The sequence below is a fragment of the Durio zibethinus genome, chromosome 6, assembly GCF_047325235.1.
Source record: "Durio zibethinus cultivar Kanyao isolate XHJ-2024 chromosome 6, ASM4732523v1, whole genome shotgun sequence".
NCBI classification, from domain to species: Eukaryota; Viridiplantae; Streptophyta; class Magnoliopsida; order Malvales; family Malvaceae; genus Durio; species Durio zibethinus.
In genome coordinates, this window is record NC_143167.1 from 11,922,920 (window position 1) to 12,042,458 (window position 119,539).

The following is a 119,539-nucleotide window of genomic DNA, read 5'->3' on the forward strand; positions in this document are numbered from 1 at the left end:
TGAACTTTCTCTTTTTGGTAGCTGAGATAATGCAGGAACTAATTACATCAAAACTATGAAAGTCGAGATATTGTTTCATTGATGAAAAAGAAAAAGGTAAACTTTATGAACAACAAATGGATTTTCCTTTCAGTAGAAGATTCTATCAAAGTCTCCTTCATTTTCTCGGAAACAAACACACGAAATTAACCATATCTTATTAATAAAGGGAAAGAGAGTAACCGTTGAAGAAGCTTTGAAGCTGAAACTGAAGAGAAAGGCAGCAACCAAGAAAAAGAAGAAAAAAAAAAAAAAAAAGGCTCGGGTTCCAGGCAGTTATTTGTGCTGCTTATGATCTAGTGCGGCAGTGGTGCATTCGTTTGCAGTAAGTTGAATACGCCAAGCAAAGGATAGTTTTGAACCATTGGGGCACATAGTCACAAGCAACGCAGGACATGCTATTATATCCTCAGCCTGAAGGCTGCAAATCCTCACTAAAGCCATTCAACTATGTTCATTTTACACAAAACGTTACACAAAATTCAGATAATGTAACCATCCATCTATTAAGGGCAAACAAAAAATGATCGATGATGAAAAGAACACTCTTCATTTCTGTAAATTCGGGTACAAACTTGATCCCAATCCACTTACAAGCTCCATAGCTATGTTACATGTAAATAACCAAAGCAATTGACAAGAATGTGATGAGAAGGGGCAAAATAATGCCCTTCAAACCAAAAAAAAAAAAAAAAAAAAATTTAACCCGAGTAAGCTATGGACCTAAGAAACATTTATCCGAGTCATATCAAGTCATCTACTCCTTGTGCGAGTATCTATCAACTGGAAGGAACTTTGCATATGGATCAGCTTTGGGTATGTTCCTATGATCATAGTATTCAACCACTGCAGCACCAACTAATGCAGCCAGTGTGAGGGCTTGTGCATGCAACCTGCATTGAAGGCAGAGGACAATGAGCTAACAATGAAGCACAGTAAGTAAAGCAAGATGTAAACATCCGAAAGCTATTAGAAGCTCATTAAGACAAAATGCAAGTCAATCTCGAGAAAGACAGATTATGCAAACATTAATTTTTCCAAAGCAAGCACATGCGCCGCTAAAAGAAGCTATATATAACACTTAAGCAACATGAAGGAGCAAAAGAAGAGTACAACACAGCTTTAAAAGGTTATCAAACTTGCACAAGTACACAAACAAAAATGTTTTGAAAAACAAACCTTAAGAATTGACATCATTGACCTAAACCATAAAATTAAAAGAGTTCCATCATCCTTGCTTAAGATTCAAACCATTTTTAAGATCTAAAAATTCAGAAATGCGACGCAGCACAAATTATTTTATAATACAATTAAAAGATCAAAAGAAAAATAAGAAAGTATTAGTTAAAAAAATTGAAGTCGGAGGAGACGTTGATTAAAATATTTTTCGTAATAAAAATTTTAAAAATTAAGTATTATATTATGTAAAATTCATTGTCAATTTAAATGGTCTAGCAAACAAAAAAAATTAACTTGACACAGATTTAAATAATTGAGAAATCAATTAAAATTTTTTAAATTTTAAATTTTAAAATAAAATTTTAATTCAAAATTTAAAAATTATGCGCAGTATTAACTTAATAGATGATAATATTATAAAGGATAAATGAAAGGTGACTCTAGCTGCAAATTATTAGCTGCCTCTTCTTTAGCCAAAAACGGCGCTTTTGTAACATTAGTATAAAAGTTCTCCTGCCAAGCTTCTCCTCTATTTACTTCCTTAGGTTTCTCTCTCTAGTTCAAAATCTGTAACCCTTCTCCACCTTCAAACAAGTACACCAAACGAAAATTTTGAAGATTCCATATTTCGATGACTACAACCAGATTTCGGTGGTAGTTCACCGCTTTCGTCGCGTCCAATCGTCGCTGGCCGCCGTTTACAAGTCATCAAAAAACTCAAAAAGGACTTCTTCCGAACCCTGTCGACCTCCTCAAGCCAATTTCCAGCTTAGATTTCCCTAAATCTCCTCCAACAAGCCTAAATCTAGAACCCAGAATGTGTTCAGCAAACACCCAAAATCAACCTTAGCCATTTTCAAATACCAAGAAAAACGAAAAAAAATCTTCGTCTCGCATTTTCCCCTACTAGATTACTTTCAAAAACCTAGAAATCCCTAAAGACAAACCCCAAACCAAAACTTAAAAAATTTTTGCAAATAGCATCTGTTTTCTTTGTATTTGCTGTTTGTGTTTGCTTGTTATTGGTGATTTTTGTGTGATTTCCCCTTGTTCGTGATTGTTCCTCGATGGTTGTGTGTTGTGCTTCATGTACCAGGGTTTTGATGCCAGAAAATCTGGATTAACATTAAAGGAGAATATTGGATATTCATATTCTGATTTCATTCTTTAAATTTCCACCAATTTTTCTATCATTTATTTTAATTTCATGGTTCTCAAGATTTCTTAAACTTTAAAACTTCGATTCTTTGATTTTCTACTTCCCAAATTTTTCAAAGAAGATTGAATCTGATCTCCAGTCTCCAAAATTTACGTTTTTTTTTATTAATTCTTCAAATTTATCCTTTTTTTTATTTTATCTTTATGTTTTCCAGATTTTTATTTAAATAAAAGAAAATTAAAAAATTAAAACAATGTAAAAAATGAGATGGGAGCCATTCTTTTATGGGCTTAAGACCCAATAACACATTTAGGCTTAAAATCCAATCACAATTAACACATTAAAGCCCAATTAATAGTCAAAAATCGAATATCGTTACCCAAAGCAAATCTGTAGACCAATATTTACTCTAATCCGTAATAAAATCTAAATTAATCAAAAGATTGAATTTGAAATTTTAAAAAATAGATCAATTTTAAATAAACACAAAACTTGAATCTTGAAACTTACTTGGACAAACCATGATTTTATCAAATACAAAATATCTGTACAAAATTAAATGTGGATCTTTTTAAGTACTCTTTTAATGGTATAGATAGATATTTTTTCTGCCTTGCTAATTTTTCCAAGTGAAGACTTTTCCTTTTCGGCCGTAAAACTGACTAGAGCTTCCATGAGGAAGTGATTGTATCCAACGTGAAGCACCTCATACCATCATGGAATTTACCTTATTTTTTAATGTAAAGAATTTTACATTTGGACAGGGATGATAATAAGTCAAGTCGAATTTTTATTTGTTTTGAACTTAATTTAATTTTATATTCATAAAATTCGAATTCAATCTAATTCGAAAATTTTTTTTTTTATATTCGAATTTAATCCGACTTGATATTATATAAATTATATCTCGATCTGATTTAAAATTAATAAAATATTATTTTTTAAAATATAAAATATTATTTTTAATATAAATATAAAATTAAATAAATATATATATAAATAATTATTAAATAAATAATTTTTTAAAAAAATTTATATATCGGATCGAGTCGAATCAAGTCGAGTTTGCCTAAAACTCGATCCTGACCCGACCCTCACTTTTTTTTAATATTACCTAACCCGACCTTGATTCGAAACCTGATTTAAAAAAAAAAATCCTATAAGATCAAGTCGGATCGAAATCAATTAAAATGAGTTGAGCTGCCAACCTTACATATGGAGGTTTTTTTTTTTTTTGATCGAAATGCAAATAGAGTTAACTACGCCAAGGCAGTAATCCTTTTTTTCATGAAACCCGATTTTAATATCTCTCACTCACATATAAAGGATATAATTTTAATTAATTACATAATAAAATGAGAATAATATTTCTTCTCTTTGTAAAGTTCAAAAAATAAATAAGCCCTACAACCAATATATTTTATAATCTCTTATTGTGTAAATGTTAAGTACGTATAACAACACAAATATCTGACTATGTAGTATCTTAAATTTATTTAATCACATTTCAAGTAAATTTTTGCATTAACAATTATGTTTAATGATGTAAAGTATAATTGATCGATCAGTGACAATTCAACGTGATACTAAAATAAGTTTTTTATCTAAAATATATACATTTAAAATTTAATTGTTTGTTGGATATGTCCCATTAGATTAAATAATTTACTATTGTTAGTGACATTCTAAGATATTTAACATTTTGTTAATATTGTACAAAATAATGTTTTAATTTTTTAAAATGTGGTATATATCACTACCAATTGTTTTGACATATTATTTTATGTTTTTTAATTTAATAAAAATATATTTTATAAAATATATATGAATTTATACATTATAATACTATTAATAATTTATAAAATAAATATACAATATTTTTGAAAATCAAATAAATAAGTTTAAAAATATAAGAAATTATATCATAAATTTTTCATAATATTTTTAAATACTTAATCTAATCATATGATATTTAAATAAGTATTTTTCTTAAAAATATTAAGATAAAAACAAAGAGATGAAAAAAAAATCATTTGCTTTATGATTGTTAAACTTTAAAAAATGAATACAATTGCTTGCTTGAAAGAGATTGAAATACTTATAAACTTTGGTTTGAAAAAATAATATATAAAAGAAAACAAGTTTCAATAAGAAAATAAAAAAAAAAAAACTAACTTTTAAGAGTTATTTTATCAATTAATTTTATTTTTATTTGATTAAAATAATCAAATAATAAAAAATAAATTAAAAATTAAAAAACATATTTTTCATTCACGTACAAACTGAAACAAATTAATTCATTGAAGTTTACTGAAATCAACCAAAACTAACAAAAACAATCGAATCTGGTATTAAATCTTATGCGAAAAAATTATCCTTAGTAATAATTGTATTTTGATATAACTAAAGCGTATCAATCGGTACTGTTAATACTAAAACAAATTAACAACTATGATCAAGAGTCCTAAGGGTACTAAATTTAGGTTTTTTGACCTCACGAGTTTAAGAAACACATACTAAAATTTTTATTACCCTTATTGATCAAATAATACACATGTAATATGAAACACTTGCTAAGATATTATTCTTTTTTTTTTTCATGGAGCATATATCTTTATTATAATTTTAAAACAAAGAGGTGATGGTTCAGATATACTCAATATTTAACATAAGTCCACAATTTTATTTTTTCTCCAAATACAATAACAGGACCTACACAGTATTATGCAAAGAGAAATAAAATGAATTGTACATTTATTCACTTTCGATCTCAAAACTCATTGTTATTTTCGTTATCGATGACATTTCGTTTTAAACTTAAGCACTCACATTTCTATAACATAAAATGCTTGAAACTAATTTCATCTATTTGTGGCATTGAGCCATAGACATGATCATCTGAGCGAGAAGATCAATCTTCTACTGCACATACCTTTAATATGACATATTAACTTAACATATAAATGTGTGTATGATTTATGAAACAAAAGTCGTAAATTTGGTAGCCATTAACGAAGATCATCGTCAGTCAAAACCAATCATAAATGAAAAAATAATTTTTTAGCAAGTACATCAAAACCTACACAATTTTAGATATTTAATATGGCAATTAATTATTCACATCTCTGATCTAAAAAGACCCATTTGTTCTGTAAACTTATCCAAATGCTCATTTATAGATATTGTACTGCAATTAATTAATAAAAATTCAAAATTATATATGATATATTAAAATTTTATATGAAATTTATATTTATAAATAATAAATTTTTATAAAATTTTTATTATCATTTGATAATTATAAAATTATAAATAAAATGCTCCCCTATGTCATCAAGTTATATGGAAACTGAACCATTTACACCTAATGTAATGGGATCAACAAATTCACCATTCCCAGTTTCAGACCCTCCATTTTTTTTTTTTTTTGGCAAAGAGAAGAGGAAAGGAAAAAAAATGAAGGTAATTTTTCTTAAAAAATTTTAAACTCCACTGTTTTGAAAAAAAAAAAAAGCAATTTTTTAGCATAATAGATTAGGCGAACATAATAATTGATATGACAGTTGATTTGATAATCAAATCATTTTTCATATTTCTTTTGATAAAATCTGTTAAAATGACTAAATTTATACACATCGAAACTCAATAACTTTTGTTAGAATAAATTAAAGACGCTAATCGATACCTTTGCTCTAGGTAAACAAATGGTAAAATTTTCTACCATTACCAAGTTCCAAGCAACGGTCACTAGCAATCGGCAGAAAATTGGAAGAAGCATTGCACCCGACCCACCCCATGACCGGGTGACTAAGATCATTTTTTTTTTTTTTTTTTAAATCATATTTTATATAAAAATTATATATCACGATTTATATTAATATAAAAATATAAAATATATATTCTTATTAAATTTAGATTTTTATTAAAATATTATCTCATACTGTTTTTATATTTTTTTTATATCATTTTAATATCATATTATAATATCATGTTTTAACTCAACAAAACCTAAAATGTTATCATTTGCCACTGAATGTTTTGACTGAATATACAACTGCCATTGAATGAGATATGAACCCAAAAACAAAATACTAGATCTATTAACAGCTTTTACCTTCATTTTGATGACACAGTAAAACTACTAGAGATGTAAAGGAACCGATGAACTGGATGAATGGCTGACAAACAAGTTAAATAATTGCTTTGTTTATTTCAATTTACCGAGGAATATGAACAGCTTTGAACCAAAATTCCAAGACAACGAAAAAAAAAAGGCAACTTTGTTTTAAAATTTGAACTCGAATAGAATATAAGTGCCAGAATGCCCTCTACGATTAAAATTTAAAACATATATAAAACACTTGAGAAACATAAAACAACACAATGGTATCCATCTGCTCCTGTCTTAAGAAAGTCCTGAACCGGTCCAACATAAACTTGAAAACCTTTAGATTTCTTTAATCTTGACATACTACCAGTGCCAAGCAGATGGCTGAAAAGAAAATGCAGCATATATACAGTATGTCTTATATTGAAACCATATTAATCACTTCAGACAGGCCTTGCTTCATAAAGAGGAAGATGATTTTGCTGCCAGCTTATCCATGACACACTCAAGCAGTTGAACATGCACCCAAAACAAGCACATTTTCAAATGCTCATACATACCGAGAATCCATAAAACAACAAACAGAATGACCAGACAAGTATATATCAACCTACTAAGATCCTTCTCTGAATCATGATGGATAAACAGCATAAAACGTGTTAGTTGTTATGACAAAGTCAGAGAATACTAAAAAAATGATTACTACTACAAGGTGCACAGAAGTCGGTTTTTTTAACTGGGCAGAACTTCAATAACAAGAAGAAACTAAACCTCCTAAGTTTGCAGCTCAATGGTAAGAGGATTTTGCAGCTGATGCAACATATGAAGCTGCTAGATGCTACACTGGCCAAGATTTAGATTTTACCCTTTCAGTTCCTATACCTGCAATTCACAAAGATTCTTCATCCAATCATCAGCCATTCCAGAAACAAGTTATGAACTATCTTGTACATCAGCCCAGAAGTGTATATGCTCAAAGGAAAGGTAGGGCCATCTAATTGCCCAGCAAAGCCAAAGCCTTTTCAGCTTGGATCTCACCTCTCCCATCTGGGAAAACCCTTCTGAAGAGGAAAATTGAACATGGTTAGGGAGTCCTGACATGTATAAGCTCATGCAGACATAAAATTAACAAAAGGGCAATTGATTGAATATTCCAGGCAGTTAACCAGAGAAGATTGCACACATAATCGAATCAACCATTATCAGCCTCCCCTATAAAACCCAATGACACAACATATTCCATTCATCAGTTCACAAAAAAAAGGAATGGTTAAAATTAGACCCCAATTGAGCATTTACTATAAAGTGTAAAGAAGATTAGACGTAGTTAAGATCTGTTCTTCATTAATGTTCTTGGCCGGCAGCCTTGATTGCAACATTTTTAGTGCTACACTACGAACTATCTACAAGATAAATGTGCACTAAGATACACAAAAAGAAGTTGTACAACAATTACCTCTATAAGAACAAATTAACCAATTAGCAGAGAAGCACCATCTCATAGCCACAAATCTCACTGCCTAAGTTCAGCAGTATCAAAATCAAAATAGAACAAATATATTCTCTTTTCCCAAATATACATACAAATAATCATAGATAACTGGTTAAAACTTACTTACACATACGATGAAGAGTGAACTTCTTCATGCTAACAAGGGGAAAGGCTAACAAGGGGAAAGATCATAATATGATTTAAAAAAAAATTCTCATAATAATAACAGAACACAAGTGAACCAGATGTCAACTCTGTCAATTTGGAAATATAACCAGAATACCACATATGAATCCTATAAGAAGGCAAATTAATTTGACAATAGGTTTGTTAATTTAGAAATAGGACAAGAGAATGACCAATGGCCCAAATGAATCAAACCAGAATGCTTTTTTGACAGATATAAGTTATGCAGCATGGACACGTGCATGCAATACGGGTACGACTCAATACAGACATGACGACATGGCAATTTTTAAAAAATGAAGACACGATATGGCAGAACATGACAATAAAAAAGTATTTTATATATATTATAATCATCAGTTAAAAATATAGAGTAGATGTTAGGCTGATTTTTAAAAAATATTTACCATTGTGCAGAAAAACTAATGATATACACGACAATAAAAGAACATATGGTGTCATTATCCACACAAGAATTATCTTTTTTTTTTTTTTTTTCTTCTTCTTTGTCGTATCCCGCCAAGTTCGACATGTATTTAGGCGCAAGTGTCAAAGTGTTGGACACGGATACGACATAGGTAAGCAGAGGTTCAAAAGTGTCTGTGCTTAATAGGATATAAGTAAATAGGTCTGTACAAACATAAATATGTTAAAGTTTTATGTTACGCAAAAGAAATGCAAGTACTTCAGTCACAAACTTACCTTACATACTAGAAGGTTCTTTTTGAAACTTCAAAGAAGTTAAAATCAATACAAATATATGCCTGTAACAAAAAAAAAAAAAAAAAAACCTTCATGGATAACCCTTTTAAAGCTAGACAAAATACAACCAACCCCCCCCCCCCCCCCCCCACCCTCTTTTTTTATTATCCCTCCCTCCCCCCCCCCCCAAAAAAAAAAAAGAAAGATGGAAAGGATGCCTACTTCCTATACTTCCTAAATCGTATGAGAGCAGAGAAAGGAGAAGAAAGCCCCTGTCAAGTTAACGAAATGCAAAAGAACATTAAGAACTATACTACAGTAAATCTACTTAGGCCGCATATATCCAGAAGTTGCGCGTTTCAATAACCATAACCAAAAGATTCCAAGAACCATCATTTATGGAAAAGACTTACTACATTAACGCGGGACAGTTAAACTAGTCACCTTCATCAGTCTTTTTCACAAGTGCACTTCCTCATTCTTTGTTTCAGAATTGTAAGCAACCTCATTTCTAACTTCTTCACAACTTGACTCATCTCTCTCTTCTTCAACAATCTTCTCCCCCACAAACTCACTGCCTCCTGCTTCATCACGCTTGGCCTCATTTTCCTTGTCTCCAACTGTTTCCTCCCTCAAATCTTGACCTTTTAATTCATCATCCCCTCTTCCTACATTCTTTAGCTTATCTTCTCTTGCAAAATCATCTTCCACTGCAATCTCGTCCGTATAAACATCCCTTAGAACTTCATTCTGTAGCATTCCACCATTATTATTCTCCTCCATAACAACATCAACATTTCTAGCATTTCCAGAAGCAAACTCCACCATTTCCACATTATTATGATCAGCTGCACCAGAGACCACCCCAACATCAGAACCACCACCCTCACTCTCAAAATCAGACCCATTCTCCACAACCTCCTCATTAACATCTTCCGTTACCTGACTCTGCCTCTCTAAAAACTGTAACCTCCTCCTCAAATCCCCCAATTCCCTCTCCATTAAAAACAACCTTTCCTTTAATGTCAAATTCTCTTCTTCCAACTGAGCAATATGGGTATCTTGATCATCCACTCTATTCTCCAAAACATTGTTATAATCACCTCCATAACTTGGATATATCATCTCAAACCTACTTAAATCATGGTCCAATCTCCTCTCCACTTCCACGTGTTCTTCCACATCGCTCTCACTCGATCCCCCACCATTTCCCCCATCCTCATCTTCCTCGTCATCATGACCTGCTTCTGGTGACCGAAGCCGAATCAACCCTTTCATCGACCCATAACCATCCACACCCCATTCTTCCTTGGCCATATCACCCAAAACCTCCCTCGACGGTGAAAATATCGGCGTAGGAAGCACCGCAGGTGTCACCGGACATGGCGACACCAAGGACGCTATCCCACCCGATTTTTTCGCTCGGATTATGAACGAAGTAGTATTCCGCGGCGCGTAAGGAGCAAAGCGGTTGTTGTTGTTGTTGTTGAATTTCTTCTTGTTGCCGTAGAATTTCCTAGCTTTTAACCGATTCTGAGATTGGAGCTCGTTAAGAGTTGGAGGTTTGTATCCTTGAATATTAGTACCGGAAGCCAAGGAAACGGAAGAAATGGCAGAAACGGAACCCATCGGTAAAGGCTTATTATCGAACGTTCTAGAATCTTTACCGGCTGAAACTTTTTTGCCCTTCCAATTGTTATTACGATTGAAAGACGGGAATTTCTTGTTAGGGTTTGCGTTTGGGTTTGGGTCCTGGGATTGCCAAGGCCTGTAGCTTCGGTTCATCATCATCGGAGGATGTAGCTGAGTCATCATCTGATGAACAGAGCTCACCGACTGCGACTGAGCCGCCGCCAATTGGTTCATCGCCTGAGAGTGAGCCGCCATCAACTGATGAGACTGATTCATCATCTGCGGCTGAACCGGGTTCATCAACATTTGCGGTGGCTGATTCATCATCTGAGACTGATCATTCATTTTTTATCAAAAAAAAAAAAAAAAGAAGAAACGAAACCAAAGAAATCCAAAAGAAAAGAAGAAGCCCTAATTTTTCAGCTCAAGAATTGAAATTTGTCGCAAGATTCAAACGAATTATTGATCCGTTATTTTCCTTTGATTCTTTTCGTTTTTCAATCTAAAACCGAAAAATTAGAATCAATTGCTTTGATAAGCATTTTTCCTATTTTCCGCTTCGGATTCCCCAGATCTGAAAACGTCTGACTTTCTCAAGCAAGGAGGATGCCGATGGTTGTTTTTATAGGGCACGATAATAGTCTCTGGTCGGTTAGATTTTTAGGAATAGAGAATGACGGCCAAGATTTGATGCGCGTGTCCATGTTCAAGATCCAGAAGGAGTCAGTTTTGTTTGACGGGATTTTCTTTTTTGGTCCTTGAATGTTTTGAAAATTTTGAGATGTGGCCTTTTCTTCTAAATGAAATATTTATTTTGGTAGCATGTGTTGTGATAATTTATACTTTTAACTCCTTTGATTTGAATGGTTAGCTGTCAATTCCATGTTTGCTTGTGGTGGACAAGTATAGCGTCTATAATGGATACCAAGCATTGTTTGGAGCTTAAGAAAAGGAATCTTTTTTTTTTTTTTTTAAATGGCATGGAATGTATTTTTGTAAACTTTTAAGAAATTTATTTCGTCCAAAAAACTTCAAAGAATCTTATTATCCTAATTTAAGGAAAAGGAAGTCATTCATTGTTTCTTTCAACATTATAAATGTAATCTTAAACCGAATGAAATAATATATATATATATACATTTTTATATATGATATTGAGATTTAAAACGAGAGATAATTCTCTTATCTAATAAGTGGATGAACGACGCAACAGCATTACCCAACTAATAATAAGTTAAAGGATGAAAGAACATCAATGGGATGTGAGTCAATCTTTTGTGGAATAAGGCCAATAGTTTAAGGAAGAGAAATAGTCCTAAGATTGGTCAAATCGTGTTATCGTACGTTTGTTTATCCTTGGTTTGTAACTTCAATTTTCAATTATACCCATTATCAATCAATATTAAGGGAAGAGTTCTGTTGCAGCACTCAACAGTAAGAGTGGCTACTATATTTCAGTCTCCAATTATATCTCTAAAGCTGAGAGAGATAAATAAAGAAAAAAAAATTAATCTTATCATTTAAATTTATTAAAATTAATGATTAAAAAAAATATGTAAAACAAAAAAATAATTACACTATATAAGTTAATCAATCATATGCAAATGCATCGTCTCTTTCTTTCATCTTCATATTTTTATTTTTGGATTAAATATAAAAATAACATTTGTATTGTACACTTTTTATCAATTTAATACCCAAATAACTAAATTTTTTTTATTTCATACATGAATTTTCATTTTATCATTCATTTTAATCCTTCCAACTAGCATTGATAAGTCAACTTTTTGGCATAGCATGAACAATCAATAAGATATTAACACATCTCAAAAATTCAATCAACGCAATGTCATTAATTGCAATATTAGCATTAATAGAAAATTTCAAAAAAAAAATTAATTTAAAAAATATAAAAAAATCTAATTTTTTTTAAATCTGAAATATTTTTAAAAATTATAAAAATTTAAAAATTCAAACTTAGAAAATTCAAAAAAATTTAAAATTTTAATTAAAAATCCAAAAAAACTCAAAAAATTTTTAAAAATTCAAAAAAGTGAAAATTTTAATAAAAATAAAATTTTCTTAAAATTAAAAAAATCACAAAAGCTTAGAAAATTGAAAATCAAAAAATCAAAAAAATTTTCAAAAATCTAACAATTTATAAAAAAATATTAAAATTTTCAAAAATTCTAAAAAGTTAAAAATTAAAAAAGAAAAAACAACAAAAACATTAAAAATTAAAAAAAATTTTGAAAAATAAAAATTTAAAAAATTTAAAATTTTAATAAAAAATCCAAAAATAAATATAAAAAATCATAAAATATATCAAAATTTTAAAAAAATTACAATTTAAAAAAAAATTAGATTTTTTTTAAAAAATTATATTTTTATTATTTTCATTTTTTTTAAGTTTTTGTTATTTTTTAACTTCAAGAAAAACTTATTTTTATTCTTTTTTTTGAATTATTCAAATTTTGAATTTTTTATTTTTTTACTAAAATTTTGAGACTTTTTTAGGTTTTTTTAAATTTTCATATATTTTTAAAATTTTTTAATATTTTAGTTTTTAATATTTTATAATTTTTTTAAATATTTCAAATTTTTTTAATTTAAAAAAAAATTTTGAATTTTTGAAAATTTTTTTAGAAATTTTCTTTTAACATTGACATGGCAATTCATGATGTAACATGTTATCATGTGTAAATTCATGAACCTATTGTTAGATATAAATTTAAAAGACTCACCACTATTATTTTTTTGTTTAAATGCGATTGAACACTTAATTGAATTTGTCTAATTTTTAAGAGGAATTTCAAGCTTAACTTGGATATCTTTAAATGGTAAATTCCAATATTACAAAATTATATTTAGGTTTGAGAGTATAGTTATAAGTGAAAAAATTTATAACACTCGCATTACACCAATCCAAAAGATGGTACCATTTGATTTTCAGTTATTCAAGCTTCAAAACATTTTTATAATTTACCAAACAATTTAATTATTGAAAATTAATCATAATGTTACTCTAATAGTTTGGTAGTAATTTCAAATAAATTTTTTACCTTAAGAGTATTTATAGAAACTAATGTCTCATTCAGGATAGTCTCTGTTGTCGGATTCATTTAATTTTTATAAAAAACTTTTATTTGTGATAATGAGACTTAAAACTTTGGTATTGAAAATTTTTATCTAAATTCTTCAATATGTTAGTAAAATTTAGAAAAGATTTTCTCACCTAAGAATTTACATAAAGATTACTGTTTGCAACACTCTTAGTAATTCCATCATTGGGATTCAAAATTTAATTTTTATAAAAAGTAATTTATTTTCAAAAATATCTTTCAATATGTTGGTAAGATTTTTTTTGTCAAAAATGTCCTCCAATATATTTGTAGGATTTTATCAAACTATTTTTTTTTTCACAAAATTAGGTTATGAAATTTTCTAACAATTTGATAGAAATAAAAAAAATTAAATTCAGGAAAAAATTTTCAATAATTTGATAGGACTTTATGAATTTATTTTGAAAAACCCTTTTTCTTTTTAGGAAAAAAATTCATAAAAGCATCTTACAAAAATAAACTGTATTTTCTTTTTCTTTTTGTCACTACATTAATTCAATCAGTAATTTAAAATAATAAATTAAAAAAATCAAAAATCAAATTAAAAATCAAAAATCAAAAATTAAAAATCAAAGAAGAAACTTGCATTATGGGTCTAGTCACAAGCTGGCAGGCAAACAGGTCGCACTCAGGTTCATGCGAATCTTAGCCCCAAAAATGACGTTGTTTTGCCATAATATAAAAGGCACTTTCTAGCCTTTTTTTTAGACCAACTTTCTATTTTCTCTCTCTAGGTTCATTTTTCTTTAACTTCTCTCTAGAAGTTCATCGAAAAATTTAACAAAATTCAGACATGAACCAAAATTTTCATATTTCAATGCCAGAAAATTCAATTGGCTAATGAAAAATTCAAACTTTTGTTCTTCCAAAAATTTCACAAATCTAGAATCCAGCACCACCTTACTTCGACCATCATGGATTCCATTAGAAAATTCAAGGCCTTAACTAAAAATTCTTATAAAACCTAGAAATTCAACAAAAAAACCAAGAAAATTCCTATTCAACTAAAAATCTTCAGAAAAAATAAAAACAAAAATCCAAAATCCAATAATCCTACCCAAAAGCTTTAAAAAATCAAACCAAAACCAAAAATTAAACAGAATCAAGAAATTTAAACTCTTCATATTTCAAAAACTCCAAGGATCAAACTAAAACACCAAAAACTCGATTCCCAAAACCCATAAATCCATAAAATTTCAATGCTCTAACTACTTTCAATTAGTAAATGCTTCTACTGCTAATTACCACCTTTTGTGTTATGTGTTGGAATGGGTTTATATAGGGATTCAATCCCTTTTAATTTTGAAAAAATTAATTCAATTGAATAATGTGATTTGATTTTTGATGAATTGATTTCTTGTAACTTTCTTTTTTCATGTAGATTAGAATCCCTAAAATCATTTAGTCATAAAATCCAACAATCTGTCCTTGCTTTTCCTTTGTAAAATCTCGTGATTTAATTTTTAGATTTAATTTATGGGATTAATGCCAAGATATCCCATGATTTTTTCTAGAAAACATGTTCTCTCTTATTTTTCTTTTTTTATTTTTGTTTACTTTTGAATTTTTTACTCTTTGACTAAAGATAATTAAAATTAAAATTAAAAACCAAAATCAAAATTAAGACTAAAATTAAAACCAAAATTAAAATTTTTAGGCTTTTTAATTCTTAGGCTCAAAATTCATTTTTCGTATTAAAGCTCAATTTGCTACCAATGCCCATTTTCGATTTCGAAAATTTTTTAGACAAAATAGGGTATCTACAGCTACCCATTTTTATACATTTTTTGTGAAACAAGAATTGTACAAAAATCAAAAGCCCATTTTGTTCAAGTCTAGAAAGCTGGAAATTTTTAGTTTCAAATCCAAAAATTCACAATTTGGAAATTAAAGAGTTCGTCATTAAATTCAAAGGTTCATAAAACTTCAAAGATTTGCAATGTTTCATAATAAGAATTGAAAGATTCCAAAACTCCAAATTTGTAAAAAATTCAAAAATTCAAAATAATTTCAAGATTCGCAATGATTTAATATTCGCAAAGGCTTTCAAATTCACAAGAGTTTCAAGTTTCGTAAAGATTCCAAAAGTTCATAAACGATTCAAGATTCTTAAAGATTCTAAGAATCATAAAGGTTTTATGATCTTAAAGGTTCTAAAATTCGTAAAAATTTCAAGATTCGCAAAAATTTCAAGATTCTCAAAGGTTTCAAATTCAAAAAAAATTTCAAGTTTTATAGAGATTCTAAATTCATAAAGATTTTAGATCTGCAAAGATTTTTGGATTCACAAGAATTTTAGGTTCACAGGAATTTCAAGTTCGTAAAAATTTTAGTTTTGCAAGACTTTCAAGTTTGCAAAACTTTCAGATCTACAAAAATTTTAGATTAATAAAAACTCATATTTGCAAGAATTTTAGATTCATAAATACTTAAATTCGTAAGAATTTAGATTTGCAAAAATTTTAAATTTGTAAAAACTTAGATTCGTAGGAATTCAAATTTGCAAAATTTTTAGTTTCACCAAAATTTCAACATTCAGAGTTTCTCAATACAAGATTCAAAATTTTCAAATTATTTTTGTTAGTGATTCATATCCAATATTCAAAGTTTCATATTTGAAAAATTCATGGATTATTTGAAGGCTTACATCCTGAATTCATAGATTCTCTTTCAAAAAAACTTAATGGTTTCACGTCCAAAATTTTTAAAATTCTCATTCAAAAAATTTTGGGGTTTCACATCTAAAATTTTAAAGATTCACATTTGATAAACTTTAGAGATTCACAATCAAAATTTCAAATATTATCATTTAAAAAGCTTTAGTGATTATGCCTGAAGTTATTATAAATCATGACTATTTTTAAAAAAAGCTCATTTAAACAAAGGCTCTATAAGTTTAAAAGTTTGGAATGTTTTCTTTGTCAAAAAAAAAATCTCATCATGAAAGATATTCTTCATTCGAGAATTCAAAAGTCAAACATTTTCTCCCACTAAAGTCAAAATCTTTTATACAATAAATATCATGATAATAATGCAAATGCCTTCTAAATAATGCAAATACAACAATCTAGATTCTCACCAAATGATGCAAATGCATGTCCTAAACAATAATGCAGATACCATACCAAAATTTAAATGTTTACTACATGATGTAAATGCATACCTCAACAAAGATTCACATATTCACCAAATTATGTACATATACTTGTTCAAACAACAATGCAAACATAATGTATATAATGCAGATGGCACTAAATCAATGCCATAAAATTTTAATTATGGTAATAAAGTTCTCAAAACTCCACCATTTTATATATTCTTTTTTAGCTTTTCAACACTAACAATCTCAAAATAAATTCCGTTCAAAGATCCACATTTTTTTTCTCATTTGGACATAACTCCTAGGTTATATTAATCAATCTATCATTGTATTCATCATTGGGTCACCTCATTTGCCCTTTTCAAATCATCTTCTTAGGATTTTTTCATTTTCATTTTCTGCTTACCCTTATCATTCTAAATTTGTTTTCAAAAAAATGGAAGAATCTTTTATGGATAGTATCATTCACTTATTTATTATCATTCTAATTAATGACAAATATGATACATTTTCTCAGTTCATTTAGTAGATGCATACTTGCTAAATAACAATAAAAATGAGTATTCATTATCAAAAGAGAATCTAGTTAAGAAAAAATCAAAGATAAATAAAAGAAAAATATTGTCACTGTTTAACTGGGGTATCAACATACAGAACAATGATTATTAAGATAATTTTGCACTTTAACTCATAATTCTTTCTCAAAAACACATTCCATTGATATTCTTGATTTTTGAACCAACATTATCCATATCCATGTGATCCTCAATGAAGTTGCTTTCTCAATTTTTTATTTTTAGTTAAAATGCCCTTTAAAGTTTTTTAGTTTAATTTTTTATTTTTTTGCTTTTTTCTTCTATCTTTTTCTTCTTTTTTTTTTGTTTTTTGCTCACACATCTCTTTCGAATCTTTTCTTTTCATTTATCTTTCCTCTTAATTCATTAGGGACATTTTGATCAAAATCTCAAACAATCCAAGTGCAAACCTGTCTTAGTTCAATTCATGATCATTCAATTTAAGCATTCACATTTGATTAAAATGGACTTTTTAAGGTATGTTATGTAGGTTAGGGTAAAGAGTTATGAAAGAAATAGGTAAAATAGGTCCAAATGTATTTGAAGGGTAATTAAATCAATGATTATTTCTTTTCACATAGAGCACCTTAACGTTTTGCCCCATCAATTTTTTTCTTTTTTTTTCATTCTTTTCTTTTTTTTTTTCATTTTTATTATTTTTTTATTTCACACTTTTCATCAAAAAGGGCTTTGCCTTTGAAATCATTAAGGATCTTCACTTTTTTATGAATAAGCTTTTCAAACTTTTCCCCAAATGTGCAGGTGATCCTTGGTTAGAGTTTTTTGAAAGAAATTTTCAATATAGTCAAATGGGGTACCAAAGTATAATTTTATTCTTTATGTGAATGATAGAAGAAAGATAATCATTTCTCATCTAAAAAATGAATACTCTCAATGAAAAATATTTATTGACAAAAAAAAAAAGATCAAGTACTATATCAATTTCATTTTTCAATTAGCAAAATTCTTTATCAACTTTGTCTTTTTTTATTCAGTAATCCTAATAGATTAATAATCTCAACTTATCAATCAAGTCAACATGAATAATGCTTTCAAAATCAAATCCTAAATCATTTTCATGAATGTCTGAACATTTATTATTTGGAATCAAGGAATGGATAAAAAATATATATGAAAAGGTAAAAGCATATAATGGTAGTTCACATGAAAGAGAAAATGTCCTAAAAATGTATAATTTTTGCCACTTTTATTAAAATGATGAAAAATAAAATGAAATCCTAGTACATAAAAAAGATCATTATTCTAAAGAAATCCTAAAATGACAAGCAGTTCTATTAGCTTTTTCATATCTTTCCTAAAATTATACCACTAGGTGATTGGGCAAAAGGCCTTTATTGACATTCAGTACCTCTGGTTCATTGAAGCTTACTAAGCTTGCTCGGATCAAACTTTGCACCTTGTACTTGAAAGTAGGGCAAGTTTTCATAAATTGACCCACATTTCAATTTTGCTAATCACAAGTGGCATTAATATTATACCATTTGGGATAAGACGACTACAATGGTTCTAAATTAACTAAAGATGTGAGGTCATTCTTTACTAATTATGAGAATAACTTTGTATATGTCATAGGTATAAAATTAATGTGAGCTCTTTTTTTATTGTTTCTAGATTTTTTCAAACCACTGCCTTGGTTGTTAGGCCTTGGATATAATGTAGTGACAAGACTAGGCCTATATATTAGTGTTTGAAAGGCTAATTAGTAAATGAATAGTTAAGCTAATTATGGAATAGGTTGGCAAAGGACTTATGCAATACTATTGACAACGATATAGTAAGCAAGATGATAGGTTATGAATATGGAACATAACTTTTGAACTATTACCCCTTAAAACTCATAACTTTTTGGGCACCTCACCTTTCTTAGTACTGCTGACATTTTCTTTCTTAAGCTTGCTATTTTTGATGGTATTTTCAATAATCTTCATTGAGATTACCATATCAACAAAGTTTTTTGTTACGTTTTCTATCATATTCTCATAATAGGGTATCTTCAACATGCGAACAAATAATACTATAGTTTTTTTCTCAGTCAAAGGTGGTTTAACTTAAGTAATCATTTTCTTTCACCGTTGGACATTTTTTTAAAAGATTATATTACCTTCTTCTTCATGATTTGTAAAGAAAGAGAATTAAAAGCCGAGTCATATGTAGTGGTACTAATTAATAAATGCATGAATGAGCACTTTATAAAAAAATGATGCAAGTTTGATCAAGTTGGATATATCATTTTATAGCCAAACTAGTGAGGTTGTCTTAAAACACATGCATTAACAATTTTTCAGTATTAGTGTAGGCGGTCCATCTTTCAACAATATATGGTGACATGTGTGATTAGACACTTAGTACCATCTTATTTCTCAAACATCAAAACTTTAAATTTTGAGAGAACCGTAACATCTGAGACTAGAAAAAGCCCAACAGCATTTATGGAATCGTAAAAATTAATTCCCACCATAGCTCGTATCTCTCATCAATCATGTTTATTTTTTAATCCCCATAGAAGTCCTCCAAAGATTCAACACTTTTCATTTCAACTTTTCTTTTGGATCATACCAAGTAGGAACTTAGATTAGCTCTACTATCTTTTCAATGAAGATAGGTTAATATAGCTTTGGATATTCCCTTAGCTTAATGTAGATGGTTTTTTTGAGTAAGTATACCCTGTAAAGAATGTGAAATGTTATGGTGGTATGATTTGGGTAAATTGGGCAAAAGGATACAGAGGGTTTACAACATCTGCAATGGATGGTCTTTAGGGCTAGCATCATCTTCTATTGCCTTCCCTTTGTTTAGCTTGCCCAATATTTCAAGAATTTTATTTAAATCTCTTTTGAGCTCTTCTTGGGTCTTTTCTATTTTTTCAAAGTAGTTTACATTCTCTTGCTCTATTTTTTTGGTTGAAGCACAGATGTTATATTGGTAATAAGTTGGTCAAGCTATTCTTGAACTTTATGTACCTTAATTAGGATGCATATTTAGAGTGATGTTTATGAAACCATCTAATCATGCATAAAAATAAATACAACAATGCATGAATACAATAAGAAGGATATACCACATAACAATTGTTAACAAAGAAAATCTTTATTGAATTAAAAGTTATTTCTAATCAAATCTAATATTACATTCATGAAAATTTTAGAATTTATTGAGGAAAGAAATTCTTGATTTGTCGATATTGGTTTTGCACTTCATTAAAGATTTGTAGTTTTTAGCCATGTGCTCCCACTGGTGGCACCTTTGTTTTCCATTCTTTAACCTTTTCTTTCATATCCTTGGCTTTATAAGTAGCCACAGTGATTTGGTCAAATAGGTACTCTAACTGATCATGCTTTCTCACATAAACCTCTTTTACTTGCTCACAATCTTCATTCATAGCCCCCATTATGTTTCAATTTCAACCACAACCTCATTCAACATTTGGATGTGCCTTTGTGCCATAAAGAGCACCACCTCACTTTCTTACAGCTTTGCTTGTAACTATCCATTTTCTTTCAAAAGTTGGACTAGCTCTCAAGTGTTGAATGATTATGGTATTAAGGTCAGTGAACAAACTCTTCAATTCATCTTTTTCTTGTTTGAGTGCTTGAACTTCCCTTTTTAGCCTTTTGTTTGTAAGTTTCAACTCTTTGGGCTCTCTTTTTAGGCCAGTAAAAGACACTGCTAGGCTCTCCATAGATATGACCAATATTATTTTTGTTAAAATTATTTTGTGGCAATTATTTCTTATAATAAATTTAATGATGTGAATGCATGCATAATACAAGAAAAAGGTTAGTATACACATAATATATATAAAGAACAACATATAAATTTACAAGCAGAGTAATGATAAATGTCCTATCATGTGTCTTATTTAGGATTTTCTAACATAAGAGGAGGTAGGGCTCTAACTTAGGTTCGAATCCTTAGGGTTTATTTATATGCTAAGTTCAAAGGTTTGACAGTCCAAAGGTTCTCAAATTGCTCATTACATTGTCCATTATAAACTAGTAAGAAACCAAAATCCTCACCCATTATAGGCAACAAATGAAAAAAGTTCAATTTGAATAAAAGTATTTTAGTAGTCTATGCAGAGACATGAAATCTAATGAATGCATAAGTACTTTACTCCCTCATAAAGGACGGAGCTCAAGTGTAGAGCTTATGTTATACATATGCAATTGAATTAAAGATACGACAAATAGTAATAATAAATAAATAATAAAATGTAGACAAGAAAATAAATTTGAAATTTATTAAGTTAGGCGTGGCTAACATAAAATCATTTACTGGTTTGACTCTTAGATTTTCCTAATAAAGTTGCCAAAATTGTTATAAAGTATAAATCTATAGACCTATAGCTAGATGTAGATTTAAGAAAGTCACCACCAAATTTTTTTTTATTTAGGTGCAATTGGTCATCTAACTTAATCTGTCCCATTTTAAAGAAGAGTCCTTAGCTCAACTTAGGTATCTTTAAATGATAAGTTTTAGTCTTACAAAATCATATTTAGGTTCGAGAGTGCAGTTACACGAGATGAAGATTATAGCACATTTATAGTGCTTGTCAAAAGGATGGTACCAATTTGATTTCAAGTTATCCAAGCCTTAAAATAGGTTTATAATTTGCTAAATAATTTAATTATTAAAAATTGATCCTCCAATTACTCTAATAGTTTTATAGTAATTTAAGATAGTTTTCTCACCCTAAAAGTATTTATAAAGACTAAGGTCCAACTCTTAAGAGGCTCTACCATTGGATTCATTTAATTTTTATAAAAACATTTTATTTGTGACAATGAGATTTAGAACCTTTGTATAGAAAATTGTTATCTAAATTCTCCAATATGTTGGTAAAATTTAGAAAAGATTTTTTCATTTAAGAATTTACAGAGAGATTGTTATTTGTAACACTCTTAATAATTCCATCGTCGAGATTCAAAATATAATTTTTATAAAAAATAATTTATTTTTAGAAATATCTTTTAATATATTTGTAAGATTTTTTATTAAAAATTATCTTTCAAGATATTGGGTAGGATTTTATGAAAACTTTTTTTTTTTCACAAAATTAGGTTATAAAATTCTCCAATAATTTGGTAGAATTCATAAAAAAAATTTTTAATTCATGAAAAATCCTCCAATAATTTGGTAGGACTCATAAATTTATTTTGAAAACCTTTTTTCTTTATAAGAAAAATTTTTTTATAAAATTATCTTGCAAAAATAAACTATTTTTTTCTTTTTCACGCCACATTAATTTAATCAACAATTTAAATAATTAAAAAATTAAAAAAAATCAAATCCAAAATAAAAAAATCGAATCAAATATCAAAGGAAAAAAAAAAAGAAAAAACTTGCACTACATGTCGAGTCAAAAATGGGTAGGCACGTCGGTCACACTCAGGTTCACGCAGATCTTAACCCTAGAAATTGCATCATTTTGCCATGATATCAAGGTACTTTTCAGCCTTTTTTCATAAACCGACCATCTGCTTTCTCTATCTAGGTTGATTTTTCTTTGATTTCTCTTTTTAGAAGTTTATTGGAAAATTCAACAAAATCTAGATACCGACCAAAATTCTCAAATTTTGGGGCTAAAAAATTCAACTAGCCGTCAGCAAATTCAAACTTTTTTCTAGAAATTTTGCAAACCTAGAATCCAGCACTATCCTTCTTCCGACCATCGTGGATTCCATCAAAAAATTCAAGGCATCAACGAAAAATTCATACAAAACCCAAAAATTCAAACAAAAACCCAAAAAATTCCTATTCAACCATAATTTTCCAAAAAAAAATCAAAACACAAATCTAGGACCCAATAATCCTAAAGCTCCAAAAAATCAAACCTAAACCAGAAATTAAACAAAATCAAGAAATTTAAACTCCTCAAATTTTAGAAACTCTAAGAATCAAACAAAAACACCAAAAATTCAATTTCCAAAACCCAAAAACCTAAAATATTTCAACGCTACAACTACTTTCAATTACTAATTGCTTTTTGTTGCTGATTGCCCCAATTTTGTGTTGTGTGTTGGAATGGGTTTATATAGGGATTCAATCTCTTTTAATTTTGAAAAAAACTAATTCAACCAAATGATGTGATTTGATTTATGATGAATTGATTTCTTATGACATATTAGGATTCCCAAAATCATCCAATCATAAATCCAATAATTTGTCCTTACTTTTCCCTTGTAAAATCTTGTGATTTAATTTTCAGATTTAATTTTTGAGATTAATGCCAAGATATCCAATGATTTTACCAAAAAATAAATTTTTTTCTTATTTTCTTATTCTATTTTTTTACTTTTTACTTTTTTACTCTTTGACTAAAAATAATGAAAATCAAAATCAAAATTAAGACTAAAATTAAAACCAAAATTAAAATTAAAACTAAAATTAAAACCGGGATTAAAACTAAAACCAAAATTATAATTTTTGAGCTTTTAATTCTTGGGCTCAAAATTCATTTTTTGTATTAACGCCCAATTTGCGATCAATGTCGTTTTTTCATTTCAAAAATTTTCTAGACAAAATAGGGTGTCTACATACCACTAATCAAACTTTTTGACACATCTTAACATTTTATTAGATGTTTATACCACATCAGCAAGTTGATTGACGGTGTTAATCTTAAGCACCAAAATGGATGTCAAAATGAAAATTCGAATTCAAGTACCAAAGTGTTTGCCTAATGATGTACAAAGAAATATAATGAATGAACAACAAAATATAGTTTGGATACAATAAATATAAAATATATTAATTTTAAGCTGTAACAACTCTTGATTCTTTGAAAGAATGAAAATGTAGCTTATTGGTTTTTGCTCTCTTAATTCATCAACCTTCTTGGTTTGTTAGAATGCCCAATTTATAAAGGAATTGAGGAAATAGCCGTTGGAAATACTTGAGAAATGAAAAACCATGTTTTCCTCATTTTAAACTAGCTATTAGAGCTTATTTGAGATGAATGGATCGATTGGTTTTAATAGGAGATCAATTGGTTCTTGAATTTTACTCAATTTTTAACCATTACAATTGAGGGGATCGATTGGTTTGGTACCTGATCGATTAGGTTAGCTAGATTTTGGATACTGAAGAATTCTAGATGAACAATACCACTTGTTGTCTTTTGTTTTACACTCTACTTACTAATTTAATCATATCTTGAGTTATACAACTCCAAATCAAGAACCATTTGAAGATTTAGAAACTAAGCTTAAGGGTCTTTCTATCCATAAAAAATTCATTATCTAATTCAATGTATAAAAATTATAGTGAATTTTTAAATCTCTTGTGAAGTTTTAGATAGTTGTATAGTGTCTAGTAAAAATTTAAAATCTTTTTTAAAAAAATTTGGATTTGGATTTTGTTTGATTCATTAGAAAGTAGACTCAAAGAGCTTTCCAACCATATAAAATTCAAATATTAAAATTTTGTGAATTAATACAAAAAAAAAATAAAACAAATTCAAGTTGGAAAACTTTATTCTTGTAAAACAACTTTCTTAAGTTAATCTATTTCTCAAAACCAATATTATCAAAATTGTATTAAGTCCAAAATGAATAAGTTCACTTTAAAAACAACAATTGAATTTTCATTTAAGCTCAAATAAATAATATTTAAAGATAGTTTTGATTTGAGAAATAAGAAAACATAAAAAAAAAAGGTTTGTTTAAACTTTGAAAATCATATTATTTATTTAGTTCCTAAATAATAAAACTTAAGAACATGTACTAAATAAATCTTTTTCAAAATCTTGATCAAGCTTATTTAGCTTAATGTTTTGTTATTTCAAAATAAAGATCAATTAAGACTAATAGCAATGAAAGCCCATTTTTTATTTCAAAAATTTCTTGGACAAAATAAGGTGTCTATATACCATTGACCAAACTTTTTGACATGTCTTAGCATTTTATTAGATGTTTGTGCCACATCAGCAAGTTAACCGACGGTATTAGTCTCAAGTACCAAAATAGTTGACAAAATGAAAGTTAGAATTCAAACTGAAAATTTTATTTCTTGAGATACCAAACTAACAGAAAATGTATAGTACATGAACCATTTTTATATTTAACCCTAATTTTTTTTACTTACATAGAAAGTTTTGCTCTCCAATGGCAAAACCAAAAATTTTATTTAGTGAAAACTTAGTTCAAATATATTAAATTATAAAAACTAATAATAGCAAAATAATAATACTAAAAAAAACACTTATATATGCAGTCATAATTGTAAAAATTTTACAATTATCCTAAATGCACTTTCATACTTTCGAAACAGTGTATAATAGCTTCATTATCAATACTTTTGAATAGCTTTATTTCAATAGGCACAATTAAACTATCATTTAGCTATTGATCTACATTCGATTACACAAACAAGTTTTTAAACTATTTATTATTGAAAATATTTTTTCCATTATGATAGTGACAATAACCAATAAAATCAATACTAATCTCAGCAAAAAATAAACTGGATCAATGAATGCTCTTTAAACTTTAACTATAACACATAAATTCAAAATTTTTTTATTTGAAGGCTTGAGCCACTTGTTGTTGTCTACCCTGAACAAGGGTGGTACTAATTGTTGTTTGATCAATAGAAACGTGTAATAAAAGAATATGAATATGGTTAAAATGATTAGAGTTTTTTATCCTTTTGTGAAGAATTTTGATTTGGCTTTTGCTAAAAAATTAATAGGAAAAGTGTATTTCCTTTAAAATGAATGTACCGTGTTTAATATTTCATCTAAAATCAATTGATAATAGATAGAGTAATCTTTATTATATCTTATATAAATATATAAAAGTCAAAACCTTTTGCCAAAAAAGAAAAATTTCAATGTGGATGACCTATATCATTAGCATGTGGACGACTTTGAAAAATCACCATGTGTCCTATATTTTATTTTATTTGAATTATTTTTAAAAAATTAAATTAATTACATTTATTATCTATTATTATTTGCCTTAAATCTATCTCAATTAAATTCATATTAAAGCTAATAAAACTTTGATTGCCATTATCATAGGATAATTTTGTGTTTTAGTTTTTCAATTATAATATTCAACTCTTAAATTATATTTGTGTAAAAAAAAATTCACTTTCCAATTTTAAAATCTATGACCTATTTAGTTACACCACTTTTTAAGCTATGTATACACATTTAATATGTATATATATTAATTTTAAAATGATTAATCGATGATCAAATCAATTAAAATTAATTTTGGAATATATCAAATAAAATGAATTTCATTACCATTATTACACTAATTTCAAAATCCTTATTTTTTTTTATTTCTCCCAAACAAGTTAAATACATAATATATTTGATTATTTTAATTGTCAAGCATAAATTACTCTTAATTTAAAATACTATTATTGATCTTAATTTGGTTCTTAAATGCATTTTAGTCAATTAGATATTCAAAAGTTACATATCATCTCATAATTATTTTCAAGACAATCCTATAAATAAGGGTGTTTTGGAATGCTTAAGAAATAAATTGTATCCCTACAATATTTTTTTCCCTTTGTTGTGATATTCTTTTGCCGTACAATAAACATAGCTTAGGTTCTCTTTCTTTTTGTTTGTGATATTATATATAGATAGATTAAATGTAAAAATTACTTTATATTTGGTTTTGTGTTATTTTAAATACTGCTTTATTTTTTTCTTTTGTGTTAAGATGTTTTAGATTAATTTTTCATCATAGTTGTATAATGATTTATTTTTTGAAAAAAACTCATTTTGAAAAGAAATTTTAAAATTAAGCAAAATTTCTTGAAAATTTCATGTTTTGGATTTCTTTTTAAGTTTTGACTATTGTTATTAGTTCTATTATAGTTTAAACTATATATATATATATATTGTACATATCTTTATACATTTTTTTTAGTTTTTGTTATGACATCGATTTATATTTCAAATTCCCATTATACTTTATCATCAAATAAAAGCGCAAGCTTAGTGATTAATTAGAGAAAAGTGATCACTTATCCTATTGTATCAAGTATGCATTTTATTTTTATTTTTTGTATGAAGTAAACTGATTTATTTCTTTTCTTAGAGATATGATTTTTTTTTTTTGTCATTATGATATTAAGTTTGTTACTTTGATATTATCACTTTCATGATTTAACTTGAACAGGAGCTAATTACAATCCAAGTAAAGAAAAATTGATAGAAGTAACTCTTTAGTTTCAATGTTTTGATAGATATAAGTATTGTAGGGTTTATGGTAAATGATAGTTATTTTTACCAAATAATTCAAAAAAGGTAATTTTTTATTCAACATTTTACTATGCTATTATTTTTTTACAAAATTTTTAGAGGTGTGAAAATTTTTTAAAAAACATTTAGAATAAGTTGAATTTCTTATAATATAAAAAAATATATAGTATCATTTGGATTTCCAAATGTGAACTTTTATTATCTTTAATATATTAGAATATAAGTCAACAAAAAAGAATTAAGTATGCATAATAAATTATTAGTCTTATATATATTGAGGCTCATAGGTTTAATTTTTTATAAAAATACTAACAACATATTTTATCATTAAAAAATAATTTAATTTTTTTTATTATTATTAAGTATGCATAATAAGAATTAAGTAGCATGAGCTTAAAATAAGTTAGACAATAATCTATAATGGAACAGATAATAAATGACAGTAATATCTACTCTGATAAAATATTAAACATTTAATTTAAAATTAATTAAAAAGAGACGAACTAGCTTTTTATTTCGTGTGTGCCTAAAATATTCAAATTAACTGATATGAGAATTTTTTTCCTATCACGACTTTAATGCAAAGGTACTCAAATTTATAATAGCATGGCACATGCGCATCCGGCAGATGGGAGAGACATGATATATTGATGAGGCAAGTAGTCATCGGACTCGGTGGACGAAAAAAAAGTAATAAAAAGGTCGTTATAAGACCTGTTTGAAGCCTGAGCTACTATCCAAATTATGAGGTCCATTTCTAAAATGAATTGGACCTTGACTCTAACATTAAAAGTTTAAGTTCGCCCCGATAAATTATATAAGATATATTTTATATTTATAATACATAAATGATATACATATAATATTGTAGTATAAATATTATAAAATATGTTAAGTTATTTATATTTAAAAATTTACTAAAAGAAAAATAAAAAGTATTAAAAGTTAAATAAAAAAAAATAACATGTTTTTATTTTCTTTATAAAGAATTTTTTGACTGATTTTGAGCGAATTTGGACAATACCATTGATTAAGTGGATGAGTTTGGGTAAATTTTGAAATTCAATTTGTTGAGTCGACTTGCATTAGCATGTAAGATATTAATATCATGTTTAAATCAACTCATCCCGTTTCATAGACACTTTTAATATTTATTTTATAAGTCAAAATTATGCTAATGGTTCTTGTTATGACATAAATTTTGAACTTTTTAACTCTTTTAGTATAACCAATAAAAATTTAATCTTCGTTAATTTTGACAATATTGATCAAATTATTAACAATATCTATTATTCTCTGTTAAATTTGCTGTCATGACATTAATTATGATGAATGAAACTAATTATAAAATTATACAAATGATCCGTATAAAATTTAAATTTAAATCCCCTCAATATAATTCATAAGAGTTCGGTGATCATTGATAATATTGGTTAAATTAATAATATTTTCAATTACTATTTGTTAATAAATATTGATGCAATTACTAACCTCGTCGGTTATCATTCATTAACTTTGCTGATGCAAGCTAATATATATACATATAATATATATGTATATATATTATATATTAAGTTGTTAATATATTTTGAAGTTTCAAATAATGTAGGGGGCATTTAATTTACTTGGTGTTATTTACAATAAATAATTGTGCATAATTAAAGCATGTACTTAGGGAGCGAATAGCTAGTGAGATAATTTTCCATAATTCTTTTAAACCCGAAATACATTAATAAAGCAAAGGTAAACACAGATCTGAGATACACAAATAACAATCAATAATAGCCTAGCAATAAAATGTCATCAAATCCCGGTGTTGGGATTGTTTCCGGCAAGGATAAGAGAAATTTCCAACCCTCGGCTGAACGCTTGGTTGAACATAAGCCTCGTCTGGAATGTTGATACGAATGGGAACCATGACAAAAATGCAACAGGAACAAAGATGAGCATTCCCATTCCAGCATCATATAAACGTGCTATTGAGCGGATTGACTTCCACAATCCTAGCTTTTTCACCAATGGTTTCCAAGCTGCAGCGATCTGCAAATAGTTTTTTATGATTTCATGTTAACAAAAGAGAATCAGAAGATCACCCACACAATTCACACAAACACCACATTATCCAAACTCTTGTATTTTGGGAGGTTATTAGACATGAAGACAAACTCACAGAAAGGATTCCCCATCCAGTCGGCACAAATGCTAAGATGCTAGCAAATATGTCTGGGATAGACAAGTTTGTAAACACAACTGCAGCAGCTAAACCAGCTATGGCAACCAAGAAGGAGAGCCCTTGAATGAAGCGCAGCAGAAGCTGGAAATTAACTGAAATCTTCTGGCTGAAGGTGAATACCTGTTTAAACGGAGGCAAAATACATTTTACAAACCAAATGTCATCCATCAGTCTCTAAATAATAAATAATAATAATAATGCTTTAAAAAAAAAAAAACACCCGTAACGAACCTTGAAAAGGAGTATAAGCACGGCAAGCACAACCCAGGACAGGCCATAAACCTACAGAGATACAGGCAATTCAAGTCACAGAAATTAATCTTCCCTATAGTCTTCAATGGTCCAAATTCTATGCAAAATCAAACCAATCCCAAAGGAAGTAAGAACTCTATATAGAGAAGGCATAAAACCCACTGCCTCTATTCCTCTCCTTTTTCCATTACTTTATGTTAGCATTTCACATCTTTTCTTCAAACATAAAAAGCAAATATAAGTGCCACTTTGGCCAGAAGCTTCCAGTGATCAAAAATAGAAATAGATCACTTTTATTTACATATACATATACTTGGTAATCACTTCAATACTAGATAATCGTTAAACATGAAATCACATTAGTAGAAAATCAAGAAAGAAAAAGGCCCCATATGATCAGAATCATAAACTACTATCATATCTTCCTATTGCTAATTCAATAAATTTATTGATAGCTCAAGAACACTGCTCACTAATACTAGATCTACCAAGTAGCCAACAATGTATTTTGCCACAAATACAGTAAAGGTTTAGTCCATAAATTTGAAACTTCTATGACAGAATATTTTACTTGCAAAGCTACACATTGATACTATAGTTAACGAGACATATTTGCATACTTTGCATTGAGAAATTTACATTGAAACTAGATTGCTTCTTGCCTATGCCCAGCTACGGTTTTCTGCATGCATATACACTAATAAATGTGCACAAACTCATTTTTAGAATATTTGTGTGGCCCTCTTAACAAGAAAATGAAATGATCGTAAATTTAATTGCATCAGCAATCAGTTGTGTAAACTAAAATACACTTTTGGTACTAGTACAGTGACCTAATAGGGAATTATACCATGATAATTCACTTTCATGTTTAAAACAAACAATGCAAGGTGACACATTCATGACAAATCCCTTCCAAATTTGCTGAAAATCTCCAAAAAAGAAACAGAGATAGACGTATAAAATACATCATGACTCCAATGCCAAAAGAGACAGGACTTTTTTCCTCCTAACTATTTAACTCTAACTTCAAATCCAAACTTCTCTATATACCCACCATAAGGGCACATCTTTTTCCTTTCAGTTTAGAAGATACAAATAGCATAAAACTTTTTGAGATAGGCTTCTGAGAAATGGCAATGGAGGGGAATGGATCAAGAGAATTCACTACATAAAGTGGCTAATAAGCATTTTAACAACCAAAACAACTTTTGGCCAAAGATTCAGCAATGACGGTGTCATCAAAAGAGTTGAGTTGTTACCATCAATGAAGTATTTGTTCCCTGTACACGAAGCTTGTAGACAATGCCATACTGGAAGATGAAAAATCTGAGACTTAAAATAGTCTCAAATATTCTTCCTCTCAGGGTACGGATGTGCGCCTGTGGTTGCAAATATTTAATCCCACCTCAGTTAAAACAAGAAATTTATATGAAACACACTAATCAACTATGAATTACAAGTTGAACCAGAAAATCAAGAAATAAGTGATGATGCTAGAAAATTTTTAATAACTGAATTACAATGAAGGCATAGTGAGCTTAACTAGGGATAAGAAATTCATAACTCTGTACAATAAATTTGCAAATAATAAATGTATTTGAGAACCAGATTTCCAGTGAAAAGCAAACCTATGAGCATCTATGAAGTTATGTATTCAACAATATACTATCGTAGAACTTATACACAAGAGACTGAGACTAGACAGAACAGATACTTAAGCTCCATGTATCATAATAACAAAGACAAAGTTTCACATTTATGAATCACTAATACATATTGCCTATGCATCAGAAATAACTCCAGTAACTTATAGAACAAACACATCAACTAAAGAGTTGTTCAACAGGTATATTTAAGAACAAAAGGGAATACCAGTTCTTCATCCCACCAAGCTTCCCAGCTTTCTTCTCCCTTAACTCCAATTCCACCTCTGTAAAGTAGCCAATTCGTCCAATCTCTGAAGTCCTCTACAATCCTGAAAAAATGATAAAAGAGGTACTCACCTAATTAGGTAGGATCCCACTTCTAAAAATAATAAAAATACAAGAAGATTCCTTACTTTTGCCACTCAAATCCAGATGGATTGAACAAATAGGGGGCAAAAAGCCATGAAAGAGCCATAAACCAGCTGCTAATTGAAAGAAGAATGTATGACAATGCACCTTCATTATACCCATATGCAAGGTACACCACCAACAAAAGCACAACTTCTAGCCTGAATGCAGCACATAAGCTTAACTTAATATGGTTGGTCCAGTAAAAATAAACATGCACACATTTGCACTCACATGGCCACATGCGTGCACACACACACACACACACATATATATATAGAGAGAGAGACAGAGGAGACATACCCTTTAACAAAATGACTGCGAGAATAAAGTCTGTAGTTCTCAGAAAATTTTATGTGGCGGACCACAAAACCCCTACCCGTAGCTTGATACTGTTAAGAAACAAGCATTAATATCTATATCCCAAACCTAGACCCCAAAACTTTAATAAACAAAGAAACAGGTGAATCGGGTAGGAGACAAAACATACTCTTGCACCACCATGCAGGATTGTGCGACCAAAATAATGAGTTCTTGTACCCAGAGAGAATGTGAAGAAAACGGTACAAAGCTGTAGTTGCATTGTGATAAAACTGACAACAGCCTGCAGAATCAAAATCACATAATAAGACACGCACAGATTAATAAGGCAAATTTCTTCCACTTATAAGTAGAAAATTTCAAAACAGTATGCCATGCAGACAGAAAGTCTAACTGCTTAATCCATAAAATATTAAACAGTAAAAACAGCCATCTCATTGGAGGACAAGTACTTCAAAAGATTCAATAAACAGTAAGAATCGCAAATACAAACTAACCAGATAATGTCTATATTTAACAATGAGGAAGAATTACACACGTCAATGGAGATTGAAACAAATGGTTTCTTTGATGCTAGAAGATATTTTGCTCAAAAGACCATTTTTGTCCAAATTTTGAATACTGATTATGATCTGAAGCATTTCATCTTCCACCAGTGAAAGCCAATTATAATAGTAACTAAAAGAAGTAATTTTTCTTGAAGGAATGGGGCTTACGTAGGAACAACATGAGTTTCAAATAGTTTCTTCAGGTCTGGATTTAATTTTGTTTAGGCATTAGAAAAAAAAGTAAGATAGTTTCTAAACAAAAAGGAAAGAAAATGGAATAGATCACATTAGCCATTTAGCATAATGCTTTAAACTTTGAAATGAGCAACATGGGCAAGGATCAGTATAATAAATCACCATCACATCTTTCAATATAATCTCTCAGGTCTTAAGCCAATACAGATTCTAAATCCAACTTAGCAATAAAATGTCATGGAATTTTCACAGATTTATTATTCACCTGAACTACAGGACATAGTTCTCACTAGAACACACCAAGAATGTAAAATTCATAAAAACACCAAAAAAAGAACCTCATACAATAACTGAATGACATACCCAGCCATAACTCTGTTGAATTGTGCAAAAAAAAAAAAAAAAAAACTTGAAACCAAGATGATAAATTCAACCAATGGTGTGGGAACAGATTGGGGAAAAAATTAACTGACATTGAAATTAATTCATTATTAGAAATTTAGAATATAAATAAGAATTTATGTTCTCCATTATCAGATACACATTCATCTAAGAACATAGATCAGTAAAAATGGATCATATAACAGCAAAAGTAAGTGAGATACATGCAGAATAACCAATTACCCTTAGGAAACCTTGCTCCAAGATGAAACCCAAAACCATTGGCACAGCCGAAAAGATACCAATTTGAAAGAGAAACTGAGTATTTAGAGCAGTTTCAAGAGCAGTGTTCTTGGTTATCTGCGCTCTTACTTGCATTGTTTCACCAACTCCAGATAGTGCCTAAAATAAAATTTTGGATCAATACCCAGCAAAGCAATCATAACATGTATACACACAAATGCACATACTCATGTACATGTGAACAACACAATATTCAAGGACAACTGAAAATTAGCAAGAAAACTGCAAGTCATAATGCTACACTGAATTTAAATAAAAAAAAGCACCACTTTCAGACTGAAAAGAAAAAGAGCAAACATATTGTATAATCTCAGTAAAGACATTTACTACATTTAAGGAATTACCTAGTTTGTGTAAATTGTAGTTAAAATTTGTAGAAATTTAGCTGAACGGCAATGGCCACGATGTGATGATTGGGTTTGAGCTGAAAGTTTGAAAGCTCACAACTCTTTTTTATTTTTACATGATTATGTAAAATAAACATGTCTATGTGCATGATGTGTGCATGTATGTATATACGTATGCATGCATGTATGTGTGTATGTATGTATGCATGTCTGTCTGCGTGATGTATGCATGTATGTATGTATGTATGTATGTATGTATGTTCTAATCCAATTTATAGATTTAGCCCCTCACCACAGCATTTATATTATCATCTTCAAATGCATCCTTGTTCACATATATGAGACCCATCAATTGTTTATTGGTCGAATGGAGTACTAAGCTAGTATTTTCCACTAACCTAAGCAAGCAACCATTTACTTTCAGCCTTCTTCTATTGCCTAAACTCTAAGATCAGAAGCATGCTATAATAACAATTATACAAGCATACGAAATTGAGCAGACAATGTATATACAAATCAAACTTACCAAATAAGCCCTTCCATAAAGGAAAATATATACAGTCAGCACAGTTAACTGCCAAAAAAAAAAATATATTAATTTTTTTTCTGCAATGAAAATCAAAATTTTTAATGCCACAGATGCATCAAGTTGCATCAAAGTATTAACTGCATTAGGTTCTCTTGCTTGGAGGAAAAACCCATCTATAGCTGACAGTTTGAAGAGATTGAAAGTATATATGAAAGAGAGGAGCATAAATCAAAGGGCACCAAAACGGCATGCAATTTTTTGTCCATATAACAGACATGGATTTCTGATAATAATATCACATTTTTATGGTAAAACCAATTTGTACCCCACAAGCATGTATAAAATCCATATGTGAAGCTAACAATATGATGATGGCAAACACTAATACTATGGCATGAATACAACAACAACAAACTAAGCCTTATATCCAATAACTCTGAGGTCCGCTGAATGAAAGGCCAAAAAAGGAATCATGTTAGGTCTTAGTTTTGAATCTTCTTGCGCCACTCATTTTTGTCAAAAGCAACTTTTTCATCTACTTCCTTAACTCTCATATCATTTCTTATTACTTGCATCCACATCTTTTGTTCTCTACCTCAAGAAATTTTAGTTTCTCCTAAATCTAAAAGCTCAATTCTTGTAACTGCTGCACAGATAGACCTTCGTTTCATATGTCTAAACCATCTCAAACAGCTCTCCCTCATCTTTTCCTCAATTCAGACTACCCTTAATTTTCCTCGAATCTTTCATTTCTGATTCAATTTAAGCATCCTCATCTCAACTATGCTCATTTTCTTCTCATATTGTTTCTTAACGATCCAACACTCAGTTCTATATATCAACACAGGCCTTAGAGTTGTTTTATACAACATCTTTAACTTTAAAGGCATGTTATGATCACACAACACACCCAATGCACTTAGCCACCTCAACCATTCTGCTTGAATCCTATGACTACAGCATGAATATTGATAAAAATATAGATTTACTAAATGAATATACACATGCATAGCTCAATTCAGTCTCATTCTACACTTAGCATCATCTAACAAGTAAAAGCAGTTACGCAACAGTCACATACCATGGTACAAAAATAGTATCCCACAGTGGTAAAGTAGAATGACATCATTCGGAAGAAGTCAAAGAGCTGCCCAAGCCTGTATACATCTCGACTAAGAACCTGTTCACCATTACCACCAGCAACTTTCCCTTCAAACAAAGCAATCTGATTGAGCCCAACGTCTCTTCCTTTGCCAACCTATAGATTCCAGTTGAAAACTCACATGTCAATGGTGTGTAAATTGAAAAGATCTGATATAGAACAAGTAATCTAAATCCAAACACTAAATAAATAATCCAAATTCTCAAATATCAATACCAAATTCTAAAATACCCATAAAATATCAATAATTTATAAATCCAAGCACTCAAAACTAAAATAACATGGGTACTTATAACTGAACCTATTACCATATTAAAGTGCAAAAAAGCCACATATAACACCAAAGCCCTAATACTTGGAAAAGAAGTAATACTAACCTAACTATTCTAAATTATATATATATATATATAATAGTTACAACTAAACCCATAGAAAAACTCCTACATAATTTTATTCTACAACTGGCATATCTCCAACCCCATCAAGGCCAGGGAAAGGGTAGAGCATTTATACCTGAATATACTCATGATGAGTGATATTTCCTTGGCGTAAAGTAGAATTGAACCCTACCAATAAACACCCAAAGTTTATTAAGTAGAAAATTACCAGAAACAATTCAAACTAACCTAAACACAATTGATAAATAGTAGCACAAGATACTACAGCAACAAAACTTTGCCACTCCATGAGATTTTCACTTAAAATAAGGAAATACTTATAAGGAAAAGGACAAATAACATACTGCCTCTGTACTAAAATGATAGTCCTACTTCGATCCTTTTTCTAGCTGCCTTATCTGACTTCTATACGTCTGATCCTTTCTATTTTAGATACTTTATCAAAATTACTTTTAAGAAAATGTTTTCAAAGTTTCGAAGGATTTCTTATGAAATTTAAGTTAATAATAAATGAAATAAAAAGGCCATAGATGAAAAACGTGATCTAAAAATGTTATAAACTCAACTAGTATTTCAGAACATAATAGACTGAAAGCAACTGTCAGTTTCAGATTGCCTAAACGGAAGAGAAGAAGCAGAAATGGATACAAGAGGGATGGCTAAAAATTCAGCCCACACTTCATAGCAGCCCATAGCGTTTTGCATTTCCCCTTCATAATAAGGGGGACTTCAACAAATTGTTTCATGTGTTTTGAGTCCTAAATTTGACAGATTTATCAAACCAGTCCATTATAATCATCTTTTATCAGGTAAACATGTATACCAGCATAGATATCTTCGCTTATGTTTATAATACGAGAGGCCTTGCTAATACCACCCCTTGTTATATGGAAAACCCTATCAAAAACATCTGGATGGCCATAATGCATTCGGACCCTGGAAATTAAATAGCATCTTCAATTAGTTTGCATTAGGAGTCTAAAAAGTTACACAACTCACTTCTATTACAAATATTCACTTACTTCAGAGGATTTGCCAAAACACGTTGACCTAGTGTTACAAAGCTGCCTTCTTGGTTGGACATGAAAGAAGCTAAAGAGGAGACACTGCACACATTTACATAATACATGATGTAAAGATGTCAAGATAATCACAGTCAGACATCAAAAAACCGAAAAGAATTAATACAAGCTTACCTTCCTGTAAATACATGTTCCCTGACACCAAGAATAGTAGGAGCACGTATCCCATGATCATGATGAAATTCTTCCAAAAGGTTTCTCATCTTCAAGGCTTCCTCAAAGTAGTTGTCCTGAATCAAGATGCTGAAAAATATAGTACCAAAAAAATCCCAAAATTGCAGAGATAAAACTATAAAGACCAACTCAAGCGAATGTTATCAAGCCACCAAATCATTTAAATTTTACAGAAAGTTCAAAGAAAAAATAACATCTGGAAAAAATGCTTATCATCATCATAAACAATTTTCTTTTCCAATGTTTTTGTAGCACAAAAATCACCAAAAGAGTTGAAGTATCAAAGTATAAGTAGCAATGATGAGTAAGATTGTGGAAATGGGTCACAATAAGCACCAGCGACACTAATCAGGCTAAGACTGTAAAGTACCAAAAAGGTGTCAGATGACAAATTGCATTAGAAAAGTAGAAGGCATGTGAAAAATATTCCAAGAAGAATAAAGAGAATGGATTTTAAAAGTTGACAGGAAGTAGCCCACATTGATTAACTGTTATTACAATTTCCTGTTTTGCGAGGCGTAATTCACTTGTTAAAAGTGAACATGTATAATGCTAGGCAGTGAAAGTGGAGCGCATTTAGTGGCAACTGCAGCATACATCATATAGACCAATTGCTTAGGCCAGTCAAAGTTGAACCAAACAAAACTAATATAAACCAAAATAACAGTACACCACAATACAAACCTACTTGAATATTAAACTGATAAGAACAGAACCTACTTGAATATGATTCACATATGGAAATAAATCACGAAATTCATTATGGTATTTAACATGAATTCATTAATGTAATACAAACCTCTTGGATCTAAGTGAACAGAGTGATGGAGAATGGAGATATGCTAGTAAAGTTATCTAGGACTTTATTTTATATTTTCAGTTTGACGATAATCCTTACGTCTATTCAGGCTATTTAGTTCATTTAGATTAATTTATATTTATTAGTATTTCACTTTATTTCTATAAATTAGGGCTTCAGAGTCATAATTGCTACTTTATGTTTTTATTAAGGTTTAGGTTCAGTAATAAGTATCTAAGTCATAATAGTTTTAGGGGGTTTTTGATGAATGAGTTGTTGATATTTTCTGCAAATTGAGTATTGAGTTACTTGTTCTAAATCACCGAGTTAACCACAATCTGTCACCTGATTCATGTCAATTGTCTGAATTGCATTTCCTCGAGTAAATACAATTGCATGATTTTGATTCTCAGGTTTGCCTTCACCAAGTTTTGGATTTCCAGGCAATTTTATGGCATAGATTTCCTGCAAACGAGAAAAAGTCACAAGCAAATTATTGATCACAGTCAGCTAATTCATTTAAAATTCATAATTCTTTTTTCAAGTAAAACTTCCATTTTAACAAAGCACATTGACTAAATTAACTTAGAACAGTACACATTAGTTGAATTTGATTATCTTTACCAAAATAAAGCACCGTTAAAAGGGGAAATAATACATAAGCACTCAAAAGATTGAGCGAGAGAGAAAATTAGAGAAGAATAATTTCAACAGAAACAGAGAATAAAACTACAACGGTACATAGATCAGGAATCAGTTGATTCAAGTTTTTATGCTCATGGAAAAACCTAAAACCCAAAACCTTATTCTGCCAGGTTTGAAGATAGAGAAGTAGGATTGCAAAGGTCAATTAGGAAACTCAGATAAATTAAGCATTCATAAAAAGGGTAAGAATGAGGAGAAAAAACATTAGACTAGAGCAAGATGTGCTAAGCAGAATAATAAACTGCAGGATACCTACAAAAGTATAAAGGAATATATTTTCCAAGGCTTCTAAAAGGCTACTTAAGCTCTATGAAATTATGTATTGGGTTATAAAGAAGCACTGTGTGCAGAAAATAAAAGACATTATGGTAATTGACAAGCAATAAAGAAAGAAAATATGGAAACAAAAAATCAATCTACAAATAAGCTTATTATTTTACCCACAAAAAGTTGTGTTAGATGAGCTGGACACAAGATGCATTACTAGCAATGCACTAGAACAAGTATTAGGATACCAGAAGGACAGGAAAAGTGTAAAAGACATGGATAAAAACAGTAAAATATGAAAGTATTAAAACAGAATAATGTTACTGATCAATGAAGAGCAGTACTGGAAAAAACTGATTAAAAGAACTCTAATCCAAAATGAGGCAAGCAAATTTCATATATCAGAATAGAAAAACCTATTTAAGAAACCATTCGACAATTTTAGCTTTAGAATCCAAATATTTCGTACACAACCATTTAATCCACCAAAAGACCTTGCTAATTGAAAATAATAATACAAAGCAATCAATCACTTAACTTCATCAGTCTAGCACTTCAGAATAAAATGGCGAGAAACAATAGGAAAACAGTAAATAATATCAAGAAAATTGAAGCTTGAACACAAATGTGCTTTCAATTAAACCAATGAGAACAACTTTCTTTAGAAAATGATCAAAACTCCCTAAAAGAACTCATAGTAACTAGTATGATTTATACAATATTTAGAGTAATCTAGAAATCCTAGCCTTTCATAGTTTGCTTTTTAATCTTAAACCGTCAAGCTTGTCTTAGGTCAGACCACTTTTTTGAAAGCATTAAGAGGAAAATTACAAAAGCCTAAAATAAATAAATCAGATGCTCCAAAACAGACCAAAATAACTGAAAAATGAAAACAGATTAAGCTTCCATATCCCCAAGGCATGAGTTGCTTTCTAATTTGTCTTGTCAAAAGAGGGTTGCAGGGTTTTTTTCTGTAAGGACTTTCCAATATTTGATCATCTGAAATTATGTATTTTAACAAGAACAAAAAAACAAAAAAAAGGATTTAACATTCTCTCAAGTGGTGATTTAAAATTGAATTTCAGAAAAGTGTTCAGAGCCATGGTAAGAGATTTTCTAACACCAAATAATAGACAAATACTGCAAAAAAGTTCTACGCATAAACTTCTATATAAGCTAGTGGACAGCTGCGACAGAATGTAGGTACCTTTCATACATTTAATTCAAAATATTATCCTGAAAATAAAAAACTTAGCGCTGCAGACCAGTTTTTAACCAGGAACATTGAAGCGATAGGAATATGCCAGTAGTTTCTTGTCATAGCTTTTTTTCTCATTATCAAATGACAGTTAAATAAGAAAGAGTGCACAAAGTAAATTTTGTCTAGTGCACAGAATTTAGTTGATCAAAATACATACTCAAAAACAATAAACAGAACCATCTAGTTCTTTTTTCATTATAGGAAAATAAGGAGAGGTCTCCTTGTGAAGTAGGTAGAAGAAACAAAAGTTTTGATCTCCAGAACTCAAATAATTAATCAACAAACCAAAAGTTCTAAACATGGAATCAATTACTCAACAAACCATAAAGAAAGCTAGCCAGCATAATAACTACTAAAAAGATAAACAATCAAACCTTATCTTTCCCATTGATATCGGCTTTCACAAGCTTTGAATAGTACTCAGTGTGTACTTTACCATCCTTTAGTGTTTCCACAACATCGATAAAAGCAACACGGAGTGCTTCATTTCTAGCATCAAAGTCGAATCATTAGCTACTATGAAAGAAAAATATAACCAAACAAGAGCGAAGAATTTCCAGCAGAAGAAACAATAAAAATTAGAAAAGAAAGAGTAACTAATGCAACCCAAAAATGGAATAAGAGAACAAAGGATAAAGAAACCCCATAACCCACCTTTGCATTAGCAATGCAATGTCAGCAGCTTCAGGCTTCTGCTCCTCCTTTTGTTTTCCATATATTTGGCATGTAACAACATATGTAAACTTAAGATCTGCCCGTGCACGAGCTTCAGGAGATAATTCAAAACCTCGGGTATCAGTTGTTTCCAATCTAGATAGTGCAGCCTCCGTATCTGATATTTCAATGATAAATATATAACTGAATTGCAAGAGAAAAAGAAAAAAGGATCATGTTATTGTTGAAGGTACCTACCTCCAGAATTTTCTCTCTCCAAATAGGTTTGAAGCATAAGAGCTTTCCTATAATACATCATTCCACGAACTGCAGATCCCAAACAAATTTAAAGTCAGTGTAAAAAAAAGGATTACAAGAACTTACTTTTACTCACGAAAAGCATCACAAAAACACACACACAAAAAACAGACTGATGGAACCAAGGAAAATATGCCTCAACCAGAGCAGCACAATGCTGAAAGAAGATTAAACAGGCCAGACATGTAGCAAAATCATTTCAGATAGTCTGCCAATGATATACACATAAACTGATACATTTAGTGATACAGGAAAGAAACTGAAATTCCAAGGCTTAAACTAAATGATATGGCTGTCGGAAATCAAAAGCCCAAAAAATTCAAATGCCAAGCCCTATCATTAAGTGCATCAGGGAATCTGCTAGAGCAATCCAAAACTTCAAACCTGATAAGATATAATCTATGAAGCATCCACACGCCATATACCCCTACATACCAAGGTCGTATCGGTGCCCGACACAGATACACCTCCATCATGGCAGGATACATACTGGAAATGCTAGGATATGCAAAAAAATAATAATAATAAATAAATAAATAAATAAAAGTTTAGACATGGTCAAGGATGGAGTTTTTTTTTTTTTTTTTCCCAATTTCTGTTTCAAATCTGAAATTCACAATCTGGCAAAAAAACTCTGGAATCCATGATGAGAGCAAAACCCAGATGAACTCATCATTAAAATCCATACTTTGAACCCGAAGGGTACATTTGGATAAAGAATTTTAGAACGCTAGCATTTCAAAATGCATTAATTTGAAATAACAGAATTTTTACTTGTATTGTTTGGAAAATTATTTTTTAGAAAGAAATATTAAATATTGAAATTTTATAGGATAAAAATAATTATCATAGATAAATAATGATATTAAAGATAGAAAAAGCAAAATACTAAAAAAATATATATCTAATATGGTTGTCATAAGATTTGTAAAAATGTGTAGATACTATTAACAATATGAAATATTAAAAAAATGATAAATTTTATAATGAGTTTTTGTAGTTAAAATTGAAGAAAACAAAAATTTCGTAAAAAAGGAAACATAGTAAATGTTGACTTATCATAAAACCGAAGAATTTCACAAATTCCACGTCCTTACGTGGAATTTAAAAGGAGAATTTGATCCCTCCAAAATTCCTCATTCAAATTCAAAGAATTTTGAAAATGCCAATTTTTATTTTGCAAACAAGATAATTCTATTTTAGAATTTTAAAAATCTCTCTACAAATGAAATCCCTACTTGAAATCTCTCATCCTAATGCACCCAAAAAGGATATTAAATCAAGAAAAAAAAGCATACAAGGAAATGGAAAAGAAACAGAAAGAAAGACATTGGCTGATACAGCCACCATGAAATATATGCCAGTGAATTTTCTCCTCTTCAAAGGCAGTGGCCAAGAACCATCAACAATCATCAGCAAATAAAAGTTTCAGTTTCCTTCTCTTTTGTGAGTTGCTTGACTGTGTAAAAGCTCCTATTTGCTTTGCCTTTGGACACTTCTTTCGATTTTCCTTTTAACTTTTTACTGTCCTTCCTTGGCTGATGTTAAAAGTTTCTCTTTTACGAGTACTGGCAAGTGCTATAGCACATGCAAGCTTATCAATATGAATTGAAAAAAAGAAAGATAATTTGGGCTCTATTTTGGATTCAGCACATGACTTTTTGGTTCCCTCTTTTCAGCTGATTAATTAAATTTTAATTTTGAACTTCCTTTTGGAGAAAGAATATGCCTATTAAACACATTTATTTCCATCCTCGTGCATACCAAATAATAAAAAAATATATTTATTTTCTTGTCCTGCTATACTCTTGTCCTAATATTTTAGAATTATCATGTCATCATACCCACATCATTTCGTACCCGTATTGGGTGTCCATATCCCGCTTTAAACTACTATTGTAAGATAAAAGTCAAAAAATCTCACTGTCAGCTTCAGTAGGAAAGATTTGCTAAAGCAACTCAGAACTTCAAAACTGGTAATAGATCACAACAATGTCATTCCCACCCCACCATCTATAAGAAGGTTTTCCAAAAAAGACCAACAAAATTTATATATAATATAAAGGATTATTATCCAATACACTAGTGGTGGAGTTTTTTAATCACAAGGGAGTTTAAAGGGCTGACACATCCATTCAGGGTATACCAAAAAAACCAATTATTTAGTAATTAAATAGACATATGGCAATCATATAAGCCCAATTGTGGAGTTAAAAAATTTCCACCTCCGGTGTATAGAATAATAATCCTAATATATATTTGTGTGTGTGTGCATGAGAAAAACCATATTGATAAATTGTTGAGTTGCCAGGAAATAGCATCAGATGATATACTAAGCACGAGGGAAGAGGAAAATTTTTACCAGTTCTTGCCAATGTCTGTCCTCGGTAAGAGGCCCAAAAACGAAGTTCCAGGATATCAGTAGGGCTATCATAAAGTTCTGTTTCTGCTGCATTTTCATCACGGCCGATCCTAGCAAGAAAGTTCTTCCACTCATCTGCAGCAAATAAGTGAAAGTTAGAAAACTAGCACACTATAATCTAGGATAAGCTTCAGTTCAATCAAAAGTCCACTTCGACTACAGATTGAGATAAATGGTTATATGAATGATTTGACAATCAAACTTTGCATGAACAAGTAGGCCAAGAAGGAAGGAAACAATGTTTAAGAACAGAAAAAGCTTGCCATCAATAACATAGACCATCACTCAGGCAGCACAATTAATTTGCAAATAAAAATTAAAAACACCAAATAATCAACAAAGAAAGCAACGACTATATTCAAACTTCAACTGAATACCAGCATGAAGCAAAAGAAATGGGTGTAAGACATGACAAAAAGCATTTGAAATCAAAAGAATTGCTAAATTTAACATAGCCTTGTATTGGTTGTCATTTTTGCTTTTGAAAGGAAAGGACAAATAATTCCTTTGTTTGGATACTTCAAAATGAGGAAGGGAAATGATACATCATAATATATTATTTCATTACACCCCTTAAAATATACTTTTTCATGAATATTGTGGTCAGTCTTGGAATTAATTATTAAAATTAATTATTATATTATTCTTGTCATTATTCTTTAACTAAAATAAACTAGTTTAAGAAAAAACCAAAAAAATACAATTTTTGTAAAAAAAATTCTTAAAATACCAAATAACACATGGCCAATTAAAAAAATTCATATATAGAGTTAAGAACCACTCAAATGCTCAGCAAGTAAGAAAGCACATTCCCAAAGACAAAAACAAGAAACAGATTGTACACTAGCGTTGAATTCTAACCACTATTCAAACAAAAAGCTTACTATTTTCTGCTTAAAAGATCAAAATGAAAAAGCTGTTGGTGTGAGGAAATGCTTATCAGAGGCCAAATGAGGAGTTCATGAGAGAAGCCAAAATGGGCAGTAGACGAGGAGTACAAGACAATTCAAAAGCAACGGCAAAGACTGAAATTCGGAGATGGTTTTGTTTGATAATTAAAAAATAGTAAGGGCATGATAGTCATTTCAAACTAAAAACAGTTTAATCATTTTGTTTCCCCTCTTTTTCCCCTGATTTGGGTTATAGAAAAAAGGGACATTTGAAGGGAATGGAGAGGTGCTGAGTGCCCCTCCCATTCCTTCATTTTAATTGCAATAGTAACCAAACACAAGAAATGTTTCCCGCTTTCCCCTCCTTTCCTTTCTTCCCTTCCCACCCCTCAATCCAAACATAGTGTAAGAATTAAACATTCTCACGTGATTGATTACTAAAGGGTACAAATAAGTATATTTGACTAAACATTTTAGCCATTTACTCATTTTTAATCAAGTATATGATTAATCTTTTACTAGAAAGGACGTGGTTATAGACACAACATGGGACTTGGATACGATATTGACACGGCAATACAGGAATTTTCCAAAAAATAAAAAAAGGGATTTGGATATAGCAAGATGTGGAAATTAAAAACCTATAAAGATATATATTATGCATATGCATATGCATAAACATATACATAATATATACATTTTATTAAATTTTGAATGAAAATATAATCAGCATGCCACTAAAATTCTTTCAGAATTTTAAAAATTTATCTAGAAAATATTTTGTTATTACACATTTTTAAGGTAATTTTATTAAAATGTATATATTTTACACTTGCATTGGATTGTTATAAATAAATCTGCCCAAATAGCTTTATAGCTTATAGGCTTAAAAGTTGTTACTTTTTCCAGTACGGTTTTCAACCATCCAACCAAAAGCCCATTTAACTTTTGCCCAATTTCATACCCAAGTGCCATCAAATTTAAACTCATTTTCTTTTCTTCTTAAACAGTGCGATGACTGGTTGCCTGATTGAACAAACCAACAAGTCATCTCCTTCCATTTCTTCAATGAATCATCTTCTCTCCAACCTTTCACTACTAAATGATGTCTCACCTACATAGGCCAGCACCTTTTAAGGCCAAAAAAGTAAGGGAGAGTTCTGTTGTTCTAAATTTTTTTTCTACTCTGTTCCTCTTACTAAATGGGGACAAGAACTCTTGGCCCCATTACTGTTGGCAACAACTTTTACCTGCTTCACTACCGTCGTATCAAAAATAACATGCAAAAGAATTCTAGTGTATCTGGAGGTATTTGACACATATCGGGCTGGGCCAAACATGTGTTCATGCCCAACACATATCCACCACAAATAGGTGGGGGTTGGAGACAAATCCATGCTTCATAGGACTTTTTCCATAAAACCACATTTTTTTCAAAAATTTATTCCTTCAAAAACCAATAATGACCCAAAAATCAGAACACATTTAATCTGAAAAACTCAAATAGTGGGTAAAGACATAATTGTAGTTGTAGGCAAATCCTAGCACTTACTGCATTCTTCATCACTTTTGTCTCCTTCAATGTCCCAAATTGCAAGATTATTGTTGTCAAGCTTCAGTAGAATCCACCTCTCACATTTCTTTCCATTGATATTTTTTTCAAAATATGCTAACCCAAAAAGAGAAAATAGTGTTTGGTTTTAGAAAATAGAGCCATTTTCTGTTTTCATTTTCTTAGAAAATGAAAAATATAAGTAAAAACGTATTTGGTAATTGAAAATGAAAATAAATTTTTAGAAAACAAAAATGAAAATGGGTTGAAATATGAAAACAAAAAATAGAAAATAAAAATAAAAAATAAAAACAAAAAAACATTTTCTAAAACCAAACGGAGTCATTTTCAACACACTCATTTCCCTCCTACTTCTCACCTCCCAACTATATTGTTATCAACAACAAAAATCATCACTGATTTATTTCTTTGTTCCTTCTGCTTATATCAAATAACTATATTTTGCATTCCTTTGACACATTAAAAAACCTCCAATCAACACAATTGGTACACCAGGGATCAAACACACAATTTGTTGGCTGGTGACACTTGATGTTTCAGACTCACATGGCAAAACATAAACAAATGACAAAAAAAAAACCAAAAACCTTCTATTTGTACACACAAATCCACATGTGCATGTATTAAAAAAACTATCTTCCTTTTCCATTACCAAAAAATGTAACAAGAAAGGAACCTAAGTCAATTAATCTTGCAATAATATGAAAAAGAAATAATTATCTTATTTCATTACATTTTTTAAGGAAAAAATAAAGAACAAGAGAGAGAAAGCAAGTTAGAAACTTAAGTTTTAACACAATGAAACCAATCTAATTTTCCCACAGTTCAACAATTTTTTACAAAAGTAACAGTAGATAGTATTTGAACAAATCAATCAAGGAAATAGATAGATATATTATACAGTGATCTTCAGCTTATAAAATAGCAAACTGAGGTAGAAAATACCTGGATAAATCTTCTGAAGGTAAAACAAAATAGATATTCCATCCTCATTCTTCTTTAGCAGTTCATTCATACTATAAAGCACAATCTCGGAATAGTATGGAGTAAACACACTGCATGTATTTATTGAAAATAAGCATGAGAATACGAATATTGACCATTAATATACTAATACCTAAAAAGGAAAAAGAGATGCATCAAGAAAAAATTATAGAAAAAATTATAACCTGAAGGACAGCATCTCATTTACAGGTCTTGCTGGGGGCATATCCATGAAAAGTGAATTTGTGAAGAACTGTAGCCTGCGTCTTGCCTCAAGATTTTTGGGAACATTTGAAGCTGAATCTTTGATCGTTAATAAAGAATACAATCTTTTGACTTGTGTTTTCTGCATAATAACGAAAGTAGCATAATTTCATTAGGGAAAAAAAAAAAAAAAAAAAAACCCTACTTGAATTATGTAAACCTTAACATACCATTTCAAGATCTCTTGGCCATTTCAACTTTGCAAATAGTCGACCTTCAGTCCTGGCTTTTGATATATTAATCCATTGTTCAGAGTGATCCCTGGAATACACGAAGTAAATTACATGTTAGTAGAAAGCACATATCATATATGGCACACAGAAGCAAAGACTAAGATATTTGACAAACCTCATATTGATGGCAAGTACATCATGTTGTACAACATCATATAAATCTTGAACAGCCTGAACAGCACCTTTTTCATGCTCCGGCTTTTCAGCCTGATTCTGCGAAGCCACAATCAAAACAGAGAAGAAAAATAAGTACTAAAAGTTCCAACAGGTGACGTAGGAAAAGCTTAAAAATTAGACAATTCTTCATTTTTGAATTACTCATTCCTTTTAACAGATACAGAGTTTTATGAGAAAACAAGGAAGCTATGAAATAAAGATATCTTATTAAAACCCAAAGTCATATCTTTTCAAATATCTATTATACTCATTGCCCCAGTCACAATATAAACTGTAGCGCAACAAATTTAAATTAAATTTTCCGCCTATTTCCTCGGAAATTAGTATATCAAGATAAAATCATGATAGAGGCTTTTCTAATATCATAGATGAGTGACTAAGACACTTCTGCTTCATAGTGGAGTGCAGAAAAGCATATAGGGAGAAGAACCACCAAAAAATGTACAAAATACATATTGAAGGAAAAAAGAAAGCAAATATACAACAACCAGAATTCCTAAGCATAAAAGAAATCAAATCAACCACAAGTACATAACCAGAATTTTGCTTTTATACCGCAAGTAAATCAAGCATAAAAGAAATAAAACCAACCAGAACTCCCAAGAGAGCAGTAATCCGCGAAATAACCAGTTGCAGCTTGTTTAGCTGAAAAGCAACATGGATTCTCTTGTTCTCTATACTGGCTTCAATGCCTTCATATATCGTCTCAACCCTAAGAGAATAGAAAATAGATACAACATAAGAATATCTTAATAGCAACATAACTTCTTTAAAAAATGCCAACATTTTTAATAAGAACTTACCACATCCTTCCTTCAGCTTCCAGTATTTCTGTCAGTATGAATCGGAGGGTATGATAGCATTCCAGAACTGCATACTTCATGTAGTCATCCCTTGAAATCCTTTCCCAGAGCTCATCTTGTGAATCTCTACTCTCAGCAGCAATATCTTTAGCCAAAAATATCTGCAAGAGAAACACCGAAGATGAAACCAGACACGAGTTTAATACAGTAAATCACTGTTGAAAAAAGAAATCATTTCAACACAATTAAAGACTTAAAAATATAATATAAAAGAGAAATATAATATTATGATACAAATCAATGACCTTGCTAGCAAGAAGAAAAAGGGGCCACTGAACCAAGGGGAGACTTCCTGTATTTTTAGGCATAAAAAGTAACTCCATTTCACTGAAACAAAGGAAAACTGAATAAGGGGAAATGAATTTCATCAAAGAACAGCACCAAAATATCGATAATATGGAACCTGTGAATACAAATTTCACCCAAGAGCCAATGCAAATGAATATATTAAATCAACAAGTAAAGAACCAACAACACTCACAAGTTAGTTAAATAATCTTCTTCCCTCAGATTTTTTACAATTTCATTCCAAAATGGAGAGAAACGAGCAGCGTAAAACTTGTTCTTCTCCACAACCTTTAGAGACAGAGAGCAGTCAGTTCCCTAAGAATTGGCTCCTGACTTATAATATAGAGAAATAATAAACAAAGACGAAAGCACAAACCCTCAGTCTTTTAGATTAAATGGAAACAATAATACAAAACAGCAATGTCACCCTGGTTAAAGCAAAACTCCTAGACCAACAATAACTATGAAAAACATACCCATCTTCAAAAACTAATTATTATATTGTTTCCCAGATATAACCAAATATGATATGCATATTATTTCCCACCTGGCTAGAAGACGTTGCTGAAGTCCTGCAAAAAAAAAAAAAAATTCTTACATAATAAAAAAGGACCAAGAGTAAAAAGGAACAAACATATAAATCATTTTAGAAAGAATCACAATTGTTGTACTATGTTTATGAGTCAGACCTAACAGGATGAAGTGTCTTCGTAAAAGCTGCTGGAAACTCCTCAAAAAGTTTTTGGACAGCATCCAAAGATCTAATCTGAAATTTCAAGTTAACGCTTCTGAGCACAACTCAAGTTGAAGAACAAAGGAAAGTAGGAAAGGGAGGACCGACAAGCAAGAAAAGGTAACAAGTTTGCACAAAATAGATTTAGGTCAGACGAAAACTACATACCTCCCCAAGACGATCTCTTGCCCCAAGCAAGAATCCCCACACAGCAGATAAGACGGTATAAAACAAGTAAATGTCTAACAGATACATCTGTGGGAGAAAAGAAAAGCGAAAAGAATATAAAAATAACAATATAGAAAAGGGAATTATTCACTGGACAAAGCTGAATGTCTCCACTATATCTTAACAAGACATCCACCAAAAATACAACCAAATCTCAAACATATATTAAGATTTGTTAAAGGCCCTAATCCTTTGACATGTATATATAATTAATTTCCATCACATCATTTAAATGACTCCCATTAAAGTAAGCTATAGCTCAAAATGACATCATTAGCCATTCATCCATGTACGTATCAGGAAGGTCAAAGTTTGAATTTGATCCCTCAAATATTTCAGTTCAACAGTTTTAGTCCTTCTACTTCAATTTTTATTAATATAATCCTTACAATTATTAAACGTAGGTTTAACGATAACTGATAACAGTGTTAAAATTCTTACCGCTAATTTTGATGACATGGCATTTTGATGATGACACAGCGTGATGAAGTGGATTAATTTTTTGACCACATGGCAAATACCAGTCTAAGAAGTCATATTTTTTAATTAAATAATAATAAATTCTTTTGGATTCTAAAAAAAACAATTTGTTAATATTTTTCATTAATAAAGGTTTCTTCTGGCTAATGTTTACCACCGGGCTAAAAAATTCAGGTTACATGTCATGTCATGAAGAAACAGTCCACATGGTCAAAACTGACAACAGAATTTTAACACAATTATCAATTATCTTTAAAATTGACTTTTAATAAAAGTAAAGAAACAAATTCATTAAAATTGATATATATATATATATATATAGAGAGAGAGAGAGAGAAGATAAAACCGCTGAATTGAAATAGTAAAGGGACAAAATTCTAACTTAGACCTATAATGAAAACCAAGGACTATCAGTAATTGACCCATCAGAGATTTCAGTCTTAAACCTATCATGAAAACCAAACACTGTCAGTATTTGATATCTTTAGGGACATATCCGAAATTCCAACTTACAGCTATCACTGGAGCCCATAAACTAGCCACTGTCAGAGCATTATGGTTATCTGCAAGCAAAGCTGACATTCTTAGAGAAAGCCAAATGTGAATTCAATTATGACAAGTATAAACTTGTCATGTTACACTACTACAAGCACAAAGAGAATTAAACTTCCAACAAGGATACCATTGGAGGAAAGAAGAAACATGCAACAAGGGAAAGAACTCCAAGGATTAAGAAGAAGAGCACAGCCATGCAAAACAATTAAGAAACTCATGATTGATTTGTTTTAAATATTTATATAGAGGCCAAAAAACTGAATGAACAGATTTTCAAGTTTTAGATTCATGAACTTTTTCTTCCCACATACAATATCAAATTTCAAGCTGGTAAGAGATATCAATCAGCACATTCAACATCAATATATATATATATATATATAAAAAAAAAAGGAAGCAACTCTCAGTCAGTTGACTACATAACAAAAATATCTAATGCATCATAAAAATTTATGACATGAATATGTAAAATCCCATATTCAAGTTGGTAATAGATATCAGTAAGCACATTCAACATAAATACAAAATTAAAAAAAAAAAAAGGCAACTGTTTCAGTCATTTACTATTTAACAAAAATATCAATGCATCATAAAAATTTGACATGAATATGCAAATTTCATACTTTTAGATACAAAATCATGCCACGAATATTCTATGTCACCCGTAGTTACTATTGTCCTTGTCGGCTTCACCAGTGGCTTAATCTGCAAAATGAGGACAGTCCATTAACAAAATAATTTATGCAAAGGATTAACATACACACTATCTGCAAAATGAAGACAGACCATTAACAAAATAATTTATGCAAAGGATTAATACTAAGTACTCTGCAGTAAATGCCTCGTACCTGGAAAAAATATGCAAATGCAAATTTCCCGCTCAAGATAATGAGCCAGAAAACCATATATCTGTATCACAAAGCCATCATAAAATATTAAAGAAAACTTCTAGCATTCAATGGATAGGAAAAGTTTGCATCTAATGTGCCTAAGGGTACATAAGTCAAGGAACCTCAAGGACAGAGATTAGAGATTACTTAATAAAGTCAGTAGTCCTCTCATACATGCCAAGTCCAACGTAGTACCGTTCCTTTGAGAAAGAATACAACAAATAACAATAATAAAGAAATGGGCAAAAACTAATGCAATAAGACACGGAAAGAACAGTACAAAAATGATAAAAAAAAATAAAACCTGGCGCATCCATTTGATAAAGCGAATCAAGGACCAGCGATCACACCGATTGGTCAAATGATGGAACGCTGGTATCCGCATGAGAAAACTTATAAAAAATTGGATACCAGCATAGATGCCTATAACAATCAAATACAATCTGAAAACAACTGAGTTTGCATTTGGTTTACTCTCTTCCTGTAAAGCTTTCCTGCATTAGTGATGGATAACATTAGAAGAAGTTAATTTTATATATGAAACAAGTATATGGACAAGTTGAACCATGAAATGAAGTCAGAAAAGAACTCTTCAGAAAATTGACCAAGAACATACACATAAAGGAAAGAGATAAAGACTGATGCAACACTAAACCAAACAAATCGAAGAAAAATTCTGGAAACAGCTAGGCGCCGTGTGGTTGAATATGCACCATACATCATGAGAATATCCAAAATACCTATATTATGAAACAAGAACTTCAGCAATTTAAGTAAAATATTCAGCAGCAAGTACAAAAAAGATTATCATCGGTGATAACAGCAGTGAATTATCTATTTAAAATAACCAAGAAAAGAAGCCTACTTTCAATAAACTTCATTACTACAAAAGTTGGACCAAGACTAAGTACTTCCTGTAGAGTCTTGGAGTTCAGACGTCCATCATTGAATGCAATGATTGTGAGTCCCTAAAAGAGAGAGAGAAGCAAGCATTCCATAAGAATGGGGAAGATAGATTATGATAATTATGGACACATAACAGCTTTCATTTAAAAGAAAAACAATTCTATTCTAACACAAAACTGGAGAGAACATAAGAGGGATTTAAAGATCAATGCATTCACAATAACAAGAATGGAAAAACTAAAATTAAGGATAAAATAGTCTCTAGTTTTGATTTGCAGATGGAAAAGAGAGATTGGCGAAGGGGGTGTTTTAACAGAAATTTAGAATTAAATGGAGCATGAACTGTTGGACATTGAAAAAAAAAAAAAGGTAAATGGCTAGTAGATGGACCCTAAACAAACACCTAATAGAATAAACTACGTGAAAGTAAAAAATTACACAGTGCTCTACAGTTAATATCTCTTCCCTTACAAATATTTTCAGTACCTCACTATTTCTCAAATGCTTTTTTTTTTTTTTTTGGTGGGGGTGGGGGGTGACTGGACTACATCAATAGCAAAAAAACCAAAAATTTTGTTCTTGCACCTATCAGAGATGGATGGGCTGCTATTTAAGGATCCAAATTTTGGCCCCTGAATAAGGAGACTGCAAAGAGGGAAGGGGGAAAGGAGAGAAATGGAGATTGAGAATGGCAGTTTTCATTTTCTTCAATTTTATAAAGACAATAATTAAAATGAGACCACAGTAGCCATAAGGCAAATATATATATTTACGATGTGGGCAGGAAATGGAAGAGAGAAAAGTTGCATTTTATTGGCATATGCTCCGAGAAGAAAGAATGAAAGAAAGAAACAAAGAACAGAGAGATAAATGTACATGGAGACAAGCCATCATTTAGAGTTGCAAACCTGAAACATCATAACGAGAAATATCCACAACCGATGAAAACTATGGTAAAGATGGAAAAATGTCCGATGCTCAACAAATGAAGTTTTTCCTCGACATTGACCTCCTCCCGATTTCAGTGGATTCTGCAAAAGAAAAGTGTAGCCATTTGCGGTGTAAAGAAACAGTCAATATCCGCAACAACAAAGGAAAACGGTGTATTGATTAAATAGGCTCGTCATACAGATCCCCCAGTCACAGAGGTCTGTTGGTGCAAAAGATCAAATTACCAGAAACACAGTAATAGAGATGAAAGAAACCATGACACTTATTGCTATGTTCATGTCTCCATTTAAAGTTCAATCAATTACCAGATGAACAGTTCAACTTCATCTTTAAAAATCAAATCACTTTGAAGCTCACATCTTTCTTGGTGACAAAGATTCTTAAGTACAAGAAGCATAACGGAAATGGAAGACAAGGTGGTCTAAGACAGGTGCAGCAGGAGCCTAAAATCAATTTAAAAAAAGAAGGCTTACATAAATACACATACATATGCATATGCATGCATGGAGAATGAGACACAACACACACACAAATATAAATATAACCCATATAAAACAAGATTTAGGCTAAAAAATAAACTGATTATACCTTAAACATTCTCACGATATGAGTTTATATGATATCAAGATCCAATTGCTTAAAACCTCTACGACTTCCAAGTACAATTGGAAAAGCAGACAATTGTTTGAAGAAAACTTGTAAATTTCAGTCATACTTGAAATTTCTTTCATTGTTAAAGAACAAAAAAAAAAAAAAAATCTCCTGCAGAAAAAATGTATTGTGAGCATAGGTTATTTTAAAGATGGATCAGTCATGACATGTTTTGAAAATGTTAGGTTTAGAGCAATCATTAACTGATGCCAATCATGTTCAAGATATCACAATAAAAAAGAAAATTTGCACCCTCAATTCAAAGAACTGAAGAAAGAAAAGAAATCTAACAGGACACAACATCCTTAAACTTAACACACACATCTAATTGAACAGTGATTAGATAGATGCAAACCTGTGACCTAGGTTTTGGCTTTTGGAAAAAAGATGAACGTTTGCGCCAAGGCCAGCTAAGCTCAAAACAATGAAGTGACCTGAAAAAGAGTCAGACGGTCAACCATCAAAACATGTAAGACCACCTTAAAGAGTATCAATGTTGACAAAATCTTACCAAAAATATTCATTAAAATCATCGTAATTTCTCCAAGCAGAATGTGGTGCCCGGCCATTGTCATTGTTCGCAGCTTCCTGTGTTCCAAATTTAAATGCATAAGTCAGAAACATAAAAATGGTGGCATGGTATTTCATGAGGAAACAAGTATCAGTGTGAGTATCAAGCAGCTGCCATCTAAATAGCAAAAGCACCCCCCAAGAATAAGTCAAACTTTCTTAAATAACCAGGGATATTTGTACTCTTCTTGCTTTTCCTTTGTAGTACACAACTACACCCAGTCTATAATAACGTGAAAACAAATGCCAAATCTTGATACATGACAGAGGCAAAATGCCACTATTAACATTCTGGAGATCATTATTCAAACTCTTTCAGAGAACATGGCCTAGAAAAGGCAACACAAATCCAAAGGATCCATACAACAGATCAAAACTATGCTAGGATCAAGAAAAAACTTTTGTTGCCTAAGATTATGGGAAAAGATGTCCCGTTCTTGTTCTATTTTCAAATGCAAATAGAGCTTTGCAGCTACTTCCACCACTAGTTTCTCTTCAATTCTGCAATTATCACACATTAAGAGCAACCCGCTATAAGAAATTGAGTGTCACTTTAGGCTCCAAACTGCGTCTAACCTGAAACAGAGCTGACTAGGCTCCTATATTAAACTAACATAGGGCCCTTAAGCATACCGCACTATAAGCAAATGTAAAATTACAAAATAAGGTTTTAAAATTGTGGAAATCTAATATTCATTATTACTTGATTAGTTGACTTTGTCTATTTTAGTTAAGTCTCTTATTTTTAGAATAAGGAGTAATTTTGATGGTTACACCAAATCCATTAGATATTTTCCGATTAAGTGTAGAGAGTAAATTACTCCTTTGATTAGCTGTTTGTTGCATGAAAATATTGGGTTTTAAGGTTGCGAATATTCAGTCTTTAGCCTATATATTTTCATGCAATTCTAGCATTGTAATAAGAAAAATATAGAAGAATAAAACAGTTTTATTCTAGAGATTTCTTCATGGTATCAGAACACGATCTAAACCTTTGAAATTCTTCACTCAGAATCCAGCATGGCCAGCGGAAGACAAAGCCAAAAGTCAGAGGTTACCTGTAGCCTCGGAGCTAGCATTTCCCAATCACTACAAAACATTACCACTCCTATTCAAACAGGTTCTTTAGCACAAAAAAGTAATTTTCTAAGTGCCTTGAGTGTAAAACTAGAGAAATCAAATTCCTGGATTGTGGATTCAGGAGCTTCAGACCATATGAGAGGGAATGCATCTATATTTAGTAAATACAACCCATGTCATGAAAACTTCACAGTTTGAATTACTGATGGATCACTTTCAAAAGTAGCAGGTATAGGTTCTGTTATTATTTCCAAAGAGATAACACTTGATTCTGTTCTATTTGTCCCAAATTTAAATTGCAATCTACTGTCTATAAACAAACTTACAAGAGACCTTAAGTGTGTTACAAATTTTTTTCCAAATATGTGTGAATTTCAGGATTTGGACTCAAGGAAGATGACTGGCAATGCTAAGATGTGTGCAGGACTCTATATCCTAAGAACTAATGATTCTGAAAGATAGTATCAGAAGACCTCTTATGTGGCTTTATCCTCCAGTAATAATAAAGATAGTACTATCATGTTTTGAATCTATTGATTAGGACATCCAAATTTTTTGTACCTCAAAAGGTTGTTTCTCTCATTATTCAATAAAAATCCCGACAACTTTCAATGTGAAGTTTGGCAACTATCCAAACATACCCGTACCATATATCCTACTCAGCCTTACAAATCATCCCATCCTTTTTTCAATGATACACAATAACATTTTGGGTCCCTCCAGAGTAAATAAAATTACTAGCTCTAGATGATTTGTCACATTTATTGATGATCACACTAGAATTACTTGGGTATTCCTTATGAAGGAAAAATCAGAAATGAGCCAGCCATTCCAAAACTTCAACAATATGATCCAAACTCAATTCAAAACCAAAATCCAAGTGCTATGAACCGACAATGGGAGAGAATACTACAATTCAATCCTTGGATCATATCTAACGAAGCATGGTATAATTCATCAAAGCTCATGTGTCAATACTCAACAAAATGACGTTGCTGAAAGAAAGAATCGACATTTTTTAGAAGTTGCAAGATCCCTCGTGATAGCTGCCCATGTACCTAAGCATTTTTGGGGTGAGGCTGTTCTTACCGCTACATATCTAATAAACAAAATGCCTTCTCAAGTCCAAAAATTTCAAAGCCCTAGCCAATCCCTTCTCATTTCCTATCCTCAGCTTCGAAACACCTTGTCTAGTCCCATTAAAGTGTTTGGATGCACTGCATCTGTTCTTACCAGCCAACAAAACCAAAGCAAATTAGATCCCAAATCCATCAAATGCATATTTCTCGGATACTCCCCAAATCAAAAAGGATACAAGTGTTACTAGTAACAAAGAAATTCTACCATCTATGAATGTTACCTTTTTTGAAAACTAACCTTACTTTCCCAAAACTGCCATTCAAGGGGAGAATCCAATCACACGGGAATATCAGCTTTGGGAAGATCCTACTATCGAACCAACAAACACTTCTCAAGCTCCCTTTCACGTCCAAAACATTCAACCAGATCCTCCATATCCTTTTCAACTCCAAAACATCCAACCAAATTCTCAAAGCTCAAAGTCCACACAAGGGAAAACAAACAAAGAATTGATTGTCTATTCAAGAAGACACAAAACTTAGAAAGATCTAGGAGAATGTACACCTTCAAAGCAAAACCAAGAATTTGAACCAATTCCAGAGATACTTGAAACCAACACAGGTAACACTTACTAAATCTGATTCAATTGAATCATTTAATGTTCTTAATCAACCGATTGCTCTAAGGAAAGGTGTGAGATCATGTACTCAACACCCAATCTGTAATGTGGTTTCTTATGAAGGTTTATCACCTTGTTATCGGGCTTTTGTTACCACACTAGACAATATGCAGATTCCCGATAATGTTAATGAAGCATTCATGCAACCAAAATGGAAGATGGCTGCTTCGAAAGAAAACAGGGTCTTAAAAAAGAACAAAACATGGGAGATTTCAAAACTACCCAAAGGGAAAAATCCAGTTGGGTGCAAATGGATTTTTACTATCAAGCACAATGCAAATGGAAGTATTAACGAATTCAAAACTCGTATTGTTGCAAAAGGATTTCCTCAATCTTATGGTGTTGACTATGAGGTAACATTTGCTCCAGTTGCTAAACTTAATTCAATCCGGCTGTTATTATCATTGGCAGCAAATCTAGATTGGCCACTCCACTAACTAGATGTCAAAATGCATTTCTTAATGGCGACCTAGAAAAAGAAGTTTACATGGAAATCCCTCTAGGATTCAAAAACCAGGACAATTCTAGCAAGGTATGTAAACTTCAAAAGTCTTCATATGATCTCAAACAATCCCCACGTGCATGGTTTGATAGACTAACAAAGGTGGTAGAGAAGTATGGTTTTTCAAAATGCCAGACCGATCACACCATGTTTGTCAAACATTTACGTTGAGAAAAATTAGCCATTCTTATAGTCTATGTGGATGAAATTATTCTTACTGGAGACTATGTGGAAGAAATTAGCAACCTAAAGAACCTCCTAGCCAAAGAATTTAAAATCAAATATTTGAGACACCTCAAACATTGTCTTGGCATAGAGGTAGCTCGCTCAAGGAATGGCATTTCTATTTCACAACGTATGTCCTAGATTTAATAAAGGAAACTGGAATGCTTGGATGCAAACCCGTTGACAACCCTATGGACACAATAAATAAGGTAGGAATAGAAGAAAGAAGTCCACCAACTAATAAAGGCAGATATCAAAGACTTGTTGGGAAACTCATCTACCACTCTCATACAAGACCAGATATCAGTTTTTCAATTAGAACGATAAGCAGATTCATGAACAACCCAACCGAAGTACATTTAAGGGTTGTGTATCAAATCTTATAGTACCTAAAAAAGAGTCTTAGCAAAGGTTTATTTTTTTAGAAGACATCACGCTGAAATGTTGAAATTTACACTGATGCTGACTTGGCTAGATCCATTATTGACCGAAGATCAACTACTGATTATTGTACCTATGTGTGAGCAAATTTGGTTACTTGGCGAAGCAAGAAGCAATCTGTGGTAGCTAGAAGTAGCACAGAAGCTGAATTTAGAGCTATTTCTTATGGCATATGTGAGGGAATTTGACTGAAAAAGTTGCTAGGGGAGTTAAATGTCTCTGCAGAAGAATCCATGAAGATATTTTGTGACAACAAAGCTGCCATAAGTATAGCAAAGAATCTTGTTCATCATGATAAGACTAAACATGTGGAGATTGATCATCACTTCATCAAAGAAAAGAGGAAGGAATTGTTACATTAGCTTATACTCCCACATGCCTCCAAACTACAGACATACTCACTAAAGCTCTCTTGAAACAATTTCTAGAATCTAAAGTCCAAGCTGTGCATGATTGACATCTACCACCCAGCATGAGAGAGTGTGGAAATCTAATATTGATTATTATTTGATTAGTTGACTTTGTCTATTTTAGTTAAGTCTCTTATTTTTAGAATAAAGACTAATTTGAATAACTACACCAAATCCATTGGATATTTTCCTATTATGTGTAGAGAGTAAATTACTCCTTTAATTAGTTGTTTTAATGTATGAAAATCTTGGGTTTTAAGGCCAAGAATATTCAGTCTTTAGCCTATATATTTTCATGCAATTTTAGCATTGTAATAAGAAAAATATAGAAGAATAAAATAATTTTATTCTAGAGATTTCTTCAAAAATTAAAGTAAAAATAGGGTTTACATTCCTAATTAGCTTACAGGCAGTAAAATTGCAAGAAAATAGGCATCTACAAAACATTTAGCTCAAATTCAGCAACTAGTTGAAACTAGACAAGATTTCAGCAATGAAGCAAAAAATCCTAAGTACTCACACCACAACCTCCATCATAGCTTAAAACTTCTGTAAGTTACCAGAATCAAGTTCTATTTACCCATGGGCAATAAATCATACTTTACCCATGGGGATTTACTCAAAACTCAATTTTCCCTAAACCATGTGGTTTTGAAAACTTTTAAAAGGTTATGCTGGTAGTTTTTTATAAAATGACAAAACATTCCTCATTTTAATTACTTCAAAAATTATATGTAAAAAAAAAAGGTCAAATTCAGATAAAGGTTTTCATATAGCTTGTTATTACCCTTAATTCTAGTTAAATTAAGATTTTAAAGTATATGTAAAAAAACAAAAAATAAGTCAACCAGTTAAAATATGTACACTGTAACAACAGTCCAAGCCAGAGGATGGTGGCATTTTTCAGCCCACAAGGGCCAACAGATATTCACCTAAACCAAATGGAAGTAAAGTGTAATTTGCCCGTTAGAAAACACTGCAAATAAGTATATATGGACCACTGGAACCTCTACTAAAATTGTGCAAGAAGTTAGAAGGCATTAGGGAACAAGGAACTAAAATGATGAATACAATTCATCATAAAACAAACATGAAGACCAATTAACTTAACCGTACTCAAAAGTCAAAATTATCCATAGGTAAAAAACACTATCTATAGCCAGCTTATCTGAAAACCACTTAACTACATTTCAACCTAGAAACTTAGGCAAATTGGTAATTGAAGTGGCAATAAAATAAAATAGGTAAGAAGTTGCTGCTGAGAGATTGAGACATACCGCAGCAACAACCTCATACAGCGGAGTGATAACTTGATCAAGGAATGATACACCATTTTCAGAACGGCAACTATTGGCTGGTTGTGCAATCTGCTGCCTTAGAATTTCATCCATTTCCCTCACCATCTGTGCACCAATGTTAAAGTTTAAAAATGAGTACAAGCTTAAAAACAGCCCTTCACAATAAAAAAAAAAAAAAAAAGGTGCAAACGAACATTGATTAATATAGTAATAAGTTTGATATCAACAAATACAGTTATCAAATTGCTAACCATAACAGCATCAGAACATTAAGGCAAACTTTATTGGGAAATAAGGAAAGAAGGAAAAAATGCCCACAAGCAATAACATTAGACCAATATAGACATAAAGATGCATGTAACAAAGCCAATAATAGGCAATTACAATACATCACTCTAGGGTTCACTTACATGATGAAATATGTAGCACAAGCATTCTGGAAGGAATCTAACATTGGCAGCTTCACCCCAAATTAAGAAATACAACGAAAGAAAGAGTAACTTCTTCTCCTTGCTAACAGAATCCAAACTGCAAAGAGATTTAGTAGTCCACAACTCATAATCATTACTTGTCATTAACGAAGGACACTCACGAAAGTCACAAAGCTAACAACAAGGAGACAGAAATCCTCACTTGCTCCATACGGGTTGAATGCACAAGTAGTTGCACCATTTTATGTAGTTCTCAAGAGACTTCAGAAACACCTTCTGCACAGCAGCCTCATCCAATTTCTAAAGAAAAATTAAGGTAAAATATCTGGATCAAAGGATGAAAATGCCAAATGAAAAATAATAACATGCAATGACAACAATAAAACTGTCATATAAACCAGCCCTTAAACAGAAGGATTTATATCAGTAGTTGCAGCAGTAATAATTAAAATGTGAAAAATAATCTAAAACTATTCAAATAAAATAAAATATCCAATGAAAAGCAAACAAAACATCAGTTAAACAGCCACATACACCACCCCTTCCATAAAATCAAGGTTAGGTATCTACCCTAATGGACAAATGCGAAATTTAAACTCTTCAAATAAAATCAAAATATTCAATTCAGAATCAAATAAACAATCATTAACAGCTGTGTGCCCCATACCTTAAATAGAGATTTCAAATTCCACTATTTAAGGAATCACCAAGGTTAAGCAGTCAAAACAAGAATTAAATCGCTCTTGACCGATCTATCATCCAAGAATCAACACTTACCCAAATAACTAGATCATAATCAAGATGACAGTGATCCTGTTGATCCCGAGGCTGAGTTAGATTTGACTTAAGGGAAACCACTTTCTAGTTCATCTAAAAATATTTTAACCTTTTTAGAACGGTAATAGCCAAATGGCGAGAAGTAGTAAGACTAGGAATCATCAGAAAAGGTGTTTATTTGCTTTTATAAAATTAAAATTTTCTTTTGTCTAAATTCCCAAATTAGGATACAACCTTTACAAAATTGACAATTAAAGATAAAAGACTGCAACTTATCTATTTTCATCAACTATGAGGAAAATATTTTTTGAGGAAAAGTACCATGAGTCCAAGCTTACATTAATCTCCGTCTATCTTGGTCAAACAATAGCAATGTTTAAATTTTTTTTAGGAAAAGTACCATGAATCCAAGCTTACATTACTCTCTATCTATCTTGGTCAAACAATAGCAAAAGTTAAATCAATTCATTCAAATTCCTAGTTAAAACTACTGTCATACACTGTAAACCAACAAGGAAACATGTGATCTCTAATAAACCACTACTCCTGAACTTTGAACTGTAAATGACTTGCATGAAATGGAAAGAAGACCAAACCACAAACTAAAATTAGGAGCACAGTCTCAACTCATTGCACAAAGCCATCATGCAAATTTAACCAAAAGATACTTAGTAAAAGATCATCATAGAGAAATTTCTCTTGCACAGGAATGAGGTTAACAGAAGCAGGCTGCAGGAAGGTAGGGGTGTTTGGAACTGGATGGCTTATGTAACAAGTTTGCAAATGTGTACTGCCACCTCTCTCAATGTTGCAAAACCCTGGGACCTCTTAAATGCCAATCATGGGGAGTACAATAAACATCAGAAAGCGCAGCAAAAAAGCAAAGAACACCACAACAAGATCATGACTTACAGGTTCAGGTTCTTCAGGAATACCAAGTCGAGATTGTTCATTCGCAAGCAGGAGAACTATATGTTCTCGTTGGTTTGAAACATTGTCTTTCTGAAAAAGAAAAAGCATATGAATCAGACATTTAAAAGTAAATAATAAGAATGTCAACATGACAAAATTAACACTGGAAAGACATATTTTTAATGCATGACAAGTTCAAAGAACAATTAGATCGGGATGAATAAGAAATTAGAAACAAAGTCTCAAGATAAATAATTGAAACAAACAAGAGAAGTCTGGACCAAGAAATTATATTTTAGTCAACACATTGGCATGCTATTACTTTTCACATGTATATTATGATAAACAGCACAATGCAACACATACAACTCTTACACATTGCTCAAGTCCGTAGCCTGTAAGGTAAGCAGAAACAGTGACCATCACAAGCAAAACTAAAGCCAAAATATGTTCATTCCAATGTCGAACATGCCTGGCTGGTTAAATTTGAACATATGCACTAAGGGACAGGAAGAGGCTGATAGTTTCTATGGGACCCAAACTTCAAGGAGGTAATAAGGTTTCACAACCTGAAACTACAGAATAAACAAGCAAGAAAGCAGACTAAGGCAGGCAACATACAAAGGTATATTAGCAGACAAGCAGGAACTAAGAGAAAGAACCCATCAAAACCTTCAAGAAAACATGGGTATTGCAAAACTGATGCTTACATGGGATAGATCCTATCCAGTAATGAATTTTAAACTTAGAAATATCAGAAGTCTACAAATTGTAAATGAAAGAGCATAGATGAAACACTTTATATGCCATGTCATCATAGAAGTACAAACCTGAAATCCAAAAACATAATGCAGAAAATCCAAAAGATCAGCACTCCTTGTCTTGGGAATAGAAAAATCACCAGACAGTTCTGGCAAGCCCCTAAAGTACTTTAATGCTGACACTGCTGCTCGTACCTGCCCATGTATTTTTGTTATTTAATAAAATTACAAAAACTATATTTTAGTATGAGATCTAAAAAGAGAAAAAAACATCTAACCTCAGCGAATGACACAATAGCATTTGTTATGGTAGGAGCATCCAATGGGATGATGTTATAAGCTATCAGGTCCTCAGTCATGGCTGCATCTGAATCAATGACTCGTTTCAGCTGCTCAAAAGAAATTATAATTACATAAACAGGTGATAAAATAAAGATTACATTACTGCAGAACAGCATACTACAGAATATGATGACATAATCTTTAACAACTAAAATAAAAGGGCATTCATACAATGAAAATATATATATGGAAACAAGTAAAAACAAAATTGTATATGCCAAAAAGCTACCATAGCCCAAATCAGTTTTACGGCAAATGATACTAACACAGCACCGCATAGAGAGATCCCACTAATTATGTGTTTTTGGCAAAATAATATTTGCTGACAACATCATATACAGATGATTTGAGACACCAATTTCATAGAAAAAAAATTAAATCAAGACACACATACAACTAATGATACAGAGGGTGTATGGTGACTGTAGCCACATGTCTTGAGTAATTATGTTTACTAGAAAATGCAATCAAACAATTAAATAGATTAAAAGAAACTTGGCCTGAAAAAAGATCAAAACTAAAGCCCTTTAATTCTCTACCACCATTCACTCTTCCTTCGCAAAAAATAGCTCAGAATAAGTGGAAAAAAAAAATCAAACTGAAAATCTATCAACCTCCTAAGAAATATGAATATCTACGGGAAGAGCTTACATACTAATGACGCAATACTATCTCACATAGCATATTCAATTGCCTTTAAAAATGAGACGATTAAATGTAAATCTCTTGCAATTGATGGTGTTCGGGATTAGCTTTTTATAAATGAACACAATTCCCATTATGATGAAGCACGTTTTTAAAATTGAAACAACTAAAATCCCTATTTGGTGAATGGATTTCACTTGAGGCAAACTTGATTCAATTCAAAGAGTAGACCTGAAGGACACTCCAAATTTTATTATTACTGCAAGAACAAAAAAGAAAAAAATTAAATAACAAAAAACAACAGCAAAAAAAGAAAATAGGAATTGCTCTTCGTTTATTTGGAAATAGAACTACCAACAGCAAAACCTTCAGTCATAAATGCATCTTAAACGGAGTGATACTACACCTCGAAACCACAACTTACAAAGGACGTTTACACCTCACTATTCACGGGTTAGAAACTGATATTCACTAATTTTAAGAAGTGCCATATGCTCGACAATGCAAATAAAAAAGAGTCTCAATTAAGACACCTAGATTACTCAAATAATCTTTTACCACTTGCAAGAAACGTTTAATAGTTTTAAGAGGAAGGAGAAAAGAAAAAGCATTACAGCTTTTTAGAAGCTAAGATGTGCGCCATACTCAAGCTTAAAATCCACCATTTAATTTGGTACCACAACAAAGAAAGAAATCAGTTAAAAAATACTTTAAATAATAACTAAGAACTATATCACCAACCTCTTCAGGGATTTCCTCTATCAACTGCTCCAATACCATCCCCAAAACTCTTAGTGTCCCAAAAACTTTTTTCCTCTTCAATGTCTTCCGCTCCAACCTAAATTAAGAAAACAGGAGAGAATAAAACAATTTAAAAAAAAGAATAGAAACAATGGAGATTAGTTTGCAAAATCAACACCAAAGCTATGAAGAGACTGACCCTATCCACTTAAGAAATTTTAAAAAGTCAATCACAGCAACAGATTAATTTTGATAACAAATACCTTATTAAATAAAGAGAATAAAAGTTAAACCAAAAAAATACACAAATGCCAAATAAAAGTATAAGATAACAAGCAACAGTTACATCATCCTTTTCTCAAAACTTCTATATGTGGTGAACCTACAGTAGACTTCTTTTTTGAACTTAAATAACACTTGTGCGATTTTGTTTTCAATTTACCACACATGCCATACAGAGTCATACGCATTTCACTAAAAAGAAAAATATTTTAGTAACTTCAAAAAATCTAACAGCATGCACATATGGCTCGCAACATAACTACATAACATTTTTTGAAACAATAAAGTTAAAGAAAATGATCTACACAATAAAAACACTGACCTATTTCATTCACTTACAACATCATGTATATGACAAAAATTAGACACTTAAGAGGCATAATGCAAAAAGGCTTAAACTGAACCAACCATAGCATGTAGATAATTCAAGACTCTAACACATAATCAAAATTGATCAAGGTGGCCAAAATACTAATCTCAAGACTCCAACCACACACACAAAATAATAATAGTAAACAACCAAATGGAAAACACAGGTAGAGGGAAGAGAAATTTAAAGAAAGGGGGAAGAAGGAAAGCAAAGAGTAACTCTATGCAAAGGTATTGAAGAGAAGCTACGGTGTCCCTATTTAAGATACATACTCCCCAAGGTGACTGCTAAAAACACCCGACTCCCTCAACTTCATCTCTTCTTCTCGTAGCTTGTCAACACTGTTCTTCTCTCTATAAAGCTTGTAGAACTCTTGCAAGCGAGCAATATCTTGGCTCCTATCTATGATTCCACCCTCTCTTTTTGCTAGCTTTTGCTGAAATTTTTCACAATGTGTCAAGAAATGCAAATGACAATAGCTAAAAAATTAAGTGAACAACATTTTCAATATAAAATATCTTTAAAAGAAATGCATTAAATATTCAAATCGATCATGATATAGCCACATTCAACCGAGGTTTCTCCAACAGACCCCAACATGCATACCCTCATAAGCACAAACACACAAACACACGTCAAAATGCATACATGTGCAAGCATGTAATATTTCATCGTAAAAATAATCACTTTAATTATTATAGGATCTTTTGTAAGTAAAATAGCCAAACATATTTGAAGAATGCGCTCTGTGCATCTAAACTTGCAGAAAGGGGTCCAAATGCTAACTGCAGGCATGTAACCAAGGGAACAAGTACCAATCAACAAGCATATACTAGTCTCAATGCACACACCAAACACATTCACACCAGAGAAAGCACTCATTCTTGCAATACAAGTTCTCACTTGGTGAACTGTTGAGTAGAGGAAGCCATTAGCATTTTTTATATAGAAATATACCTTGATCACAGACATCAAACCAGTCTTGAATTGTAAAACACCTCTGCCTTCACTATTAGGATCCAGATTTTGAGCCAGTGAATAGGCATGCTCACATACTGCAGTAAAACAATCAAATTTAGCCAGTTCAAAAACATTAAACAGCTTTACAGGCCTACAATATTTCTCAAATGCAAAAAAGACAGTTTCACAGTTAAACACATTCGTATGCAGCACAAATATTTCTCATCACATAACTGAAACAGAAAATTTGTTTATCATAATAGTAAAGTCAATAACCAATTCAACAGGGATCCATATACATTACCATAAAAGAAAGCCACTCCATAGTAGTGAGAGAAACAAAAAAGAAACATCTCACATACATAGAGATAAACACACACATACATACATGCAGAGAACAGATATAGACAAAAAGTTTCGGTTGTTTCATATTTGCATTCTCTAAGTGTCTTGTTTTTCTCAAAACTTAATCTATCACCATTTGGACTCGTTACTCACAAAGTACCAGCTGCCTGCTGAACAGCACCAAAGCAGATCATGCTTAACTTAAAGCTTAAAGTATTGTCTATTAACTGAAAGAATTATAGCATTCAGCATTATCTATTAACTGAAAGAATTATAGCATTCTGTAAGAGTTTTATATTAGATACATTCCAATTGTTAATCTTTCAACCAGAACTCAAAACCCTCTGAGGCCCATAATTCATTCACCAAAAAGCAAAACATATTCCCAAGGGTTTTACTCAAAACTTCCACTAAAATTTTAGAGCATATCTTCTCATCACACAAGCTCATACTACGTGTATGACATGTGAATGCATGTGCATAAAGCAATGAACTTGTTTTATGATCAACATGAGGATTCTTTTGTTGCGTAAGTATCCTCCTTATACTAAAGCTTTCTGAAACAATGGAAAATAAAAAAAATAATAAAAAATCATTAATCCTGCAGTATGACATATGAATCACCAAAAATGTACAATTGAAATGTATCAACCACTGTACCAACATCTAAACTGGTAGCATTTCACTGTACCAAACATTCCAAGTACCAAACACTTGCATAGCAAATTCATTCAGCCAAAGACAAATGGATAGAAAAATTAGTGCATTAACTTATTTACTCAACAAAGTTATCAAGAATGTAAATAGCCACCAGCCAATTAAAATGAGAAGGTCTTAAAGTTAGAAAAGAAAAAAAAATAACACAACACAAACAAAACAACTCATGTTCCTTCTTGGTGACTTCATTACCCATGTGCCTTGAAAATAATACCATTCATAAAAGTGCCCCATGATTTAACAATTTCACAAATATGCAGTATTCTTAAGACATAAATTTAAACCTATTCACGCATCATCCAAAAAATTTAAAGAGAAATAGACATGCCAACTCCAACATCTATGATTTACCATTTAGCAACATAAATAAAAATATTAGATGATAGAATAACAAAACATTACATAGGTATCTTACAAACCAAAGGGAGAAGAAATTAACATACAAATCCTAGATACGTTAGGATCTTCATCCTGAATTTCATCTGCAGTTCTCAGAATTGCATCTATATCCCTATTATTCGCAAGTGAAGAAGGAACGTATCCGGCAATTCCACCAACAGGCTGAACTATTGCACCCATCCCAAATCTTTCCCTCCTTAATGCTGCCCGGACTAACCGCTCCCATAGCTCCTCCGCTCGAGACATTTTCTACTATATAGATAAATTACACAAATTCTACAACAGAAGATGGTAAAAACTCAAACATCAGAATGCTGCCCATAACAGACTACACATAAATTGATACAAACACGTAAGTATCAAACAAAGAAAGTATACTAAAGAGCTATATTAGCATTGAGATGTCATGTGATAATCATACAAGAAGTAAAGCAGTATCAAAGTAAAGAACATTAGCTGCCTCATCGCAGGGTGTGATGGTAAGAACACAGCTAAGATCGACATCGTGACTTTTTAGGAGCAACAAAATGCGGATAAAAAAGAATACAACTAATTAGCACATGCTATAAAACTTTTTTCTTCTAAAAACAACCCATTAGAAAAGGGAAAAATCAAAATCATAAAATTTTAGAAAACAAATCTAATTATAGCATCAACAATTTAATTTTAAGCCCAAAATGTTAAACCCTAACTCACCTGCTATCAGAAATCAAAGAAAAAGCCCACCTGCGCTTAACAGACCAATTCAATCTTTATTTAGTAAAACAACTAAACATTCTTTATTCATTGTTTTAAAAAAAAGGCAGAAGATCTATAAGTGTTTACTATTTTCTGTTGATCTTGTTTGCTCAACTTTCTCGACAAGCAAACAGATCAGTGCAAGTTTACGTCAGAGATAATTTGCAATTGAAAATGAAAAAAGCAAATGAGTACCAGATTAAGGAGAGAAGAAAAACCCTAGAGTTTGAGTTTAAAGCGAGTTCAATCGGAAATCCCAGGAGGGTTTGAACAAAAGTAGCTTTCCATGTACGACAGAGAGAGAAAAAGAAAGAAAGAAAGAGAGATATCGAGATCGAAAGGATGGTGGGGTGGTTTTGATTTTTAAGCTCCAGGAGAACGTAAAAGAAATGAATTAAAAAAAAGAAATCTGGTTAGGATTAAAAATGAAAAAAAAAAAAAGTGGAACCGGTTTTACCGGTAACAGCCGGTCGTACACGGCTTTGATTTATATGACGCGGTGAAGAAAACTCTGTCACGTGACAACCGGTGACTTTGAACCATCTTAACACGTGCTCCTCTCGTTTTGTTTACTCCCTCGGTCGATTTTTTTGTTTTTGTAATTTTGAACGTTTCAAAATTATTTTTATCACAAAATATCTGCTATATAAAATTTTGAACAAGTAATAGGTGTCACGTGTTGATTTGTTCTTTGTTTTCTTTTTTTTTAATTTTTACTTTTTCTCTATTTTTAATATTTAATAAATATTTTTAAAAATTTTAATTTTTTTACTTTCTTGACACCAAACTTTACTTTTCTTTTTTATTTTTTTAAATTTTTTAAAATTTAATAAATATTCTTTTTAGATTTTATATCTTTCTAAGATTCACCTATGCTAACATGTTTTATCTTTTATTTTTAATTTTTTTATATTTTATTGGCCAAAAAATGATGTTTTAGATTTTATTTTTTTTAAAACCTACTTGATATTAAGAATATGTGATATGTCAAGTTATTTAATTTTTTATTTTTTATTTATATTTTTTTAATTTAATAAATATTTTTTAAAATTTTTTAAATATGGGACTATTTGATATTACTATTAAAAATATTTTTTTTACATTTTTTTTTTTTAATTTGATCATTTATAAGCAAATGGATATTAATAGAAAAATCGATGTCAAATTTGAATTTGCCTTTTAAGGTCCTTTTCTTTTTTTAATTTTTATTTTTATTATTTAAGGTTCATGATATAAATTTTTAAAAAAAGTTTATCGTTATCAACGTCACGTAATAATGCAATCCTTTTTCTTTTGCTATTTTTCTTTATTTAGTTAGAATATTTTTAAAAAATAAAAAATATGTACAGTTGATATTTTATTTCCTTTTTTTCTTTTTATTTTTTATTTTTTAATTAGATAAATTTTGTATTAAACGAAACTGATAAATAAATTTTTCATAAAAAAGTCAATGAAAATATGGATAACAAAACCATCAAATCTAATGGTTTCGATTCGTTAAATCCAATAAATGTATTTTTTTTTAATTTGGGATCAAATTAAGTTTTTTTTATCAAAAACCAAAATCAGGTAGATATAAGTTTAAGATACTTCACTTTATCAGGATTTATATAAATATATATTTTATTATTTTTTTAATTTTTAACTTTATTTTATATTTATATGTATTATATTAATAAAATTATTATTTAATATCATAATTTAATAAAAATATTATATTTATACGTAATTAAAATGTAATCTATCCATCTATCTATTATATAAATTTTATTAATTTTAAAATTTGTTTAATTCTCATTTAAGGTATTGATATAACACCTTATGTTTCATTCTTCTTCTTTTTTTTACATTTTTCCTTTTTTTTATGTAAATTTTTTTATTTTTAACTTTAGATAAATTTATTTGAAAAAACAAATTAAAGTGTCCATATGACATCCAATTTAGCTTTTTCTCTTTAGTTTTTTTAATTACATAAATTTTGTAACAAAAAAGAATCGATGAATGAGAATAGCAAAGCAATTTGTATTTGATTGGTTTCAATCTAATTTAATTTGATAAGAGGTGATTTTTTTCTCATTTTTATTGTTTAATCTTTTACTTTTTTTATTTATTATTTTTATTAGATAAATTTTGTAAGAAAATAACATTAATAGAGGTGTCCATGTAACACCTCATTTGTTTATTTCCTTTTATATTTTTTAAATTATATCAATTTTACAACAAAATGAGTCAGTTGATAGTAATGGCAAAATATCAGTATTTAATAAGTTTTTATCCGTCTCAATTCGACATATATGTTTTTGTAAAAAAAAAAAGTTATCAAATCAAGTGGATTGATTTTTTTATAAAAGGTAAAGATGGGTCAAAAATACATCTAAAATGCTCTGCCTTAAGCAACCTCATGGCAAATATAAAAAGTATAAAATTTATTATATACTTAGTTTTACATTTATAGATATATATATGTATTATATTAATAAAATTATTATTTTATATCTTAATTTGAGATATTAAAATTTTAAACGCAATTTGAATATGCACATGGCATTTCAATAATATTTTTTTATTTTTTATTTTTTATTACTTTTTTTATTTTTTATTTTTTTATTAATAAAGTTATTATTTGATATCTTAATTTAAAATATTAACATTTTAAGCTCTATTGGAATGTCCACATAATATCCTAATGAGTCATCTTTCTACTATTTTCCATTTTTTGTTTTCTCTTTTTTTATATTTTTTATTTTATTAAATTAATTTTGTTTAAAAAATGAAGCAAATGGAGATGTTCATGTGATATCCTCATTTGGCTTTTTTCCCTTTTACTTTTTTTTGTAATAAATTTGGTAATAAAAGGTGTCAATTTATAAATATGTCAAACTATTCGTATTTGACGGGTTCTAGTCCAACACAATCCAATAAGGGTTAATTTTTTTTTAATCTGAATCAAGTTTAGACAAGTCGAGTTTTTTTTTTTTTAACAAGATTCAACATTCGAGTGAAAATGTATTGTTAGTTTTAAATTGATCCTTACTTTAAAATGACAAAATATTAAGTTAAACAACCTTGATTAAAATTTTGAAAAAAAAATTATTTAGTACATGTTCTTAAATTATTTTATTTTTAGTACTAAATAAATACTAGTGATATTTGGAATGAAAAATATTTTGGAAAATTATTTTGAACTTTGAAAAGATTTATTTAGTATATGATTATTATGATTTATTATTTTTTGTACTAAACAAATTTATGCCTTCTAAAATAGTATTTGACTTGAAAAATGGTTTTATAAAGCTTAAAACTTTTCTTTATGTTTTTGTATTTCTTAAATAAAAACTATATTTAAGGATTACTTATTTGAATTTAAATAAAAATTCAATTGTTATTTTTAAAGTGAACTTAAATATCTTGGACTCAATAAAATTTTGATGATATTGATTTTAAGATATGGATTAAGTAGAAAAAGATGTTTTGTGAGAATAAGGTTTTCTAATATTGCATTTGTCTTATTTTTCTGTATTAATCTACAAAGTTTTAATATCTGAATTTTATATGAATGAAAAGTTATTTAAGTTTACTTTCTAATGGATCTAACAAAATCTAAATCTAAATTTTCTAGAAAAGCTTTTGAATTTTTACTAAAGACTATACAGGTTGTCTAATAACTGCGCAATGAGTAATTTTAAAAATTTACTATAATTTTTATACATTGAATTAGATTATGAATTTTATGTGGATAGAAAGCCCCTTCAGTCTAGTTTCTAACCTTCAATTGGATCTTGTGTTAGACTTGTATAACTTAATATGATTAAATTAGTAAATAAAATGCAAAACACAAATTTTTAGTAAAAACCTAAAATGGATCAATGCATTAAAAAATGGATCGATTAATTTTTTATACAAAATAGTCTTAAGCTTGAAAATTGCAAAAATAGATCGATCCCTTTTTAAAATGGATTGATCAATTTTAAGGCTACTAAAATGGATTTATCCCTTATGAAAAAGAATCGATTAATTTTTTATACAACAAATCATGAGATTTTAAAACTGGTAAAATGGATTGATCCTCTTTAAAAATAGATTAATCAATTTTAGTCCAAGCAACTTCAAACGGCTAATTTTTTAAAAGAACAATGGATATTTCTTCATCCAATCAATCCCTAACGACTGCAAACTTATTTTTTGTATAAATTGGGCATTCCAACACACTTGCGGAGTAAGAGAGCAATGACTAATAAGTCTTACATTCATTCTTTTAAGAATTTAAGAGCATTTTAAATAGTAAAGCTTTAATCCTTCCTATTCTTATATCTAAGTTATATTTGCTTTTCTTTTACCATTCTTTACACTTAACCTTAGCAAACACTTACCTATTAGAGGTTTTTTTCATTGTTTTCAAACTCCTTTAACACCCAAAGGGGATTACAAAGCAAAAAGTGTGATAAAAAGTTTACAGCAAGATTAGGTAGAATCTTACAAAAGGGTAAATGTTGCTATCTTGATCTTAAAAGATATCGATTGTATTTTATAAGAGATTTTTCAATTAGTGGATTAAGCTTGACTATAATAGTTAAAGGAAAAAACATAGGTGCCTTTGGAGAAAGACCAAACCTCTATAAATTTATGTTTGATTTCTCTAACTCTACTATTTTATTTTCATTATTGTCTGTATTTGTTTTAAGTTTATTAATTGCTATTTATTTCATCATATTTTCATTAACTATGTTTGGATAAATATTAATAAATGAAAGGAAAGAAAAAGAAAGAATATATGTACCATTTGTTTGGATAATTAACATTATGTTTGGATTGAAAGGATAAGAATGAAATGAAAGAAAAATAAAAGAAAGTAATGGAAATAGAAAAACCCTTCCTTTGTTTGGATAAATTTTTAATTTAAAGGAGAAGAAAGAGGTAAAAACTCAATAAACTTTGGTTTTCCTTATAATTTTCACTTTTTTAATATCCCAATTTGAGAGAAAAGCTAAGGAAAGGAAAGTTGAAAATTTTTTATTTTTATAAAAAGACTATTATATCCATCTTTTTATTAATACTGAAAACCTAGTAAAAAAACCTAACCATATCACAATCATTTTACAATTTTTTTCAAAGTTATCTTTTTTTTCAAGTAAATTTCATGTCTCTTCCAATATAAAATTTTTTTATAATTTTTTGGTAATTTGATTTTGATGAATGATTAAATATGAATAAACATATTTTTTGGGTTTATGAGATGTCAAACTAACTCACAATCATCCATTAATGCATGTTTGTAAAATATCTTTCTTTGTTACTTGATTAAAAACCACTAATATAACAACAATTGTGAGGTCAAACAAGATAGCAAACATATTATGGTCCAAGAGTGCTCTAAAATCACAAGCAATGAAATGTTATAATTAGAAAAAACTATTATAATGAATCATTCCCTTTTTTTTCCTTTTTATCCAAACAATGGTTGTTAGGATTCCTTTCATTTCCTTTCCTTTATTAATTTTACACTATATTTGGATAAATATTAATAAAGAAAATGAAAGGAAAAGAAAGTTCTTTAAAGGAAAGGAAATAATATATATACCCTTTGTTTGGATAATTAAAATTAATAAAGGAAATGAAATGAAAGGAATTCTAACAACCATTGTTTGGATAAAAAGACAAAAAGAAAGAAAATGATTCATAATAACAATTTTTTTCCAATTATAACATTTCATTGCTAGTAATTTTAGAGCACTACTGGACTATGATATGTTTGCTATCTTATATGATCTCACAATTGCTGCTATATTAGTGGATTTTAATCAAGTAAAAAAGAAAAATATTTTACAAACATGCATTGATGGATGATTATGAGCTAGTTCGACATCTTATAAACCCAAAAAATATATCTATTCATATTTAATCATTCATTAAAATTAAAGCACAAAAAAATTATAAAAAAATTTTATATTGGAAGAGACATATGAAATTTCCTTGAAAAAAGAGATGGCTTTGAAAAAATTATAGAATGATTATGATATAGTTAGGTTTTTTTACTAAGTTTTTAGTATTAATAAAAAGATGGTTATAATAGTCTTTTATAAAAATAAGAAATTTTCAACTTTCTTTTCCTTAGTTTTTCCCTCAAATTGGGATATTAAAAAAGTGAGAATTATAAAAGAAATCAAAGATTATTGAGTTTTCACCTTTTTTATTTTTCTTTAAATTAAAAGTTTATTAAAACAAAGGAAAGGTTTTTCTATTTCCATTACTTTCCTCTATTTTCCTTTCTTATCCTTCCCTTCCCTTTAATCCAAACATAATGTAAAGATTATATTGATTTTAATTTTCTATTCAATTTAATTGAAATTTATTTTTGGAAAAGAATTTATAGACAATCCAATTCACCCCTTTTGAATTGCTATCTATATTTGAGCTAACATGTTTTTAATGTGCTTTATCTCAGCTCATTTTAGAGTATATACAAAAATATATGTTTTAATATATATATATATATTACATTAATAAAATTATTATTTGATACCTTAATTTAAAATATTAATTTTTTAAAATCAATGGGGTATCCGTGTAGCACCCTTTATGAGTTACTTTTTTCATTTTTCATTTTTTTTTGTTTTTGTTATTTTTTACTTTTTACAATTTTTTTATTTTTTATTAGATATATTTTGTGAGAATATTAAGCCAATTTAAATATTCATGCGATACTCCCATTTGTTTTTTAACTTCCCTTTTCTTTTTTTTAATTGAAAAATTTTTACAAAAAAATCGATGAATATAGATGATAAAACAAAAAAAAAACATTTACCTGTATCAACGTCTGTGTATCCATCTAATTATTATAAAAATGATTTTAATAATTTTCAATAATTTTAATTATATTTATTAACATTCTAAATGTCAAATAAATTCATTATATCTATTTTTTTATTTGAGGTTTCAATATCATTATATCTGAACTTAAAACTAATGTTTTTAAGGATTATTTTCACTTCTCATTACATTTTACCTCACTATTATCACTACTTTTGCATTCAAACATATATCTCATTATTGATTTTAATCTCATCACTATGATACTTAATTTTCTTATTATAGTAACTAAACTCACCCTTATATTATTCTTAATCTCAATGAATCAATCAACATTCAATCCAATGGAACCTTAATAAAACAAATAAAGTCAAACTGGTTGAATGTTTGGTTTCCAATTTGACATTTTTTTCATTTGGACTTTGTACAAGTAGAAGAGATAAAGAAAGTAAGAAACAAATAGAGATGGTGAAACAACCTATATCCGATAAATTTAATCCACCCTGGTCTAATAAAGATAATTAATTAGGATTGGATAAAAAATGAGGTAGTATTTTTTAAAAAAATCAAGATCGAGTCGTAGGCAAAATTTTGGATGTTTTGACACAACCCCTTTCAAGATACATATACATATATATATTTTATTATTTATTTAGTTATATATTATTTTAATAAAACTATTGTTTGATCCCTTAATTTAGAATATTCACTTAAAAATACTATATTTATATATAATTAAGATGTAATTATATTAAAATAATATTTTTATGAATATTATATTAAATTAAAATCATTAAATTAACTTTAAATTAAATGCAGATTATACATATTTGTTTTGAGTTTAAAAATAATTACTCGATATCGGGTCATATTAAAATTAAATAAAATCTTTTAAAAATTAAATCAGATTCGAAGCGAATAAAAACATATCTCACCTAACTTGTTCTTATCCTTAGATGAAATAAGTTGCCTTAAATGGAAAAAAAAAAAAACTTTCAAGGCTTTTTGGATAATGGGTTTGAGCTGGATAATTAATTATTTTTGTTTTGGGCTTCATGTAATTCATGAGTTGAAAAAAATTCCAAAATCAACTTTCAAAAATTTACTAATTTTCCCTACTTTAACCAATTTGGGTTTTTTTTTTTGAATTTAATGGTTCATCTTAGACAAAATCTCATCTGTTTTTTTTTTACATATTTAAGAACTAAATTATCATTCAATTTTTTAATCAACTGATTGGCTGATTTGATTTTGACAACATTATTAACTTTACTTTTTTCCTATCTCATAATAAAATGATAAATTTCATAATTTTATTTTTCAAAATAAAAAGCATAAATTGTAAATAATTTATAAAATTAAAAATCCATCAAAGCTTCAATATTTCTATGTATGACCCAATTATTTTGTTTACTATCATTAATTAAAAAAATTTTTTCTTTTTTCTCAATTTTAGGAGTTACAATTTGTTGCTCAATAGTAAATTATTATATTCATGGTTTTGGTCATGAGTTAAAAAGTATTAATTAATGTCACAATGTATAGATTCATGGACCTATTGCTGGACATGATTTTTAGGAGTCACCACCAATCTTTTTTGTTAAGGTATGATTGGCCACTTGATCGAATATGTCTCATTTAAAGAGGAGTCCCAAGATTGCTTTAGGTATCTTTAAATATTAGATCCTGATCCACAAAATTAGATTTTAAGTTCGAGAGTACGATTATATGTAAGGAAAATTATAGCATCCCTACAGTGTTCATCCAAAGGATAATACTAGTTTGATTTTAAATTATTCAAGCCTTAAATATGTTTATATTTTACCAAAATATTTAATATTGAAAATTAATCATAAACTTGCTCTAACAGTTAGGTAGCAATTTAAGATAATTCTCTCACCTTGTGAGTATTTATAGAAACTAGTATCCTACTCTAAAGAAGCTCCATCATTGGATTGATTGATATATTTTATTTAGAAAAATTAATAAAGTTCTCCAATAATCTTGTAAGATTTACTTTGATGCAGATCTCCTAATAATTTGGTGAGATTCTATTGAAAGATATTTATAAAATTTTATTTTTAAGAAATTTCATTAAATCTTCAAATAGTTTGGTAAGATAAAAATTATTATTCATTTTTTGAAATTTATTTATGAAATTTTCTAATAGTTTAGTGGATTCCATAAAATTTAAATCTATGAAGATTCTCCAATAGTTTGGAAGGATTAATGAATTGTTTGAAAATATTTTTTTTTATTTTTCAAAAATAAAAAAGAATTTTTATAAAATATTTAATAAATAATAAATTGTTCAATAAAAAAATCAACCAAATAAAGTAAATAAAAATTAAAATACAAAATGATAAAATAAAAAATAAAAAAAATAAAATAGAAAAAAAAACTTGCAATCGAGTCTCGTCAAACCATGGGTGGCGCATGGATCCTATTCGAGTTCACGCGGATCCTGGGTACTTAGAAACGATGCCATTTTGGAGCCCTATCAAAGTCAAGCCTTTCATTTTTGCTTTAGAAGCCTCAATCCTCTCTATTTTTAACCCCAAAAATCATTTGCCTTCTTTCTAAAATGACCAAGGAACACCATCAAAAACTGAGAAAATTCATCAATTTTTGGAAAATTGATCAAAATCTCACCAAAAAATTCAAACATCACTGAAAAACTCATCGAAAAATTTAAACATTCAACCTCAAAACCCATATTTTTCTAGAAATTTCTAGAAAAATATAACCTTGATCCCATAAATTTAAAACCTCAATCCTAACATTTCAGAATAAAAACTAAAAACCCAAATCCCTTTCAAGCATCGAAACTTTGAATCTAAAAACTCCAAAACCAAAATTTTAAAAACCCAGTACCCAGACGAATTCTCCAGAATTTTAAACACAAAGCCTTTTTTCTGCAAATATCAATTGTGTCCTATTCTTCTGGTCTTTTGTTCAATTTATAGCCATCCTTAGTAGAAATTTTAGGGATCGGATAGAACCAATTCATGCTTGAATCTTGAGATTGAGTTCTTTCTACTATGATATTTGGTCTCAGATTTGTCAACTTGTCCAATGCCAAAACTTTTGCCAATTTGTTCAATTTGGTTTAACTTTGAATTGGAATCCCTTGATTAAGTTAACTCAGATTCAGTTACCTTATTCGATTGCAGATTAGGAAGAAAAAGAAATAAGAAAAATAAAAATAAAAAATAATAATAATATAATATAATATGATATAATAATAATAATAATGATAATATATAATATAATATAATAATATAATATGATAATAATATAATATAATAATAATATTATAATATATCGTACTATACTATACTAATAATAACAATAATAAAATATAACAAATAAAACTAATATTAATAACAAAAATAATAACAGCAATAGTAATAATAAAAATCAATCTTGATTGACCTTGGATACAAATGGGTGTCTACAGTTGTCCCTTTTTGCACATTCCTGTTAGACATGAATGTTGCAAAGATCTAGTCATTCACTCTATTTTAATCCAAAAACAAGAGTCAAACTAGTAAGCAAAAATAACTAGGATTGAGCTGTAAGTTTAAAAAAGAAACTATATGGATCGAATCAATATCAAACAACCAGGATTAAATAGTAAGTCTAGAAAATTGACATAGATCGAGTTGAGGTTGAATGACCAGGATTAAACTGCAAGTCTTGGAAGATGATCTTGATCGAGTTGAGATCGAACAACTAATATTGAAGCATAAGTCTATAAATTTGACTTAGACCGAGTTGAGGTCAAAGCTAGATGATTGTGGTCAAACCATGATTAAAAGATGATCTAGATAAAGCCGAAATCAAATGACTAGGATTGAACCATAAGTTTGAAAAGATGATTTGGACCGAACTGAGATTGAACGATTGAGATTTAATCGCAAGTCTGAAAAACTAGCCTAAATTGAGTCAAGGTCAAAGCTAGACGACCGTGGTTGAAATATGGTCAAAAGATGATTTGGATAGAGTCAAGATCAAATGACTAAGATTGAACCACAAGTCTAGAAAGATGATTTAAATTAAGTTAAGATCGAAATAATTGATGAATGATAATGCAACAATGCAAGTGTATATCTTATCTAGAATACAAATGAAACATCAATCATGATACTAAGGCTCTAATAGCTTTTTTTTGCATTCTTATTTTTGCATATTTCTCATAAGGATATTACAAACCATTCTTTGTTAATCAAGATAAAAACTTTTTTTTGTCCCAAGAAAAAGCTTTCAAAATCAATGATTTTATCATACTTTGAGGATTTCATCTTTGGCCTTTGTCTCTTTCAATTCTTTCAAGGTCATACACAATCTCTTATAACATTACTTAATTATTAATCATTATCTCAATTTTAAAATATGAAATGCAAGTTATGCACTTCTTCTATTCATGGTAAAGCATAAAAAAGGAAAAGCAAATATTAAAAGTGAAAAATAGGATAAACTGAATATTATTTATTTGAAGAAGTAAATTATAGATGGTAGCAAAGGAACAAAATAAAAGTATATATAGATAGTTATTTGGGATAGCAATGCCCTAAATGAAGAATCATATAATCATGACAATAAATCTTAAAATTTTTCAAAAACTTAACCATATGATGCCCAGCACTTCAAACCTTTTTAAAATTCATTGATTTTGGTGTACCTCTTAAATAATGCCATATCTTTCTTATCCAAGTTTCTTTCATAGGTTTTCAAGTTAGATAACCCTCATTTAATTCAAGTCACCCTTTTGGGTTTTCAACTTGAACCTTTTTTTTTGCTTAAGCTGCCTTTTTAAGTTTTCAACTTGAACTTTTTTTGCTCAAGCAAAGTATTTCTTTATGGCATCAAAATTTATGAGATTAGGAAGATCATCTCCATCTATCTCTGATAAAATTAAAACTCTTCAAAAAAAGCCATTTTTATAACATATGGTTTTTCTTAATTTGGAGTCTATTTTTTTCTATCATCATGTTGACTTGGGAGAATTCTTTTCAATACCAATTCACCTTTTTGAAATTGATGAGGTCGGATCTTTTTATCATAAGCTCTTATCATTTTTTTTTGGTATAATTGACATGGCAAAGTGTTACTAATCACTTTTCATCAATGAAGTTTAATTGCTTATAATGCTCTTGAATCTATTTTGCTTATTCTAACCCTACTTCTTTTAGGACCCCTTAGAGATGGGATTTTTACTTCTACTAATAATACGACTTCAATCCCATAAACTAGGAAAAATGAAGTTGCCCTAGTTGAGGTACATACGGATGTTCGATAGGCATGCAAAGTAAAAAGTAATTTCTTGTGCCAATTCTTATATGTTTTCAATTATCTTTTTCAAAATCATTTTGACATTTTTATTTACAACTTTTACTGTCTCATTCATCTTTAGGTGTTATGGAGCTGAATATGATGTTAATTTTAAACTGATCACATATTTTTTACATTATTTTACTATTTAAGTTCTTTGCATTATCTGAGATGATCTTTTATGAGAGCCCGTATCATAGATTATTTCTCTTTTAATGAACTTACAGATTACTGATCTAGTTATAGTTGTGAAAAAAGCTGCTTCGACCTATAGTGAAGTAATCAATCATCACAAAAATGAACCTATTCTCATTTGAGGCTTTTAGAGTGATGCGACTAATGACATTTATTTTTTACATAGAAAATGATCATAGTGGTGCCATATCATGTAAAGCAGTGGGTGAAGTGTGAATTTTGTAGGCATAAATCTAGCATTTATGGCATTTTTTAGCATAATTAATGCAGTCTCTCTCCATTGTCAACAATAATATCTAGCTCTCATAATCTATCTTATTAACATATATCCATTTGCATGTCCTTCACATATAACATTATGCACTTCACCAATGATCTTCTTAGTCTCAAAAGTGCCTACACAATGCAATAACACTTTATCTCTATTTTTTTTATACAAAACTTTTCCATCTAAAAAGAATCTCATAGCCAATCTTCTCAGGACTCTCTTATCATTCTCTGTTGCTTAGTTTGGGTATTGTTGATCTTTTAGATATCGTATAATGTCATAGTAACACAGATTTCTATTTTCTTCCTTTTTCAGACTAGTGCAATGCACTGACATATCCTTGATATTTAACTTGATCGATTGAATTTCAGTAATATTACTAATTCTCACCATCACAGCCAAGGTGACCAAGGCATTTATGATCTGATTTTTTTCACGAGATAAATGTTCAAACTGGATGATCTTGAATTACTTACACAACTCTAAGATGTATTTTTGGTACGATATGAGTTTTGAGTGTTTTATTTCTCATTCTCCCTTCAATTGATATATAACTAAGATTGAATCCCTTAATACTTTTAATACTTTAATTTTTCTATCTAAAGTAACATGCAATCCCATAACATAGGCTTCATATTTAGCCACATTGTTAGTGTAGTTGAAGTTTAACCTTACTATAATTGGGTAGTATTTCCTGTTGGAGATATTAAAACTGCTCTAATCCTATGCCTTATGGCATTGGTAGCTTCATCGAAATACATTCTCCATGACTTGTCGTTATCGTTATTTTCTTCTAACCCTAAGATGATCATTAATTCTTCATATGAAAAATCAAGTTTCATAGGCTCATAACCTTCAAAGGCTCGATCTACAAAAAATTCGATAATGACACTTTTTTCGATCATCTTTTTGCTCATATAAACTATGTCATACTCCAAAAGCATCACTTGCCATCCTGTGCTTCTTTTTGATAATGATGGCTTCTTAAAGATATCCCCGATTGGGTCCAATTTAGCTATAAATCAAGTTGTATGGTATAGCACATATTGCCTGAACCTTTTAATTGTCCAAGCCAAAGCACAATACATATTCTCTAGTGATGAATACTTGGACTCATACTGTATAAATTTTTTACTCAAATAGTAAATAACTCTTTCTTTCTTGCCATATTCATCCTACTATCCCAGCACACATCTCATCAATTTCTTTCGCACCACTATGTATAGAATCAATGGTCTTTCTAAGATAAAATGGCATTAATTTAGAGGATTTGACAAGTATTGCTTAACTTTATCAAAAATATTTTGACATTATTCATTTCATTCACCGAGATTACTTTAACGGAAGAGTTTAAAGATGGGATCACATTTGAAAATAAGTTGAGAAATGAATTAGGATATGTAGTTTAATTTGCCTAAGAAACTTCGGACCTCTTTTAGCGTATTTGGTAGGGATAAGTTTTAAATGGCACGAATTTTATCTAGGTTAACTTTTATTCCTCTTTCATTGACTGTAAAACCTAATAATTTCCCTGACTTAGCTCTAAACGTGTATTTGAACGGGTTTAACTTGAGCTGAAATTTTCTTAACCTTTCAAACAATTTTCAAAGGTTAGCTACATGATTCTCTCTTTTTTGAGATTTTGTGATCATGACATCCATAGATCTCAATCTCTTTATGCATTATGTCATGAAAAAGTGTCACCATGGCCCTCTAATAAGTTGTTCTAGCATTTTTTAGTCTAAAGGACATGACTTTGTAACAAAAGGTTCCCTACATAGTTACAAATATGATTTTTTTTCATATCATCCTGACTCATTTTTATTTGATTATAGCTGAAGAATCAATTTAGAAAAGAAAACACCATATGTCGGGCCATATTGTCCACCAATGTATCAACGTGAGGTAAAAAAATATTATCTTTCAGGCTAGTCTATTCAAATCACAGTATCCATGTACATTCATAATTTTTCATCCTTTTTGGGGATGGTACTATATTAGCCATCTATTTAGGATACTTGGCCACCTGTGAAAAGCCCGCATCAAATTACTTTTTCACTTTTTCTTTAATTTTCAACAACATCTATGGTTTAATTCTTTTTAACTTTTGTTGGACCAACTTACATTCAAGCTTCAGGGGTAGCCTATGTTTCATTATTTTAGTGCTGAGCCTAAGCATATCTTTGTGGGACCAAGCAAACACATATACAAATTCTCGAAACAAATTCTCTAATCATTATCTATCAACTGTTAGGAGTGAGGTATCGACCTTAACTTCCTTTTGTTCTCGACATCACCTAGATTGATCATCTTAGTAACTTTCTGATGAGGCTCAATAGATTTATTCTCCTACTCAATTAATCTCATTAAATTTGAAGGCAAAGTGTATTCTTCAAAATTTTTTTCAGTGTCGAGTTCATCTGTATTAATTGAATTTTTAAAATTAAATCCTTGATCATTATCATGATTACCTTCATATTCATTTAATGACCTAAAATTAAATGAAACAAGAGATATTGACAAGATGCTTTGATGGGAAAATGGATTGAATAAAAGAAATGGATAACATGCATGCTCTTATCTTTTATTAAAATAGTGAAAAAAAGATGCCCAAACATAAAAGATCATCCTAATACTTTTGGACATAAGCAATTAGGAGTTGTAGTTATATTAAAAGAAAATAAAAAACAGCATGTATCTGGATAATAGTTCAATTTTTTAGCTTATAGTTTGGTGGGCATGGGTAAACCGACATTTCATCCTTCTGACTATCCTCACCTACCATATGGATGGACAATTTAGTGAAAGTTTCTTCCTACCTTGGGTTTTTTCAGTATTCTTTTCAGTTCTCAGGTATATATATCCTCAAAGAGTAAATATTTTGTATAGATGGGGAATAACTAATGGCCTATTTCTTGCCCTCTTGTTGTCTTACATTTTTTCTATTTCATAAACCAGATATAATCTTTTGCTATTATCTTCAATTTTTGGTGGTTCTTTTATCTCTTATAGATTTTTACCCAAATCAACTCTAATATTTCAAATCTTATTGATCATAATTTTACTGATCTTAAGTACTCTATCTACTGCATTGATAGGTTCAAAAGATCGGTAATAGCACTTTAGTGACTCTTCACAACTTTTACATATGAAGCATTTATAGGCTAAGTTACTAACAAATCCTCTTTCCCAACCATAATCACCAATTGACCTTTTCACATTAAATTTGATCTTTTGGTGTAATTAGGAAGGAATAACGCCTGTCATGTGAATCCGTAGTATTCTTAATAAGCAACTGTAAGATGAAGAGATATTTATGACTTGAAACTTTATGTTGAAAACACAAAGCTCAATCTGTAAGGGTAACTCAATATCTCTCAATATTTCACGTCTAATCTCATCAAATGCTCTAATCACCATATGATTACTTTGGATGTGGGACATCTCAAAGAGCAATCTGGTCAGAGTAGATATGAGCATAATATTAATAGTTGATCTATTATCAATAAGGACTTTGGCTACTATGTGGCATTTGCATTTAATAGTGATATGCAAAGCCTTAGTACTTCATCTACTCCAGGATGAAATCTCATTATCATTGAAAGATATGTGCTATGGTACCACTAAGTTCTCTGTAAAGTGGTTCACATATTCTACAGATACAATATGTGCCATATAAGCCTGATTCAATACCTTTAGCAAGGTATTACGATATGCTTCTAAGTTTAATAAAAGTGATAGCAAAGAGATTTTGGCTGACATTTTGTTCAACTGCTCCATTATAGAATATTAACTATGTTTCACCAATTTTAAAAACTCGCAAGCTTTTTTTTGGCATAAACTTTCGGATATCTTTCTTTAAAATTAATTTTGGTTCAATTTATTTTTTTATCCCCTTCCTTGCTTTCTTTAAGGTCTTTGGAGTATAACATATTTCGCTTCTGGTCATGCCATTTATACCTGTTATATTGGTAATCTTAGATTTTAACATAGCTTCTTCTTGCCCTTGGACTGTTACCTCACAACCATATTTCAATGATACAGCCTTCTCATTTTTATAAGAGAATATGATTGTGATTTTGAAGATTACTGGTTTGGGAACAAAATTATTACTAACTAATTTTGACTTCTCATCACAACGAATGGTGATAGGCTTTGGCACCCATGTATCTATCATGGCCATTTCAATATTTTTTAAGGCTTTGACTCTTCATACAACTTTATCTGGTAGAAATCCTATTAGCTCAAAGATTTGGAATAAACCAAGATGGGAGGTGAATTGGTTTTAATAAATTTTTGAAAAATAATATTCAATAAGCATAAATTTTGCTAAACAATTAAACATAATAATTGAAAGTAAATGAGAGATAGGGATAAAGAATATAACACCGAAATTTATAGAGGTTCGATCCTTTTTTAGGCACCTACGTCTTCTCCCTTAGCCTCTTTTACCAAGAAGTTCAATCCACTATAAGTGTTGAAGATTACAACCAAGCTTCTCTAAGCTTTACAACACAATATACTCTTAAGGGTTATCCTCCTCTTAAGCTCACAAACTCACAATACAGAGATATGAAGTATTTTGCAAACTCAATAACCTTTCAAAGGTTGGATGTTTGCTAATTTGAAGTACACAGTGGTATAGACAACAAAATAGAGAAAAACTGATATGAATTCTACACTTTTCTAACTTGGAATAGCTTTGAATGCTTGAGCAAATTGGTAGGTGAATGGCAATAAGTTTCCTTGGCTCTTGTTACTCTTGGTCTATAGTGAAATGCTTGATTTATAGTTAGAAAGCAGCTGAGAGCCATTGGATTGCATTTAATGCTTCAAACATGCAAAAATTTAGACAAAAAAAATAGATGTTAGGAGTTGTTAGCCTTCAGGAGATCGATCCCTTATCATAAGGGGTCGATTGGTTTATATTGGAGAAGGTTCAATTTTGTGCCTGATTTGCTTTACCCGATCGATCCCTTTAAGAGGGGATCAATTCTTTTTTTGGGTTTTTGAACTAGGAAACATTCTGTCTGAGTAACTGATCGATCCCTTTTAAGAGGGGATTGATTTTTTTTTGGGTTTTTGAACTTGGTAAATATTCTATCTGAGCAACCGATCGATCCTTTTAAGAGGAGATCAATTCCTTACCTTAGGTGATCGATCTTCTATGTGATGAGATCGATCCATTTTTTGAAAAGTTGCATGATACAAACATTCTGTATGAAAAAATAATTGATCCCTTGAATGAGAAGATCGATCTGTTTAGCTTGAAACCCTAACCAATTGATCTTTATAGGGAGGGGATCGATCAATTTTTGCTAAATCTTGAGAACTTTCGATTATGGTTGAAAATAAGATCGACCCCTTTTGGTAAGGGATTGATCCCTTTTATCAAAACTTGCATAAATCATGTTTTGTTATGAGAATTTAGTTGTTTTGGTTCTCAAATGAATTTTGGCAAGATAAAAGGGTGCAAAAATGTTCAATTTAAGCTTAGATAATACTGAAACAAGTTTGGCAAATTTTTATTTTGCCAAATCAAAACTCTTAATCAATTTAAGGCCAATAATCTCTCCCTTTTTGATATAATAAAATCAAGTGAAAAAATTACTCAAAAACATTTTTCCTTTTGAAAAACAAGCTCCCTCTTAATCTATGAAAAACCAACTCCCCCTGAAGAATATAACTCCCTATAAATTTAAGCATTAGTTATAAGTCAACTAAGCAAACTCAATATCATTAAACCAATATCATTAGAGTCATTAAAGCAGTTTTTCATACAATATTTCTCTCTCTTTTTGTCATAGCAAAAAGGATGAAATAAAGCAAAATGAAACCAAAGGAGAGAAAATCAATTCAAGGCCACTTAATTATCAATCATGAAACAACACAATAATAGCACACAATAATAGAATAAAAGATGAATTTTATTGATATGAAGATCAACTGCCAATATTTACAAACCAAAATGCAAAGCTAGATTTACAAAATATAATAATAAGATTTGAAAAACTTGCATTATGATCATTCAAGCATACAATCATGCACAAATTATAGAAAAATTTAGATAAACACATATTAGATCAATCAAGAGTGTATTATTCATCATAACATCAAGAAATCCACTTCAAGGAACATTCATCATGCCAAGTTCACCTCTAATTGCATAGAATCTATTATTATCAAGAGGTTTTGTGAAGATATCAGCTAGTTAATGCAAGGTATCCACATATTCAAGCACAATATCACCCTTTTGAACATGATCTCTAATTAAATGATGCCTAATTTCAATATGTTTGATTCTAGAGTATTGAATTGGATTTTTGGTGTGATTGATGGCACTAGTATTGTCACATTTAATGGGAATATGATCCATAGTTATTCTAAAATCCTTCAATTATTGCTTAATCCATAAAACTTGGACACAACAATTTTCGGCTGCCTCATATTCTGCTTCGGTTGTAAATTGAGCAACATTATTTTATTTCTTGAAAAACTATGTTATAAGCATATTTTTAAACAATTGACAAGTACCAAAGTGTTTTTTCTATCAATTTTACACCTACCAAAATTAGCATCAGAATAGGCATGTAAAGCAAAAGATAAACCTTTTGGATACCATAATCCTAAATTAAGGGTGTCTTTAAGGTACCTAAAAATTTTTTTGACAGCAGATAAATATGATTCTCTAGGTAAAGATTGAAATCTAGCACATAAACATACATTAAACATAATATCAGGTCTACTTGTAGTGAGATACAGCAATGAACCAATCATAGACCTATATAGTTTAGAGTCAACACATTTATCTCCTTTATCTTTGTCAAGTTTTGTTGAAGTGCTTATTGGTATTAAGCAACGCTTTGATTCTTCCAATCTAAACCTTATGAGCAAATCCTTGATGTATTTAGCTTGATTAATAAATGTGCCATTTTTTGTTTACTTTACTTGTAGTCTCAAGAAAAATGTGAGTTCTCTCATCATACTCATTTCAAATTCACTTTGCATAATCTTAATAAATTCTTGACAAAGAGTTTCATTAGTAGCACCAAATATAATATCATCAACATAAATTTGCACTATGAGAATGCCTTTTCTTTTTGTTTTAATAAAAATTATAGTATCAACCTTCCCTCTATTAAAACCATTTTTTACCAAAAAATTTGACAATATTTCATACCAAGCTTTAGGAGCTTATTTTAAACCATATAATGCTTTTGTCAATTTATACACATGATTTAGAAATTTTGGATTTTTAAAATCGGGAAGTTGCTCTACATACACTTCTTCATTTATAAAACCACTAAGAAATACACTCTTGACATCCATTTGAAAAAGCTTAAAATTTTTAAAACATGCAAATGCAAGCAACATTCTTATAGCCTCTAACCTAGCAACTAGGGCATAAGTTTCATCATAATCAATTTCTTTTTCTTGACTATACCCTTGAGCTACCAATCTAGCTTTGTTTCTAATAACATTCCCATGTTTATCCATTTTATTCTTAAAAACCTATTTTGTGCCTATGGTAGGATGATCACTAGGCCTAGGTATAAGATTCCATATTTAGCTTTTTTCAAATCGGTTCAATTCCTCTTGTATGGTCAATATCCAATGATCATCTCCTAAGGCTTCATCTATATTTTTAGGTTCAAAATAAGATAGGAAAGCAACATAATTGCATACATTATAAGTTAATATAGTTCTTACCCTTTGAGTTGGATCACTAATGATTTCATTGTCTTTGACATACCTCCTTTCTCTAGGATAATTTGGCTCTTCTATATGTGTTGTGGCTCCTCCAAAAACTCATAGTTTTTCTTTTCATTGTTCTCATCAATGTCATGAGGTGCATCATTAATTCTTTCTTAAAGTATACATACATCATCATCAAGATGCACTTTTCTCGAAAGTGGGTTAGACTTATAAAAAATAACATGTATAGATTCTTCAACCACTAATGTTCATTTATTAAAAGCTCTATAAGCTTTTGAATTCAAAAAATATCTTAGAAAAATTCTTTCATCACTTTTTGCATAAAATTTACCAAGATCATCTTTTCTATTGTTCAAAATAAAACATTTGCAACCAAAAGAATGAAAATAGCTTATGTTAGACCTTTTTTCTTTAAAAAGCTCATATGAAGTTTTCTTCAAAATTGGCCTAATCATAGCTCTATTTATAATGTAACAAGAAGTATTTATAGCTTCTACACAAAAATATCTAGGCAAATCATTTTCACAAAGCATAGTTCTAGCCATTTCTTCTAGAGTTTTATTTCTCCTTTCCACTACCTCATTTTGTTGAGGAGTTTTAGGAGCAAAAAAATTATGACTAATACCATTTTCACTACAAAATATATTAAAGCCAAGATTTTTAAATTTCTTTCCATGATCACTTATAATACTAGTAATTAAATAACCTTTTTCATTTTGTATTGATTTGCTAAAAGTGATGAATTTTTTCAAAGCCTCATTCTTTGAATGCAAAAAGAGAACCCATGTGAATCTAGTAAAATCATTAACAATAACAAACCCATATTATTTTTTACCAAGACTCATTGTTCTAGTAGGGTCAAAAAGATTAATATGGAGTAGTTGAAGAGGTCTAGTAGTTGAAATACAATTCTTAAGTTTGAAAGAAGTTCTTCTATGTTTTTTTTTTAGCATATGCATCATAAACCTTGTCATTTTCATATTTCAACTTTGGCAAACTAACAACCAAATCATTTTGAAAAAGTTTTAAAATTACATGCATACTTGTATGTCCAAGCCTTCTATGCCAAATCTAACTCTCATTTTCTTTTTAAGCCATAAAATAAATATTTTTAGAAGATAGGTCATTTAGATGCACTACATAAATATTTCTTTAACGATGTCCAATAAAAATAAGTTTGTTAGTTTTGATATCAATTACTTGACAACACATGGATTCAAACACAACCCTAAATCATTTATCACACAATTGACTAATGCTAAGCAAGTAATACTTGAGTCCTTTCACAAATAAAACATTTTCAGTACAAAAATTGTTACCAATTGAGCCAATCCTTTCAATTTGGCTTTTAGAGGTGTCACCAAATGTAACATCTCCTTCACTTTTAGCTTTCAAGGCCTTAAAAAGAGTTTTGTCCCTGATCATGTGTTTTGAACATCCACTATCAAGGTACCATGGATTGTTCTTACTTGAATTGGCTTTGTAACAATGCTCATCCACCTACAAAAATATAATTAAATTTTTATTTTTGGTACCCAAATTTTTTTGGGTCCTTGAGTGTTAGTGTCACAGGTCGAGACTTAAACTCTGAACCTGGGTGGTTCTGAGACTCGAGCATCCACTCATCCGATGTCCCAGATCAGCCTATCTATCACTGTTCATATCCTTATGAGGTATTGTCTGCTTTGGCCCCCTAATCTTACGATTTTATCCTACAAAAAGGTACCTCACAAGAAATAGGTGATGTGAACCTTTTTATACCCCAACAACCCTCATATTATGTTCGATGTGAGATTCGAGACTCTTCCTTAGGTCTGTGACATTTTATTCCACCCAACCTCGTGACGTCCTTGTCACAGAAGTTGGCCACCCTGCCTACCTCCCTCGAGGTGCTTGGTGTAGATCGAACAATTTATAGTTGGCATGATACCACTTGTCATGGGTCGAGACTTAAGCTTCGAACCCGCACGATTTCGATACTCGGGCATCCACTCATTCGGTATCCCAGATTAGCCTATCTGCCACGATTCACACCCTTGTGAGGTATTATCCACTCTGACCTTCTGATCTGATGATTTTATCCTATAAAAGATGCCTCACAATGGAGAGATAGTTTGAACCCTTTTATACCTCAGTGACCCTCCTATTATGTTCGATGTGGGATTCATGACTCTTCTTTAGGTCTGAAACATTAGTACTAACAATTTTTGTACCTTTTGAAATCTATTTCATTTTAGTAATCTTATCTTGAAATGTGCTAACTCCTTTTGGAATCCACACTCTTCTAATGAGCTTACCTCTATAAGTGATTTTCTTTAAAAGACAATATTGTATTGAATGACCTAATTTATGATAATGTGCACATATGCTATATGAATTATTTGGCTTAACAAAAAAATTTTGTAAATGAGTTTCTTTGTTACCACCATTATAACCTAGTCCATCTTTGTCAAAGAAAGCTCTTTATGTTTTAAGCATGTCATTGACCTTTTGATGTCCCATATAAAATCTAAAAAATAAATTGTGTAAATTTTTATTTTTTTTAGTCATGTCATTAACATTCAATTTTAAAAGCTCAACTTTTTTTTTTAAGTTTTCTTTTGCTTTACTCAATAATTCATTTTCTAGTTTCAATTTGGAGACCATTTTCTTATATTTCATGCTCATGTTCTCAAATTCTATAGCTAACTCATTATAGGCATCTTGTAGTTCATCAAATGTGTATGAATTTAAATCACATGAACTAGAGGTTACCTTTGACTCATCAAGAGCCATAAAACATAGATTGGCTACTTTTCTTTCATTTGATTCATCATTGAAGAAGTCATTATCACTCTATGTTGCTACCGTAGCTTTCTTCTTTGGCTTTATCATATTTTACTTTTTCCATAAAGGACAATCAAGTTTAATGTGACCTGGTTTGTTACATTCATAACAAATAATTTGGTCCCTTTCTCTTCTACTTGATTCTTTTTTATTCATCTCCTTTTATGGTTTTCTTCTACTGAAAAACTTATTCATCATCATGAACTTATTGAATCTTTTTACAAACATGGCCATCTTTTCATCTTCATCATCTTTCTCTTGTCCAAAATTTTTTTCTTCATCTTGAAAGATAGATTTGAGAGTAATACCACCTTTCTTGATTGGCTCTTATACCCTTTTGATATTCATTTCATAGGTGAGGAAAGAGTCCATCAGTTCATCCAAAGAGAGTGTATAGGATTTTTGGACTCTTTAATGGTTGTCATTTTGACTTTTCAGCTCTTAGATAGACTGTTGGAAATTTTCTTCACCATTTTCACATTTGAGTATGCCTTGTCAAGAGTCTTTAAACCGTTAATGATGTCAGTGAAGTGATTTGACATCTCACTAATGGTTTCATCTTGAATAACTCATAATCGTGAGTGAACATGCTAATTTTTATTTTTTTCACTTGATTAGTACCTTCATGAGTAACAGCTAGCTTATCCTAAATTTTTTTTGTATTTTCACACAAGAAAACTCTATTGTACTCATTTGGCCCTAACGTACAAAAGAGTGGATGCATTGCTTTGGCATTGAGTTACGCCATCTTCATGTCATTGACATCCTATTCACATTTTAGCTTGATCACCTTCTTAGCATCCACCATCTTCATTGGAATTTAAAAACCATTAACAAAGACCCTCTAGACTTCATAATCATTAGCTTGAATGAACAACCTCATCCTAGTCTTCCAATAGGAGTAGTTGTCATCAGGAAAGAGAGAGGGTCTTATAATTAAATGCCTTTCACTTCTAAGAGATGTTGTAACTATTTTATTTGGCATGAGACACACCTCTTGTTAGCCAGTATAGTTGTTGTAGTTTGAGGATTGTTCTTCCATATTGATTACCATATTTCTTTGAGCCATTTTTAGGATTACTCTTAGGCTGTTAAACCTATAAAAAAAATACTAGCTCTGATACCAGTTGTTAGCTCAAAGATTTAGAATAAACTAAGAAGGGAGGTGAATTGGTCTTAATAAATTTTTAAAAAATAATATTCAATAAGCATAAGTTTTGCTAAATAATTAAACACAATAATAAATGAGAGATAGGGATAGAGAATATAACATCAAGATTTATAGAGATTCGATCTTTTTTTAGACACCTACGTCCTCTCCCTTAGCCTCTCTTGCCAAGGAGTTCAATCCACTATAAGTGTTGAAGATTACAACTAAGCTTCTCTAAGCTTTACAAACTCAACACAATATACTCTTAAGGGTTATCTTCCTATTTAAGCTCACATACTCACAATACAGAGATATAAAGTGTTTTGTAAACTCTAATAACCTCTCAAAGGTTGGGTGTTTGCTAATTTGAAGTACACAGTGGTATAGACAACAAAATAGAGAAAAACTTATATGAATTCTACATTTTTCTAACTTGGAATAGCTTTGAATGCTTGAGCAAATTGATAGGTGAATGACAATAAGTTTTCTTGGGTCTTGTTACTTTTGGTCTACAGTGAATGCTTGATTTACAGTTAAGAAGCAGTTGAAAACGATTAGATTGCATTTAATGCTTCAAACTTGTAAAATTTTAGATAAAAAAATAATCGTTAGGAGTTGTTAGCCTTTAGGGGATCGATCCCTTGTCATAAGGGATAGATTGTTTCATATTGGAGAAGGCTCGATTTTATGTCTAATTTACCTTACCTGATCGATCCCTTTAAGAGGGGATCGATCTTTTTTTTGGGTTTTCGAACTGGGAAACATTTTGTCTGAGTAACCGATCGATCATTTTTTTGGGTTTTCAAACTTGGGAAACATTCTGTCTGAGCAACCGATCGATCCCTTACCTTAGGTGGTTGATCCTATATGTGATGGGATTAATCCATTTTTTAAAAAATTACACGATACAAACATTCTATATGAAAAAGTAATGATCCCTTGAATAAGGGGATCGATCCGTTCAGCTTCAAACCCCAACCAATCGATCTCTATAAGAAGGGGATCGATCGATTTTTGCCAAATCTGGAGAACTTTCGATTCTGGTTGAAAACAGAATCGATCTTTTTTGGTAGAGGATTGATCCCTTATATCAAAACTTACATAAATCATGTTTTGTTTCGAGAATTTGAGTTGTTTTGGTTCTTAAATGAATTTTGACAAGATAGAAGGGTGGTAAAATGTTCAATTTAAGCTTAAACAAAATTGAAATAAGTTTGGCAAATTTTTATTTTGTCAAATCAAAACTCTTGATCAATTCAAAGCCAACAAATCCATTAATCTTTATACCTTATGATGAAACTATCGACATATCGAAGCCCTGTTATGATACTTATATATTTGGTTTAGGATACATTTATTATGATAAGTGCATGAGACTGCTGGTTATATTAATCCGATCTCATATAGAGCATCATACAGCTACCCATATAACATGTTAACTTTTTTACTCTTCTTTTTATATACATTCGATCTTTATTCAAGGCATTGACTGCATGATTAGGTAAGAGATTCCCACTAATATTGGGTGCTGAGTTTTCACTAGTATTAAAGCTTGTCAATCTTTTTTTAATTAGAGCTAGCACCTTCTGCTTTAAAGAAGTGCAATTATTGCCACCCTATAATAGTAATTACAATGAACAGTGAAATTATATCATTTAAGATAAAAAGATTCAAGCTGTTTCACAGAGATAAGAGTAATCAAGTGATTCTTATAAAGCTCTTAGTATAGTTTGATGTTGTTTATAGGAATAAGATCAAAGGTAGGTCTTTTTTGAATTAGTAATTCCTACACACCACTTGTTAGGTTGGCTGGGTGACCAGAAGGCCTCATTATAGTTAGATAAGAAGATCATATAGTTGGTTGGTAGGTTGTAGCAAAAACATGACTTACAGTATGGTGATATGTGGGATAGGTTGGTTGAGGGTAATTTTTTAATTGCTATTTTTTGAAACTCATAGCTTGAGCCTCACTTTCTTTTTTTTGGGAACTCTTCTAATAGTAGAAGACTCTCCACCTTCAAGTTTGCCATTTTTAATGGCATTTATAATAATCTCTCTTGAAATCACCATATCAGTAAAATTTTTAGTTGTGCTCCTTACTATCTTCTCGTAGTGTAGTGACTTTAGAGTGCTTTTAAACAACACTATAATTTTTTATTAGTGATGGTTGTACATAAGCAACGACATCCCGTCACCTTTGAACATATTTCTTGAAGGACTCAGATGTTTTTTTTTCTATTTCTTGTAACGAAAGGTGATTAAAAGCCATATCAATGATGTGGTGATACTAATTGATAAAAGATTGAGTCAAATCTATTCACGATCTTATACGAGTCATGTCAACTGAAAATATCATCTTGTAGCAAACCTAGTTAAGTTAGCTTGAAAAATGTGTATGAGTAGCTTTGCATTACTAGTATGTGCTGCCATCTTATAATAGTACATTATGATATATGTAATAGGACACTTAGTATCATCGTACTTCTCAAATTTTAACATTTTGAACTTAGGTGGTATCATTACGTCTAGTACCAAACAAAGTGCCACAACATTAATAGATCTATAGAAATTAATGCTTTCTATAACTCGTAATCTTTCCTTAATCATACTTATGGCTTGATTAATTTTAGAATCTTCTGAAAACATAGCTGTCTATAACTTTACTTTTTCTTTAATCTCATCCAGATTGAAGATTTGAATTGGTTCAACTATATTTTCTACGAAGACAAGATTACTGTAACTTTAAACATTTCTTTGACTAGGTATATAAAAGTAAACTCGGATAATTGTAATTTGGGAATATGGTCTATTATGGCTAAAAGTTTGGAGTGGTTTGGGTCTCATGTGGATCAAAACTTGAAAGATATAATGATTTCATAGCTTCATGTGAGATATCTTTTTTTATTACTTTTTTTTATTTATCTTTTTTAGAGTTTCAAAGATCTTATTTAGCTTATTTTCAATTACCTCATGAGCCTTTTCTAACCTTTCAAAATGATTTACATTATCTTGCTCCATCTTCTTGGCTTTAGCTTTGGTGTTATACAAATGTTGAGTTATTTTTACACCTTAGTACCATAATTCAAAATCAATGATCATGATATGATAATGAATAAATGAGATGCAATGCATGAAAAAAAATTTTGCTCTTTTACAAATATCAACAAAAGAGAACTTTCATTTATTTTACAAAAATCTATTTTACATCAAGTTTAACATTTTCCTTTCATAAAAGCACCTAACTTGCTTATACTGATTTTTAGCTTTTTCAATGAAGTTCAGTAATCGTTATCTATGTTTCTCTGCTGGCATGACCAAAACTCTTAATGCCTTATCTCTCTCTACCATTTTGCTCTCCTTGATCACTGTTTAACCTATTTGGGTTCTAAAATGCTCTATGTATCTTTATCTTCCTAACCCTTCTCTTTTGCCAAACCACACATACTAGGATAATTTTTTATGCTTTTCTGTGTGTCATAATATGATTTCTTTACTCATTCAACCTCTGCTTTAGTATCTGAGTGTATTCTCTAAGCATTTCATTTTCATGCTGAGTTTCGACATAATCATCTCCTATTTAGGCATATTCTCTTTTCAGCTTTTTATTTTCACAAGTTAGATCTATATTGTTTTTTTTTTGCCTGCACCTGTATAAGCATTCTCTTATGTTCTTGTCATATCTCTATAAACTTCTTAAGAGCATCATCTCATTCTTTGATAACCTTTTGAGTCCTGTTACATTCTTTAAAAATATGGTGGACTTGAGTCTAATTTTTTTATTTTATCTTTCCAATGTTTTTTTTTTAAGCCTTATAATTTCTTGTTTTAGTTTCTCTTTCTCCACTTCATGTTCGATTTTTATAAGTTTTGACTCTAAGGGCACCTTACCCATATCTCAATTCACTGACTAGCAATGGTCTTTGAATATAAGTGCAACACCTTGGCTCATCTTTGTTCTTCAAATCAAATATCCCTGAGTGACTCTGTCAGTAAATGGTCTAGGGCTTACCTTCTTAGGTTTCTTCCAAACTTTGATTATGCCATCAATTTTTTAAAAGGTTTTAGGCTCCTTATATGAACAATTAAATTAGCTTAGCTTGTATGTCAAAGGAATAAACTGTTTGACTCTATACTCTCTTTACCATCAATGGTGCATAACTTATTGACTCCTATAAACCTAAGAACGGAAGCCCTATCTTATCTTCACATTAATACAACATAAATTCTCAGTTCACCTATGGTGCTAACCATTTCACTTTACCAACTGTGAGCTTCTATAGCAGACATTCCTATTCTTTTCGAGTTTTTGCTTCTAACCATTCACTCTCAAGAATTCTCTAACTAGATTTTGACTGTGAAAATAGAGTTCGTTGAAAGCACTATTTTACATTCGAGATGACTCTTCATCTATAGATACACTAGTGGTATGCATCATAGAAAACATGTTTTGTCATTCTACTTGTAAAAGTTCAAAATCTAATGGTTTTGACCAATATAGCTAGTGAAAGATTCCACTCATTTTTAATTTGTTCAAATAAATCTACCACTTCTATCTCAATGTGGCCCAGACATTGGAGAAAATAACCATGTCATATATGGCTAGAGTGAACACCGTCATTCCTTGATCGTCATTTGGATGTTTGATAACGAAATCTTAGAGAAATTACTATGAAATACCCTTATGCTTTCTCTTTTCTTAAATGTATGAGTCTATGAGCTTTTTTTCTACCCCTAAAGTATGAACCAGCTTCTTGTGATTTTTTAATTTATGGTTTTTTGCATACACTCTGTTGGGATACTAAAGATACATACCCACAAAAGTTGAATACTCTTCTATTATTGGTACCAAATCGACCTCATTAAACATGAAACAACAATAAGAAAGATCCCAAAACTATACCATCACCTTAATGAGTGAATTATCAACCTTCATTGATAAGAGATGTGCAATATGCCTAAACTTCTGACAAAAAACCTGTTGCTTTGAAGGAGCCATGCTATTTCACATATCTAATAGGCTTTTCAAATCATTCTATTTGAAGAGCAAACAAACCTTTTTTGACAAAGTAGAGACATAACTGGGCGGTAAATAATCTGTTTCTTCTTGCTACCTCTTTTTTTACTTTATCTTCACATCTATAGGTGAGTCACATTTGAAGAGTATAGACGAGACATAAACCTAACATTTTGTAGGTTCAATGAAAACTTTTGTTAAAAGTATTTTCAAGGTAGTAACAATATGCAATCTGCATGTATGTTTATGAATATGCACAAAGAGAAAAGAAATAAAATAAGACAAGAAAATTAGTTAGTTATCTCAATAGAAAATACAAAGTAAACACTATAAAGCAAGTAAAGTAACAATGTGACCCTAAATTTTAGGTTAACTACAAAGGGTGGAAGGACATGGCTCTACCTATGGTTAGGCTTTTAAAGCTAACTCTATATGGTTTGGACCATTTTTAAAAGGTTCCCAAACTGTCTCTTACATCATTGTCATTACAGACTAGTAAGGCACTTTGATTTTCGCTCATCATAGATTACAAATGGAAAAGGTTCAATTTGAGTGGGACTGTTTCGCAGGCCCAGACGGAGACATGAAATCTCATGAAGACATAGGTACTTCACTCCCTCCTAAAAGCAAAGCTCAGGTGGAGAGCTTTATGTTATGCACATACAAATGAAAAACAGATATATATATATATAAATAAATAAATTGCTACATAAAATATAAGTAAGGAAAAGAAAGAAATAAGAAAGAAAGAAAAAAAATCTCAAATTTATTAAGTAAGGCTTGGATAGTAAGAAATCATTTATTGGCTTGACTCTCGATGTCCCTAGTGGAGTCTCTAAACTGTCATAACGTATGATCTGTGAACCTATCACTAGATATGATTTTTACGAGTTACCACTAACTTTTTGGTAAAAGTGTGATTGGTCATTTGATCGAATCTATCCCATTTAAAAAGAAGTCCCAAGATTGACTTAAGTATCTTTAAATAGTAGATTCTAATCTATGAAATCAGATTTTAAGTTCGAGAGTATGATTATGTGTGAGAAAAGTTATAGCACCCCCACAGCACCCATTCAAAAGATGGTATCAATTTGATTTCAAATTATCCAAGCCTTAAATATGTTTATATTTTACCAAAATATTTAATATTAAAAATTAATCTTAAAATTACTCCAATAGTTTGGAAACAATTTAAGATAATTCTCTCACCTCAGGATTATTTGTAGAGATTAGTGTTCCACCCTAAAGAGGCTCGATCATTGGATTGTTTAATATATTTTATTTAAGAAAATTAGTAAAGTCTTCCAATAGTTTGGTAGGATTTGCTTTGATGATGCAAATCTCCCAATAATTTTGTGAGATTCTATTTGAAAGATATTTATAAATTTTTATTTTTAAGAAAATTTATTAAATCTTCCAATAGTTTGGTAAGATCTAACTTAAAATGCAAGGTAGGATAAAAATTATTTTTCATCTTTTGGAATTTATTTATGAAATTTTTTAATAGTTTGGTGGATTCCATAAAATTTAAATCCATGAGAATTCTCCAATAATTTAGTAGGATTCATAAATTTATTTGAAAGAATTTTTTTTATTTTGTTTTTTTAGAAATAAAAAGAATTTTTGTAAAATATTCACTAAACAATAAATTGCTCAATAAAAAAATTAGTCAAATAAAATAAATAACAAAAATGAAATAAAAAACTTAAAATATAAAATGATAAAATAAAAATAAAATAAAAAATAAAAAAACCTACAATTAGGTCGGGTTGAACCATAGGTGGCACGCAGATCCTGGGTACTTAAAAATGATGTCGTTATGGAGCCCTATAAAAGTCAAGCCTTTCGTTTTTACTTTCGAAACCTTGGTTTTCTCTTTCTCCAACCTCAAAAATCCTATAACTTCTCTCTAAAATGACACAAGAACACCTATCAAAAATTAAGAAAATTCATCGAGTTCTGAAAAACTAGCCGGAATCTCACCAAAAATTTTAAACCTCACCAAAAAACTCGTTGAGAAATTGAAACATTCAACCTCAAAACCCAAATTTTTTCTAAAAAGTTTTTTTCAGAAAATTTCAAAAATCTAACCTTGATCCTAAAAATCTAAAACCTCAATCCCAACACTCCAGAACAAAAACCAAAAGCTCAAAACCCTCTTAAGCACCAAAACTTTGAATCTAAAAACTCTAAAGCCAAAATTTCAGAAACTCAGTGCCTAGAGAAATTCTCTAGAATTTTGAACACAATGCCCATTTTCTCTAAAAATCAACTGTGTCCTGTTTCTTTGGTCCTTTGTTCAATTTATAGCCATCTTTAATAGAGATTTTAAGGATCAGACAGAACCAATCAAGGCTTAAATCTTAGGATTGAGTTCTGTCCACCGTGATATTTGGTCTCAAATTTGTCAACTTGTCCAGTGCTGAAACTTTTGCCAATTTGTTCGAGTTGGTTTAACTTTGAATTGGAATCTCTTCATTTGACTCAGATTCAATTACCTTATTCAATTGCAGAATAGGAAGAAAAAGAAAGAAAAAAATAAAAATAAAATAAAATAAAATTAATATTATAATAATATTATATGGTATAATATAATAATAATGATAATATAATATAATAATATAATAATATCTCATACTATACTATACTAATAATAACAATAATGAAATAATAACAAATAATACTAATACTAATAACAATAATAATAGCAGTAATAGTAATAATAAAACTCGATCCCAATTGATCTTAGACACAAATGAGTGTTTACAATTAATTTAAATATGTATGTGTTGTAGACTATTAGGATACCTAAACTCTAAATCCTGCTCACCTTAAAATCTAAATCTTTCTAATAATAAATCCAAAACCCTAAATCCAAATTAATCATTTTTTCCCTAATTTTAAAACAAGTTTTAATTTGTTTGCTTAATAGTAAATTAATGGCTTGATGATTTTGATCGTTAGTTTTTAATTCTTTATCTATATTAATGAACCCTTTTTTTTTCTTTCCTAGTATTTTGTAATAATTGATTCTTTCGCCTATAAATTATATTTGCTATAAACCTTAATTAAAAATTAGGGTTTAAATATTTTATTTTAAATAATTAAAAATTAGTTGTGATTCTAAGCAAAGCCAGTTAAAATTTATATTTAACTGACTCAAAACGCTTTAAATCCTTAAGCAAATTGAACAGATGTAACATCAACTTATTAGAAGAATATATATATATATATATATATATAAAACAAAACCATTTTGAGTAGAAGAAAAGGAAAACAAAATATTACATCTAATTAGTAGTTTAGCTTATCCTACCTCTGGTCGAACGATAATAAAAAAATAAAAAACAAAAACAAAATTTAACATAGACCAAATGTACATGATTCGATGTGATAAATCATGAAAAAAATTCTAATCTATAAGCTCATATATGTTGAGAGAAAAGGGTTTTTGCAAGTGTTAATATACAATCCTGCATTTATCCTTAATTTAGATTATTTAATTAGCATGTAAATGAGTAGCAAGTATTCTCAAAAGAATAATAACAATTTCAAGCAAAACCGTGTAAAGTTAACGAAAAAATAAGGAAAATAAGCAAATTTACCATTATATTGGGCTCGATATCTATCACTCTATTTTTTATACAAATTTATCATTCTAGTACATTTTTTTATGCAATTTTAGTCACTTATGAATGGAAATAAAATATTCTATCTAAATAAAATAAAATTTTAACAATTTTAATTATTTCTTTAATTTTTATTATATAAAAAAGTAAAAATACTTTATTTCAAATTTCAAATAAAGATAATATCAATACTTAAATAAAAATATAATTATTAGATTCATTACTAAGAATGTCACTAATTTTTTTACTATATATTTTATATATGTTTTACTCTTTTTTTTCTAAAAATAATTATATTTGGTATATAGTAAAAAATTAGTAAAACATATATAAAATATATCGTAGAAAAGTAACACAAGTGCCTTAAAGTCGTCAAATTCAATTGTTTCTTTTTTTTTTCTCAAAAGTCAAATTCAATTTCTTTCTCATTTTTTTGCATAATAAATGTAAGTGATAATTAAGAAGAAAATAAAAAAATTACGACTATATAATAGAAAAAGTTTTGAAGGAACATTATATTAGAATTATTTAACTAGTTTTTAACAACAAACCTAATAAAAGATAATTATATATATTAACAACATCACATAATTATTTTTAGAAAAGATGGTAAAATAATATAAAATATATTATTCTTATTTGAATTATTCTTATTTTGAATTTGAAATAAATTATTTTTTCTTTTTGATTATAATAAAAATTAAAGAAATAATTAGTTTAAATAAAATATTTTAGGCAAACGGGTCAAAGAAGCCATCCAATAATAATTTAATAATCATTTAAGTTTATAATATTTTATTACAAGCAATCAAATCCTTAATCATTTATTTTTGATAAATTAAATCCTAAATTCGATGAAAACCGTAGCTATCATTAAATTAATATACATACATATTTATTTTCACACGTGGCACATGAAGTGGTAAAAAGTTTTAGTCATTGCAAGGGTCACGGGTTGGATCTTTCCATTTTCCTTTCCTTTTTTTTTACTAAATGGTGTGTTTAACACCCCCTAAAAACCTACCTTTTCTTTTTCTTTTTCTTAGAATGTATTTATTTGTACCCCAACATTTACTTTATACACCCCATTACTAACAATATCCCAAACTTATATCCTCAAAACTTATTTATACTTTCTACCCCCCAAACCCATAACACTACAATTCCTTTATTATCTTTATTCCTTCATTTACACTTGAACCCTAAAACCATTTACTTTCTTTCTCTTTCAATTTTCACTCAAATCAAACTTTAAAATTGTCAATTTTTGTATGAAATCAACAATTTCAACTCATCCATTTCAATATAGAAGTAGTTTATTTATGATGTTTGAATGATTATATGTGTTTTATAGTTTGTAATATGAGTTTTTTTTTTTAATAAAATCGTGACATAAAAAAATGGCTTTCCGAATGGCTTTACAAGTTTTAAGATTTGTATATCTGAAAACTTTTAAAAACTTTGGGATATATAGTTTAAGGACTTGTTTATTCAAAAACTTTTAAAAACTTTCAAATTTGCATATAAAAAAACTTTTAATCTCACATAATATTTAGCCTCAAATAGTCCTATCTATTATTAATGAAGGATCCTAACATTTTATAACAATAATTTTTTGAAAAAAAGCAATATACTTACACTCCAAAAGTTTATTAAGAACAAAGCTTAACTTAATTGCACCAATCCATTCACGTAACCCAATAAAGATAGATCTTTGTCACCAATATGTTGTATTTCCCTTTATTACAAGTTTTAATGAACTATTGTTTTGAGGTTTCATTTTAGAGTTTAAGGGTTGAGATTAGGGTTTAAAGCTTCAGACTTGAGGTTTACAAGCTTTTAGATTGTATATCCGAAAAGTTTAAAGACTTTTTGAAAATACATATCCAAAAAAACTAAAGACCTTATGGATATGCATTTTCAAAAGGTTTTTATACTTTTCAGATATGCAATTTTGGAAGCTATTAGGGGTATTTTTGGGTTTAAAGGGTAAATTGGCCCTTCTTTCATTAAAGACTATTAATAGATAGCTAGGGTATTTTTGACTTTTTGAAAGATCTAACATGTTAGGTGGACATGACATGTACAATGTCACGTCAGCTCGATTATGTTACTATTCTACTTCATAGACTCCTAACCTTCTGCCTATAAATAAGGCTATCCAAGTACTATCTATCCATCTTATATTTTCTTTTACTTTTCTATTTTACTCTCTTTTCAACCTCTGACTTGAGTGTTGGAGTGCAAATGTAGGAATATTCCATGCCTTTGCTTTTAACCAATCTCTTTTCCTTATACGATTTCAAGGTTTTTGCCCTTAGCTTGTTGCTCATCACAAACAGTTGGGGCGTCATAAAAGGTGATACATTCTTTAGTCGAGCTAAGTAACATGCTGCCCAGAAAAAGAGTTCCTAAGAAAGGAAAGTCAATTACCCTAGCTAGAATAAAAACCTATGCTAGTCAACCTATGGACTGACCTATACCTTTAACAAGCCCAACAATGGAACAATTCCTAGTCTTAACTGAACAAGTACAAGCTTTTAAACAAATACTCTAAGCCATAACCCTACCATAAACTTTGAAAGTACTCAACTTGGTCACCCTCAAAAGATAACAAATAGAAAGATAACTAAGCTATGAAGACATTGAGGCCTCCTTAGCCTACCAAAAAAAAAAGCTCACACCACCAGCTGACCTCTACCATTCCCACACCTTTACACCGATAACCATCTAAAAGACAAAATAGCCTATCCCCAAACCCTAACAGAATAAAGACCTTGAAGTTCAAATGTAAGCCATGGAGAAAGAACTAAAAGAGAAAGTAGTGGCTTTTGAGTATGAGCTAAAATTCTTGAAAACTTCACCCTTTATTGAGGAAATTGAACGAACCATGCCTTTAAAAAGGTTTAAGATGCCAACCTTAAAAATTTATAATGGTACATTTGATCCCTTTGATTATTAGAGTTTTATCAGACTAATTTGATGATGCAAAGTGCAGATGAGACTTTTTTGTGTAAATGTTTAGCCACAACCCTCAAAAGAGTAATTCAATCCTAGTATTATAGTATGAAATGGAGGTCCATTACCATTTTTGAAGAGCTCAGCCATTCTTTCTTGTCAAGATTTGTTAATAGTAGAAGAATAAAAAAGACCACCCTAAGCTTGATGTCTATCCATCAAGGAAAAAACAATTTTTTAAAAAATTACATATGCATTTTAATGAAAAAACTCTACAAGTGAAAGACCTAGAGTAAATGGTTGCAATGGTTATCATCACTTGTGGATTCAACGATAGAGAATATTACCCGAAGCTTTACGTTTTCTCTTAAATCACCAAAAATGTTAGTGACATGCTACTTGTCTTGAAAAAATACATCAACATTGAAACTATAATGAAAGAATTAAAGTGAAGGAAGCTCATCCTCCTTTTTCGATAGCCGAAGTGGGAGAGGTTTATCCTTTTTCCTCAATTGAAAGAAAGGTAAAAAATTTACTATATTTTCTTAAGAGAGAGATAATAAGGGTACATTAAAGCTTGAAGCCAAGCAAATAACAAAATTACATAGCATTGAATACCTTTAGGGAGAGAATTCTAGTGCAAATAAAAAGAGACCTTAAGCTTAGATGGTTGAAGCCATCGAGATAGAACACCTAATGAGATCCCAACAAAAGATACACATTTCATAAAGAATTTTGCTATAACATAAAAAATTATGTTGACCTAAAAAATGAGATAAAAAGTTTGATTAGAAGAGGTTGACTGGGTAGAATTATGGATCGACCAAGTCAAGGACAGGGTAAACTAGATTATAAATGAGAAAACTGAAAGAAAAGCTAAAAAAAAAAAACCTAACGAAAAGATTAGAAAGAAATTAAGGTAAAGGAGACCAGAGGAATGATCAAGAGAAAGATATTCAAGCTATAGACAATTGACCCATTACAGGCATTATTAATGTGATAATTAGTGAGAACTCCACTTCAACCAAAATAAAGTTTGATCAAAGAATGATTATGGCTATCAAGTCTTCAGCTAAGAAAGAGAAATGCTAGAAAGACGAGTCAATTTTATTCAACTCGAAAGATTTGAAAGGGCTTCAATTCCCTCATGATGATGCAACAATGGTTACCATTGTAACGTACAACCACGTGGTAAGAAAAATCATATTTGACAATAGAAGTTCAACCGATGTATTGTACTATGCCACTATGTTAAAAATGCATATAAATGAAGAAATGTTGAAACCATTTACCACCACTTTGATGAGTTTTAAAAATGAGTATGTGCTATTAAAAGGGACAATCAAGCTGCCTATCACATTGGACACTAAGTCAAAAAGTACCACATCAGTTATTGAATATATGGTGGTGAATGTGCCCTCAACCTTCAACATGATTCTAGGTCGACCTGTCCAATTTGTTATGTGGCTAGTTAGCTCAACTCCACATTTAAAGATAAAGTTTCTAATGTTGAATAGGGTTAAACAAGTCAGAAGAAACCAGTTCACAATGCGACAATACTACATTGTAATGATAAAAGGTAAGACTAAGAAGCAAACTAATAGTTCGATAGAGGAAAAAAAGCCAGATAAGATAGAGGTAACCGATGTAAATATCAAAAAAATGAAAAAAGAAAAACAAAGTAACCTTGGTAAGAAACAATGATAAATTAATGAAAAAGAAACATGTTTTTAAACTATTTTGAGCTCTTAAACTCATACTTATACAAGCTATAAACTTTTGTAATTTTTGAATAGATTTATAGAAGCTGAGCTTTTAAGCCAACATATACACTTGTCAATAAGACCAAGCTATTAAGCTAACCATAACAAAATTTGAAATATAAATCTACAATTTGTCTCTGTTTTACTTTTTTTACTACATGCCATTCTTCTAAGAATAAAAAATTAGCTATCATGTCAGGATCTGTCCTTCTTAAAGGATTTATCATTTTTATAAAAAATAATCCCGACCTAATTGAATAGAAAAAAAATTGACCAAAGACCTAAGGTGGATGATAGCAGACCAAAAGCTGAGAGAATAATCTGAGAAAATGTATGCAAATTGAGATTAAGCTTGACCATAATGAACAACTAATTCAGTTACTAAAACATAACATTGATCTATTTACATGGATACCATCAAATATGTCAGGGATCAATGACGAGATGATAGTCTATAAGTACATATTAGCTAAAACATGAAGTTAGTCATTAAAAGAAGCGAACATTTACCCTAAAGAGGCAAAAGGTTATCAAGGAAGATTCGATAAATTATTCTAAGCAAGCTCAATTAGAAAGGTATGTTACCCTAATCAGATAGCAAAAGTGATCATGATAAAAAAACATAACAAAAAATGAATAATGTGAGTTAATTTTATCGACCTGAATAGAATCTATCCAAAAGATAGCTTTTTTATCCCTAGTATAGATTAATTAGTTGATGATAGTGCCAAGCATGGCTTATTCAGTTTTATTGACACTTATTCAAGCTATAATTAAATTAAAAATGCTAAAAAAGAATGAAAAACAGCCTTCATAATAGAAAATTATTTGTATTGTTAGAAAGTGATGCCTTTTGGCTTGAAGAATGCAAGAGCAAAAGGCTGGTTAACAAGGTCTTGAAAGATCAGTTTAATCGAAACATGAAATTATAGGTGAATGACATGATAGTGAAGAGTAGAAGCTTGATCAAACACTTGAAAGATCTGAAAAAAACCTTCAATAACTGAGAAAATATAGCATGAGACTTAACTTGAGCAAATGTGCTTTTGGTATCATGTCAAGCAAGTTCCTCAATTATATGATTAAGATGAGAGGCATAAAAGTGAACTTAGAAAAAGTTTAGGCCATCATCGACATAAAAGCACTGACTTCAGTAAAAGAGGTACAAAGATTAACTAGGAGAATAGCTACTTTGAGCATATTCATTTTTAGATTGACAAAATGATAGCTACCATTTTTTAAATTCTTTATGAATATTTTAGACTTTAGATGGACACCTCAATGTCAAAAAGTATTTAAAGAGCTTAAAAATTATTTTTCTCTTTTTTCATTCTTTCAAAGTTAAGACCTGATAAGGTACTATATTTATACTTGGTTACAACAGACTAGGTTATCAACTTAGTATTAGTCAAGAAAAGAGAGAAAGGTAGAGATTATTGTATTTTGTATGTAAAGTGTTGATAAGGTTAGAAATAAACAATGCAAAAATAGAAAATTTGGCCTATGTAATAGACATGTTGACCAAAAAACTTAGGTTGTATTTTTAAGCTCACACAATCCACGTCCTAACCAACCAGTCATACTATCAGAAAGGATGTGACTAACCTGATGAAAAAATGTGAGAAGTGCTAGATATTTGTCCATACACAACATTTTCCATTGACGAAGCTCGTCTCTACTATTAGCCATTAGCCTTTTATGCAATGCGAAATGGATGTGCTTAGACTTTTCACCCGACCATAAGGTAGAGAAGCATAATGATAAATGTAATGATAACTTTTCTATTTTTTTTCACTCATTTTTTACCATCATAATATTTTTCATAATTTTTTTTCAATTATTCCCGGATTGTAAACTATATATAAGTCTAGACAACCTGTAAAACGTTTTTAACATATTTGATTGATAACGTGATATAGATAGAGAGTTCATTCATCTTAAAATCTAAATAAAATAATCTTTATTATTTGAAGCAGTTCTTTCAGACAGTTATCAAAAGAGGGCAATTGTTTTGAATTTGATCATTTGAAATATCTAGAAACAATATCATATATATTTCATTCAAATATTCAAATTCAGTAAAATTAAATAATATAAAAAAGATTAATATATTTCAATTTATAAATTTATAAATTATTTGTTTTGTTGTTATTTATTTATTTTATTTGTTACATTTTATTTATTTTATTATTATATCTATTATTAATAATATTATTATTTATATTTCATAAATAAGATATTTAATTAGATAAGTATAATAATTTATATTTAATTTAATTTAAGTGTGCTTCTTCTATCAATTAGATCCTTTATCCATATATAAAGTATCTAGGCATATATATTTCTTCGTATTTCGACTTCTATGAAGTTTCTCTTTTTTTTTCTTTTTTCGTTACAGTTGATAAAATCATTTTTTAGACGATGCAATATGTAAAAGCCTATTTTATTTACTAGCGCATTTGCTCTTTCTAGCAAGGTCTAAGGAAAGATTAAGAAAAATGATTTCACGATATCTTTACTAGGAATAAAACCTTTTACAATAATATTTTTTTGAGTAGCGCGATAGTTCTGAAAAGACAAATTGCCTATCTTTTCTTTCATCTTAGGCGAAATATGATCAGGTGAGGCTAACTCAATACCCCTTCAGTAAAATAAAAATAATACCTATATTCAAAGCCCTTTCTTACCATTAACAAGAACTTGTTTCAGTTGCATATCATAAAGAATTCTAACAACCACATAAAATTCAATATCAAAAAATACCGCTTGTAGAACTTCAATATCAATGAGTTTATTAACTAAATGGCAATTGGCACATACAATACGCCTAGTTATTTTTTTATGGATTTTCATACCCTTATTGCACAAAAATGGGGTATGCATTTGAAATGGATGCCCTAGTTATTATACAGATCATGAGCAATATGAAAATGGATCGAACAATCTCTTCCTTCATCCAAGAAAAAGTATTTTTAGTTTGCATGGTCCAATCATTAATCTCAAAATTTTTTACAATAAAATTAGGTAGGTCACTAGTATAGTTCCCTATCCACGATTTTGCTATTTACTTTTACTAGAAAAAATTCACTAAAAAACACTGATTGGATTACACCATACACATGAAAGAATATTGAATAATGATGTATTTGGCAAATTAAATACCACGGTCTAATAAGGAACCTTTTGGATTAGTTGATAATTTTTTGCAAGATTTCTTCAAAAAGGTTTCATTAACTCCTAATTTATGCTTAGTAGACTTTGTTGTTGTAAAAATTTTCAATTCATGAGTTGTAAAGAGAAACTTATGTCACCAATCAATTTATTGTCAAAGATTTTTTTATTAGAAAATTTTTGAAAAAAAATTGACATATTTCACTTTATTTTATTATGAGAATAAATCCTACTACTTTTGATCCTAAATTTTCCATGCTTGAAAAAGAAAATCTATGATGTATTTCTCAAATCATTAGTCTAGTACTGGATGTAGTCTTTCCTCTAGCAAAATGCCTAATATTTACAACATTTTGGTAGTTAAGGGTCAAGATACCATCGGTTAACAAATTAATGTAACTTGTGAGGTAATGTAATTATTAAGAAGCAATCAAGTTAGAGTTGTAGCTATAAGCACTACAGATGGTTTAAAGAGAGGAATGAAAGTGATTGACATGGAAACTCTTCTAGTTGTTTTAGTTGGTGGAGCGATCCTAGGTCAAAATTTTAATATGCTTGGGGAGCTCGTTGATAATTTTGGTCCTGTAAATACTAGCACAACATCCCCTATTCGTAATCTTATGCTCATTTTCATACAATTAGATAAAAAATTATCTATTTTTGAAACAAGAATGAAAGTAGTCGATTTTTTAGCTTCTTATCATCATGAAGGAAAAATAAGACTATTTAGGGGAGCTGAGGTCTATTATTAGCCATTAGCCTTTTATGTAATAGGGAATGGATGTGTTCAGACCCTTTACCCTGGCCATAGGGCAGAGAAGAATTGTAATAATAGTAGTCGACTACTTCACCAAAATGGCTCAAAGTCGAGGCCCTAACTACAACAATAGAAGCTCAGGTTAAAAAATTTGTTTAGAAAAATGTAGTCTACAGATTTGGTCTACCTCAGTCTATAATAATAAACAATGGACAACAATTTAATAATCCAAGGTTTAAAGAATGATGTGCCAATCTCCACATTGATTTAATATTTATTTTTTAAAAATTAAATTCCAAGGAAAAATTAAAACTTTAAATTTTTCCTAAGAATTTCTTTTTTATTTTATTTTAGAAAAAATTCAATGCTTTATTTAAGAAAATATTGATACTTTCAATTTTTTCCCCAAATATTTTTTAAATATTTTTTTCAAAAAATAGATACTTCAACTTTTTCTTAAAATATATATTTTTGGAATATTTTTATTTAAGAGAAATTAATAATTCAACTTTTCCTTAAAATACCTTTTGAAAATTTTTATTTTAAGAAAATTGATCTTTCAATTTTTCTTCAAACATTTTTTTGAAAATTTTTATTTTTGAGGAAAATTGGTACTTCAGCTTTTTCTCAAAACCCTTTTTTTAATTCTTTATTTTTAAAAAAAAATTAATACTTCAACTTTTTTCTTATTTTTTAGAATTATTTTTTATCTTAAGGAAAATTAATATTTTTAACTTTTCCTTAAATTTTTTAAAATTAAATAAAAAATTCTTAAAATTTTATTCAAAACTAAATAAATAAATAAATAAGTAAGAAACTTATAAAAATATTCATCTAATAACTAACCCAAAAAGAAAAAAAAAAGTACCAAAAATGCCTCGACTTGGTTCAAGAATTGGCTTGGCTAGGGTCAGTTGGGGATTATGGTCATAACATGGGTTGAAATAGGGTCAAAGGGAACCCAATTCCCATTAGCCAAAATGGTTCCGTTTTTATCAATGTATAACACCAAAAAAAAAAAGTCACAGTTTCTTCATTTTTCTATTTAATCTCCTCTTTCTAAAAATTTGTTCCTGAACTTCTCTTTACACAATGCTTTCCAAGAATCAAAGAAAACTAAAAAGCTTTAAAGTTTTCTATCTTTTGGCAAAATGCCACTGTTATTGATGATTGTTCATGCCTAAATTTTATCCTGAAGCTTGATTCGATCTCTTCTCTCGCGTAATTTGTTTGGTTCCTTCAAAAACTTAGTAGATTGGCATATATCTAAAGTTGAAGTAGTGGTTTTCTCATTCTTCTCCACCACTTTAATGGCCGCTACCTCAAGTATGTTGTTCCACCTTTTCTTTGTTCCTACTTACAAATTTTTGAGTCCCAAAACCCCATAGAGAAGAGTTAAACTGAAACCAAGAGAAAAAATGTGTCATTGTTTTTGGTTTTATCATTTTTTACTTTGCATTTTTTTTTTATGGCTTATTGATAGTGGATAAGTGTTTGTTAGAGATTTGATGATGGTAGAAAAAGGCTTTAGGTACGACTAGATGAGTCTCGATTATGGTGTGGGCAGTGGTTCAATGGTGGTACTAATTCTAATTCTAGTATTGAGATGATTGCGCTTAGTTTTTGTTATTTTGGGTTATTGTCTGGTATAAGATTATGTGGTGGTTGGGTTTATGATTACATGGAAAGGATTGTGGCTGAATGGAATTAACAGGGAAAGCTTCTCAATAGGTGGTTTATAGGCGATAAAATCGGTAAGGACGAAATTGACTTTATGTTTTTGGGTTTGCTTGGTTTGGGTTGGTTTTTTCTTCTATGTTTCTTGTCATAAAGTATAAATCAATGGCCCTATTGCTAGACATGGATTAGAAGAGTCGCCACCAATCTTTTTTTGTTTAGGTGTGATTGGTCACTTGAAGTATATACTAATCCATGAAACTAGAATTTAGGTTTGGGAGTACAGTTACGCATGAAGAAGGTTATAACACCCTCATAGTGCTTATCCAAATGACAGTACTAATTTAATTTCAGATTATCTAAGCCTTAATCATATTTATAATTTACCAAATTGTTTAATATTGAAAATTAACCCTAAAATTATCCCAATAGTTTAGTAGCAATTTAGGATAATTCTCTCACTTTATGAGTATTTATGGAGATTAATGTCCCATTCTAAAAAGGTTCAGTCATAGGATTTATTAACTTTTATTCAAGAAAAATCAGTAAAGCCTCCTAATAGTTTGGTAGGGCTTACTTCAAAGCAATCTTATAATAGTTCAAAGGATAAAAATTTTTATATCTTTATTTTTATTTTTTATTTTTTATTTTTTATTTTTTTTAGAATTGATTCATGAAATTTCCTAAAGATTTTTTTATTCACACTGTTTTCATTAATTTTTTTTAAAGATCGTGGATTTTTATAAAATATCAAAAAGAGAAAAAAATAAAAAGATCAGTAAGGTATATATATATATATAAATAAAATAAAATGAGATAAGCTAAAAATGTAAAATAAGTAAAAATAAAAAAATATGAAGAAAATGGAAAAGAAAAATCTGCAAAATGAATCAGATTATGCACGAGTTGGCACGTAGGTCAGCGGGTCACACGCGAATCTTGGGACCTTCAAAACGGCATCGTACTACAATAGTATAAAAGCCATAGCCTCAGCGTTTTCCTCAGAATTACCTGAGCCATTCTCACTTTAGCTTGAAAATCCTCTGCCTTCTTTTTAAAATAGCCAAGAACCATGTCAAAAAATTTCATCGAAAATTGAAAAACCCATCGATTTTTGGAGAACTTATCAGAATTCCATCGAAAAATTCAACCTCGCTGAAAAATTTTGTCGAAAAACTCAAATGTTCATCCTAAACCTAAAAAAAGCCAAAAAAAATCCCAAAATTTTCCAAATTTCCTCAGATTGCCTCCAGAGTTATCAAGAGCCTCAACCCTACTTCTAGAAACCCAAAATCATAGCTAAAAACTTTAAATTGAACCCATAAATCCTGAAATCAAAATTCTCGAATACCTTACTGCCCAAAATTTCTTTAGATCTTTATTTCTAGGAATTTCTCTCCATGTGTGTCTTCCGTAGAGTTAGTCCAATTTATAGGCAGTTTTAATATCATTTTTAGGAAATGGACAAAATCAATCCCAAGCTTGAATCATGGGATTGAATTTTGTCCAGACGGGATTTTAGGTCTCAAAATTTGAGCAATCACATGTTAATATGATCTTACATTAAAACTTTGACCATGTGATGGGATTTTAATCCTGATCTCAGATTTCGTTATCCACGTGCAAATTGAGTAAAAAGAAAATAAAAAATAAAAAAAAAGAATAAAAATGATAAGAATAATAATAATAATATAGTAATATAATATAATAATAATAATAATAGTATAATAAAAGCAATATGATATATACATAATATGATATACTATAATATATAACAATGGTAATAAATATATAATAATAATATAATATATAATAAAAATAATAATATAATATATACTATAATAATAATATCTAATATATAGTATATTCATAGTAATATTTCGGTCAATCGACCTCAATTCGTCTCAAACACATATGGGTGTCTACATTTCTTCTTGTGGTTTTGGCAGTAAGTGAAAGTTTGGCTTTGGCAGAGGTGATGAAATGACTGTAGTGGGATGGTAAAGATATGGCTAAACTACGACAGGGTGAAGGTGGGGACTGAAGGGTTGGATTTAGAGAATTTGGTAGTTTTGCTTGATGGTTGGGCTTGCTTGATTTTTCTATGTAATTGCTCCATTTTTTTCTATATTTTCCACTAATATTTCTCTTTACTTTTGTGTTTTCAACAATAGTTTAAAAAGATGATGATGATAGGATTTCAATTCAAAAACTGAGCATAGTATCCCCTTCAATCTAAATTTTAATTTCAATGAGCAATTAAATTTCAAAAATTTAATCCACCAAATCTTATCACTCGTTTTATCTCTTTTTTTATCTTTTTTTTCATTTCCAGAATAATAATAAAAGAAAAATAAATAAATCAATAAAAACAAATGAGCTATAAATCAATAAAAACAAATGGGCTTACTTTAGGTTCAAAGCTTAGATCATAAATCCAAAGCAAATAGGTTAGGTTTAAAACCCAATTCAAACCAACTCAAGGTTCAAGAGTAACTCGGGATGAAATAAGGTATCTACAGATGTAAAAATATAAAGAAAAATGACCTGGTACTCAGAAAAGTAGAAGTTTTAGTAGTTGACAATTAAGGTGGAAACTTGGTCTTAAATTAGAGGCCCTTATGTTGTTAAAGAGGTCATCCATGATGCAACTCATAGATTGCAAGACATGAATGGCAATCCCATTCCGAAGACATGGAATGCAGCCAACCTTAAAGTGCATTACTAGTAAAAAATGTAAGGCCTAGCTCACTCTTGTAACTTTGAAGGAAACTTATTGAATAAAAGTCCTCATTATTAACAGGTTGTTTGACCTAATACTTGGCTAAATTGTTTATCCAATCTTTCTAAAATGAATCTCGATGAACATATTTTTAATCAAACTTAGCACTTGAATAATTAGATTCTGTTTATTAGATTGGATTCTCAAGTCCACTTAATATATTCCTAAGTTAATTTATTAAATTCACTGGGCCGATCTCATTATCTTATCCAAGCTGAAACTTGAATACTTATTTTGATCATTTAAAGTAAAAAATAAAGCAAAAGGCAAAGTCAGAGCTTGAATGAAATATTTGTATTCATTGTCATCACAAAATTTCATTTGAGTGATTACTAAAATCAATTGACAGAAGTTTGGTTAAGTGATTTAATCCAAGATCCCTACAAAAATTTGACCTTTAACTTAAACAAAATAATAAAAAAAAGAAACAAAAACAAAAAATAATTTCTTCATTCTCTCCATTCACCTCCCTTATTAACAACAACAGCTTGCTCCTCAACTACAGGCCCAAGAGTGGCATTAACCTCAGCGTCTATGGCTACATCATCATCCTCATCCTCAACCTTTTCACCATCAAATAGCAGTGGAGATTTGATCTTAAGGTTGTCAAGTCTAGTGTTGGATAAATCGAGGTTAAAACTAGCAAATTTGAATTGCACCTCATCCTTACAAAGCTCAAAGGCTCCAAGGACATTCTCCTAAGAAAATTCAACCTAAAAATTAAAAATCTCTAAGAAGCGATGAACTATTGGATGATTTTCTCTTTACCCTTTTCCTTGGCCTCTTTTTTGGCTTTTCACTCCGTATTGAGCTTAAACTTCAATTTGGTAATCTTTGCTTGAGCCTCATTGAGTTTAGGCTCATTTTGTTCCTTTTTAGACTTAGCTGGGGCCTTCTGGACTTATATATCCTCCAATTTGATGCTAGGTCATCAACTTTTTTTCACTGCTCCTCTTTTTTCCTATATAGGTCGAAGAGATTGGCCTTGAGCTTGGTAATTACATCATTTTTCTTGTAATCTTCCTGGTCATATTTCTTGAGGTCCTACTCAGTCTACAGATAATAAGCCAAAGCTCAATAAATGCAGTACAAGCCTTTATTGGCTAATCAAGAAGGATAAGCTGAAAACTTCTCTGAAACTATAAAAAAAAAAAAATCAAGCGTAGACTTTGGAAAATTGTGGAATTCATGAAATAATACAAAAACTAAGCTAAAAGATAACTTATTTTTGTGAGGGACAACAACCTTCGAAAACTTTATGGCCATGTCAGTATCTTTCAAAAGATTTTCATTGGAGTCATTCTTTAAGTTGATAAAAAAAGCACTTAGAGCTGGGCTTCAAAATTTGGACCTTAGGCACATTGTAGAGGGAAAAGTTTCAATCTTTTGCTTTTTAGAAGGAGGTGCCTTTTGACTCACCGTTGCCTTCTATTTATCTTTGGTAACAGTAAGAGCGTACAACTCAGTAACTGAAGAACAAAAAGGTCAATTATTTTTATCACCCTTTGGAAAGAGCCCCAAGCTAGGTAGTCTATTTTTTGCCCTTTTTCAGCTTTGGTTGATGGAGGAACTTGTGGAATTCAAACTTTTTTGAGGTATTGACATTGTCAGACATATCTATGAGATGAACAAAGTGTTAGAAAAAATTTATAGAAGCAAATACATTATGAAGTCACTTTAAACCTACCCCATTACTTGGCATCCCTCATTACTTAAGGGTATAACCAATTCTTCTATTTTGCTGAAGTCTAAAATCTTGTCCAGAGTAGTGAGGTCATTCATTGTCAAAAGAATGGGTTGATATTCAAAAATTTTGGGCTCACACAATAACTCCTACACCTTTAGCTCATTATTTTATTATTATTCTCTTTCTCAACATAAAGGAAAAGCAGTTTTATATTTTTTATAAAGCTCAGACAATTTATAAAAATCTTTTTGGCTAGATGAGTCATGATATAAAATCAGCTCTTATCATGTGAATTTTTTTTTATTGAGAAAAACTCTTTAAATAGAGGGAATGTAGGAAACATGTCTAAGATTTTATAAAAAATTATAAAGGTTATTATGTACCAAAAAGAATTTAGGGTGATCTAAGTGATTATTAAATTATAAGAAAGAAAAAATTCAATAATAAAAAGATATAAAAGGAACTTCATACCAGCCTTTGTGGAGTTCAAATGCACCAAGATTTGGTAACCTTCGATGAGAGGTGACCTGGTCATTGGTGGTCAGCATTAACACGCTATACCCCTCATTTCGAAGGACAAAGTTAACTCTAAAAGATCAAATGTCATGAGTAAAGCTCATGTTAGAGTGGTTTTTAGAATTAGCCCTGCCTTTCATGTTCTTCATCACATCTTTAAGGTTTAAGCCTAAATAACAATGAATAAAAAAAGAACTTAAGCCATGGCTTCCAAATCAGATGATGATTCTTCCTTATTCTCACCTTCTTTCTCAATCTAACCATTTTTCCCTCCATAATCTTAGTAAAACCTTTCTTTTCATTAGAGTCTTCATTGTCAAAAGACTCAAACTCCAGAGCAAGAGTAAGATTTTAAGCAATAGTGGAGACTACCATGATGTCATAGAAAGAAAAAGAAGAGTAAAGAGACTTTTCATACAATAAAAAAAAAATAAGAGACATCAACTAAGGTTGGCTTAGCATGAGAAGATATGAAGGAAGAAAGAACAAAAGGTTTAGCTTTAAAAAGAGAAAGGGTAGCAAAAGAAAAAGAAGGGTTAGATGAAGGAGCCAAACTAACCCTAGACACTAGCATAAAAGGATTCTCAATGTCAAAATCAATAGTAGCCAAAAACTCATCCATATTATCATGAGGTTGCTTTTTTATTCCGAGAAAGACCCGTTCCTTCCTGGTTCGAACACTTTCCACCTCCTTTGATTTTAATTTGACATTGGGTTTAACTAGAATACCATTCTGTTATAATCTCTTTCTACTATGACAGAAAGGATTCTATTTTCCTCATCCTTACTATTAAGTTGACCTCCCCTTAGAACCACCATGTAACTTCCCAAGCCCTCAAAACTTACACTAGAAAACATAATAAAAGAGAAAAGATAAGGAAACGTACCGAGGTATAAGAATAAAAAAAGATCGATTCAAAAAAAATAAAATCTTTAAGGTCGATAAAAGCATATCAGTTTAGAGTAAAATGATAACAAGGTGAAAAATGAAGGCCCTAAAAACCTTTATATAGCCAATATTACGATCAGATGAACGTTTAAGATTGTGCCACTTGTCTAGATGGTTATCAAAAATGACCCTTCATTTTCCTAGCTCTAGGTTTTTACCACATAAATACTTTTCTCCTTATTAAATGTGATTTTCAAATAATAAATGGGCAAATCTATCATTCCACCTATTCAAACTAGTATAATTGATCACAAAACCTAGGCCGGACTAGCCAAACAAACTAATCGCCAAGTCAACCTTATATTAGACCTAAAATTCAAACTCTAACATCAAGAAAAAGCACAAGTCTCACATCTGTACACATCACATTAGATACATAAGTCACATTAGTAATTACTTATAAGCTTGTTTGGCCCAACCTCGATCTGCCTTGACACAAGATCACTCACCTTAGGAACCCCAAAACGGACCAATCAAACGTATAATCTCAAACCCACGCTAAGATCAAGCTTGGCACCTATGATCGCATATTAGGTTGGCATAGTCCAGATCGATAAAGTTTGCACCTACAGTCTGATACTCAGACTGTTCAGTGAAAGACAGAAATGTTTGGGGCATTTTTTGGTCCAAAAGATAAATTGATTTTTTCTCTCATTAGAGACTATTAACAGATAGTGGTATTTTTTATTTTTTGGTCAACCTGACATGTTAGGCTAACTTGACATGTATAGTGTCACATCAGCTCAATTACATTTCTATTCTATTTTATAGACTCACCCCTAACATTTTGCCTATAAATAGGGTCATTCAGTTACTATTTATTCATCTTATTTTTTTTGTTTATTTTCTATTTTACTTTCTTTTCAACCTCCCCTATCTTGATCTCTAACTTGATCGTCGTAGTGTAAACATAAGGAGTATTCCCTACTTTTGTTCTTAACTGCTTTTTTTTTATGCAATTTCAGGGTTTTCACCCTTAACTCAAAGCTCGATACAAACAAAAACACTATAAACTAAG

At 30.0% G+C, this 119,539-nt stretch overlaps 2 protein-coding genes across 26 annotated transcripts; both read right to left on the reverse strand.

Moving 5' to 3' along the window:
- Positions 1-7,086: 7,086 nt before the first annotated feature.
- LOC111285520 (uncharacterized) lies at positions 7,087-11,427 on the reverse strand. 18 transcript variants are annotated; one of them, XR_016342841.1, is made up of 5 exons: positions 9,279-11,422; positions 9,088-9,137; positions 8,866-8,927; positions 7,524-7,546; positions 7,087-7,367 (listed from the first exon to the last, which is right to left on the reverse strand). XR_016342841.1 is itself a non-coding variant. In XM_089762130.1 (3 exons), exon 1 carries the CDS (start codon positions 10,840-10,842, stop codon positions 9,325-9,327), a length of 1,518 nt encoding a protein of 505 aa, XP_089618256.1. In that variant the 5' UTR covers positions 10,843-11,427; the 3' UTR covers positions 7,087-7,367; positions 7,524-7,546; positions 9,310-9,324. The 18 variants fall into 18 exon arrangements, 5 of the variants coding, with proteins under 5 accessions (XP_089618256.1, XP_022730739.2, XP_022730738.2 ...); XR_016342837.1 differs by having other exon boundaries at positions 7,087-7,546; positions 9,310-11,427; XR_016342842.1 differs by lacking the exon at positions 9,088-9,137 and having other exon boundaries at positions 9,310-11,426.
- Positions 11,428-29,251: 17,824 nt separating this feature from the next.
- GSL10 (glucan synthase-like 10) lies at positions 29,252-69,658 on the reverse strand. Of its 8 annotated transcripts, none has more exons than XM_022873809.2 (53): positions 69,518-69,658; positions 69,281-69,310; positions 68,629-68,860; positions 67,121-67,218; positions 66,436-66,599; positions 65,512-65,608; positions 64,062-64,172; positions 63,853-63,978; positions 63,023-63,112; positions 61,536-61,633; positions 61,313-61,430; positions 60,882-61,007; positions 55,129-55,205; positions 54,973-55,051; positions 53,924-54,046; positions 52,975-53,077; positions 52,726-52,849; positions 52,414-52,603; positions 52,257-52,309; positions 52,068-52,128; positions 51,843-51,924; positions 51,178-51,227; positions 50,125-50,211; positions 49,913-49,989; positions 49,771-49,795; positions 49,417-49,511; positions 49,181-49,262; positions 48,876-49,036; positions 48,664-48,784; positions 48,011-48,108; positions 47,833-47,923; positions 47,584-47,744; positions 47,360-47,469; positions 43,892-44,026; positions 41,470-41,538; positions 41,212-41,389; positions 40,932-41,046; positions 38,670-38,789; positions 37,466-37,581; positions 37,292-37,375; positions 37,093-37,205; positions 36,385-36,437; positions 35,791-35,967; positions 34,707-34,754; positions 33,774-33,932; positions 32,576-32,689; positions 32,389-32,477; positions 32,091-32,246; positions 31,904-32,006; positions 31,291-31,410; positions 30,008-30,058; positions 29,714-29,896; positions 29,252-29,583 (listed from the first exon to the last, which is right to left on the reverse strand). In XM_022873809.2, exons 3-53 carry the CDS (start codon positions 68,828-68,830, stop codon positions 29,347-29,349), a joined length of 5,700 nt encoding a protein of 1,899 aa, XP_022729544.2. In that variant the 5' UTR covers positions 68,831-68,860; positions 69,281-69,310; positions 69,518-69,658; the 3' UTR covers positions 29,252-29,346. The 8 variants fall into 8 exon arrangements, with proteins under 8 accessions (XP_022729544.2, XP_089618258.1, XP_022729543.2 ...); XM_089762132.1 differs by having other exon boundaries at positions 69,281-69,315; XM_022873808.2 differs by lacking the exon at positions 69,281-69,310.
- Between the last annotated feature and the right edge of the window lie 49,881 nt (positions 69,659-119,539).

Bases quoted from the DNA above. Each gene is read 5' to 3' on its own strand.
- LOC111285520 (XM_089762130.1), bottom strand. From the start codon at position 10,842: ATGAATGATCAGTCTCAGATGATGAATCAGCCACCGCAAATGTTGATG.
- GSL10 (XM_022873808.2), bottom strand. From the start codon at position 68,830: ATGTCTCGAGCGGAGGAGCTATGGGAGCGGTTAGTCCGGGCAGCATTA. The intron at 61,431-61,535 runs GTGAGGATTTCT...ATCTCTTTGCAG, and splicing joins ATTCAACCCGTATGGAGCAA to TTTGGATTCTGTTAGCAAGG. The intron at 55,206-60,881 runs GTATGTCTCAAT...TTTGGAACACAG, and splicing joins TGTATGAGGTTGTTGCTGCG to GAAGCTGCGAACAATGACAA.